This window comes from Haliotis cracherodii, unplaced genomic scaffold, assembly GCF_022045235.1.
Source record: "Haliotis cracherodii isolate W230 unplaced genomic scaffold, xgHalCrac1.p SCAF_2, whole genome shotgun sequence".
NCBI classification, from domain to species: domain Eukaryota; kingdom Metazoa; phylum Mollusca; class Gastropoda; order Lepetellida; family Haliotidae; genus Haliotis; species Haliotis cracherodii.
The window spans coordinates 43817572-43961750 of NW_027266275.1; the positions used below are offsets into that span (position 1 = coordinate 43817572).

At 39.6% G+C, this 144179-nt stretch overlaps 2 protein-coding genes across 3 annotated transcripts; one reads left to right on the top strand and one right to left on the bottom strand.

The window, feature by feature from the left end:
* Positions 1 to 22124: 22124 nt before the first annotated feature.
* LOC139468138 (eukaryotic translation initiation factor 4E-like) lies at positions 22125 to 109541 on the top strand. 2 transcript variants are annotated; one of them, XM_071249912.1, is made up of 7 exons: positions 22125 to 22177; positions 32350 to 32555; positions 71375 to 71438; positions 79530 to 79643; positions 80008 to 80147; positions 85759 to 85813; positions 103341 to 109541. In XM_071249912.1, the coding sequence occupies exons 1-7, from the start codon at positions 22148 to 22150 to the stop codon at positions 103398 to 103400; spliced, it is 669 nt and encodes a 222-aa protein (XP_071106013.1). In that variant the 5' UTR covers positions 22125 to 22147; the 3' UTR covers positions 103401 to 109541. The 2 variants fall into 2 exon arrangements, with proteins under 2 accessions (XP_071106013.1, XP_071106014.1); XM_071249913.1 differs by having other exon boundaries at positions 22142 to 22177; positions 32353 to 32555.
* A 23892-nt stretch (positions 109542 to 133433) lies between these two features.
* Positions 133434 to 135225, bottom strand: LOC139467624 (E3 SUMO-protein ligase ZBED1-like). Its single transcript, XM_071249152.1, has 2 exons — positions 134307 to 135225; positions 133434 to 133898 (listed from the first exon to the last, which is right to left on the bottom strand). The coding sequence occupies exons 1-2, from the start codon at positions 135003 to 135005 to the stop codon at positions 133434 to 133436; spliced, it is 1164 nt and encodes a 387-aa protein (XP_071105253.1). The 5' UTR covers positions 135006 to 135225.
* Between the last annotated feature and the right edge of the window lie 8954 nt (positions 135226 to 144179).

The following is a 144179-nucleotide window of genomic DNA, read 5'->3' on the forward strand; positions in this document are numbered from 1 at the left end:
CGTCCGTATTGCGAAGACATTGTTATATTGAAATTATATAACCATATGTTTAATATAAAAATGACTGATATTGATCTAGATAATTATGATAACACGAATACAATCGAAGAGGGTACTGATGAAACCAGCTTTAGTGGCCCGACTCTTATGGATGAACTTGTACAATCATCCGTTGATGGTTATTACAATGACATTAAAGATGTTAGTCCAATCGCTCATGAATATTCAAAGTTTACGATAGATAGTGATGGGGTATTGCGACTGCTTGGCGCTCCGGATATTGATCTTATGAATTCTCATAAATTAGGTTTTGTGGGCTACTCACGACCTCCGCGAAGACTACTAAGGCTCTTCGGACTGCGTGTGATAAACTCAGTAAAACAGATAATTTGGAAGCTTCCTCGATGGTGGCCTCGGACGGACTCGAAGAAATCTTGGATACCTACCACGATAATTCCACGGTCAGTGTATCTCCATATTCGGAGTTCAGTATTAGGGATTTACGAGGTCTTGACAAGGTAATGCGAACAATGCGGGGAGAACTCACCAATAATATGGCCAAGATATCCGAAATCGACAAGCATATAGTTTATGAGAAAACAAAACTTGAACAGGCGGGCGATGAGTTCAGTAGACGCTGCTAAGCGGAAAGATTGCGTAACTTAGAAGACGAAAGATCGGCCCACCTCGAAGCTGCTTCCAGTAATAGAGAGGCACTTTGTTCGCAAATCGGTCGAATTCGAGAAACTATCGATCAAGTCCTCAACGATGACACTACACTGGCCGATAAAATTAAAACATTGTTCAGAGAACAGGGAATAACAATTGCCAGTATTTTAACCGCATTGGGATTTATTATATCGACTTTGACTCTCGCACAGGTGGTACAGGTGGTAGTACACCGCCCACACCGCCTACGTCGGATGGTATAAAAGAGTGGATAAAAAAGCATTTAAAAGCATTAGGTTCAGCACTGGGAAAGCTCGCTGAGAAAGCCGTGGCCGCACTTCCCAGTATAATAGGGAGTGTTGTTTCCTTGCTCTTGAATTTATTAGCTAAGACCACCACTTGGCTTAGTCAAAACTTGTGGGCACTGATAGTAGCAATCGCAGGGCTGTTGTATGTATCCGCTAAGAACTATTTAACCAAATAATGAGTAAACCAAATCATGAGTAAACCAGCCGCGACTCCACCTAATACAAGCGCTGTTTTGTATCGATATGTTGTTGATTTTTAGTCGCAATATGCTGTGGTACTTGTGCATCAGTAGATGTTTGTGAAACATGTGGTGTTTTGGGCTTGACTATTCCCTTTTCACCTGTGATTGTTTGCGTTATTAATTCGACATTAATATCTGAATTTATACCTGGGTTTTGTTGATCGGTAGCAATAACAATTTTATTATTATAGCCTATCACTTGACCGATCTTAAGTTCCATATTACTCGGAGACATGTATAATCCCGGCGCATAAACGTAGTCCACTTTGGATTGAGCATACTGTAATACATCTCGATAACACTTTATAGACGATGGTATCTCAACTGGTGAATTAATGGTGTCCTCCACGTTTGCAACAAACTGTTTTTGCGCATCGAGCGCCGTCCCAGAACCGATAATGGACGTTCGTGTTTGCGATTGTGCACCGAGAATTGTCCATACATAAGTTCTTATCGATTCATTAACTCTTTCAAATCCTGGGTTAGTAAACTTATTTTCCGTTTTTTTCGATCAGTAATTCATTCCAAGCATCTGTTGTATCTTTTGGATGCACAAACTTTGTTATAATATAAGGAATGCCACTATCAAAGTTCATACGATCTGCATTAAACTCTTTTCTCGAGAGAGCAAAGCTTGGAGAGATCATACCCTTTTTAATTAAATAATTGCTGGCTTCTTTAATAGATTTTTGTCCAGAGTACGGAATACCTAGACCATGGCTAGGTCCTTTAATGCGCCAATCTTTACTCATAGAAACATTAAATTCATTACAAATATGTTCAAAAGCCGTCTTATCATAATGATTATTTGTGGAATTCCAAGCTGGATCCAGCGGTAATGGAGCACTAACTTTTTTAAGTATACGTCTAATCTGATAGTACACGTGAAATAATAAAACAGACTTATATAGTTTAAATCCAGGGGCATTAACAGATACGCCACATCCCGTTGTGGCACACCATACGGCAAAGTTTAACTGATTCTGCCAAAATTGCATCGGGCTGTGAAACCAATTGTCCACCATTTTATCGTTAGTTGCCGTGAACCTATACTTTTCAACGATATCGTGGAATTTAACGAAAAATTCAGCACCAGAGGCAGTTACTTTAATCGATTGATTAGTAATGTAAGTTGATTTCATATTTAAGTTATGATATAGTATCATTGTATATTTAATATGTATGTTACACTGCCGGGAATAACAAATGGTCAGTCTATTCAACTGCTTCATACTATCGATAACTCGAATGGACAACTCAAAGTAGCTCTATGCGATGTAACGTATTACCCGCTGTTGACCAACATAAATGCTGCGAAAAGAAATAATGAAATGTTGGTATAAGGTGAAAAAAATATTATTGACAATTCCATTACTATACCTGATGGGTATTACAGCGTATGCTCACTCAATGATGAAATTTTTAAGCCTAATGGAATGAGTATCACACAAAATGAGTCGAATGGGACAGTGAAAATATACACTGGAGAAAAAGGTATTGTATTTATTGACGAGAATTTAGCAATTACACTTGGATTTGGACAGTCAGTAACATTACCACCCAACAAAACAGTGAATGTATATATATTGCCCTATTAAGTTCCCTATAAAGAGTTGTGCATCCATCTTGATCAAATAAGCACGATAATATTCAACTAGAAAGTCCTTCAACTCTGCTCAGATCTATTCCAGTGAAAAATGAAAAATATAATAGCGGTAGAACGGAATCTTTCTCAACATTACAATATAAAAAATTAAAGCGTGGTATTATTTCAGACCTTAAAATTTATGTATTAGATGTAAAACACCAACCTGTACATATAGGATACTTAAGTGTAACACTCCATATTATAAATAATGGTTGATGCATCAGGCCCTGGAACGCTCAGAAAATGTAATACAATTGCGCTTTCCGATCTCGGAGACACAGAAGGACTGGTAAACCGGGTACCGATGGTAAGTTATACGCTTTACACTTACACGATAATGTATACAAGCGGAAAGAAGTTACATTCACGGGTAATCTAGAAGATTTAAGCGATGTCGACGTTTGTAGACTCATTAAAAACACTTCGTACAATATTACTCGCAACGGCGAGAATAAATGGACTATGGTCGAAGCAAACATCGAGTTGCTATTGAATATCTTCATTACCCCACCTTATGTGATGATGGGTAAGGGACATAATTTAACTAAGATAATAAATAGTGGCATCGTACTCGCGGCTTATATCCCATCAAAACGAAAAAGTGTGTTAGTCACTCCCCTACCAGAAGACCCAGGTCATATGTTATATAGTCGTCCGGCCTTACAAAATGTTAGTTTAAATTTGGTTACTGAATTCGATGATATGAAAGTTAACTTGAGTGCAATACCTAATATTACTACGCTTATTATTGAAGTCTTGTTGGGAGATGTACCGGAAGATGCCTTCGAAATATTACCAGGTCTATTGATTAAATGGCTCGAGAAACACGAGCATCGAAGTTGCAGTATTATTCATATTGGAGCATCACCCGTTGCAACCCTCAAGGGGGTCCAAATTATTAAAAGTGACAGCATTTCTCTTACTAAGATATTCTTGCCGTATAATATTAATTTGATAAGGTTGATGTATACTCTCAAAACATTTAAGCAAGACCAATTAAAGACTGATATGACCGTAATATACACTATGAGTTTATATCCGGCGCTCGATGAGACATTTGAAAAGATGGAAACTGTTGATGGATTTCGATTACATCAAATAAGCGACATAAAACATCGAATAGAGAAGGATAGGTAGTTGAGACTTGGATTGTATAAAAAGTATCGCAGAGCCGTGAATGCTCTGGACGGAGTTGACACCGTGCTTGTAGCAGCTGGCATGGGACTCGGTGTAGCAGGTGTTGGTTTATTATCAACTATAAGTGCTCGGCATGGAAATAGCGGCTGGAGTCTCGGGACTGGCAGGAATAACGATAAAATTCATTTCTCGTAGGTTGCAAAAGAAAGCATTAAAACACGATAATATTCGGATACTCGCCGAAGCAAAGTTGAACAGCATTGAGGATCATATTTCGACAGCAATGGTCGATTGTAAGATATCCGAGGAGGAGTTTCATTTAGTGTTTTCAGAACTCACCAAATACAACGCAATGAAGCAGGAGATTAGATCAAATTCTCGTATTAGCAAAGACGAGAAAAAAAAGTTCATAGAACAGGGTAGGCAACAAGCATGTCATTTATTCCGTGCCAAAACCAAAGAACTGGTTGGAGATTAAAAAGAGATTGCTTACTATCGTTAGATCACATTTAGACAAATGCTTACATAAATATATAATAATGGAGATAACAATCGAAAAAGCTATTAAATGGAGAGAATTACCACAAGGTTTTTATAATATCAGTGATGTCAAACCAACCAAATAGGGTTATCAAATGTTTCTTATCAATTTACAAGAAGAGTGTAATTATATAGTCTGGTCTCCTAGTAAAATGAACGAAGAACTTAATAAAAATGTTGAATATCGCTTTATTGATAAAAATAATAAAGAATATATTCATTACCATTTAGGCTCATCTAAAGCATTGATTGGCCCCAGGTGGTGGGAAGCTGGAGTCAATTTAACTTAATCTCATGACTATCGTTGAATCGCATAATCATTTTGGCATAAAAAATGCCCCCTGTAGTAGCAGTATAGGTATATAAATACGGCTCCAGTGGAGTTGCGGCAGAACCCCCATTACCTATAACAATTTATATCATTGGCTCCAGGTGGTGGTGAGCTGGGGTCAATTAAGTTTAATCTCATGATTATCGTTGAATCGCATCATCAGTTTGGCATAAAACAATTCTCTCTGTAGTGGTGGTATAGGTATATAAATCCAGCTCTAGTGGATTTGCGGCAGAACCCCCATTACCTATACTACTTGACAATGATAATGACACCTGTTCGGTGTACAACTACATGCTAATGATCATGATATCTACTCAGTGTACAACTACATGCCAATCATAAAAACATCGGTTCGGTGTATAACCACATGCCAATGATAATTACATCTGCTCAGTGTACAACTACATGCTATTGATAATGACATCTACTCTGTGTACAACTACATGCCAATGATAATGACACCTGTTCGGTGTACAACTACATGCCAATGATAATTATAAATACTCGGTGTACAACTTCATGCTAATGATAATGACATCTAGTCAGTGTACAACAATATGCCTATGATAATGACATTGAGGAAGTGTACAACTACATGCCAATCATAATAACATCGGTTCAGTGTACAACCACATGCCAATGATAATGACATCTAGTCAGCGTACAACAACATGCCTATGATAATGACATTGAGGAAGTGTACAACTACATGCCAATGATAATGACATCTGTTCGGTGTACAACCACATGCCAATGAAAATGACATCTACTCGGTGTACAACTACATGCCAATGATAATGACATCTACTCGGTGTACAAAAACATGCCAATGATAATGATATCTACTCGGTGTACAACAACATGCCAGTGATAATGACATCTGTTCGGTGTACAACTACATGCCAATGATAATGACATCTTATTGGTGTACAACAACATGGTAATGATAATGACATCTAGTCAGTGTACAACAACATGCCTATGATAATGACATTTAGGAATTGTACAACTACATGCCAATCATAATGACATCTGTTCGGTGTACAACTACATGCCAATGAAACTGACATCTACACGGTGTACAACTACATGCCAATGATAATGACATCTACTCGGTGTACAACTACATGCCAATGATAATGACATATACTCGGAGTACAACAACATGCCAATGATAATGACATCTGTTCGGTGTACAACAACATTTCCATGATACTGACATCTACTCGGTGAACAATTACATGCCAATGATAATGACATCTACTCGGTGTACAACAACATGCCAATGATAATGACATCTATTTAGTGTACAACAACATGCTAATGGTAATGACATCTACTCGGTGTATAAACTAAATGACAATGATAATGACTTCTACTCAGTGTACAACTACATGCCAATGATAATGACATATACTCGGTGTACAAAAACATGCCAATGATAATGACATCTACTCCCTGTACAACAACATGCCAATGATAATGACATCTACTCTGTGTACAACTACTTGCCAATCATAATGACATTTAGTCAGTGTACAACTACATGCCAATGATAATGATATCTGCTCGTGGCACAACAACATGCCAATGATAATGACATCTACTCTGTGAAAAACAACACTCCAATGATAATGACATCTACTCGGTGTACAACAATATGCCAATGATAATGACATCTACTCGGTGTACAACTACATGCCAATCATAATGACATCTACTCGGTGAAAAACAACACGCCAATGATAATGACATCTACTCGGTGTACAACAACATGCCAATGATAATTACATCTACTCAGTGTACAACAACATGCCAATGATAATGACATTTAGTAAGTGTACAACTACATGCCAATCATAATAACATCGGTTCGGTGTACAACTACATGCCAATGATAATGACATCTAATCGGTGTACAACTACATGCCAATGATAATGACATATACTCGGAGTACAACAACATGCCAATGATAATGACATCTGTTCGGTGTACAACAACATTCCCATGATAATGACATCTACTCGGTGTACAATTACATGCCAATGAAACTGACATCTACTCGGTGTACAACAACATGTCAATCATAATGACATCTATTCAGTGTACAACAACATGCTAATCATAATGACATCTACTCGGTGTATAAACTAAATGACAATGATAATGACTTCTACTCAGTGTACAACTACATGCCAATGATAATGACATCTACTCGGTGTACAACTACATGCCAATCATAATGACATCTACTCGGTGAAAAACAACACACCAATGATAATGACATCTACTCGGTGTACAACAACATGCCAATGCTAATTACATCTACTCAGTGTACAACAACATGCCAATGATAATGACATTTAGTAAGTGTACAACTACATGCCAATCATAATAACATCGGTTCGGTGTACAACTACATGCCAATGATAATGACATCTAATCGGTGTACAACTACATGCCAATGATAATGACATATATTCGGAGTACAACAACATGCCAATGATAATGACATCTGTTCGGTGTACAACAACATTCCCATGATAATGACATCTACTCGGTGTACAATTACATGCCAATGAAACTGACATCTACTCGGTGTACAACAACATGCCAATCATAATGACATCTATTTAGTGTACAACAACATGCTAATGATAATGACATCTACTCGGTGTATAAACTAAATGACAATGATAATGACTTCTACTCAGTGTACAACTACATGCCAATGATAATGACATCTACTCAGAGTACAAAAACATGCCAATGATAATGACATCTACTCCCTGTACAACAACATGCCAATGATAATGACATCTACTCTGTGTACAACTACTTGCCAATCATAATGACATTTAGTCAGTGTACAACTACATGCCTATGATAATGATATCTGATCGTTGCACAACAACATGCCAATGATAATGACATCTACTCGGTGTACAACAATATGCCAATGATAATGACATCTACTCGGTGTACAACTACATGCCAATCATAATGACATCTACTCGGTGAAAAACAACACGCCAATGATAATGACATCTACTCGGTGTACAACAATATGCCAGTGATAATGACATCTCCTCGGTGTACAACTACATGCCAATCATAATGACATTTAGTTAGTGTACAACTACATGCCAATGATAATGACATCTACTCAGAGTACAACTACATGCCAATGATAATGACATCTGTTCGGTGTACAACTACATGCAAATGATAATGACATCTACTCGGTGTGCAACTACATGCCAATGATGATGATATCTACTCGGTGTACAACTACATGCCAATGATGATGATATCTACTCGGTGTACAACTACATGCAAATGATAATGACATCTACTCGGTGTGCAACTACATGCCAATGATGATGATATCTACTCGGTGTACAACTACATGTCAATGATAATGACATCTACTCGGTGTACAACTACATGCCAATGATGATGATATCTACTCGGTGTACAACTACATGTCAATGATAATGACTTTTACTCGATGTACAACAACATGCCAGTGATAATGACGTATTTTAGGTGTTCAACAACATGCCAATGATAATGAGATCTGTTCGGTGCACAACAACATGCCAATGGTAATGACATCTACTCAGTGTACAACTACAAGCCAATTTTACACGAAATACTTCTTTTTTGCACTGGACGAGATGTTGGTCACATAATTTCGAAGTTGACGTTCATTTAGGAATTGACTCACTTTGTGTGAGTTCAATGGAGTATGGGGGCGGTCGGGTAGCCTAGTGGTTAAAGCGTTAACTCGTCACGCCGAAGACCCGGGTTCGATTACCGACATGGGTACAATGTGTGAAGCCCATTTCTGGTGTCCCCCGCCGTGATATTGCTGGAATATTGCTAAAAGCGGCGTAAAACCATATTCACTCACTCACTCACTCATTGGAGTATGAACCTTCATAGAGTGAGGGTCATACAATGTTTGGCCCTAGCACTATGGAGGTTCATACTCCAATGAACTCACACATAGTGAAAGTCAATTCTTATAAGTTTTTATCATAATTATCACAAGATCTATACACAATTTTTTTTAGTACGCGTGACTTCATGTTTACACTGACAGCCATAACAACCTACTGCATTGCGGGATAAAATAGTTCCTCAAAAAGAGAGGTGACATGAACATATGTATGCACAACTTGCTTCTATGTATTAAAACAATATCAATATTTGATGAGAAAAGTATGTTAAGTGTTGAGTGTGTTTGGTTTTACGCCGCTTTTAGCAATATTCCAGCAATATCACGGCGGGGGATACCAGAAATGGGCTTCACACAATGTACCCATGTTTGGAATCGAGACCGGGTCCTCGGCCTGACGAGCGAACGCTTTAACCACTAGGCTACCCGACAGCCCCCTCTGTTCATAACTACCTGAGTAAGACAGTCACAATGACAGCGCGTCGTAATACATTTACATCAAGCACAAGACGTCAAAATGGCGGACACTATAAATGTGACGGGAGTGATTTCGGAAGTTGTTAATGATCCTGTGGCGTTTACATGTTTTAGTCATCACTGATCAATTGGCCGTACCTGAAGTGTGATTAAGGATGTGTCAAATAGACACTAAGGTAAATTCATGGATTGCTGTAAACTATCACTGTCTGTCTAGACACAGATCGACTCGATACTACAATAGTTTGGATGTGCATTTCTACGTTTGGTTCACCAGGATGGGTCGTAGCGAGGATATTCGTGAACGATCTTGCAGTCAAACTCTCTGACGTTTCTCAACGTATGTTAAAACTGAAAGTTCGTTCACGAATATCCTCGCTTTGAACAACACGAAGAAATGCACATCCAAACTATCGTAGTAACGACTCACCTACGGTAGGTGTTGTTTCCTGAACATTTTTCATCAAAACTTGGTACATGTATTTATCAGGGGCTGAAGTTTGTTTGTTTATTTATTTGTTGTTTAACGCCGCGCGCAGCGATATTTCAGCTAAATGACGGGGGTCTGTAAATAATCGAGTCTGGACCGGACAATCCAGTGATTGACATCATGAGCATCGATCCACGCAACTGGGATACGATGACATACATCAACCAAGTCAACGGGGCTGAAGTGGTGCCCTTTAATATCAAGGACCATCACTCTCACAGATGTGTTTGGTGCTAGCATGCACTACGATCATCACTCTCACACATGTGTTTAGTCATAACATGCACTACGATCATCACTCTCACAGATGTGTTTAGTCATAACATGCACTACGATCATCACTCTCACAGATGTGTTTAGTCATACCATGCACTACAATCATCACCCTCACAGATGTGTTTAGTCATAGCATGCACTACAATCATCATCACCCTCACAGATGTGTTTAGTCAAAGCATGCACTACGATCATCACTCACAGATGTGTTTAGGCATAGCATGCACTACGATCATCACCCTCACAGATGTGTTTAGTCATAGCATGCACTACAATCATCACCCTCACAGATGTGTTTAGTCATAGCATGCACTACAATCATCACTCACAGATGTGTTTAGGCATAGCATGCACTACGATCATCACTCTCACAGATGTGTTTAGTTCTAGCATGCACTACGATCATCACTCACAGATGTGTTTAGTCATAGCATGCACTACGATCATCACTCACAGATGTGTTTAGTCATAGCATGCACTACAATCATCACCCTCACAGATGTGTTTAGTCATAGCATGCACTACAATCATCACCCTCACAGATGTGTTTAGGCATAGCATGCACTACGATCATCACTCTCACAGATGTGTTTAGTCATAGCATGCACTACAATCATCACTCACAGATGTGTTTAGGCATAGCATGCACTACGATCATCACTCTCACAGATGTGTTTAGTTCTAGCATGCACTACGATCATCACTCACAGATGTGTTTAGTCATAGCATGCACTACGATCATCACTCACAGATGTGTTTAGTCATAGCATGCACTACAATCATCACCCTCACAGATGTGTTTAGTTCTAGCATGCACTACGATCATCACTCACAGATGTGTTTAGTCATAGCATGCACTACGATCATCACTCACAGATGTGTTTAGTCATAGCATGCACTACGATCATCACTCTCACAGATGTGTTTAGTCCTAGTATGCACTACGATCATCACTCTCACAGATGTGTTTAGTTCTAGCATGCACTACGATCATCACCCTCACAGATGTGTTTAGTCATAGCATGGACTACGATCATCACTCTCAAAGATGTGTTAAGTCATTGCATGCACTACGTCCGTCACTCTCGCAGATGTGTTTGGGCATAGCATGCACTACAATCATCACTCTCACAGATGTGTTTAGTCATAGCATGCACTACAATCATCACTCTCACAGATGTGTTTAGTCATAGCATGCACTACGATCATCACTCCCATAGATGTGTTTAGTCATAGCATGGACTACGATCATCACCCTCACAGATGTGTTTAGTCATAGCATGCACTATGATCATCACTCTCACAGATGTGTTTAGTCAAAGCATGGACTACGATCATCACTCTCACAGATGTGTTTAGTCATAGCATGGACTACAATCATCACTCTCACAGATGTGTTTAGTCATAGCATGCACTACGATCATCACTCTCACAGATGTGTTTAGTTCTAGCATGCACTACGATCATCACTCTCACAGATGTGTTTAGTCATAGCATGGACTACGATCATCACCCTCACAGATGTGTTTAGTCATAGCATGCACTACGATCATCACTCTCACAGATGTGTTTGGGCATAGCATGCACTACAATCATCACTCTCACAGATGTGTTTAGTCATAGCATGCACTACGATCATCACTCTCACAGATGTGTTTAGGCTAAGCAGGCACTACGATCATCACAAACGTATCAAAGCTCCGCAATGACATCTGTGATTTTATTGAATTTATCTGAAATTTATTTTCAGCACTGTCGACACTCGGAAGTTTACTCGATCTGGAGGCAGAGAGAAAGATGCCAGTTTCACGTCCAGATGTGGATGAGTCGTTATTGCAACATTACAAGGATCCCTCATTTCGAAAGATGTGGAAGTATCAATCAATTGGTTCCATCCTAACTCACTCGGTGGCACTGACAAGATGTCTGCCATCTATGTTTGCGGTAGTTCTCTCATAGCAATTGTCTTTGCATCAGAGGTGGACAGACAATGCCTTTTAGAAGACCTTTTGCTCTTTTGTACCACAGCAGAGCAACATCTGCTTCAAAAGGCAATGGCGCATTTCCAAAGTATTGATGATAAAGAAATGGACTCATTGATAACATATCCTGCCCATGGAAAGAGACGAGTATGCGAATCACAATCCTGGGAAATGGCAGCCCACGCGGCCTGCAACGCAAAAGCCAGCTGCTGCAATGTCAGGGGTTGTGGTTGACGTCTATCCAATTCATCCCACAGGTGCTCTATCGGGTTCAAATCCGGAATCTGGGGGGCCAGGGGAGAACATCAACGTCGTTGTTGTGTAGACAGGCTCTTGTGATCCGTGCTGTATGCGGTCGAGCGTTGTCCTGCTGGAATACACCGTTGCCGTTGGCTGCAATTGGGAGGACGTGTAGTAGGAGAATTTCGTTGATGTATCGTTGAACGGTAAGATTGCCCTGGATATGGACCAAACCTGTCCTGCCATGATGAGAGATAGTAACCCACATCATAACGCTACCCCCACCAAACCTGTCCACTTCCTGTGTTTCCGGCGTAACGTTCTCCCGACGTCTGTAGACCCGTGCTCTTCCATTCCCTCGACGGAGGAGAAATCTTGATTCGTCGCTGAACCAGACATCTCTCCATCGCAATTGAGGCTATACCCTGTGTTGACGACACCAATGCAGTCGTTGTTGATGATGTTATCGACTCAATATGATGCGTTTTGCTCGTAGACCTGCAGCTCTTAAACGGTTTCGTACGGTCTAGTCGGAGATTCTGCGCGGTCCGGGTAATTGGGATGCGGTTGGGGTGCCTGTGGTCGTTTTTTTCACGTATGTAGCGATCATGGGCGGGGCTGATTACGCTTGGTCGTCCCGACCTTGGCCGATCGCGTGTTGACCCATGTTGTTGAAACCGATCCCATAGCCTTGTGATGGTACGGGGCGCTACATTGAAAACCTTGGCTACAGCTGATCGGGATTCCCCTGCCTGCAAGCGGCCTGTGACGTTGTTTTTGGCACGTCCATTAATCTTGGCATGTTGTTGAACTGTCACTGTTCGACTGACGCAGATGCCAGGCAATCAAAAACCCTGCACTTTAATACCGTTCATAGTGCTGCTGCACGTGCAGTGCGTGCAGCTCCAAAAGAGGAGTGGTGGAAAGGATATTTTCATGTGAACTAATGTGGTCAACAAAAGAACAGAAAAGGTGGTCTTTCTTGGTCTGGAACCCTGTCATTAGCCAATCACGATCAGAATTGAGCATTCACCAAGTCATGGTACAATGCATTGTCGATTATGAATAGGTTAAATGAAGATCTGTCTATATGTAACATTTGAGTTGCATCTTCTTTTGTATGTTTATTGTTCAGGATACAGAAAACGTATAGTAAATCCGATTTGTTTGATGTTTATACATTTGTTATGAATGTTTCTTCATGTGGAGTCGACGTATACAAGTTATTTTTTCTATCAAACTGTACATACTATTACATAGAAAATCGCAAGTGATCCCATGGCATTTCCTTGGCATTGTTTGTGTTTATGTTTCCTTAAACAGAAATGTAATTTAGGCCCCGCCCATTATGGACTACTGTTTACTTATTGGCTGATAATAGAATGGGCGGGGCTTAAGCTGCATTATTACGCTGAACGATGTCACTCAGTTCATATTGTTGTCTTCAGCTTTTGAGCAGTCTGTAAAGTTATGATAGTTGACATTACTCAAATTGTTGTCTCGGATTGATGATTGACAGCTTATTGACAACTTTGATTTATAGGTATTACGTAGTCACTGTCTCCATAAGATTCAGCCCCGGGATGCTAGCTCATTACAAAGGGTTACACCCTCCCTGGACTTTACAAACTCCCAAAGTTGACACTGCTTTAACATCAGAAGTCACTAAAAGAGAAAACCCAACCCTACTACGATCAGTAGCTATCACTAAAATTCAAACTACCTGGGACAGCTGGGCCCATATATACACTGATGGATCCAAGAATCCTATCAACAACAGTGCTGGTTACGGGATCCATATCCACAGCTCCAAACCCCAAGCACATTCAGTTCGCTTGCCTGATGGTCAGTCAGTATTCACGGCTGAATTGGAGGCAATTCATCATGCACTCAAACTCATACCGGAACTCCCGGAAGCAAAGGCAGTCGTCCTATTAGACTCGCTAAGTGCACTTCAGGCCATCAGTGGGAGAAACTCAAACTCCAGGCCAAACACAGTCAACAATATTCTATACGAATATACAAAACTATCGGACCAAGGGCAACAGGTGGAGCTGTGTTGGATCCCCTCTCACATAGATATTCATGGAAATGAAAAAGCAGACTCACTGGCGAAGCTAGCTCTAGACAAAGCGGATATAGAGCCTATTCCCTTTAGTAAACTAGAGATAAAAAGCAAAATCAAAGCCTCCATAGCAAAAAGATGGCAAGCCCAATGGGACGCAAGTAAGATCGGCAGATGGCTATACAAAATTCAACCCAAGGTCCAACAAAAGCCAAACTCATACTCAAATGAAAGGAAAATTGAAACTGCTATCTCACGCCTCAGACTTGGTCACAAAAAGCACTATGACAAGGTTTGTTCATCTTGCAATCAGGCTGAAACCATTGACCACCTGTTACTAGAATGTCAAGACCATGCCCCAGCCCGGGCTAGGTTAAAACAAGAATTGCAGTTAGATCCGCTATCTGTCATAGATCTCCTAAAGCCAAGAGATGCGATAGCGAAGGCCAAACTAACTCTATTTCTGAGAGATGGACAGCTGCTCGAACGTATATAAACAGAGCAGCCACGGATAAAAATGAAATCATATCAATATAAGAAAAAAGAAATAATATCAATGCAAAAACAGAAATTATGTGAACACCGAACTCACAATAGATATGTGAACCCTTCTCACACACAGGAGTCCCAAAGAGGGACAGGTCAGTCGAAATTGCCTAGGCAGAAGGCGACCTCTTAAACACCTAATGCAACAACAACAACATGCTAGCTCTGGGTGGAGACGGAAGACAAAACTCAGGGGTGAAGTTTAAAGGGGCACTGATCTAACGCAATTCCCCGGGACTGGTTGTTGCCTTTGTTATTGTTTATTCCCAGTGAGTACCCAGTGAGTACCCGAGACCTCCGCTGCGCCTTTCGTAAGCGCATTAGTCACTTTCATGGGTAGTAATAAGGGCGTATGGTCACATTGATCAGCAAAATGAAATACAGTTTTCGAGATAATAAGGAAATGTAGGTATCTTTGTGGGTAGCATCGGTAATGGTGACGAAGTTTTGATAAGTCACTTGCTTGGTAATTTTGCGATTTTTGTTTATACTATTTCGACTTGCAACACAAAGTAAATATTTCACCTGAGCATTGCTTTTTTTATAGTGTGTATATTTTTTTACTGTCAAAATGTGTAACAAATTTATTAAATTGAAAAACATTTCCATCTGTATTATTATGATAACGAATTCCAAACATTTTGATGTTTAATGTCATCACCAAGAGACTGAAAATGTTACGTTGAAAAGTACATTTCTATGTTGTTTGGCTTCTAATCCTACATAATAATCTGTTGTCATGTTTGTAGGCCCTTTTGATCGTCTTAATCAATCTGGACAGATTTTTTAGTCAAAATGACTGAAATATTTACACATTTTATAAATTGCCTGAGAGATTCACATTTTACAAATTTACGGTAATTTATACACGCTTACAAAGGAAAAGACCTGTGAAAATAACGTCTATCGCGCATTGAAGAATTTCCCAACCAAGACGTAGAGAAACAAGAACGAATCGGTTCAAATGAAGGAAAACAAAATGCAAATACTATAATTACAACCTACCAAATTTATGTGTATAAATTTTAGGCAGCTGCCTTGTTCGAGGAATGTATCCGTGAATATCCACACAACGGAACAATATCCCACTCGTCTGCAGCTGTACAAAGAAACTTATTCGATGTCACGTGTTTCTGTAACAATCAAATATTTTAAAAGATATATATCGTTTCGGGATATTATAACCCGTGTTCGTTTCTCAACTGATCACTTGGATTGTTTCAGGTGTTTCACATAGGTGTCAAGTCTCAAGGGTCGGCTGAGAAAGCCCACGTGACAATTATTTTCATAATGCCACGGTTCCTAAAATTCCATTGAGTGATTGATAACAATAATCAATCAATCAACGTATTATCAGTTAACCCTTTGAACAAAGTATGTTGTTTTTACATCGGCACTTCACGCCATGATATGAGTGTATTCCCTTTGTTTTAGTAAACCTAGACATGTAAGCACTCACTTTTGACATATCCACTGTGCAAGATAACAGTGATTAATCAATCAACGTATTTTCTGTTAATCCTTTGATGACTAGGAACGATCCGTTGAATTACAAAAAAAGTAAATCAACTGATCATTCATCTCTTGCTGGGCTGCCACGTGCATATTACATAAGACACATTTCACCTCACTTCAAACCTGGATTTAGATTGAATAATTACCCCAGACACAATAAATGCCAAATGGGAACCTTTGTCAGGTAATCTAAGTGGTGCCACCACTAATTGTACCTGTAATAAATTCATTAACTGAGCATCAAGTGAATGACGACAAATACACAAGTGTAAAGGTTATACGAGAAAACATGGATGACAACAAGGGAGTAGTAATCGTATTATCGACGCAATCCGAAACCCGAAAATGCTTTCACTGCATGGATACTTTTTTTAGTATTAAACAATAATCATCTGGGGTATTTCCAAATGACGACATCCAATGATCTCCGCCGTTCTCTTTGTTTGTTTGTTTAGGCTGAAGAAATTAATAAACATGCGCCCTTTGTCGAAATCTTTATACATCACAGTTAACCAATCAGTGTTTAAGCAAAAAATGCGTAAAACAAATATTGCCTCCAGCCTCCAAGTTTATTGAGCAGTCCTTGCAGACGGTAGCTCAGTCTCTGGTCACGCTCAGTTGCGTTGCGTATCATCCGGGTACTCACGGCAAAAAAAACAATAACAAAGGCAACAACCAGTCCGGGGAATTGCGTTAGATCAGTGCCCCTTTAAGACGACAGCAGACATATTTATCGTTGCAAGTCGAAATGGTACAGGTTGATAATAATGTGACAGAACGCACACCGGGACCGAGTGGCCAGTGTTCCTGGGTGCGGAGACCCGTTCTGTCACTTACACACATCGGTGATCTGGATCGTCTCCCAGACTGATGTTGTTGTTGTTGCATTAAGTGTTTAGGAGGTCGCCTTCTGCCTAGGCAATTTCGGCTGACCTGTCCCTCTTTGGGACTCCTGTGTGTGAGTAGGGTACACCTATCTATTGTGAGTTTGGTGTTCACATAATTTCTGTTTTTGTATTGATATTATTTCTATTTTCTTAGATTGATATGATTTCATTTCTATCCTTGGCTGCTCTGTTTATATACGTTCGAGTCAGTCAGGTTTTATAGATAGAGGTATTATATAACGTGGGGCAAGGTCATTGACCCACGTGCATGTATATATACGTAAGGTCCGGCGACTTAAGGAGGTGTTAATTGACATTTATAGATATCGCTGGAGATTAAGGGTCCTGCCCGGAGGGGGCTTGTGATCAGAGGGGATACGCCGAATGTTTGCTGAATATATTAAACAGACAAATGGCATAGAATTTCGGTGCACTTGGAAACATATTGAACCAATTAGGTATTTAAGATAAATGAAATGTTCAATAAAAGTATTGAAATGGTTTGCACCATAACAGTCATATAATAGCACTATTACTTAAATCTGTTCTTAATCGGGTATGTGTTTGTTTTAAAAATATTTATTGTTTGTTCTCGTTCAATCTACTGTTCTTATAATAAAACATTATTTTAAAGTTTCAAGGAGGTAGTGTGTGGTAGTATGAATGAAATTAGAATGTGAAAAGTGAAAAAAAAGGTAATCAAAGAGCATGATAATTGAGTGAGTGAGTGAGTATGGTTGTACACCGCTTTGGACAATATTCCACAATATGACTGCGAGGGACACCAGTACACAGTATTCACATTTGTCTTTACGTTTATACCTCCATAAATGCATACAATATTGGAGTCAACTCTTAAATAAAGTTTCAAATCATGTCACACTGTGAATGTTTAATATATTTCACTTTGATGATAGATTACCAGTGATCAATCGATGACATGTCTTTTCGATCAATTGAAGACAGTGTTTATAAGTTGAGTAGATTGTCATTTTCTCTCGCACAAAGAATAAATTTATCTTAATTCTTTGTGTACATCTGTCAAGGAAAGAGATGATTGACTACCATGCGCCATGCTGGTTGTGTGTGATTCCATATCAGCATCAAATCCATATGCTTGAACCGCATCGACAAGGCGGGTTGCAAACGAAGGTACACCGCCAATTATTTTTTCAACATGTGTCATGAATTCGGATTGTTCACCATCAATCCAGATTTGGTCAGGTGAACGGTTACTTTCTGTTCGCATTCTGTGACAGTTCAAACCACATCGAAAAGGTGTCAGCCGACTGTATATTTCCGGAACATAAACGAAGTGCAATGCATAAATGTGCTGAGTGTTCAATACTTCAAGAAGAGCCTCATCCTCAAAGGCATTAAAACTCCTCGTAAAATGTTACAGTCACCTCTTTATGAACGTCACGTCAGAGTCGCTCTATTCTCTGATTGTGAACAGATCTCCCAGTAATGTGACGTGCTCCTTGGTATCCTGTATGCGACTTTGATGTGTTCCATTCCATGATCGCTCCTAACCCTCGCTTGAAGACCATAGTTATCTGAGGTTTGAACAAATATTCTCAACACATCATCAGCCTTATTGTTATCTGTGCATTCCAGTGCTGTTATGAACCATGAAAAGACATCTATGCATCCATGGGTCACCATGCAGTGACCATCTGAAATGTATATTCCAAAACTAGTTTATATCCTAAGTGTAATGTATTAACTCAAAGACTACATATTGATATAACTACTTACATGTGGTGAAGGATAATTAGTAACTAGAAACAACCAGAACGAAAAGGCACGATGTCAACGCAAAGTAGACGCACCTGTTCAGTTTCATATGAGAATCCATGTGCCATAAATTGTTTGGGGGTGTTACAGAATAAGTACGCCCAGCTACTGTCCTCCCCCGCCGTGTACCAGTTGGGTCAACTGTCGGACTTTGCTGCGTTGGGCAGAGACCCCCATGAGAACGTAGATACCCATTCACCATCTAGGAAATATATGAAGTATTGTGTTCTTGTCATTGAAAATTGACATGATTAAACTTTCATATCACATCAAACAAAACTTAATACATGCATAACTGCTTGCGTTTAATCTCAAACGAGGCTAAAGTTTGACTCTATTACACATTTGGAGCATCTTGTCCTGTATAGTGCGGCCTATGTCATAGGCTATCCCCACTTTCGTCTTGCCCGGACTTTCGCGATGTTGGCCGTGATACATGACGGTGTTAACTGCGTGAAAGATCGTTATACATCGCGATTCGCTCGTGGTGTACTCGTACTTAGCTCCTTATGTGCTCGTGATACATCGTGAGTGATCGTGATTGGTTCACGTTGTCGGAGATATTTCGGATATGTCACAAATACCTCCAGTACTCGTTTTACATCGAGTCCTGCACGTTTTATACTCGTGTTATGCTCGGTATTGTTCGTATAGTTAGCGAGTGTATATCGTACTACACTCGGAATGACATCGTGCAGTATCTGTGACACAGTCTAAGTACGATTTATAGGAGCACAACACGTTTTTATTTTGTCATGAGTATGATGCGATGTTTATACGAGCTGGACACGTTCATAGTACGAGGTAGTTACGATGTTCTAAGTGTTGAATACGAGCTTATTGCGAGTGCGCTACAATATTTTTACATGGGGACGCACGGGTGACGCAAGATCATCACGGGTATAAATACGGGTCGCATCCCTCGCCAACAATCCAATGTGCGAAGTACGCGAGATGTATCGTTTTACATTTCCACACGCGGAAAGCGCACGTTAAATCTCCAAATGTATTGTTGTTGTTGTTGTGTCGTCAACAATCAGATTACGGGGAGTTTAATCCACTATCAGTTTTACAGTTTCAGAAGACTCCAGTGCGTTTCCAGAGTTGCAGCAAGTTTCAGGTTTTCAGTGTTTTAATATCAGTATGCCACCTCGAAGGAAGGCTGGAGTAGGCTAGGGACAAGACAGCGGCTGAGGAGGAATCCCAGGAAGGTGGAGGAGGAGAGTGGGTGGTCACCGTCATCCACACGGACCAGGCCAAGGACCAGCCCAAATTTAGAAGTGACATCGTACTAAAATCGGGTTATATTCATAGGAAGTTCGTGATGTGCTCGTACTACATCGGTGCTGGTGTCATGTGTACTTCATTCACTCATTCCTGAAAAAGTAAATCAACACTTTCACGTATGCACATAAGAATTTTAGCGAGACTTACTTACGATGGATATTATAGTCCGATACCCGGCGCCCAATGGCATAGCAAACGAGGCATCTACTCTAAACATGAACTTAAAAATTGGGAATAGTATAAAACAAAACACGACTCGCAACTCGCAATACCCTTGTGTACAATGGCTCCACACTCGTATAGAACATACATGGTACTTACCCGACTGGACACGAATTCTTTGACTGTTGGTTGATGCACTCGAGAGAGGATTCTCGACCTCTGACCTCTCTCAAAAAGTTAGCAACTGCTGGATTGGCTGTCTAACCGATAAATACTTGGTATTATCAATTGAAGGCGATATACGATGTAAATTAGATAAAGCAGTCTGAAGACGTTGTTTAGCTGACGAAAAATTGGCAATTTCAGTCAACAAACGTCGTACGTCACCTATTGTGGAATGTATACGATCAAGAACCTGTTGAGAATTGTCAGCATTGCCCGCCATGGTTAGAAACATAACCGACATTACTTAACAGACGGAAGTATATGAAGATATCTATAAATAAGTTGAAGTCTTTAATAATGGCAACAATTGAAAATATCAATAATTAATTATTGATATCTGTATTTAGTTACAAGATACCAGGAATTGAATTACTGATATCATAACTAAATATGACTTTGGATATCTTTAAATCATATTTTGATATCATTAATCAAATTTAAGATATCAGCCATTTTTTCAAGATATCAGTAATAAGCTTCACCACATCCTTAATTCATTTCGTGATATCTTAAATTTTATTGCAGATATGTACACTTATCTGTATTTAAGATATCTTCGATTCTATTCAAGACATCTTCAATTCAATACAAGATATCTTTAAAACAATTGAAGATATCAGTAATTCCGTAATAAATGTGAAAACGGCTTGCCATTCTAGCGGGCAGTGTCAGACAGCCGAGAAGAAGCCTGAGATTAGTGAACCTTTAATGATCAACCAAAGCAACTTTCGCGTTGGGTGTGGAATAAAGGTAAAGACTCGGAAAATATATACTTTTGGGTATACGGGTGTAAATCGATTCTTTGTATAATAAAAACACGAGTGTTATCAGATATATTTATAGATGTTACATATTCGATGTTAAGACATAAAAATGTATTAGTGTAGTCGCAAAATCGAATTTGTGTCACCAATAACAATCAAATTCTTATTTGGGCCAGTTTCTCTTTCTAAAAACCAGTATAGGCCTACAGTTTGAGAGTAATTTATATTATGATATAGAATTAATGTGATAAGAAATTCATTTATTGATATAAGATAATGATCTCGAGTCCTTGGGCAGTTTGTCTTCAGTGCAATATCGGTACGTTTTAGGTCCGTGGTCAAAGGGAGACAACTCTGCTGTGCACCCCCCCCCCCCCCCTCATCTTTTCTTACAGCGTGCCTCATTTCTTCCCGTTTAATTCATTAAATGATAAATTGACGTGGGAAGTTCATCTTCCTTACAGTCTATGTACTGACTAAAATGTAGATGCGAGAATCCTGACAATTAGATTTTGTGTCTATTCTTTTTTCAGCAAAAGTGTGAGAGCCTCGTTTTCGTATGCCGGTAGTACCATGTGACTGTATTACAACATGGCTTCCGAAAGAGACGAGTCGAGAGAGGTGATATTGAAGTTATTTAAAGTTGCTTTTGTTTCCATATTTGTATTTTGACCGACCCAGCTCCCTCAAAGTATCGTTACTCTGTTCTTACCGTTATATTAATGTCAAACTTTATGAAAACCTATACATTTGTGATCTTATATAGCCGTCAGTATGTTCTGGACGACGAACAATGTTGCACCTTACGGCAAATTCGAACGATTTAGATACACGTTTTATCTAAATTGACTTATGTATGTTCTTTTGGGTGTCTATCAGAAACTTAGGCGATTGAATGCCAGAAGATACTTTTGAAAAATACGTAGGGGTCATGAGTTGTACAGTGGGAATCACGATTTTTACCATTCATCTTCACATGCCTGAGCGTATTTATGGCTTGTGTTTCAGTTAGATCATATAGGATCATAATTATGTTTATTTATTTTTTCAGTCGGTTCTTGATTGACACCCTTTTGTGGGACTTAAAAAGCAGACGCAAGTGAAGGTGGTGTGATATGGGGTTGACAGTTGACCCGGGGAAGCTAACCTAGAGTAACCTTAATTTTCGTGCAGATAACATCACTATCAGTATCACTAAATAGTAAAATAGTCAGTTCTCCAAAAATCGTAACCTGTGGGTTGCAGATCTCCCGTAACAAGCTTTATAAGCAGATGTCATGGCGAATGCAAGTCAAAATGTTATTAAACAATCTTGCCTCCCCATTAAACTGGTGGAGCATTTTTCCCCCATTTTATGCACACACTGAGGCTAGTGAAAAGAGGCTAATATCGTTCATAGATCATTGAATCGTAGGTTTTCGGACATCAGATGTTTTCTGACAGTCATGTTTATCGCAATTACTCGCACTATAACAGTGTGTGTGTAGCATCACACAGACATTGTAAATACTCAGATGATGGCTTGTTTTTAAATGATCATTGTCTTTCATAAGTGAATGAGATGTTTTACAGTTGTTCATGTGATTAGAGAGAAAACTATGAATGTTTCTAAAGCATCTGGAAACCCATAACATGGGGTAAAGTTTGTAGAGTTTGACTGTCATAATAATATTGTAAGATATTTATTTCTGCACAGCATCTGAACAGTACACCTGTAGATGTCAGTTCTTCTAAAAAATTGGATTTACTGGTTGAATCAATGTTCGGGTTATGAAATGAAAGGCAATGCACAGGTTCAACAAATTCATTTATGGAATATTGCAGAGGGCAGCATTAAACATGTTAAACAACATACTAACAAAGCGATTCTAATAACAATCCCAATACAACAAATCTTGTCAGTGTTATTGTGATAATGTCTTGCCAAGCAAGAATTGTCACTTGGATGTCATTTTGTTACTATCTCATGCATTCAAGTTTGAAGGTACAAAACGATTAAAAAGGTCACAGAAAAAATATCTCCTTACTGTTGCATGGACACAATCAAAGATTTTGTGTTGTAATATTTTCAAACGGTACCAAAGAGTAACTATCTGAAAACCAACTAGAGCGGGTGGGGCAGTACTCGGACACTTAATGCAAGTTGAACCAAAGTACCTATTGACCTTTCATCGTATATGTGAAGGGAGGTAACTGCTGTGGTGATTATACTCGGTAGTGGTCGTGTTCGTGCGCTTGTTTCAGAAAATTCTTAGGATATTTACTCGACGACTACTTCGGTAGTAATCGGACGCCTGCAGTTGAAGTCGGACACCCTTGCGGCAGTACCTGGACACTTTAAGATTTTTTTTAAAATGTCTTAACCAAATATAACATAATTACAATTGTGTTTTTTTCAATGAGAACATCAAAACAATAGCAACATAAATACAACTTCATTGGCCTATCTCTCTCATTTTGGTATCACTGTACACAGATACATGTGTTTTCGTATACTGACATTATTTTTCTTCTCAGTCACCCAAACGCTGTCACCATCAAATCCTGTTTCATTCAGTTTTTCTATTATTTTGAATGAAATACGACGTTGTGGCTCTGATACGCAATAAACAAAAACAGTCTAGTTTTGGGCCCCCGCCCCTAACATGCCCGCTGTGAGTAATTCTACCAGTAAAGAACGGTGTCACATTTAAAACGCAATCTTCCATCATCAAAGGAGTGAGTACTCCTGACAACTGTAAGGGAACTCTGCCGATGACACGGCCAGCTATGTCCCGTAAAACCTGTCTATTGGGTGGGGGCCGGACTTCCAGATCTAAACTACGGAAATGTATGTCAGCTTCATCGGGAATACTAATTTTAAGAGCGTTTACGTCATAGATGTTTTCTGGTTCCTGATTCATCTTCAGTGCCATAAATGGTAACGGCTTCACATGATACACATGGTACCTTTGAAGAAAGAAAATATAATATAACAAGTGACAACATTTGCTGAATAATCTTCCGTTGTTAATTAGGTGCAAAGTCTATCATTAATCTGGTACTTGATAGTTGTCATATATTTCCCCAAAACTTATACTCATAGAAATAAACCAGTAAATCAAATGAATATAGTTTCAGGTTTAATATTACCCAGTTATTGACGAAAATATTGCGATGGGTTTCGTGCTATGGTGATAGCTGACAGCATTGGTGTCTATACCCCACCCTGGTGGTCCAGAGTATGCATGAATCTTGTGGAAAAGGGCGTCAAAGGGATATTCCATTTTTCTGTTAAAATATGAAAAATGTGTTTGTTTTGTACATTTTAATGTGAAATGAACACTGAGTTCACTTCTTTTAAAAAAGCAAACTGTGCCAACAATAAGATTCACATTGCATATGAGGGAAACGTTTTTTTCTCTCTCAGCTACAAGTGTCACACATGAAGGGTAGGTCGGCGAGTTGTTTGTGTGTTAATGTCTGGTATCCAAGGCAATTCTTGTGGAACCATTTGGTACAATTAAGACATCCCACCCAGTCATCATTTGCCGCCAAATCCTGACCTAAACAAAGGTGACAAAAATCCCGGAGGGTATTATCGGAAAAAGCGGTGTCGTCGTATTCGTCCTCATCCATGCAGGGAATCTTGAATTCAGAGACATCTTCGCTGCTTTCCGGGCTGCTTTCTCTTCTCGTTTAAGCTTCATTTCCTCTCTCATTCGCTTTCTGCTTTCTTTCATCTGTTTCTCTTCCTCTGCCTTTCTCTTCTTTTCAATGAGAAGTTCCCTGATGTCTTCTCCTGAGGCAGATTTGAGCAACACTGTAGGTTTGCATTTTTGGGTACGGCTCCGTACTTTAGGGAGAACTAAATATTTGTCAAATGCGTCACTGGAAGATGTGTGGGCTGTGGCTGATGTAGAATGTAAGACGAGGTGTGAAGTGTCTGTTTGGGTTGTTGTGCTATGTGCAGTTTGTGATTGTACTGGTGCATGAGGGTCTGTATGGGGTGATGGCAGAGTTGTTTGTACGACTGGTGAGGATGCATATTCTGGTGATGTTAGTGTAGCGGAAGGTTGGTATGGGGTGTCTGCTGGGGGTGCAAATGTTAATGTTCTGACTGTGGATGGGGTTGCAGGGGTTGACTGAAGGACTGGATTGCATGTATCAAAGATGGTGCTGGGTTTTAATTTCTGATTATCGGTTACTTTACCAGGATTGATTGGAAACAGCCCCGATTAGAGGAAACCACTCCTTGCATTTTCTGTTGTAGCTGCCTTTACCCAAGCAGTTTTGAATACACTGGCAAAGGTACATTTCCTAACGCATTCGTTTGATGTTTGAAATCTGAAAATCTCGGACAGATTGGCACCATGCATGTTTGAGGGGACTGAACAAGCTCAGGTCCAATGTCTGGATAACATGTGATGCGTGTGATGGGAGACAGTACAGGACGATGTTGTTCTCCACACAAACAGTGCACGCTTCAAGGGTCAGGTGCGTTGAATGACCGTCTAGAAACAGAATTATTGGTATCTTGATTGCCTGTTTATCGACATGAGGAATGAAACAAGTTTTAAGCCAAGAAACAAATAGTTCTGCGTCCATCCAGCCATTCGCGGTTCGCCTCCTCAAAACCATCTAGGGGGTTGTATTTGAACCTGCTACCGGGAAAGATGATCATGGGGGGAGTGTAGTCACCTGAAGCACTTGTGCAAGCAAGAACTGTTATCTGGCTCTTGTCTGAGGCCGAGAAGTTATAAACTGTCTGGGATCCTCGTTCGGCCAGAACCCTACCTCTCTTTGGACACATGCGGAAACCCGACTCATCAGCATTATACAGCCTTGATGGGTCATGTAAGATGTCTGATTCAGTTTTGTCAGCGATGTAGGTTGTGAAGGTATCAAACCAATCAGCAATTTTTTGTTGTGATACCATAGCACGTTGTTTTGAAAGTTGTGGTGGGTGTTCTTATTGATATTGTAGGGTTTCGTTTTGAGAAAGCCCTAAACCAATCCCTACCAGGTCTGTCATCAGTAAAAGGATTCTCCCTACCATCTAATTTGATTATTTTCTGGACCTTGTCTAACAGTTCGTCCCTTGTCCGGCTGTACCCTATACTCGACATGTGTATAGCCCAATCTGAAAGATGTCTTTCCTCGTCCTGTGATAAAATTGGTGAAGGACCTTGCGGTAAACAAGAGGTACTTTATTGGAGAGTTTGTCATGAAGAGTACTTTTGGGTATACCGAACGCGACGACAGCTTTGCGTGCAGACATCTGCTTGGCGTTAACAGCATCCATAGCCCGCTTTAAGTTTTCATATGAATAGGCAGGCTTTCCTCCTCGAACGCTCATTTTAGCAAATCTACACAGACGGTCCTACAATATAATTAGAACTAATCAATGGAACTATCATATACATATACTGAAAAATAACGGGAATGTTACTGATACGACGTAACGTAATATCTTCTGTTATCAGATTAGAATGAATGAGGGTACTGATGGGTGTCACTGCTGACTGTAAACGTAAAAAACGTTCAGTTTCATCGCAAAAGTAAAATATGATTGATAAACGACACTGAGATAAGGTCTTTTTTATGAGATTGACAGTTACTGAATATTAACACTAATACATGTATTAACCCCCATGTACACAAGCTTTTATCGTGAGTGTTACCAGTAGCAGACAAATCTTTGCTGACGTCAGGGAGGAAGAGGAAGAAGCCTGCGTGAAAATTATGCGCATCAGTACGTTTGTTTATTGTGTACACATGTTAATTTGCTGGGTGTCCGGGTACTGCCACTGTCCGAGTACTACCCCACCCGCTCTACTGGACTTGTGGACATTAAACAATTTTCCATACTATCCTCAGAGTTATCTGAGTGACATGGGCCCCTGAATTCACCATGCGTGTGTAAACAATAAGTGTCGGGAGTGCAGTATTTCAAGTGAACCCACTACCCAGACATCATGCAACAAGCTCTGCTTGCTGGAATTAAATGCCAAACACAGGATATTTGGCATCAGGCATGCAGAGTATGCCTTAAAAGCTAGAAGGCAAATTGTGCTTCTGTCTAAAGGAGATATGGCAACTTCATGCATGTGGTTGTGTTTCATGGCATTGAAAATGTGCTCATATGAACCAAAACATGGTTACAGGGTGTTGTCTACCTATTGCCCTTTTTCTCAGAGTAATTTCAGATACAGACAACATCTGTGCAGCAGTCTTGATACCCACATCAACACCTACATTGTCAAGTAAGCATGTGTTAAGGCTTCAGGATTGTACTGTCTGTACAATGAAGGCCGTGATACCTTCTAAAAATTGATAAAACATTTTAGAGATTGTGCATGATATCCCGCTGATTAGACTCTAGAGAGTTAAAAATATGTGTGCCAGATGACATTACCGACAGGAAGTTGACATCAACCCGTACATGATCTGTGCATGTGATTGTTCTGATGCAAAATTATCAATATCTGGCATGCTGGAAAAAATGAATCGCCTCAGATTTGACACACAATTTAGTTTGTTTGACATGGTGAATTAAAACGGCTCCGTCTTTCAGAGAGAGAAAAAACAGCGATCAAACATAAAAACTACCAGTCCCACACACTCTCCGAATAATAAATACTCTTTTATTCCTCAGTGGAACTATTTACTTGATGTCTGTTTTAGGTATTTAGTAACCTTAGAGTGAGATGCTGACTTCCCACCATTCTGCCAAGATCGCCTCTCTACCACTAAATACAGTATTGTAAGCCCAGAGGATTTTGGTCTTCCTATGGGCCACTATGGGTGATATGGTAACCCACTGCATTTATGCACGCAAAGTCGCCAACACTGTTACATTTCCCATGTGCCCTGGAATTTGTTTTACCCCTGCTTCCATCAGCACTTTGTTTTGTTTGTGCCTCGGTGGGACACTAGTTTTATCTAGGTGGCTTATTGCCAAGCTCCATGTCCTTGACAAGTTGTTTGTGTCTCTCAGACATTGAGCATTCTTGATCTGACTATGGAGACGGGAATGGAGATCTTACATGGATATTGGGGTGGTGCTTTATAAACTGAGGAATCCATCCCTTACCAGACACACCATTCTTGAAGTTGGTCTTTAATTTTGGCCTTTTGCATGTAAAGGCAACCTTTGGAAAGGACGTTCTGACGTGACTTGTAATGCAGTAGTGAGTACGTGTATCTGTTTTTAATGAGATTGAGGTAATCTAAGCATGTTATTAATCCTATTTTGTTATTAAAAGCATTAGATGTTTATTGTTCAACAAGTTTTCTCTGCAGCTGTTGTAATATGCAGCTACTAGCCGACTCGTCTCGCATCAAAACACAGGCAGTGTACTCACGTGCAGATGGCCATGGAGTACGCTGATCAATGTGTCAGATTAACCAGACTGATTTCGTAATTCGTTGCAAATTAGGTGTGTCGAAGTGCAAGACTGTCAGATTAACAGGTCTAAATAGCACTGATTTAATTGGTTCCCATCATAAGTGTCGGATAAACGAGTGTCAGATTAACAAGACTTGACTGTAAACATGGTAAATATGATTAACAAGGCATGATAGTAAAAACAACACAGTGATTGGTATGGACAAGTTGATTGGAAGCCAGTATTAAGATGAGAAGGACACACACATGCACGCACACAGCTAGATTTAAGGAACTTGATTTAATTTGCACCAGGTGCATGTAAACAATGAAAAACGAGTTGCACGTCACCAAACCAGGTTGCCATAATTTATATCGACAGTAGCTGACTGTCGTTCATTTAACAATGAGCGTCAGTATGTCACGCAATTACGTTGTCAACCGAGCAGAGACATACAGAACTTCTTGAGAGGAATTCCTCAATGTCTAAAAATAACATTAAAAATCATTAGGGAAACTGACAACATCGATTTAGGCTATGAATGATGCAGGCTTTGAAGTAAGACAGATCATGTATAATATGTCAGGTCACCATAATGAAGCGTCAATTCAAAGCTTTAACAGAGAATGCTCGACTTACCAAAAGAAATCACTGAGCTCCACACTGTCATGTATTGCTTCAGGAAATCCAACCGCACCGCCTCAAGTGGTAATTCCTGTCATCTGCAGCCGTAGTAAGACTTAAACACACACCCAAAGTTCACGGAATGTTAATATCAATTTATTTTCAGCATCAGCTGGGTCTGGATTTCTTTTCCAGCGCTAACTTTTTCTGGGTGCTCATTTCAAGTGAATGAAATGCTGTATCCGCCATTTTCTGCTGTTTGTAAAACCAAGGGATGTCACTCCAAATGGAATTTATGGGAAGGATGACATCACGACTCTGTGTGTTAATCTAGTTCACTTCAGATAATTAAAGATTAATTTTAATGGATAGTTTGTTTATGATTTATGTATCTGTCATCATGGAATTTGCTCACGTGAGGCACTGTCTTCATCAGCTGATGAACGTCAACAAATACAACTTCAATCCTTAATTAAAGTTCCCACATTTTGATTACATCAAGCAAAAGAAAGCAAGATGAATGACATATAGGAGTGAGTGAGTTTGATTTTACGCCGCTTTTAGCAATATTTCAGCAATATCACGGCGGGGGACACCAGAAATGGGCTTCACACATTGTACCCATGTCGGGAATCAAACCGGGTCTTCGACGTGGCGAGCGAACGCTTTAACCACTAGGCTGCCCGACTGCCCCCCTACGTACGTACGTATGTATGTTCATATTAGAAGGGGGTTGTAGACTTAGTATAGAAAATAAGCTTAGACATATTGAATGTGTTCAAAGGTGAATGTCTAAGGTACAGCAATTTGCTGTGAATAGTTGTACTTGGGCACACCAGAAACCTATGATTTTGGGTTTGAATTCTGGTTTGCCCAGAAACCATGTGGTAAAGTGGTAAATGTCAAAGACCTGCATCATTTTGTGCTTTCCTCCCTTATCAAAATGACACAGTGATATAACTGGAATACTTTTCAAAGCAGTGTTTAACCCAACTCACTCACTTACTCTGTTGATGGTTGGTTGGGGTCTTACGATGAAGATGGAGTTTCCAGATATTGTGGTTGGTTTGAAGAGCATGGTGAGTATGTTGATGTTGTTCCAATGGATGGGCTTGGATATGGTCAGATATGAGGGATTTTGGGAAGAGGGCTTAATGTTTCTCCAACACAAGAGTCCCCACAATCACATGTAATGTGGTAAACTGCACTGGTGGGATCATTTGCTGTTGTTCAAGGTCTGTCTTTGTTTTGAGTGTTCTGGATGATTTTCCTCTCTGGAAATGACAGGCAAGTGGAGCGACATATTTTATAATAAATATTCCAACTCACATATATTATTTCTTATCTTGATGCAACCGTTGGTGAAACTTGGTGAGATTGTCATCATATTTATAGTTTGTTTGAGGCTTCTTGAATATCTGCCACTGCCAGCAACCGTACTGGTAAATATAAACATCTTAAACATCTTTTCAGAAACCGTTAGACCATGGAGCTCAAATTTCACATGCTTGTAAAAGAGGTTGTAATCTGATTGTCAATATGGCCTCCATAGTCTTTTAAAAAAATGTCAAAACATAACGTTTTCACAATCGAAATACATGTAGTACCTGAAGTCACGATGGTGACTGGTTAAATTGTTCCATACGTTAAAACATGACTTAATAGCAATCCCCTGTACCAAAGTGCTATGCTTATGGTTCACCGGTAGATGCTGGAGGAAACATGCAATGTGTATGTGTATTGTGTTTTGTTTTAGCCAAGATGGTGGACGTTTTCGAGCGAAAACGTATATGACGAACAACGTATATAACAAACTGATTTCTCTGGTCCCTAGTTGTTCATTATATCCAAGCTCACTGCATCAGAAATCACTGAAACTAAGCTGAAACTTCACCTCTTGACCAATAGTGCTGAAACTTTTATGCATGGCAAATGAATGCTACAATGAATGTAAGACATAAGTAGTTATTTCTTCAGATTGTTTGATAGGGCCCAGTTGATGAAGGTTACTGTATTGTTGGGCAGTGGTGCACTCGGAAGCCTTGACAAAGTTGAATCATGAACAGGATGTAATCTTGTAGTACCGGTAGCTGTTTCTTCTGGATTCTTAGACGACGGGAACAGTAGGGTAATTCTATTGCTACTGTATAAGACCAAAAAAAATAGGGGCCTTTCAAGCATACAAATAAATGTTTCATATTTAATATTATTTAAGAGAAAAATTGTTTGCAGTGCATAAAACATGATAAATAAAGCTGTATGGACAACTGGGTCAGAGATTTTTTACTGGTATATTTCACTTCTTTTCTTTATATTTTGGTGGATAGACAGCAATAAGGCTACTACATCTTAACTCATACTTGAAATTTCCAATTCTTATGTTTAAGTATATATGCATTTCATACATGTAAGACCACATCCATGGTCTAGTGGTAGAGCGTCTGCCATGAGAGCGGAAGATCGTGGGTTTGATCCCTGGCCGCGTCATTCCAAAAACGTTAAAAGATGGGACTTGTTTTCCTGCCTGGTGCTCAGCCTTAAGGGGCTAAAACAAGGATTGGTCGGCTCAGAGTCCGTTTTCCATGTCTGAGTGGGGTATTCCATGTTAAACTGTGGCATGGTATCTCAGTGGGCTAGCACTACAAAATCAGCATTGCGCACACATGCATGCATGCAGGCACACACGCACACGTACACGTGCATGCATGTTGCTATAAAAGTGCAATAATCTTGAATACAATGTTAAACTCCATACATGTAAGGTTACACATGAATATTGTGAATGATTTCTTTTATTAGCAGGGGGCAACTTCCCAATCTGAAGATGGAGAGAAGGATGGTGGCATTGCAGTTGTGGATGATGCAGTTGCTTCTCCTGAGATGCTAATTAAGCATCCTTTGCAGAACAGATGGTCCTTGTGGTTTTTCAAGAATGACAAGAATAGAGATTGGACAGAGAATCAGCGTTGTATCACCTCTTTTGATACAGTGGAGGACTTTTGGGGGTAAATATTCAATACTTTGCATATACAGTAAACTACGGTTATAACGAACACGCTTATAACGAACTGACGGATATAACGAACTTACATTTTGGTCCCGACTACTTGCTGTAGTCATTGCTGTATCTGTACTTATAACGATCTACGGTTATAACGAACTAATATTAGTAGTCCCTTTGAGTTCGTTATAACCGTAGTTTACTGTATGTCTCTTTGTAAATTTGAATGTTTCATTGCTTTTTCCCACCAAAGCAGCCATGTTAAAAATCCATTTGTGACAATTTCTCTATAATTTTTAGCTCACCTCACTGAAAGGCATGTGAGCTTATGTCATTGCCTGGTTGGGGGGCACGGATGGCCCAGTCGTCAAAGGCGCCACAATTCGATGTGCAGAGTTGCGTCCCTTGGGCACGCCAGAAACCTATGATTGTGGGTTTGAATCCCAGTTTGTCCCGATTATGTTTCTAGGTTTGTCAGCACCATACCCGTGCTAATGGGTTTCACCGAAGTGGTAAACGTCTAAGACCTGCATCACTTCAGGCTTTCTTCCCACATACTGGAATACTGTTAAAAGCAGTGTTAAACCCAACTCACTCACTCACTCGTGGCCTGGTTGTCTGGTATTGTCAGTATCATCATTGGCTTGTTCCAACAATGAAGACAACTGTATTTATTCAAGAGGTTTGAATCTGCTACAGCAGTCCTTTGAAAAGCCAACTTTGGGCCACAACACAACCATGTGTTTTCAAAAGGTAATGCTCATACAGGGTGCAATTTCATAGTTTTCTCTCCACTGAACCAAGTAACTGGCTGCACAACAGATGAACTGGCTGCACCACATACTTTACTGGACAAGTAAAACAAAAAGGATCAAAATAGTACCAACAAATTGCAGGGGCCTAGCAGATAAAAGAAAACGTAAGACGTAAGAAATGAATAGGTACTTCAAAGTACAATAGTGCCTTACAAGTCAAATGCAAGAAAGGTTGCCATTTTGTTTAGTAATACTTTAGAAATATAAGTCCATAGATTAAAACAAGATATTAATGGAAACTATATAATAGCAGATATCACAATAGAGGGCATAAGGATAACTCTGACTTATATTTATGGGCCAAATGAAGATGAACCTGCTTTATAAAATACTTTATTCAATAATTTTGATGAATGTGTAAACGAATCACTGGTCATATGCGGAGATTGGAAGTTGGTACTCAATACAGCTGTTGATTTGGAAAATTATAAGCATATCAACAATCCCGTAGTAAGAAAGTTAGTACTTGAAAAACAGAAAGCTTTGATCTAATTGATAATTAAGATGCAAAGAAATACACATGGTGGAAGAAAAAGCCAAAATAAAAAGCTAGATTTGACTTCTTTTTGGTCTCCCAAAGACATTGCAAATATAACTATTGATTCTACAATTATAACAGGATACAAATCTGATCCTTCTGCAATAACTTTGACTTTTTCAGATACACTTAGCAAAGAAAGAGGTATGGGCTTACTGTTTAACAATGAATATATCCAAATAGCGAAAGATACACCAGAAGAAACAAAGCTAGAATATTCAAACATTAAATATTCCAAAGTTGAAGCAAGAAAAACTGGAGACCTAAACGTAGAATTTAATCATTGATACTCTTTTTTAGAAACCTTTTTGATGAAAGTGAGAGGCAAATCAATATCATTTTCCACTTATTTAAAGAAAACCAAAAATGAAGAAAGTAAAAACTGAGAGGTGAAAATAGAGCAAATAGAAGAAATTAGGGAATATTTTCAGAATATATAATAAGTGAATCAAAGCTGTCAGACGTGTCTTAATATAAAGTACTTTTTGAAAAGAAGAAGAATCAATAGGAATACAGATAAGAAACAGAATCCAGTGGTACGAGGAAGGAGAGAAACCATCACAATATTTTTGTCATTTGGAAAACAGAAACTATACCAGTAAACTGATTAACAGTATTATAACTGAAAAAGGGGAGTTAATAACTGGACAATCCATTTTACCTGAACAAAGAAATATTTGTGAGAAACCATACTCTTCAAGTGGAGAAATATCTAATGAATCCAAAAAATTATTACACATTCTTAATACACCAAAACTTAGTAAATCACAGTTTTGTAATTTAGAAGACATGATTAACATTGAATGAAATTATAAAGGCTGTAAAATCTATGAAAAATACCAAAAGCCCAGGTATTGATGGATTCCCAGTAGAATTTTTCAAACTTTTCTGGAAGGATCTTGGAATACAAATGGAATATGGTTATACAGATATATTACAGAAACATTTAGAAATAACACTTTAGCTTTAAGCCTTACAATGAATAGAGGTGTCATTACCTAAAAGGCACTCAAGATAAACAACTACTCAAAAACTGGACCCAATTTCTCCCTCAAATTCATTGTATAAAATTTTGAGTACATGTATTGCAAACAGAATTAAAAATACAATTAATACTCTTATACATGAAAACCAAACTGGCTTTATCCCTGGAAACATTCAACTACTATATGATATCTTGTTCGAAACAAAATTACAAATTACTTTGAAAGAGCTTTTGATACCTTTTTAGAACAATTTACTATGTTGACACTGGAAAAGTTTGGCTTTGGACCTAATATGAGAAAATGGATATACATATTCTAAATAATGCTTCATCTTGCATCATGGAGACCCATTGTCTCCATATCTATTCTTGCTCATTGCTGAAACTTTGGGAATAATGATTCATGATAATAATGCAATAAAAGGTATCAAAACTGAATAATATGGAACATAAACTCGGACAAAATGCTGATGACACAGAAATATTTCTAGATGGGACTGATGAAAATTTAAGAACGGCTATTGACAATGACACCTACTGTATTCGACCCATTAAGCGCCCAGGGCGCTTAAAAAAAGACAGAAGGGGTGGGCACTTATTGGGACCAATTCAAAGTCAAATTGGTGTAAATTCATCAGTAAGCCTTACCGTATTTTCTTGAGAATAGTGTGCACTTTTTTTCCAAAAAACACAGCTGTGTAGAAGGGGTGCGCATTATACACAAAGTAATGAGTTTTGATGTTTTTTCCACCATGGAAAGTCATTACTGTGAGCATGTAACACCGGAAATACCATGTCAACAAATCCATACTGAAGTTCGCAAATTATTCATGTAATTTATGTAATTCCTTTTAATATTGTTTTAATTAATTTCGGCGAATTCGTGTGTGAAGCGATCGGAAGATCGCACAACTCACCGTTATTAACAGCAACCACAGTCAGATTACTGCTATTTACGCCTTGAAACAAACTTAAGTTGACAGAGAATGGATACATATATCATAAATGCCATACTTTGATTCGTTAAAAGTCATATTTGTTTTTGTTGGACGATTCTATGTCAACACGTAATTCTCGGGATCACGTGCACTGGAGCCTTGACGGTGACTGGTCAGACTGGTTCCATGGTTCCATGTAAAAAATAATACCCAGCAATAGCGATCAGCTGCTTTGCTTAGGGTTATTATTATTTTAAATATGTTTAGTAAAAGCTGCATCTAAATTAACAAGATATTGGAATATATTATTACTGATAAGAAAATAGTTTCAGATTCAACTTTTGCCGATCCTTGCATTTAAAATCCTGTAAAGTTATATCATTGGGTGTGTCTTGACCGAATCACCTGTAGATTCCAAGAAAATGTGTGTACAGCTGATTGCTGTGTCCGGCTTAGTTTACGAGAAAATGCACAAGGTAATCTTAATCCCTGGATATAAAACAATGCCTAGCTGAACAAAAAATACAATTTAAACGGTAAATCATTTAACAATATTGTGGTCACTGGTTATTGTTGCATTTTAGCAGATACTAGTACCTGGTACCTGGATAAGAGCAGTATATAAATGTATAATATATTAATAATTAACAAACAATGTCAAATAATTTATGTTATTGTTTCACTGAATATGACAGATAATACATAAACTGATGACTTGTTATTGTATTCGTGAATTAATATTCGTATTCATTACCCATATTCATGATACGAATCGTATTCGCCACATAGTGTATTCGTTGCAGCCCTAATATCCACCGAATGACAGGAGTTGTCAAAGCCAATGACTATCCAGATTCCGGACACACAGCTGGTGGACTGAAGAGTCAAACATTTTAGGAAGTGTCTCCTTCTCAGAATTATCTTTGACGTTCCTCCTGTTCATAGGTGTTCTCTACATGTTTGGACCAGATGACCACAAGACCTAGAGCTGACCTTATGACTGTGGTCAAGGGCACAGTGCACATGGCACATCGACAACCTCGATTTGGAGCCGCTCATATTGGCGATATAATACTCTCACTCCCTCCTTCAACAGACGTTCCAGTTCTTCCATCTGGTAGATCGACTGGGCCTACACCGGTTGCAGCAAGGTTCTGGCAGATGCTCTGTCTAGGTAAGGAAAGGAAGCTCCTTCCAGAGGTGTTTCTTCTCCTATGTCAGCGGCTATGTCATCCGAACATCAACCTCTTCGCCACTTGCCAGAACATGCCTGATCTCACCTTATGTCTCCCCGATACCAGACCTGCAAGCATGAGAGGACTAAGAGCGTATGCTTTTCGGCCATGAGTGCTTCTTCCTAAGGTTATGCAGAAGGCTCAGGTCAACTAAGAGCCCTGGTGACCAATGAGGGGCTGATTCGTGGATTTCAAATACATGTCCACAGACGACCCCCTTGAACTTCCAGATGGGCCAAACAGACAGGTTTTTCTTCTCATGCCTGGTACATCTGCAAATGGCCTTAGGCACTAAGTGTTATCCGGTCAGAGCAGCGACAACTATAATTTTGACTCAAAGACCTTCTACCAAGGGAATTTACGACGACAGGTGGCGATCCTTTGAGAGTTACTGCAAGGAAAAACATCAGGGCACCCTACTGTGTTTCCCCATTCTTGGTGGAAGTTCTTTTGTTCCTGCACAGCAAAAGACACGTCAAGGGCAGTACTATCACTACTTACCTGGTTGCCCTTAACTTGGTATTGGCAGTCCTGGAAGTTTGCAAAATGACAGATATTCTGGAACTCCAAGCTCCTTCAGATTGGAGGATCAGAAGGCCAAGTTCAGACCCCCTCTGTGGGTTGTTATCCGGCAGGTCACCAACCCCAAATGCCATTTACTCTTACCAATGCCCAGAGCTGTCCTTTTGACCTCTCTGGTGCTTGTCACCCAAGACTAGAGGGTTTACATGCTTCTAGCGTCAGCTTTGTACGTCAGTTCTAGACCTAAGCTCACACTTTTTTCTGTAACTGTACTGTTACCTGGATATCCTGCATCCTTCACACTGTCGGTTCCTTTTGACAAGAATGGTCACACGGTTCTGGTCATCACAAAGGATGCTTTGATAGTTCCTTGGACATTTTGACAAGGGTCTCTTGAGGATCACATCTAAAGGTATGCCCCCTTCAGATCAAAGTATTTTTTACATTTGTATACTTATCCTGCATTACTTCATCTAAGTGCCCCTCCTTCGCCGTGGTTTGTCCCCATGAAGTCTTCAGATGTTATGTTCAAGCAGTAATGTGCTCAGTCAAGACGTCTCCTCTTCCAGGGTCGTGTTGCAGCTGTGCAAGGATATTTGCCACACAACTAGTTGGAACAACAGCTGGACCTCTCACAGCTTTATCTTTCTGTAAAAAAACAGCAGTAAATGCATTAAGGAGTAATGCAGGATAAGTTTACAAATGTGTTTAATGTTTAATGTATAGTTTAAAAAATTAAAGAATTGGTTCTCAGGCAATGGCTTTTGAAAATACAGTGCTGGAGGGCGGTGTTTTTTGGTGTGTGTTTTGGGGTTGTTTTTTTCCCTCAAACTAGTATGTAACCAAGTAAAGCATTTGTGTACAATCAATTTGGGAAAGGGCCTCCTTACATAAATGTATTCCTTGATGAGTAAAATACTGGAATGGACTGTTGGACTATCAGTGTGTGCATAATATGCCCAAACAATAAGCTTTGATTTTCTTTCACAAGGAGACAATATCAAACTCTTGTATGAAAAGACATGCAAGTCACATCAAGACAAGTGGCCGGTTTCCTATCACTGTATTGAAATTTCTTTTCTGTTGTGATATTGGCCCTGACATTAAGTATCACCCATAGATAGGGGAGAACAGCTGATTGCTATTTCAGGCTTATTTTACGAGACAATACACATGCAATCTTAATCTTGTATGAAACATTGTCATGTATACAGTACACATATACCATTGAATTTGTAAATCATCATGTCTAGTGATGTTTTATCGTAAGTTATGTTTTCATTGACCAAATTTGAAAACGGCAAAACAAGCAAACAAACTCCTTTTTCTGCCATGATCATAACACGAGATGCGTAGTAAAGGGAAGTAACTGCACGCTATATTAGAGTATTGTATTGTAGCATGTAGCATTTCACTGCCTGGGGCATGTGTTGGGACTATTTGTTTGGAATATTTAAGGATTTTGTTGTTGTTTTTTAAAATGGAAATAAAAACAAGCCTGCAACAAGCCGAGAACCAAGATTATTCTTTTTTTTTAGCCTAAAAAATATTTTGATTTTACATTTTTGTAGCGATTGCATAAAGTTTTCATTATTACCAAGAATCAGGGACATTTCACATTAAGAACTTTTATTCATGGCTAGTAGACATCATTAATCAAAATTTCAATGGTAGTCAATCCTTGACAATCCTCAAAATAATGGTAGCGCTTTGATTTGGTCAGCGTTTTCTTGTGTTGTGTAAACTAAGCGTTGGTGGGTAGTCTAATACTTGTTGGGTTGGATGAAAATTCAAAAATATACTTTATTGGTTATCACCATGATCACCAATGTTTTTGTCAACAACAATGATTTAAGGTACTATATTTGCCAGTCAGCAGGGACTTGCAGCCACATGAATTACCGGTCCAAGCCTAATGATACCAGTTAAAAAATGGTAATTACCAGTAAACAGGAATGCTGGATGATGCCAACGATGGAATATAACAGATGAATCTTTCACTCAGGATTTTTTTTCCCCTGGCATATAATGCGGGGGGATATAGCGATCAGCCAGTCTGTCTAAAACAATTCAGTGTATTTGATTGAAACTTGGCAAATCTAGACTCTTGACTCTAGTAGTATAGGTAATGGGGGTTCTGGCTCACTTCCACTGGAGCTGGATTCATATACTTATACCACCACTACAGGAGGAATTTTTTTATGTCAAAATGACTATGCGATTCAATGATAGTCATAAGATTCAGTTAAATTGACCACCACCTGGAGTCTGTGATATAAATTTTTATAGGTAATGGGGGTTCTGGCTCACTTCCACTGGAGCTGGATTCATGTACCTATACTGCTACTACAGGGGGGATTTTTTATGTGTAAATGACTATGCGATTCAACGATAGTCATGAGATTGACTCCAGCTCACCAATACCTGGGTCCAATCATTGCTTTAGATGAGTCTAAATGGTAATAAAAATATTCTTCATTATTTTTATTGATAAAGCGATATTCAACATTTTTATTAAGTTCTTCGTTCATTTTACTAGGAGACCAGACTATATAACTACACTCTTTTTGTAAATTGATAAGAAACAATTGATTACCGTATTTGGTTGGTTTGACATCACTGATATAATAAAAACCTTGTGGTAATTCTCTCCATTTAATAGTTTTTTCCATTATTATATATTTATGTAAGCATTTGTCTAAATGTAATCACACGATAGTAAGCAATTTATTTTTAATCTCCAACCAGTTCTTTGGTTTTGGCACGGAATAATTGACGCGCTTGTTGCCTCCCTTGTTCTATGAACTTTTTTTTATCGTCTTCGCTAATACCACTGGTCTTACGAGATTTTGATCGAATCTCCTGCTTCATTTCAATGTATTTGGTGAGTTCCGACAGCACTAAACGAAACTCATCCTCGGATATCTTACAATCGGCCACTGCTGTCGAAATATGATCCTCGATGCTGTTCAACTTTGCATCGGCGAGTATCCGAATACTATCGTGTTTTAATGCTTTCTTTTGCAACCTACGAGAAATGAATTTTATCGCTATTCCTGCCAGTCCCGAGACTCCGGCGGTTATTTCCATGCCAAGCACGATAGGCGCGGCGATTATAGTTGATAGTAAACCGACACCGGCTACACCGAGTCCCATGCCAGCTACTACAAGAGCGGTGTCAACTCCGTCCAGAGCATTCACGGCTCTGCGATACTTTTTATACAATCCAAGTCTCAACTCCCTATCCTTTTCTATTCGATGTTTTATGTCGCTTATTTGATGTAATCGAAATCCATCAACAGTTTCCTTCATTTCATCGAGCGCTGGATATAAACTCATAGTGTATATTACGAATATATAATAGTCTTTAATTGGTCTTGCTTAAATGTTTTGAGAGTATAACCTTATCAAATGTATATTATACGGCAAGAATATCTTAGAAAGAGAAATACTACCACTTTTAATAATTTGAACCCCCTCGAGGGATGTAACGGGTGATGCACCGACATGAATAATACTGCAACGTTGACGCTCGTGTTTCTTGAGCCATTTAATTGATAGACCTGGTAATATTTCGAAGGCATCTACCGGTGCATCACCGAACAAGACTTCAATAATAAGCGTAGAAATATTAGGTATTGCACTCAAGTTCTGTTTAATATCATCAAATTCTGTAACCAAATTTAAACTAACATTTTGGATTGCCGGACGACTATATAACATATGACCTGGTTTTTCTGGCAGGGGAGAGACTAACACACTTTTTCGTTTTGACGGGATATAGGCCGCGAGTACGATGCCACTATTTATTATCTTAGTTAAATTATGTCCCTTACCCATCATTGCATAAGGTGGGGTAATGACGATATTCAGCAGCCACTTGATGTTTGCTTCAACCATAGTCCATTTATTCTCACTGTTGTAAATAATATTGTACGGAGTGGTTTTAAGGAGTCTACTAACGTCGACATCGCTTAAATCTTCTAGATTACCCGTGAATGTAACTTCTTTCCGCTTGTATACATTATCGTGTAAGTGTAAAGCGTATAACTTACCATTGGCACTGGGTTTATCGAATCCTTCTGTGTCTCCGAGATCGGAAAGCGCAATTGTATTACATTGTCTTATCGTTCCAGGGCCTGATGCATCAACCATTATTTATAATATGGAGTGTTACACTTAAGTATCCTATATGTACAGGTTGGTGTTTTACATCTAATACAGAAATTTTAAGGTCTGAAATAATACCCCGCTTTAATTTTTTATATTGTAATGATGAGAAAGATTCCGTTCTACCGCTATTGTATTTTTCATTTTTAACTGGAACACTTCTGAGTAGAGTTGAAGGGCTTTCTTGTTGAATATTATCCGTCGTGCTGATTTGATCAAGATGGATGCACAGCTCTTTATAGGGAGCTAAATCGGGTAATGTATTTCCCTCATTTGATGAATCGACTATTATAGTATAATTGGTTGCAAATCCAATTGTAATTCTTAAGTTCCTGTAAGGAATTACACCCATTCCTCCAGGAGATAATTTCAGTCTCCCAGTCGCCTCATTTTGTGTTAGACTAGCTCCATAAGGCTTAAAAAATTCATCATTGAGTGAGCATACGCTGTAATACCCATCAGGTATAGTAATAATTCTATCTCCTTCATGTGTTAATATTATCTCATTATTTCCTCTCGCAGCACTTATATTGGTCCACCGTGGGTAATACGTTACATCGCATAGAGCTACTTCGAGTTGTCCATCCGAGTTATCGATAGTACGAAGCAGTTGAATAGACTGACCATTTGTTATTCCCAGGAGTGTAACATACATATCAAATATACAATGATACTATATCATAACTTAAATATGGAATCAACCATTATTTATAATATGGAGTGTTACACTTAAGTATCCTACATGCACAGGTTGGTGTTTTACATCTAATACAGAAATTTTGAGGTCTGAAATAATACCACGCTTCAATTTTTTATATTGTAATAACGAGAAAGATTCCGTTCTACAGCTATTGTATTTTACATCTTTGACCGGAAAACTTCTGAGTAGAGTTGAAGGACTTTCTAGTTGAATATTATCCGTCGTGCTTATTTGATCAAGATGGATGAACAACTCTTTATAGGGAACTAAATCAGGTATGTTGTTAATACCTGCAGTCGCTGTTGAGCCGCTTGGTAATGTTATTGCCTGATTAAATCCAAGTGTAATTGCTAAGTTCTCACCAATAATTATATCTGATCCTTCATTGATGATTTTCAATGTCCCATTTGACTCACTTTGTGTGAGACTTATTCCATTATGAAATAAATTATTCAAAAATTCCCCCTTAAAATATTCATCATTGAGTGAGCTTATGCTGTAATACCCATCAGGCATAGTAATAAATGTATTAATTCTACCTTTGTCATCTATTAAAAATATCTCATTATTTCCTCTCGCAGCACTTATATTGGTCCACCGTTGGTAATACGTTACATCGCATAGAGCTACTTCGAGTTGTCCATCCGAGTTATCGATTGTATGAAGCAGTTCAATAGACTGGCCATTTGTTATTCCCGGTAGTGTAACATACATATTAAATATACAATGATACTATATCATAACTTAAATATGAAATCAACTTACATTACTAATCAATCGATTTTAGTAACTGCCTCTGGTGCTGAATTTTTAGTTAAATTCCCCGATATCTTTGAAAAGTACAGAGTCACGGCAACTAGCGATAAAATGGTGCACGATTGGTTTCACAATCCGATGCAATTTTGGCAGAATCAGTTAAACTTTGCCGTATGGTGTGCCACAACGGGATGTGGTGTATCTCTTTACGCTCCAGGATTTGAACTGAATAAGTCTGTTATGTCATTTCACGTGTACTATCAGATTAGACGTATACTTAAAGAAATTAGTGCTCCATTACCGCAGGATCGAGCGTGGAATTCCACAAATAATAATTATGATAGGTCCGCGTATGAGCGTATTTGTCAGGAATTTAATGTTTCTACGAGTAAAGATTGGCGTATTAAAGGAGCAAACCATGGTCTAGGTGTTCCTTACACAGAGGAAAATAAATCTGTCAAAGAAGAAAGCGATTATGTATATAGAGAACTTCATAAACCTGGTCTTAATTTTTATAATTTGCGGCAGGCCAGCAAACTTTACTCAAGAATGTATGATTATCGGTATAAAGTCGGTCATTGGTATCATGGCTGGGAACTTTATAGTAACGATTGGAGAGGGGATATTATGAGTTTTAAGAGTGGTTTAATTTACATTGTTACAAAATTTATACAAATGAACGATACCGCAAACGCTTGGAATGAATTCCTTAATGATAAAACGGAAAATAATTTTACTAACCCAGGATTTGTAAGAGTTAATGAATTGATAAGAACTTATGTATGGGCAATTCTCGGAGCGCAATCTCAAACACGAACGTCCATTATCGGTTCTGGGACGGCGCTCGATGCGCAAAAACAGTTTGTCGCAAACGTGGAGGACGCCATTAATTCGCCAGTTGACATACCATCGTCTATAAAGCGTTTTCAAGATGCATTACAGTACGCTCAATCCAAAGTGGACTTTGTTTATGCACCGGGACTATACATGTCTCCGAGTAATATGGAACTTAAGATCGGTCAAGTGATAGGCTATAATAATAAAATTGTTATCGCTACCGATCAACAAAAACCAGGTATAAATTCAGATATGAACGTCGAATTAATAAGTCAAACGATCACGGGCGAAAAGGGAATAGTCAAACCACAAACACCACATGTTTCACAAACATCTACTGATGCACAAGTGTCACCGCATATTGCGGCTAAAAATCAACAACATATCGATGAAAAAACAGCGCTTGTAGTGGGTGGAGTCTCGGTTGGCTTACTCATGATTTGGTTAGCGAACTGATTTAGTTAAATAGTTCTTAGCGAATACGTACAACAGCCCTGCAATTGCTACGATCAACCCCCACAAGTTTTGACTAAGCCAAGTGGTGGTCTTAGCTAATAAATTCAATAGCCAGGAAACAACACTCCCAATTATACCGGGAAGTGCGGCCGCGGCTTTCTCAGCTAGCTTTCCCAGTGCTGAACCTAATGCTTTTAAATGCTTTTTTATCCACTCTCTTATACCGTTTTTATCGTTAGGCGGTGATCCGCCTCCACCTGTGCCACCTGTTAATGAGAGAGTCAAAGTCGATATGATAAATCCCAACGCGGTTAAAATACTAGCAATTGTTATTCCCTGTTCTCTGAACAATGTTTTAATTTTATCAGCCAGTGTAGTGTCATCGTTGAGGACTTGATCGATAGTTTCTCGAATACGACTGATTTGCGAACGAAGTGCCTTTCTATTACTGGAAGCTGCTTCGAGGCGGGCCAATCTTTCCTCTTCTAAGTTACGCAATCTTTCAGCAACGCGACGTCTACTGAATTCATCGCCCGCCTGTTCGAGTTTTGTGTTCTCTTGAGCTATATGTTTGTCGATTTCGGATAGCTTGGCTATATTATTGATGAGTTCTCCCCGCATAGTTTGCATTGCCTTGTCAAGACCTCGTAATTCCCTAATACTGAACTCCGAATGTGGTACCTGTAACGTTGAATTATCGTAATAGGTATCTAAGATTTCTCCGAGTCCGTCCGAGGCCACCATCGAGGCTGCTTCCAAATCATCTGTATTAACGAGTTCTTTCCTCATAGTCTGAAGAGCCTTAGTAGTCTTCGCGGGAAGTCGTCGGTAGTCTACAAAACCTAATTCATCACGAACAAAGCCGATGCCTTTTTTAGCGGCTATCGTAGACAAGGCTAGGGGCTTACGAGTACGAGAATGCATAAGATCAATATCCGGAGCGCCACGCAGTCGCAATATTCCTTTACTATCTATCTCAAACTTTGAATATTCACGACCTATTGGAGTAACATAATTTTTATCATCTTTTAATGCATCGTAATAATCATTGACGGTTGATTGTAAAATTTCATCATTAAGATTTGTGTCACCAAACCTGGTTTCATCAGTATCTTCGATTGGGTCACCAAAGGTACTTAGATCTAAGTCATTAATATCAAAATCAGTCATTTTTATATTAAACATAGGGTACATGTTTTCAATATAACAATGTCTTCGCAATACGGACGCAAGTTAAACCCACAACGTAGACTTCGGGATCCATTAGGGGTCAAAGCAATTCGTCAGTCTGTAACTATAACTAATATTATAATAACCCTAGTACCATCGATCAGAATCAAACGCTTCTGGTTCGCTTTCCTAATCTCGGCGCACACGATGTGTTAGTTCCGGGAACTGTCCGACTAGCATTTACGATTGTTTTGAATTCTACCGACGTTAACAGGGAGCCGGTTCAGAACTTAGGTCGTGCTATCGTTAAGAAAATCGCCATTAAAATTAGCGGTAATGAGGTTTTGAGTATCGACGATAGCGATGTATACTATTGTTACATGGATCTCTGGAGAACGGATAAAGAGCGGGAAAACTTACAGTACCAAGGAATTTGTAATAAGAACACATTGAGACTGCGCGTGGGTGCTGATAATGGTGTTGATACCAACGAAAAAGATAAGGCCGTTGCCGACGCATTAGGTAACAGATTCTATATTCCCCTAGACTTTGAATTACTAGATTCCCACATGCCCTTTTATCAAGCATCCCTAGGCGATAGGTTAGAATACGAACTCACTTTTAACGACTACGGTAGAGTAATCAGAGCTGCTGAAGAAGCTAGCTATTCCATTGACAATATCTCGCTCGAGTACGATATGATAACGGATCCCGAATTAGCCAGACAAATTCGTAACCAGTATTCGGGAAGTTTAGCCATTTTGTACGATCGCGTGCTGCGACACCGAAAGATCAGGAGGGACAAAAAAGATACGATGTGGAATATCAATCTAAACGTCCCCACGAGGTCGTTGAAGGGTATTTTAATGTTGTTCGAGGACCCCTCCGATGCATTTAAAAGAAATATCGAGAAGTTCTACAATCCCAAGATTACGAAAGTAGAATTGACTATCGAGGGCGTTCCTAATCAACTATATAGCCAAGGAATGCTAGCGTATCACCAGTGGGATGAGATTAAAAAACTTCCTTCTATAAAACGTTCTCCGGAAGTTAACGCGGTCGTGAAAGATCTGTCTCTCGGGAGTGTATCGATGGGTGAATACCTCACCTCTAAGTACGCGCTATGGCTCGACATGCGAACAACGGACGATGACCAACTACACGGCAGTGGGAGGAGAATAGAAAATGCTAGCGAGGGTGATAACGAAGCTTCAGGAATCAGCTGGTAAATTAAACATATATTTGTACGTGATTATGGATGCGCAACTTAATATACAAAATGGGAGATTCGTGCAAGCAATCTATTAATAATCTTTTACCTAAAGATCCGCACTGCGCTATCATATGCGGGCAAACGGGCTGCGGAAAAACAGCCTTTATTCTAGATATTTTAGAAAGTCATTATCGGGACGTTTTCGATCATATTATTATTCTGTGCCCGACTATAAGCGTTAATAAAACATACTTATCGAGAGATTGGGTAATGAATGACGACGGAATACACAGAGTCGATCCGGGCGATCGTTTACAAGACTGTCTCCGAGTATGTCACGAAAAATACAAAGGAGAATCAACCCTTTTCGTAATAGACGACTGCAGCGCTAGTAAAGAACTCACAAAAAAGAAAGATATGCTTTCATATTTAGCATTCTCCGGTCGGCATACTCAACATAGCGTTTGGGTACTTAAAAATACAACTCTGTCCTGAAAGATCTCAGAGAGCAGACCAAATGGGTAGCGCTGTTTCATTGCAAAGATCGAGATTCATTCGAGGAATGTTTACGCGAAAATGACGTCATTTATACCAAGAATGAACGTGACAAAGTCAGAAAAGTGTTAGCAGCAACGAAGCACTGTAAACTCGTATTAAAAACCGATCAACCAGCTGCTTACGCAATTGCTTCGCAAAAATGTAGCAAAAATGTAGCAAAAATGTAGCAAAATGTAGCAAAATGTAGCAAATTGAACATTAGCGGTTAATATTACATAAAATGTGGTTCGAAATCATCATTCTTTCGCAACAGTTCATTAGTACGGGATGTATTGGATATGTCATATTATATTATGTTAGACTTAAATATCTCCTTAGGTATTACATTATGGAATGCGACGAACTCATCGAACAAATGCTCAAAGAATCTGATCAACATACAGAAGAACATGCAGATAAACATAGAGAAAGACTCGCGGCTTTGGTAGCCGGTGGAAAATGTTCCCAATATTTGGGAGAAAATTATACCATCGAAAAAATTGATAACATGACCGACGAAGAGATTAAAAAACTGTACGCGCGTTACGAGTCTAGACTGGGAGCTACCATGACTATAACGATAGGGTCTTCTATATTACAACTATACACAGTCGTAGCTAGTACGTTTCTCCCCATCCCGGCAGAACATCGCATGTATTTATGCGAATCTCTAGAGAAAGACCCATTCATCGAACACGCTATAAGCTCAGTGAGCTGTGAGTTTTATCATAGATTCGGAATGTTCTTAGCTCCGTTCACCACAGCTTTAATAACGGCTAGGTATTGTCAATTTAAACATACGTGCCCACTTAATAATAATGGAGACACAACAGGTGACACCACAACAGATTGCGCAACCACAACAGATTGCGGAACCACAAGTGAATGAGGATGCACCACAAGTGAATGAGGAACCACCAGTGAATGAGAAACCCAGAGTTACTAAGAACCCCAAAAAAATAGCCGCAGGAAGGAAGGGAGGGCTGGCGCGCAAAGCAAAATTAATAAATAATTCAAATCCGATTAAAACATGGGCACTAGTAGGAGTTGCTGGTATAGCGGCTGTATGGTTCTTTTATAAGACCGGAGAAGAGAAAACGTCACCCCCTATGCAACAACAAGTTCAATTAGAGGTTAGTCCTCATATAATGCTATAAGAAGCATGACTACTCCAGTTACAGACGGTAAAATGTTGGTAAACGCGACGTATCATTCAGCGGTGGTCACCGGCTTGGCCATTGGCTATGCCCGTATGGCTAAAATGATTACTAAAGCCACACCTCCCAAGCTAGATTTTAATGGATTTGATATAGGTATGATGATTCTGGATATTGGATTAGCAATGGCAACGAAGGATATGCTCATCAAACAAGGACTTATCCCGGAAGACATAATGAAGTAATTAAACATTTGAATATTTATATTCATATGGCATCAATTGCGATGATGGTCGGTGGAGCTGTTGTTAATGCTCTAGCTTTTTCGGGGAGTAATTATTTATTTTCCAGTATGAGGGAATCAAACGCTAAAGAAGTTGAAGAGGAGCGTAAACGACATAACGAAGCTTTAGAACAATACCAAGCAGCCCAGTTACAATATACGCAGCAGAGAATGAAGAGATTAGACTTTATTCATGAAAAACTGATTAAGGAAGGACATTCAATTCAAACGTTTAAGGATGTCGAATCCGCCATGCACGAATACTACCTCGTTTATGGGAAAAAACTCGACCCAATACCTAGACCAACAATGAGTCAGTTTTATACACCGTCAGAGGCTCAGAAAGACCGAGAGGTCGCATTTGTTATTATTGGGTTATCCGCAGTATTGATTTTCAGCTATTCCCTAGTGTAGATGTGATTTGCATTTAGACAAATGATATGATAGATGTATATACCATGAATAACTGCAAGTTTACACTCATGGGGAAGACGACTCTATGTAACCGCCGCTGTGTTGAAATTTACTGCGGTATACACAATTATTACATCAAGCGTGGACACATAAACTATACGTGTTCTGAATGCGGGATAGGGGTCAAAGGTCGTTATTGTTTATGTAAGAAACATGGTGCTGATAGGGTCAGGAATCAGATTATTTATGCTAGGAAGAGAGATTACATCAATGAGAGGAATAGGTTGGGGAGAATACGTATTTAGATATATGAAAACAACCAATTAGACAAATGAACCATTTTGCATATACCATTCAACCACAATGGTTTTTGTCAGAGAGTTGAAGGCTATGGCAAAGCAACGTGGTCTACGTGGATATTCTCGTATGAGAAAAGCTGAATTGATTACCTTACTCGGTTTGGAACCACCCCAGACTGTTAGAGAACTCAAAGCTCGAGCGAGAAACAGTGGGCTGAGAGGTTATTCTCGAATGAGAAGAGCTGAATTGATCGCTTTACTAGATAATAATAATGATGTTGATGATGATGATGATGATAATCAACAACAAGAAGAATTAATATTTGTACCCACATCCGCCGTCGTTGGTAAATATCTAAGAGGTTGGAAGATGGATATTAATTCCAACATGGATGTTAACGATATCAAGCCCATCATATCGAGTAAAATTAACGAGGAGTTAGATGATTTACAAAGTATAAAATACCAGCTGACGATTAAAATGACATTGAGTAAAAGTAACGCAGACGATAGCGTCGAATATACCGAACCATATTTCCGAAGCAATCAAGAAGTTATAACCGAATCCGATACTATAAACGCATCATTAGATACATCAATTCAGAGGATACAGGAAACTTTAGAACGCTGGACTAATAGAGGTTCGGGTTGGGGTGTGGATAAAATCGATAGTTTATATTTAGATATAGCAAATTATATGCCTTTCAAAGGTGGATCTTATATAGATTTACCCCCGTATTATAAGAAGAAAAAAGCCATAATTAACGTAAAAAATAAATCCGATGATTGTTTAAGAATGATGATAAGATCTGCATTGTTCCCCGTAGACAAAAATCCGGATAGACCTTCTAGCTATCCCCAAAACGACGGACTCAACTTCGATGGTATAGACGAACCTACACCAATATCACAAATTGATCAGGTGGAAAAGCAAAATAATTTAGCTATAAATGTTTTCGGACATTCTAAAGGAATTGTTGTACACAGGATAAGCTCCGCTCCTGAACATATCCCCAGAATCAATTCATTTCTGATCGAAAAAGATGGAAAATATCATTATACATGGATAAAGAGTTTAAACAGGGTGCTATACGATCAAACAAAACATAAGGAAAAGAAATATTTCTGCGAAAGATGCCTGCATGGGTACAGCAGACAAGATCTATTAGAAGCGCATAAAGAAGACTGTAGAGGTGTTGGACAGACCGCTATCAGGATCGATATGCCTAAAGAGGGAAAAAATATATTAAAATTTGAACATTATTGTAATCAAATGCCAGTACCGTACGTAATTTACGCCGACTTCGAAGCGCTTATCAAGCCCATAGAAAATACCGAACGCAATAATCAAGAGAGTAGTTTTACCTACAAAACTCAAGAACATATTCCTTGTGGGTTTGGATACATAGTTGTAAGGTATGATGGGAAAACAAACACTCCCGTGATTTACAGAGGTCCCGATGCAGCGGGAAAGTTCCTAGAATATTTACAAAATGAAGAGAGAATAATCAGGGAAGAATTATCGTGTAAGAAACCCATGCGTTTGACGATAGATGATTGGAGGGCCCACAAGAAGTCAACGAGTTGTCACGTTTGTAATAAAACCCTGGATGGGGATTCCGTAAGAGATCATTGTCACGTCACGGGTAATTATCGGGGAGCCGCTCATAACGAGTGTAACTTGAAACTAAAAATGAATGCTCAAACAATACCCATCCCCGTTGTGTTTCATAACCTTAGAGGATACGATTCACATCTCATTATGCAAGCTATCTCAAAGACCGACGGCGGTTTAACGTGCATTCCTAACAACATGGAAAAATACATATCGTTCTCGTTGACTAAACCTATACATTATAGGGACAAGGATGGGAAATCTAGAATAAAACAAAGTAATGGGCTTAGATTCATAGACTCCGTACAGTTTCTGTTATCTTCCCTGGACAATTTAGCTAAAGCGAACAATCCCGATGACTTCGCTATAACAAATCAATATACCGATAAGATAACTCGTCATTTGTTGCTGAGAAAAGGTGTATATCCTTACGAATATATGGATGATTGGTCTAGATTCGAAGAAACTGAATTACCACCCCTCGAATCATTCTATAGTAACTTAACAGAATCTAAAATAACAGATGCCGATTATGAACACGCTCTGACGGTCTGGGATAAATTAGGTTGTAAGAATTTAGGCGATTATCACGATCTGTACTTAAAAACCGATGTACTGTTACTCGCCGATATATTCGAGATATTTAGAAAGACGTGTTTAAAACAATACGGCTTGGACCCGGCATGGTACTATTCCAGTCCGGGACTATCGTGGGATGCATTGTTGAAGAAGACCGGCGTAGAACTAAAATTACTCACAGATTACGATATGCACTTGTTTATTGAGAAAGGATTAAGAGGGGGTATATCGATGGCAGCGAAAAGGTATTCCAAGGCTAATAATAAATTAGTGGAAGGATACGATCCAAGTAAACCCGACACGCACATATTATATCTCGACGCTAACAATTTGTACGGATGGGCTATGAGTCAACCTTTAACCACGGGTGGTTTTGAATGGGTCAATGATATCAATAATAATGATGAGAATAAAGGGTACATACTAGAAGTTGACTTGGAATATCCGAGTTCGTTACATAAAGACCATAACAGTTATCCACTAGCTCCCGAAAGATTAATGGTTAATAAAGACTGGATGTCGGAATATCAACGCTCCTTGATGGGTAATAGTAGGTTAGCTAACGTAGAAAAACTCGTACCAAAGTTGATGGATAAGACAAAATATATAGTTCACTACAGAAATCTCCAGTTATATCTATCGTTAGGTATGAAACTTAAGAAAATACACAGAGTTCTTAAGTTCGATCAAAGCCCTTGGATGGAGCCCTATATAAGGCTGAACACAGATTTAAGAAAGATAGCCACCAGCGATTTCGAAAAGAATCTGTATAAGCTCATGAATAACTCGGTATTCGGTAAAACTATGGAGAATCTAAGGAAGCGTGTTGATGTTAAATTAGTCAGATCTAATGAGGAAGAAAGACTCAGGAAACTTATAGCCAGTCCGGCTTTTAACAGAAGCAAGATATTCGATAACGACTTAGCCGCGTTGCATATGCAAAAGAGTAATATAAAATTCAACAGACCGGTGTACGTCGGTATGAGTATTCTCGACTTGTCAAAACACTTAATGTATGACTTTTATTACAACGAACTTAAGAAGCAATACGGCGATAGATGCAAGGTGCTATATACCGACACAGATTCTTTGTTGATGGAAATACAAACCGAGGATGTGTATAAAGATATGGCAGAAAAAATAGATATGTACGACACGAGCGATTACCCTAAAGATAATCCACTGCACAGCGTTGTAAATAAAAAGGTGTTAGGTAAGATGAAGGATGAATGTGCTGGGACTCCTATAGCGGAGTATGTAGGATTAAGACCTAAGATGTATTCTATAAAAAAGTCCGATAATGGAGAGATAAGAAAAGCCAAGGGTGTTAAGAAGTATGTTGTAAAAATGCATATCAAACACGAACAGTATAAAGAATCATTATTCAACGGTAGAACGTTCAAACACGAGATGAACTCTTTAAGAAGTTACGATCATAGGATATATGGATTAAGAATGAACAAGACATCATTATCCCCCTTAGATACAAAGAGATGGATTGATAATGATGGTGTAACTACCTATGCTTATGGTTATGGTGGTAATACCGTACCGTCGGGAACTATGAACAATTCTTCTCGTACAAATGCCCTACCCGGACCATCTTGAAGATAATAAAGAATAGGCTCTCCTTCTTTCGTAACCAATCGACTGATGTTATACGTCTTAAGGGACCATATGGGATCGGTTGCGCGACGTGGGCCTCCTTCGAGTTCACCTGCCTGGTATAAATATCTTACCCTTCCTCTATCCGGAAGTTTTAGTTCTTTGCCTCTCCTCGGTGCTGAAGATTCAGAAGTCACGGATTTCATTTTAATCGCATCGGATGGTTTCTTCCCTATTAATCTCGTCACTTCATTATTCAGCGCTGATACAACGGCTGATAATCGTGTCACCCATTCGGTTGATCTCAATCGCTCGGATTTCATTTCGATCCCATGCTGATAGCCAAACAAACGTTCCGCTAATGTCCTGTTAAATCTTTCGACGATAGCTTGACTACGGTGGGCCTCTCTTTCACCACGGACGATTTTGACATCGTGCTTTGTTAACAGTTTAGTTACCGATCCCATAAACTCTCGACCGGGATCTACTTGAAATAGCTTAGGCCATTTTAGTGGTCCGCGTTTATATATGCGACTCAGTGCATTAGCTACCTCTGTTGATTCTTTTGAGGTTAATGGCTCAGCCTCTTTGTATCGACTAGCCACATCCACTACTGTTAAAGCGTATTTATACCTTATCGTGGGGAAGAAACAAGAGGTCAGCCTGATGAACTTCATTCGTCGTAGAAATATCAAACTTCTTTCTCGGTATATAACGCGGTGCCGGTAAATATATTTGCCACATCGCTTGTTTCTTTAACCAATCCTTGGCTACATCTTTAGATACCTTAGCCGCGGTGGCTAATTTTTTTATTGCTCCTACACCTTTCCAATATCCTCGTGGGCTATAGTAAATTTTATTCATTATAAATTAATATTGATGTTTCGTTTAATACAACTCATGACTATCGTTGAATCGCATAGTCATTTACACATAAAAAATTTATATCATAGACTCCAGGTGGTGGTCAATTTAGCTTAATCTCATGACTATCGTTGAATCGCATAGTCATTTACACATAAAAAATCCCCCCTGTAGTAGCAGTATAGGTATATGAATCCAGCTCCAGTGGAAGTGAGCCAGAACCCCCATTACCTATAAAAATTTATATCACAGACTCCAGGTGGTGGTCAATTTAACTGAATCTTATGACTATCATTGAATCGCATAGTCATTTTGACATAAAAAATTCCTCCTGTAGTGGTGGTATAAGTATATGAATCCAGCTCCAGTGGAAGTGAGCCAGAACCCCCATTACCTATACTACTACTCTTGCTGAAGTTGTGCCTTTTGCTCTTTAGGAATTTTATAAATTTTTATTTTTTATGTTCCCATGGCAACAAGTTGGATTTAAGTTTTAATATAGGGTGGGTTCACTTATGGAGTAAAGCAAATAAACTGAAGTTAATAAGTTTTAGAAATGTTTATTTTAGAATTTCCATTGCAGCTATTTTGAAATGGGCTAAAAGAAATATTGGGTCACTTACCTGGTTTGGGACCATAACGTGTTAAAATGGGCGGGGGATAAAGATGACTTTGTGACTATACGCGTGTTTAATCATTGTTTCTTTGTCATTTGTTTGCATAAAAAAAAACCACAGAATACAGAATAGCACATTTACTTGTGGTTACTTTACAGAAAGCTGCCGGGGGGATATGTCATTTTCTGATGACTCTTGTTTCATTTTGAAAGTGTGAAGTTCTGATGAATCATTGAATGTCACCAAAAGTTTTTTGTGCCTCTGAACATTGTCTCGAAGAGGTATGTGATCGACTTCATTTGTACTTTTGTCCTTCTTGTTTCCTGATCAGAAATCGGACATGAAAATGATTGGATAATTTGTCTATATTACTTTCCCATGTGAAAAAAATCATGTTATACGAGGGGCGGTCGAGTAGCCTAGTGGTTAAAGCGTTCGCTCGTCACGCCAAAGACCCGTGTTCGATTCCCCACATGGGTACAATGTGTGAAGCCCATTTCTGGTGTCCCCTGCCGTGATATTGCTGGAATATTGCTAAAAGCGGCGTAAAACCATACTTATGTGATATGATGGCCCTATCTGACACAAGAGGCTGTATACAGGTCAATGACTTTGACCTAAGATATGTATTAAGTCAATGGCAAAAGTCAATAAGTCAAATAAACAAAGATGGCGGATGAAGTAAAATTTTCGAAGTTAAATCAGTACTTTTAAAAAATCGGGGAAAGCAACAGTAAAACATCTCATTCACTTATAAAGGACAACTTTATCTTAAAAACAAGCCATCATCTGAGTATTTACAATTTCTGTGTGATGCCACACCCCTCATAATAGTGCAAGTATTCGTGATCTCGTTATAGTGCAAGTATTCGTGATAGAAAAAGCATGATGTCTGAAAACCTGTGAGTCGACGATAATAGTATTGTGTCATGAATAATAATAAAGGCATATGTGATGCTGATCGAAAACAGGACGATATGCAGTGTTAGAAATTGGCACTAGTCCTGTAGTCCAATCTCATTAAAATCAGATCTTAGTTTTCACTACCTCTAATCAAAGATCTGAGGACATCCCATTATGGTTCACGTCAGAAAATGTCACAAAAGGAAGTCAAGTGTTTGGGTCACAAATACAAGAGGTATGTAACATGACATCGCAAGTTATCGGACAAAGCAGGAAGTATCAAGACTCATTTTTATTGGTGCATTAGGAACTGTGATCAAGATGCTAACAAGCTCTGAGATAATAATTTGAATGTGGTCAGTCTTAACAAGGATATCCATAATAACTGTTCAGAAATGTACAATCGACACGCACTAGGAATCTTCCTAAGCATTGATTTGGGACCTAAAGGTTTAGCTACTGCTTTTCAAGCTTGGAAAAGGTCTTTATGTAAAAGGACTGATGACTACATTCATGTATGGGCACGTTATTTGTTGATCACAACAAAAGAATGAACTTTTGTGAAGATGTTTATCGTTTTTCTACAAGTATGGCGTATGGCCTTGTTAGACAGGAATGAACATGAAAATACACCAGTGAAATCATTGAAATATGTCATGGATGCCAGAATCCCATAAGTCAGGCTGAGACTAAATTTCACAAACAGAAAACTTACGTGTGGTATTTTGATTACCAACCATTTTCCTCAAGTAAACATTGGTACTTTGTTTTAAAGTTTCAACAACGTTAATTTGTTACGACTTTAATGCTGTGCATAATGATGTTCTATTGTTCATGCGTTGCCGATTACTGCATGTATTTTAGATTGTGACGTGGGTTACTATTAATAGCAAGTTCTGCCTATTTTCCCTTGCATGTAAAATTTTTACTGAGCGTGCGGCATCCACGAGACAGATCAGATGTTGGGACTTTAACATAGCAGTAGACATAGTAGATACCAAAGACAATATAAAAGTGCTCCAAGGGGGAAATGGTCTGGCCTTTTATTTTGAAAAACTGCAGAATGTACAAAATAAAATGATCAATTATTGCTGTGTTTCTTTTCAAACAACACAAGCTATTATCATGATTATGGGTTTGCTGTATTATCTGTATATATTCAGGTTCATTCTTTCCGAGATATGTATCAAAATATCAATTTATAATGCTCTGTATGTCTGGTGATTTCAAATACCCGGTGGCAATTTTTATCATGTGTTAAATGTTACACACTTGCCAAATGCATGGAGAAATATTCCCTTCATTCCAAAATGCAAGTTCGCAAAGATAGAGGTTAATTCTCAGCCTTGAGTTGCATATCATTGCATCAACTAACTGGTCATAACAGAGATCTGAAAACAAGAACAAAAAGAAACCTCTGACCATGTTAGAAGACCTGGTCGGCATAAGACTTGGTAATTAAAGATCAAAATAATGAGGTTTGTAGACATGTAGAAGTTTAACCACATGGTATTACATGGTTGCCATTGTTTATTTTGTTACCAAATAGGACCTGCTAAACATAGCAAATTAAGCATTTTATTACTGATCCTTCCTATTTTTATGTCTATAAACATCTTACTGCATCAAGGTTGTACAGTTTGACAAGAAATTATGGAGAATGAGAACATAGAACATTATTAACCAAGAGATAAGTTTGTCCAAGAAACACTGCCCACCTAAAGCTACAAAACAGCAAACTGTTCAACATTTTATCAGAGCACCTCTTTTCTTAATACATGCTTCAATGTGGTGAGACCAACTGCCTATCAAGGAAGTTAGAAACTGTACTGGCCGAATATCTCACTACCTCTATCTGCATCTCACATTTTTTATTATTATTTTGATTGATATTGTACTTCCCCAAATATTTTCAATTGGGTTCAGATACATGACTGTAGCTGGTCCATTTTTCTCAACATGTTGCTTGTTGAAGCATTCCTGAGAATGCCTCGCTCTATGTTTTGGATCATTGTCTAGCTGGAATACCCACCCGTACCCATACAAAACTTGTGCTGTTGGAAGGAGAGGCCCTGTAGAATATCAGTTTATACTGCACTAGTCATTATATATACTGAACAACAAAAGTTCCTGTGACATTAAATAAGATTTAATGCAAAGTTATGATTTTCACCAAATCTGAAACAATTTTGGTTTGCAACAGATAAAAGACTCCTGTAAGTGTTCAAATGGTTTAATTTGCCATACTGACTTCAGAAAATGTGTGATTTCATAAAAAAAACATGAACATGCCAAAATGTCAATTCATAAATCAATAGTGTGTGTCCACCTCTGGCTGCAATGCAAGCAAAACATCTTCGTCTCATGGAATGGACCAGGCATCGCACAAAGTCCTATGGGATATCTGTCCATATCTGCTGGAGCATGTTTCGAAGTTCCTGGAGTGTCTGTGGAACACGTGGTTGACGTCGAAGCCGCCGATCCATCTCATCCCATGTGCTCGATTGGTGAGAGATCAGGGGAGCGAGCCGGCCAGGGGATGATATTCACATTGTTTTGTTGAAGAGAATCCTGAACAAGTCGAGTAATATGAGGCCGGGCGTTGTCACGTTGAAAGGTAATGCCTGGGCCATGACGACGCCAAAATGGTAGAACAACAGGGCTGATGATCTTGTGGCGGTAGCGCTGTCCATTGAGATTTCCCTCTACCACTATCAAACGGGTCCTCTGTCTTGCTGTAATCCCACCCCATACCATAACGCTGCCGCCCCCGAACCGATCTTCTTCCATGACACAATGATTGACGTAACATTCACCTCGACGTCGGTACACTCGAATCCGTCCATCGCTGTGGCTGAGGAAAACGAGACTCAGCAGTGAATAGAATTTGTCCTCACTACATGGCCGTCCAGCGTAGATGCTGTCTGCACCACTGTAGACATGGGTGACAGTGGTTTCCTGTCAAAATGTGATGTGTCTGGCGGGTCTTCTGGCGACAATCCCTGCACATCTGAGGCGACGATGTACGGTTTGTGATTTCGTAGGCGTGTTGTTCGAATCCAATTGTCTTGTCGATTATTGGTTACTTGTGGCCTGCCACTCAGAGGATGGTCTCTGACTGCATTCGTCTGTTGCCAACACCAAATGGTGTTTCTGTGGACGTTAAATTGTCTTGCAACATCATGTTGACTCGATCCCGCTTCAAGCATACCAATGGCTTGCAGACGCTGCATTTCGTAATGTTGAATAATTTCGTAATTTTGTTGTTTTTCTGAGTGGTTGTTGTCAGCTAAACAATGCATATGGAATCCCATTAACGCACATGTTTTTATACCCATTCTTGGGTAGTGAAATGCCTAGGGCTTGCATAAAAGTCAACTTTTGCGTGGAATGCATGCTTTTCGGTAGCAGTTGCGTTTTTTGTGACTTGATTCCATACATGTACTACAATATTGAAAACCAAACTTTACTTGTTTGAAAAATACACTAAAATATGGTGTCACAGGAACTTTTGTTGAGTATACATATAATGGTGTGGCACCCTACTAGGGCTGCAACAATACAGGAAGGTCACGATACAATACAATATGTATCTCAATATTCTGGTCACAATACGAAACATTAATCTATACACAACAATTAATAAAACCCAGACAACAGTACTCCAGCATTTATTAAGTTTCAAGACTTCAAGTATGTCAAGATTGGACCTTTCATGATTTTGGAACAGTCAAAATTATTTTTATAACAATAATATTACTTAAGTTGTTATGCTTCAACCTTCTCCAACTTTCCTTCAAAACACTTAAAATTTTAAAACACCAGAAAATAATAAATGTACTTCACAGTCTGAATAGTTCAACTTCAGGTTCTTTTTCAGAAAAAATAAAATGTCAACACTGTCGGGACAGTGATGCCCTCTGGGTTCTGACAATGTCTCCTGCTGTTGAGTCTTAACAGAGGTGGAGTCATGGGGGTAGATGACAACACAACAGTACATGCTGTGCCTACCTTACATGATCTATTATGTACTTTTAGAATTTGAAAAAAGATTAGAATAGTAGTTGTTTATTATTCATAGTGTAAAAAAATATTTATTGAGTGTTATGCGCTATAAAAAAACCACATTGTTTCTCTTCAGCGAATTCAGGTGAAGGGCAGGTATAACAAACATGGTCAATGAAAATATGAAATTTGATATAAAACATCACTAGACACGATGATTTACCATTCAAATGTTATTTCCTGCTCTCGTTAACATTGTTTTATATGCAGAAATTAAGATTACCATGTGTATTTTCGTGTACACTATGCCGGAAATAGCAATCAGCTGTACACAAGTTTTTCCCCATTCTATTGGTGATTCAGCTGAAAAGTACCCAATGATACAACACATAAGCATTTTTATGCAGTGGTTATAAGAAATTGTATCTGAAATTATTGTTTCATCAGGAATAAGATATTCTAATATAGTGTTCCTTTTTGTGTCAAATTTTAGAATATATACTTAAACTTATTAGAAACATAAGTGTAGCAGGTGCAGGTGATTGCTATTGCAGGATATTTATAGATGAGGAACTTCATGCTTTACATGTATTTCGATAGCGAAAACATTATGTTGACATATAATGCCACAAATATAACTTTTAAAGAGTCAAAGTATGACATTTATAATATATGTATCCATTCTCTGGCAACTAAAGTTCACTTCAAAGTGTCAGTAGTGGTAATCTGACTGTGGTTGCTGCAAATAAGTGAGTTGTGTGATCGCCAAAATTAAAGTAAACAGTACCGAAAGAAATTTTAAATAGAATTGATAAAATTAATAAAAATTAATAAACATTATTTCCAATATTTTCAAATATAAGTCCAGATATACAATGAACACTTCTTTATAGCCAGATAGTATAATAATGGGATTAAATTGTGAACTTCAGGTCGGATTTGTTGACTGGTATTTACGGTGTTAACTGCTCGCGGTCATCAGCTGATGATGATTTATGAGATGGGGGAAAAAAACCTTTGTGTAGTTACGTAAATTAGTTTTGGGAACCATGCATTACCGTGCCATAACCTAGTTAGAGCTATTTTGAAGGGTGCAATAGTGAGGGAACAATTTACTTTTGCATTCCGTATCGTGGCGTATCAATGTATAGGCCCACATGTATCGTGTATCGTATTGTATCGTATCGTAGGTGAAGTATCGCAATGCATCGGAATATCAGTGTATCCTTTCAACCTTACACCCAACACAGACACCCCACCCCACACATGAAATTTAGGACTCTACTTTGGAGGCTTGTAAATTGGTTTTGCTGTACCTTTGGTCAACATTTTGTGCAGTTTGGCATTGACAAATTGAACTTTGAAAGTTTTATACTCGAAACACCAGTTCAAACTTTCAGGTTTTAGGAATGGTGATGGAATTCCTCTTGCTTTCTGCCAATCCATAACATGCAAATGCGTTCTATTTGTCTCTTTAGAAACATGAACTGTTCCTCTATTAATCATTTCATGCCTAATATTTTCTGTGGTCATGCATCTGTTTTTAGACATCAATATACCAAGTCACCTGTCACCAACAGTCAGTTTCTGCTACCTTTTTGTGCTTAATCCCATCTCCACTCTCAATATTTTTCGAACATTATGGTACACAGTTGATGGTGGAATGTCTGTGCTGATCTGATTCATTACAAACCTGACATTTCCACAGTGGTCTTGTTTGCCTGTCTGCTGGCTTGTTTACCAAGGGAGACATCTCTGGTCATACTTAAAAATATGACACATGGCGTTGTCTATCTTGAATCAAAGTCAAATAAGCTTTACATACACCTTTGATATCATCGATGGCAAAATGGTCTGAAAAATTCTCAATTTCTGGTCAAACTATTCAAGATTGAACAGGCTTTGAAATTTTGCATTTTCATAAAAAACACTTGATTTGTAAGTGTCAGCTGTGAAGCCTCAAAATAGCACAAAAATGTGTACAAAATGACATATGGCGTGTGTCTCAAATACCCAGTAATATAACTTCAAAGAATTTGGATACAATGTCCAGTAGAGTTGTATCTGAACATTATTTTATTAGGAATGATATATAACCAATATTTTAGTTGCAACTTCTTCTGTATATATATTGTAAATCTTGAAATTAATGCCTCCCCACATTAATACGACTGCTGACCACTAGCCAGAAATGTGACTCAATATCAATGCGACTCATCCCCCCAACCCCAGTGGAATGATACATATGCTTACCTTAATCCAACCTTACTTTAATGGAATCAAACAGCAAATATACTAGCCACATAAAGAAACTGTGCACGCAGAAAATATATTCTGGATTGAAATACAACACAGCAAGAACAAAATGATGCAGACGCTGTAGCAGCTGAATGATCGGACCATAAGAAAATGTCAACGGGACCTGAACAACATCTGTTACGATGACGTCAGAAGATCAAAATGGAGTAGGGGGTCAAACGACAAAGTCACAAAGTCAATAACGGGTATGACCACCCTGTGCGTGAATCACAGCAGTGCATTGGCGACGCATGGAGTCCACCAAATGGGCATGGAAGGCCTGGGGAATGGCCTGCCATATCCTCCTCAAATCCTGTGCCAAGTCACGGACGTTATCTGGAGGATGTGGAAGACGACGCAGACAGCGCTCCATTTCATCCCACACATGCTCTATTGAGGAGAGATCTGGAGAATTTGCAGGCCATGGCAGTAACATGACATTGTTATGTTGAAGGAAATCCATTGCGACCCTAGCCGTGTGAGGACGAGCGTTGTCCTGTTGAAATGTCAATCCCGGGCCATGACGTTGCAGGAAAGGAATGACCACAGGCCTCAGAATCTGATCTCTGTAGCCAACACCGGTGAGATTGCCCTGAACAACCACCAAAGGGGTTCGGTGTCGTGCTGTTATCCCACCCCAAATCATCACAGAGCCACCTCCAAAACGATTCCTCTCCACAATACAGTTGCGTGCAAAACGTTCTCCCAAACGCGGGTAGACACGTTGGCGCCTGTCACTGTGGGAAATGTTGAACCTCGATTCATCTGTAAAGACAACATTTCTCCACCATATTCGAGGTTGGCGAACATGATTTCGACACCATCTTAGACGGTTGACTCGATGACGGTGTGTTAGGATAGGACGTATGGCAGGGCGTCGTGGTCGAATCCCGTACTGACGTAAATGATTCCTGACAGTGTTGGGATGGACACGGCGCAGTCAAGGAATTGTTTGGGACGTCGTTACTGCCGTTTGGAACCTGTGTCGGAGATGTGTAACTCGAATCTGTCCTGTCTTGGCGTCGTTACTCGGGGACGTCCTGAACGTGGGTGGTCGGCAACGTCATTTGTGTTCTGATAACGCCTCACCAATGCCGATATCGTGTTACGATGGCATTGGAAATGTGTTGCCACCTGTTGTTGCCTCATTCCCGCTCGGATCATTCCAATGGCTCCATGACGCTGTGCAGCTGTCAATCTTGGCATGATTTGCTTGTGATATGCTTAGGTTTGCGCCTGAGAAGTTTTGAATTTTTGGATGACCACAGATCATGCTTTCCAAAGTGACAGCGAATTTTGAGTTGCACATGCTGTGTACAGCTGCACAGGATGCACGTGCAGTAACACATTGCACGTCCATAGGCCCCCATCAATGACTTCATATCGCATGGCACGTGCATGAGAGTTTGAATGTCTCCAATAATTGCTGTGTTCAAACCTATATTTCATATATGGACGGTGTGCCCTTATATCTATATTTTCTCCGTGCACAGTTTCTTTATGTGGCTAGTATAGCATCGCTTATTAGCGTTGAGTAGAGCACTTCCATAAAAACAATAAACACCGGTAGTGTTTTCCTAAAAACTACACACAGTTTATGTATATTATTGTGATTATGGCACAAAAACTTTCATGGATCAGGAGATTATGCGGTAATCACTCAAAATGGACTGAGTTAGTTTCTTGCTGAATTCCAAATAGAGAGAGATTATGGTTGGCAGATGCCTCCGATGTTGATGTAGTTAGTACTCCAAATACCATGAATTTATTTTTTTGTCCAAAAGAAAATGGAAACTGGTCAAGATATTATGAGACAATCTATATGGTTTAATAGAAGAATACAAACTGAAAATAGCCGAACCTTTTATAAACATTGGTCAAGCAGATTTATAACCTTCATTGGGGATTTAGTGGATGACAAAGGTAAAATTTATATATTTGATGTTTTTGTGCATATGTATGGAATTTAAACAAATTATGGTTTAAGTTTAAGATTATTCATTACATTCTTACAGCTAACAAATATTCATATAAAATTGGATATGTTGACTCTCTTTTATGTACTTCGTGTACACATGAGCCTGAAACTATAATTCATATGTTATATGATTGTGAACAGAAAGATTTGGGAGAAACTGTTCATTTGGGTAAAAAATTTTGTGGAAGGAACCATTGATTTGAACAGAGAAAATGAGGCAAACATAACAACTGATTGAATATTGTACTTTTAATAACCAAACAAGTTATAGACAGACAATGTAGGAAATCATTAATGCCACATTTTGAACAAATACAGCATGAGATAATTAGTTATTACAATGCTACAAAGGTAATGTCATTTACAAATTGTAACTATGCTTACTTTTTAAGTTTCTGGTCATCCTTCCACACTTTGTTTAAAATCCAATCTGTAATACATACTGATACAGTCACATTGACTTCATAGGCAAGAATTTATATGTATGAATAGGCGTACACTTCTTGAATACCATGTACTACAATTGTGTTGACATGACATACATACGTACGTACGTACATACGTACGGGTAGCCTAGTGGTTAAAGTGTTCACTCGTCACGCCAAAAACCCGGGTTCGATTCCCGACATGGGTACAATGTGTGAAGCCCATTTTGGTGTCCCCTGCCATGAAATTGCTGGAATATTGCTAAAAGCGGCGTAAAACCATACTCACTCACTCACTCACTCACTCACTCACTCACTCACACACACACACACACACACACACACACACACACACACACACACACACACACACACACACATATCCATGCTGTACCTGCTGAGATGATTAAAGAAGAAAAGGGGGAAAAAAAAGTTTATATGTTTATTCTGTTGACTGGCTAGGAAGTTCAAAGGCAACAGGAGAAATTAAACCAAGAACAGCTCACTGATTGGTATGCAGAGAAAGTGTCAACAAACTTGAAGGCAGATGACAAGACAAAGATCAATCTGAGGAGTGTGATAAAGCCTATCAGTTCGCGTTGGGTCGTGTCGGCCTTTGACACAGTGTTGCGTGGGTGGCGTCTGTCTGAACTGCTGGAGAGGTCAATGATGCCTAGTTTGACACGAGAGTGTAGAACTCTTGACCCCAGCCGTGATAACTCACTGGATGCTTATTGTGTTATTCCTATTCTTTGATTGACGTTGTTATATACTTGTTACAACTGCTGCTCAATAAACTGTGTTTGTGTTTGTCTTCAAGTTGGTTGTGTGCAGTGAGGCCGTCTTATTGTTGATAGGCGTTTTGTAGACATAAATGCGAAGTTTCGTTAGTGCAAACGAAGACCACGCATATTTTTCGCATTTAATTCATGTTCACGTTAATTTCAAACTTTTTATACTCACTGACAAAAACGCTAATACCATACAATTACAGTGTTATAAATGGGCACTAGTCCTGTAGTCCTTGCCAAAGTGCCCAATAGTTAAGTTAAGTATCAAAGGACTAGTCAAAATTTGCCATTTTTACAGCTTTTGCTATATGCTATCATTATAAGGACTATTTGACTAAAAATGTTAGTTTCTACTGTTGCAATTACATGTTGGTTGATATATGAAAAATTACTCATATTCAAGAGATATTAGATTAGTTCAATGTGCAGACGAACATAATGTTATGTTGTGTGAAACGATGCTCTTGAAAGCATCACATGTGACGTCATAGATCCTTGACTCCAGATGTACCAGTTGTCTTGTGCAGGGTTAGCATGTACAGTTTTAAATCAAGTGGAGCATATTGTGATAAGAAGAAAAACACTCTGTGGTAACACTTGACTGATTGTTAGGTTTGTTATTAATTGGTACACATTGGAAACATCTCTTCTTGACTTACATATTTCTCTATATGTTCCTATGGTGCGTGTTTCTTTTGGCAGTGAGTATATGTATTTATATCTTTTCAAAGATTTTTAAGTGCAAAAGGCGCAGGCTGCAAAAGTAATAACTATACCGTATTCGACGTAATAAGCAAAATAGGGGCTCTTATTAGAATATAATTTTGGTGAAAGGGTCAAAAGATCGTAAAGTTTATGGTTTCTGCTGACAGCCTGAAAAGATGCATATTATACACGACAGATATGTTTTTCCAGAATTTAATTGCCCATAATTAAGGGTGCATATAACACACGAGTGCGTATTTTACACGAATAAATGTACACGAATTGTGTACATTGATCAGTCGGAAGGGTGCTAATTGGGATTGTTCACTAGCCAATATATTGGAAAATATCGCTGTGGGCGCTTATTAGAGCGGGGCGCTTATTACGTCGAATACGGAATATAAGTTTAGAGCCTACGGAAAGGCAACTTAGGCTAAAAAGAATAATAGTCTTGATTCTCAGGCACCACCTGCATCATCATAAGTCTGCCGCACATTTTGTTTTTATTTCCATTTTCAAAAAAAAAATAATCCTAATACATAAACACAATGCACAACAAAAATGGAAAATGGAAACAAAAGCAAAACATGCAATGAACTTTATGATGATGTGGGCAGTGCCCAAGACTAATATTTTTTTTAGCCTTACCTTTAACATTTTTAAGTGATCTAAGCTTAAGTTGGCAAAAAGTGAAAGCCATGTTACAACCCTCAATGTAAAAATAATCTTAATGTAAATAATTTTACATTAAGGGTTACGTGTTAACTCTTAATGTAAAAAATATTACATTAAGAGTAACAACCCGCAACCCTTAATGTAAAGAATATTTTTTTTACATTAAGGGTTAAAATCGCACATATCACCCCTTAATGTAAAATATTCTTATCAACAAAGTTTGATTGGAAACATAGGATACTTTTTGCTATTTTCACGTTTTTTTAATTCTTTTTGCTCGTTTTCTTGCAATTATTCGTAATAAGCAACAGCGTGAGAAACTGACTTTGCTCAGATCTGAGAACAAGAGGGGCTATTATAAGAATGGCAAACTCGACATGCCAGCTACTACTCTTGAAGGTGATGAGCATAGGCTCCAGTCGCAGATCGTGACTCAAGTGGAACATCGTCAACTGTGGATCAGGAGCGGGTGCTGCCGTCAGGGTCAAAGGTTATGCAAAAGCATATCTTACATTGCAAGGAATATAGAAGATTTAACCAACAAACTGTCCGATATTGGCTTTGTTTCTTTTGTATCTGAACATGACATTGTTGCTTTATATGAAACATAGTCAATAGAAAATTACTTTAGTGACATTTTTCCAGAGTATAAACTTTTTTGTTTACCAGCCAAAAAAAGGTCCAAATTCTGGAGGTATTTGGAAGGGATACTTTTGATAAAATATTCATAGATAAGATATGTTATTGATGTTCGATACAGAGAACATGCTATTACTATTCTGTTGGAGAAAGTATGTTTGGTTTCATTAGAGCTACATTATGTGTGTTTACATATGTTCAGCCGGATAGATCGACCTAGTATGATAACAAAGATAAACAAAATGGGGTAGAGATTTTGCTGTATTTTTTATTGAGTACACTGGAAGAGTACCCAGCTGTCTCTATCATTGTACTTGGATTTGTTTGTTTGTTGTTTAACGCCGCACCCAGCTATATGATGGCGGTCTGTAAATAATTGAGTCTGGACCAGACAATCCAGTGGTCGACATCACGAGCATCGATCCACGCATTTTGGATTTGATGACATGCATCAACCAAGTCAGTGAGGCTGACCACCCGATCCCGTTAGTTGCCTCTTACGACAAGAATGGGTTGCTGAAGGCCTATTCTACCCCGGATCTTCACGGGTCCATTGTACATGAACAGCAGAACTGGTGTGACACGGGACTATGTGGAGAAAGATGTTACCATGTTGAAAGTAATAATTAGTACTAATAGTAGATTTTTTTACACAATTTCAGATGGAAAGATATTCATGTGATAAATTACTAAATAACTTTCGAAAAACTCTTTTGAAAATGTGTTCAATTTTGAACATACATGTTGTGAATGAAAGATTTGGAATCGGTGACTGTACATGTATTGGGCATTTAGTGAGTGAGTTGGGTTTAACGCCGCTTTTAACAGTATTCCAGTTATATCACTGCTTGTCAGCTTAATGTGGGAGGAAAGCCCGAAGTGATGCAGGCTTCAGATGTTTACCACTTCAGTTAAACCCACAATCATAGGTTTCTGGCGTGCCCAATGGACGCAACTCTGCACAGCGAATTGTGGCGCCTTAGATGACTGGGCCACCTGTGCCCCCTATTGGACATTTAGGGTGTAGTGTGATAGTGTTATGGTTTAGCATCGAGTGACATGTTCCCCGATGATGATGAACGGTGCCATTATTTAAATGCGTTCAGAAGAAACTAAAGATAACTAACACCTTATTAAGTATAACAAAGTTTGCAATGAATACAGATAACTGTGTGGAATCAAGAAGGACCAGTTTGCACAATGTAAAAGGAGTGACCTAGAAAACGCAGCAGCGGTAGACTCTAAACGTTTCTGGGACATCATAAAGTGTGTGTCTGGACGAGCGAAACGATCCAACCCTATTGATATACAAGAGATAGGGGGGGACTATTTCTCATTGCTAAATTGTGAACCAATGGGTATTCAGGATAATCTTGGTGGGGTGGAGGACATAGTGACATGTGAAGGTTATGTGCAAGAACTGACAATTGACATATTAGAATCCCCAATCACCAGATCAGAACTTTTTGAAAGCATCAATGCCAAGAAACATAATAAATCAGTTGGCCTTGGTGATATCTGTGGAAGCCATTGTACAAACATGGTTTGAGTGCTAGAATGGGTAAAATGTTAAATCCATGTACAGTTATGTAAAGGCTTGTGTTCGTTCAAACAACAGAGTATCTGGTATATTTGTTGCTTCATGGGTGTGGGGCAAGGGTGTATGCTTTGTCCCTTTTTGTTTCAGGTTTTTTTTATAAACGAATTGGTTACTGAAATGGAACAAAATTGTTGCTTTGGTATTAAGTAACATCCGGAATTTATTTATATTTTTCGGTTCTATTTGCGGAAGACCTTATTGTGTTTGGCAATACTGTCAACAACATACAAATGAAGTTGAATATCATGCATGATGACTGTTGTAAATGGGAAAATGCCAGTCTATCAAAAACAAAAATAGTTGTTTTTCAAAAGTAGGGGAGGTTTATCACGAAAAAAATGGTATTATGGTGGAAATACGTATGAAGTAGTTACTGGATACAGTTATCTTGGCTTATATTGTAGCAATAGATTACTGAGGTCGATTGCTTAAATAATATTGCAATTACAGGCAAGAAAGGTGTTCATGGTCCTGTTAATAAGTATACATTCCTTGAAACCATACTCGCCTCACTTTTACTTCAAATGTTTTATTACTAACATAACACCAATACTTTCATACAGGGCTGAAATTTGGGGTTCAGTGACATAGAACCGAGTCTGGCAGATGTTCTATTAAGTCACTAGCTGTTTTGAAATGTGTCAAATATTGGCTTTCTCTTTATAATATGCAGGAATCTCATTTACCCCCCAAAATATTACAAAATGTTGCATTTGTACGATGATCAAGGCCACGTAAATTGGATAACGAAACTTAAAACTGATATTTTCAGATTAGGATTTGGTGATGTCTGGTGCTTTCAGACGTGGTAATAAAACCACATATTTTAATATGTTACATCAGCGGTTAAAACATTTTTTTCAGGTTTGGCATTGTGATCTATGCGAAAGCCCCCAAATGTCTTATTATGCACAGTTTAAAACATCCATTTCATGTGAGAACTATTTGAGTACCGCATTGACTCGTTTTTGGCTCAGTTCTCACAATTTAAAAATTGAACGTGGCTGACATTTCAATATTCCTGGTGAATTTAGAAAATTTAAAGTTTGTAACCTAAACCATATTGAAAATGAATACCACTTTTTGTAATTTTTTCTATGTTATAGCCATCTAAGGCAAAGTTTTAGCTTAATTTTTATCCATACATGCAACATGTCCGAAAGGCTTATGTGACGTAATGCCATCCGTCTTTGTACGGTGTGTGTCATCCGTCATGAGAAATCTATTCGCAATCCATGTGCAATCCATGTCTTACTACCTGATCTACTAAGTTGCTATAGAAAAGGTATAGACTTCATATCCGAAAAATATAAACTTTAAGTGGCTATATTTGACTCGACACGGTACTTGGGAAACCTACAGGTTTTTTTTAAACCAAACATCATTGCATTTGAATTCCAGTTGTTTGTAATAGCATATGATTCTGATGTCTGCTTAACTGTCATATCCGTAATACTGCAACAAAATGTCCATTGTTTTATGCCTAAAACTCTGTTAATGGACCATTCTAACAACCCACCATCATCTACAACTTGGTCTGATCTGCCTGCGCTGAGTCCTCCTTTCCATCGTTACGGTATTAGGATAGTAATGAGGTTACCTTGCAGAACATAGCCTGAACATAACAACCAGGTGGTCGTTGTAGAGAGGGAATCTAAAAATGGTTAGTCATTTGCACATCTTGACAAAGTAACGATCAATTAAATCTGCGACGTTTCATGAAAGTTTGATAAGTATTATTTCATAGTGGTAACCTTTACCGTAAAATTTTTTATTATCTATCACTTCAACCCTTAATGTAAAATATTTTTACATTAAGAGTAAGTTTTACGTTAAGGGTTGTTACAAAGCCACTTGTTTCTCACTATGGAAACAAATTTCTGTACTAAAGTGATGTTTGTGTCTTAATAAAATCAGTAAATGTTTACTGCAATTGTGTTATGTTGTGTTCCCTTTATCTTTATGTTAAGACAAGAGTGCATTTGTAAGATTCTTCAGAAACATTCATAATTTTTAGATAAATATCAACAAAAGGCCCTGCATAGACACTTCAGAGGCCCAGTGAAAAGATCTTTACTGTTTTTTTTTTTTTTTAAGGGTTGCTCCCTGCCACCAGTAAACATTTTCTCTTGATAAACCTGTGTCCTAACTGTGCCAACGGGAGTCACAAGTGTTGTTTTTCATTGCTGGTTACTGTTGCATATTTATTGGTACCCTCCTGAGACAGGGTAACAGTTGGATCTTTAGAAGGTACCTTGATTAGTGTCAAGGTTTGGAAATAATTGTCTTTGGATGGGAAGTACTCGGTTGTATGACTTTTGAGAAAAAATAGCAGTGAAGGATCTGCTTCTGTTTTTGCAGGTGCATGCAAATATCTAGATTATTGTGTATTTTCAGTTTTCCTTTTGTTCATGCATTGTATTGTTACCTTGTAATCAAGGTAAGCATGATATTTTGACGAAATACATTGTTTTATCGCCCCTATCATCTTCTTTCCAGGTTGTACAACCATGTACAGAAAGCCAGCAAGTTGCCTCCGGGCTGTGACTATTCCATGTTTAAGGTAATGTTGGGGTCCATCTATGGGACCACTGAAAGAGGGACAGCTATGTTTTCTTAGTAATTCAATGATCTTACACCTAAAAATTGAGGCTTAGACTGTAAATGAGTCCATTTTCCGAGATGACAGAAAAAGATTATACATGTATTTTGTTGAAATAAATCTGATTTATGTTTTTGTGTCGAAAGAGGTGTGTTTATATCTAGTAATATTCACATGACTGAAGTCAAGGCTTGTTTGTTTGGCATGCATCATCCGGCGTACGTATTATCTCCTCGCAAACCACTTGACCAATAAAGCTGAAACTTCACATGCTTGGTCCCACAACTGGGCCGTGACAACTGTATTTTGCTAAAGAGTTTCAAGTCTGATTTTCAATGTAACCATAATGGCTTCCCTGTTTATGGTAATTACAGGGCCTTTTTATGTAAAAAATGTAATGACATTTGGTGCATGTGTAATTGGTAGAATGGGTCAATGTGTATGTGGGGGCAGAGTTGCGTCCCTTGGGCACGCCAGAAACCTATGATTGTGGGTTCGAATCCCGGTTCACCCCGATTATGTTTCTAGGTTTGTCAGCACCATACCCGTGCTCGTGGGTTTCACTGAAGTGGTAAACATCTGGGGCCTGCATCACTTCGGGCTTTCCTCCCACATTGAGCTGACAAGCAGTGATATGACTGGAATACTGTTAAAAACGGCGTTAAACCAAACTCACTCACTCACTCTCAACGTGTATGTTCTGGGTTTTTCCCCAATATTTTACGTTTGACCTGGATCACAATGGAATCACAATGGAATCTCTTCTTATGGCCAGTTTTGTTCAAAATTATTAATTTCTTAACTTATCCCGCATTACTCATTAGTTCATTTACTGCTTGTTTTTGACAGAAAGAGCATGTTAGAGGTCTTGCTGAAGAAGAAGTTGTTCCAACTGGTTGTGTGGCTAACCCTATCACACAGCTCCCACGTGACCCTGGAAGTAATGACGTCACTGAACAGCACATAACTGCTGTCAAGCCCAGAGACAAGACCTGTTTTTGTGTCTCAGTATTAGCTAATTGAATCCTTTGAGTATTGGCTACTCTATTGTTATTTATTGTGAATTATTATTGTGCCTACAGTTTGTGACTTTTAAAATTAAAATTTATTGTCTGGTGTTGTGTTTACCACAGTAATTATCAGATGCATTGTTGTTCCAACTGGCCTTCTTGAATTCACATCGTGGTCATGTATTGTCGTGTCATGTGTTCTGTATTCATTGTATTGCTTGGTATTGCAATTTATTGGCATACCTTAGCGATGTTGTTGTTGTTGTTGTTATTATTATTATTATTATTATTATTATTATTACCGTATTCAACGTAATAAGCGCCCAGGGCGGTCTCAAAATTAGAAATAGGGGGCTCTTATTAGAATATTATTTTGGTGAAAAAAACCAGTTGAAAGATAAATTTTGTGGTTTATGCTGACAGCCTGAAATGTTTATGTACAACAGATATATTTTTCCAGAATTAAATGCCCATAATTAAGGGTGCATATAACACACGAGTGTGTATTATACGCGAATAAATAAGTCTTCTGTACATTGATCAATCGGAAGGGGTGCTAATTGGTATTGTTCACTAGCCAATATCTTAGCAAATGTCGCCGTGGGCTTATTATTATTATAATTTTTATTTAACTGTTTTTTTTGTGTTGCATTAACTTGTTATTTATAAATGGGTGGGAACACATTCATTGCAGATACAAGCCCCCTTTAGCAAGTGTCACAGGAATAAGTCTGGGTGGGACCTGCACCTTTTATGTTTCAATTGCACCACCATCTATGCCCCGACTGCTAGGTGCAAAGATTGTCAGCTCCTTTTACTGCTTTCTCCAAATTCCTACAGGTGTCCAGGAAACGGCAGACCCAGCAGACTCAGAAACAGCATCACTCTTTATTAAGAATGTCCAACTCGGCCAAACCTGCCTCCCCACCCCACCATTTGCTTCTACCTCCTCCAGCGTTTACCCCCATGCCCGTATCCTCAGCAGGGACAATTGCTACCTCCTGCCCTCCGACTCAATCTCATCCTGTCACCGTTCAGGCATCATACCAGTTCTCCATGGCGCCCGTGGCAGCGACACTTCAGGCGCCACATTACATGGAAGCAACCTGGTTCCAAAGCTTCAGGTGCGGCCGGGTAACCTGGTGGTTAAAGTGTTTGCTTGTTACGCCGAAGACCCGGGGTGCGATTCCCCACATGGGTACAATGTGTGAAGCCCATTTCTGGTGTCCCCTGCCGTGATATTGCTGGAATATTGCTAAAAGCGGCGTAACCATACTCACTTACTCAAAGCTTCATTCAAAGCATGATGTCTAGATACACCTCGAATCCTCTGGGCGCCTCCAGTCTCGGCTTCTCCTGTGGACCTTGGCGGCACCCCTGTCACATGCCCTTTGTCTTCCCTTGGTTCGGTACCGCCTCCGTTGATAAGTGGCAGAGCGTTCGCCCGGAGAGCCAAAGGTCCAGGGTTTGAACCATACCAAAAGATATTAACAGATGGTATTTGTTACCCTGTCTGGCGCTCAGCATTAAGAGGCTAAAACAAGGACAGGTCGGTTTGGAATCAGTATAGTTTCTGAATGGGGTATTCATGTTAATCTGTGGCATGGTATCTCTATAAATCGGTATCAGTCCAGACTAGTACAAGTAACCAAACACACACGTGCATGCACATCGCTATATAAGTGCAATAATCTTGGACGCAACATTAAACCCCATATCACCCCACCTTCCCTTGTTCGACATCTCCTACTTCGAGGCGTAGTGGAAGTAGATCCTCCAGTAGTGGTCCAGTATGATACCGTCGAGAGTACCTCACAGGGCTCCTTCATCCCTTCTTATGAGGGCTCCATCGCCAACTGTTTGGTAGATTGTCTGGCATCAGTAGTGCTGAGGTTAATAGACTGGACACTCTGTGGTCCCATCCTACCTGAGTTCCACCTAAGCCCTTGATCATGGATATGATCTCAGCGAGGGTTTTGCCAAACTTTCTTTGACAACAGGCTTTAAGGCTCCTAAATATAGGAAAGAGGACTTTCTCATCCATGCATTGAACATTGCAGACACAGCGCTTGATAAAGGTGTTAGAACCTACACTTTCCTTACTGATTCACAACTTGGCGACTTTCAACGAGCGCTATCTGGTGCGTCCACTGTACTTATGGATGTCTACTCTCCGGCTACTCAGATCCAAGATCAAGCCCCATATGCCCTGATCAGCCTAGCCATCTATGCTTACCTGCATGTACCAATCCACCCCAACTTAATGAAATTCCTCTGCTTATTCTTCGAGGGAGTCAACTATCAATGGTTCATTTGGAATAGCCCCGTGGCTATTTACAGGCATTACGAAGGTGGTAGCCACCGACCTCCACCTGAGGGGTGTCCAGTTTGAGACGTACATCAACGATTGCCTCCTTAACAACCAGGACATGGCCACACTAATCCGCCACGGGGATAACACTATGGGACGATCAGTTGGGCTGGATTATCGATGTCCGGATATCGGAGCTCACACCTGCATACCATCTCCAATTTATTGAAGGCCGCTTTCAGATCGACTGCGATCTCCTCTCTGTACCCAGGGACAGGTGGCGTTGAATCCAATGCCATCTACTGTACAACAACTGCACACTCTCGGCCAAAGGCAGGTGCTCCTGGGTCTCTTCACTTCAGGGGACAGCTTGAGCTCCACTCAATGCAAGTGACCTCGCTCCTTACATCAGGCACCAGGACCACATTTCCGTTGGTGGACGGTGGAGTCGAATGTCTTTAATGGTGTCTCCTTGACAGAGCTCACGACCTGCTTACACCTGTTCATAAACACCTCCCTCAAGGCTCGGGAGCACATCAGGAGGCTCAAGTTGTCTTGTAGCTGTGGTCCACCCCTTAACAGTGGCATATCAACAACCTCAAACTAGAATAGAAGTGCTTCATCGAGGCTGTGTCTCACTGGAAGCAGATGCTCCTACACGCTCGGATCACCATATCCACGGACAATATCACCGTGGTATGGTGCCTCTGCAATCAGGGAACGACTCACTTCTCCTCTCATCATCTCATTGGTATCAGCGTCCCCTTAGTCCAGGCAATCTAAGCCATTTTTTCACTCAACTTGGAACAAATTGCAACAGAATTTATTTCACCACATCTACAAGTCCCAAAAACAACATACAAAAAGTACCAAGCTATCCCAGTTTGGGAAATATGTCTAATTTTCATAATCCAATATGGCCACCAATTTTCAATATATCTTCATAGTTCAGATGAGGTTCAACCGCCTTCTTATAGATGGAATATTGCCGAATGCGGCGTTAAACAACAAACCAACCAACCAAATCAGATGTGGTTCAATGTTTTGATGTTAAAAAAGCATTTGTTGTATTGCGAAATAGCCATATTATGTTTCTTAAAAGATATTCACAACTACAGAACGTTTTCGACTATTAACAAATCTGTAAAAATTCAAGATGGCTGCCAATTTCCTAAAGGTGTGTTTACACTGTTGAATCTTTTAACTCTAAAACAGTGTGCTAGGAGTTATGTGCATATAACTTGGCACACTAACTCACTGAAGTACAGTCAACACTTTTAGATAGAAACTCCCGTCAACAGAGCTCCCTGGAGGCCCACAATTCCAAGATGGCTGCCAAGAGTTTGATGGCTAGATAGACATAGAATATCAATACACTGTTGGTCTCTGATGACATATTTAAGTGATTTGAACTTCTACATTAGGGTAAACAGATACAGGGATGCATGTAGAATACTCAATCATTTGAATAAATCCAATTTAACCTCCAAATATGAATATTTATCTCATAATTGACAAATTTTAGCGAGTTTAGATATCAATGTTGATTGTTATTGTCTGAATCTACCTACAACATGACAATAAATGCTATAACAAGTTTTGTTTTCAATCATGTAAATACTTATTGGGAACAAGTTTGACCCATTTGAAGTCAATCAGAAATTCAATATAACCACCAAATACCAATATTTGGTTTGTCATCCCATGAGAAGTCAGCTACCGTATTCGACGTAATAAGCCCCCCGCTCTAATAAGCGCCCACTGCGATATTTGCTAATATATTGGCTTGTGAACAATCCCATTTAGCACCCCTTCCGATTAATCAATGTACACAAGACTTATTTATTCGCGTATAATACGCACTCGTGTGTTATTTGCATTCTTAATTATGGGCAATTAAATTCTGAAAAAAAATATCTGTCGCATATAAACATTTCAGTCTGTCAGCATAAACCACGAAATTTATCTTTCAACTGTTTTTTTCCACCAAAATAATATTCTAATAAGAGCCCCCTATTTCTAATTTTGAGAGCGCCCTGGGCGCTTATTACGTCGAATACGGTAACTGTTTATTGGTACAGCTTGTACCATGGTATTCCACACACACAGCATTGCAAGTGAGACCATATATCCGGCAAGTGCATCTTCATGTGTTACAGTCTTCTTTTTTAAATTACGACAGGTGATATCAAGGAGTGCTGAAGGTACTGCAGGCTGATAATATGGATTCCACTAGATTTCGTCTGAATTCTCTTTTGTGCCTAAGTAAGACGAATCTTCCCCTGAGAAGGACACACATCTAAGCCGTAACCAAGTCCCTGACTGGATGAAGGATCCAATTCAGTGGTCTCGTTGTAAAGTGTCTGACCGGAGAGCTAGGTCAGTGGTTTGATCCCCGTCTGTGTCATACCAAAAGACGTTAACAGATGGTACTTTTTGTTACCCTGTCTGCCGCTGGATATTACTAGGGCTTAAACAAGTACCGGTTGGCTCATAAGTCAGTCCTGTTAGGCCACCATTACTCCATCACCCGGCCAGGGCATGCATAAACGAGACGCCAAGCCCACCCCCATTATGCTGAATCCGATGCTGAAGGATCTGGTTTCAGCTTTGGACGAAGATTTTGCGATATTATCTTCATCACCGGTGTTTAAGATTCCTTGGTTTCAGACATCTGTACCAAAACTTGTAGGTCATCACTATTCAAGATTGATTAGCCACTTGACTAATTTGTCATAGGCTTCCGGTTACCCACCTATCGGGATCATTCTTGAGAGTTCAGGACAAGGCGTCACAAATATCATAGTGATCATTTTGACCACTTGTTTGTCTACCACACAGTTCACAGGGGATTGTCCGTTTGTGGAGCGTGAACCTCATATCCGACTAAATGCGGGATTCTAGATTATCGGTACTTTGAAGGTGATTTAAATGTTGCATGTCAAGAACTCTTGTAAAAATCTTCGACTGAAATTAGGTCAACTGACCTAATGTTAGCCGTGCAGTGTATTTGGACAGATTGGTTTGGAAGCTTGCTTGTACTAAATGATCAATTCCCAGGGTAGCCAGACCACTCCTTCACCATCCCACGTCTTTCTTCGAAAGTGGGTGCCGAAGACGAGCAAGAACTCCATGCCCGGTTCGTGCACGGAGCTGTTATCTCACAGATACACCAAGGATCCTAGTGGTGCCAGAAGACGACCGTCATTCGGTTTTCCATGACCCTCGCAGACAGACGTTTAACTTTAACACGATCTCCTTGTGGTTACGAGCTCTCTTTCTACAGGCTTACAAGATCACTGGCTTGGATCCCCCAAGACTAATAACCCTCACGAGATCAGAGCCATACCACCATGGTCCTCCACAGCAACTGCTCTGTCGGATCCATCATGGAAGGTTGCTTTTGGCGTCCTGACACAGTCCTTGCCAGCCACTACCTTAGAGATGTAGCCTTAGAGGACATGGAGGGCGTTCACAGCTTTGGCCCATTGGTTGTTACCCGGCAGGTCACCAACCCCAAATGCCATTTACTCTTACCGATGCCCAGAGCTGTCCTTTCGACCTCTCTGGTTTTTGTCACCCCAGACTAGAGAGTTTACATGCTACTAGCGTCAGCTTTGTACGTCAGTTCTAGACCTAGGCTCATGCTTTTACCTGGATATCCTGCATCCCTCACTCTCGGTTCTTTCTGACAAGAATGGTCACATGGTCCTGGTCATCGCAAAGAATGCTTTGATGGTACCCTGGACATTTTGACGAGGGTCTCTTGAGGATCACATCTGAAGGTATGCCCCCCTCCGTCTGATAAAGATCCATTCAGAAGTAATGCAGGATAAGTTAAAAAATTAGGTAAAATCTAAGTATTTTTTACATTTGTATACTTATCCTCCATTACTTCATCTAAGTGCCCTCCCAATGGCCGTGGTGTATCCCCATGAAGTCTTCAGATGTTATGTTCAAGCAGTAATGTGCTCATTCAGGACGTCTCCACTTCTGGGTTCATGTTGCAGCTGTGTGAGGATATTTGCCACACAACTAGTTGGAACAACTTCTTCTGCAGCTTGATCTCTCACAGCTCCGTCTCTCTGTCAAAACACAGCAGTAAATGCATTAAAGAGTAATGCAGGATAAGTATACAAATGTACAAACTCTTTAGATTTCACTTATTTTGGCCTTTCACAAGCCAAGTGGAATGACATTTGGTGCATCTGTAGATAGTACTTGGGGTCAAACATATATGTTTTGACTTGGATTTGACCTTTGCACATCAACCATACTGAAAGCTGAAAATTTATGGACAAATTTATGAGCTTGTCTCAAACTGTAGTCATCACTCCACAGAAACTACTGTACCAATAAAGCTGTAATTTAACATGTAGTCATGATGACACCTGAATGTTTTTTAAGCGGTTGAATTCCATTTTCAATTTGGCTACCACAGCAACCATATTGAAAAAGCTACTTTTGGTCAATGCTTCGACACATTTTGCATTTTGTTTCTCCTTGTCATGACACCGTATTGTGTTGAGTTCGTTTGTAGATTTAGTGTTTGCTATTAGTATTTATGTAAATAACACTTGAATATCAGTGGTGATAGCAACTTTTGTAAGTGTGTCTCTATTGTTTTTTTAACTGTTGTCTACATATGAAGGTGAGCTACAGGGCTATGGCCCCTGGTTTTCAATGATACTGCTACATGTGAAAACTGATGTCTGTGTCTTATATAAATAGGAAGGAATACAGCCGGCATGGGAAGATTCTCGCAATAAGAATGGTGGCCGCTGGCTTATTAGTCTCAACAAACAACAGAGACATACAGATCTTGATAATTTTTGGCTGGAAACGGTAAGTTTACTGTCACACCAGTTGAAATTTGTAGTCATCATTGCTGAAAGCGACGGTGTTGATTTTACGTTTACATTTAAGAGTTTCGAGATTTAAGGCAGCACAACTCTTTTGCTAAATAGTTAAATTGATACAGTTCTTGATACAATAGGATCTGTGTACATGTAAGTTATACTCATTGAATGTTGGTGAGTAATAGAACAACTGCAGTTTGAGGCACTCACCAAAAAAACAAAACCATCATGTATATTTGGAAATATGATATTGCCAAGGATTGTCAGTTCTTAAATCTTTTTAACAGATTACCTAAGACATTGAAAAGTACAATTTCATGATAACTTTAAGCGCTGTTTCTATTTTTCAGTTACTGTGTTTGATCGGGGAGGCCTTTGATGAACAAAGTGATGATGTATGCGGAGCAGTGGTTAACATTCGAGGCAAAGGGGACAAGTTAGCATTATGGACAGTTGATGCAAATAGAGCAGAATCCAACACAAAAATTGGGTACTTCTACTTTATCATATCCTTGTTATCTCAGCTCAAGTATCTAATGGGTGGGGGGGTGGGGGGGGGGGGGGGGGGGGCACGGGTGGCCCAGTCGCCTAAGGCGCCGCGATTCGCTGTGCAGAGTTGCATCCCTTGGGCACGCCAGAAACCTATGATTGTGGGTTCAAATCCCGGTTCGCCTCGATTATGTTTCTAGGTTTGTCAGCACCATACCCATGCTCGTGGGTTTCACCGAAGTGGTAAACGTCTAAGACCTGTATCACTTTCCTCCCACATTAAGCTGACATGCCGTGATATAACTGGAATACTGTTAAAAGCGGTGTAAAACCCAACTCAACTCACTCACTCAAGTATCTTGTGAGGTATCTCAGAGATATTGCAGCATGTAAGGCTTTTAGAGCATCAGTGACATTTTGCTATTCTACCACTTCAGTATTGCCTAAGGCACCACAGCTTGCTGTTATCCCATTAAGGCCAAACTTTGTTTTATTCCCAAAACAGATGAAGGGTTGTTAATGGTATTGTATTTATTAAGCAATCTCATGTAATTTGGGAAGTTTATGGTTTTGTCTAAATGTGGCCTCCTCCGCACTTTGTTTTTGAAACCATGCAATGCTTGGATATCCTAGGGATATCATATCTTGTATGTCTCCTTCCTGGGAAATCTTTTTGACACTGACTAGTTACGTGAAGGGTGAATGTCATTCTCGAGGTCATTACCTGAAGAAAAGTTTCTTTAAACAGTAACACTAGAAGCATTTATTGTGTGTGTGTGTGTGGGGGGGGGCACGGGTGGCCTAGTCGCCTAAGGTGCCACGATTAGCTGTGCAGAGTTGCGTCCCTTGGACACGCCAGAAACCTATGATTGTGGGTTCGAATCCCGGTTCGCCTCGATTATGTTTCTAGGTTTGTCAGCACCATACCCGTGCTCGTGGGTTTCACCCAAGTGGTAAATGTCTGAGACCTGCATCACTTTGGGCTTTCCTACCACATTAAGCTGACACACTGTGATAAAATTGTAATACTGTTAAAAGCGTTGTTAAACCCATCTCACTCAATATTGTGTGTCAATGAAACTTGATAGATGTCATACTTGGGGTGGAGCTGAAAGTGAAAGTCATTTGTAAAGTATGTTTGACATTTACACTAAAGTGACTGTTATGCAGACTTATGTTTGAAGTATTATGCATGTATCATTTGAATATATCTGTATGGCAAAGTGCAGCCTACCTTTAGAATGCAGTACCACAAACTTTAAAAACACGTCATAATACCCAATGACGTAATTTGGAGAGGGAGCATGCAAAAGACACGGCTGGAACAATGCCCTGTGACATCAGCCTCGCAATAAGGTTGATGGGGTCATCGGGTGCGTGTAAGCTCCTCTCACTGTAACATTGTTCCTGTGGGCATATTGAGTGAATTGTAAGAGTAATGTTAGTTTTCATTAAAATATTATCCAAAATAGCCTGCGGTCGCCCATTGTTTTACAAAGACCGGTTTAAAGTGAAAATGTTTTTCATTTGTTTTAGGTTACTGTGTCTGTTTTTCCATGTAAAATTAATAAATTGGACTGTAAAACGCATTTAGTACCTACATAATATTATTTTTTTTAAATGTATTTAGTGTTAATTATTTATGTTTGTTTTTAAAAAAAATATTTAAAAAAAGATAATTTCAGAAAATTAAAAAAAATAATGTTCTGTGTTAATTATTTAGATGTACCTTTTTAAAAATTAATAACATTACTGGGGATTGATTCATGGCACCATTTTAATGGGTAAATCAAGATTGGCACCCATTAAACAAATTGGCATACCACATCTTGAATTGTTGGCTGCAGTGATATCAGTCAAGTTGGACCTTATTTTCGTAAGACAGCAAGAATGAATCACAATGCCTCTTGCCATTTGTTGCAGAGTTAGTGTTATTTGTGATGGATCATCACCTGATAACTGGAGTTTTGTTGGAACTAGTTTAAATACAGTAGTATATATCATGAGGCCTAGGGGCAGATAAGATCCTTGTAGTGAAACTGTGGACCTATGGACCAGATTGCATCAAGCAAGATGAGAGTGTATGACCATGCATACTAGAAGCTTTGTGGGTATCAGATGAGAACCTGCAGACAAAGGAGGCAAAGGTGTGCCTGGTGCAAGTTCCTTCTGAATGCGCCACTTCAAGACTTCTTAAGCAATAATCATCATGTATAGATTCCTTGTTATTGAAAGGAATCAAAGGAGAAAAGCCTGTTTGAAATCTCCCATCTACATTAAGTGTAGACAAGCTTAAAGATGTTGAAATTGAAGTGGTCAAATATGTTCAAAGATACCATCTTCCAAAGGAATATCAGGATCTCAGTGATGGAAGTCCAGTTCAGTCTACAAACTGGAACCTCAAATGGAAGAATGACAGAGGTGTATTGTGTGTTGGTGGTTGTCTAACCAACACAACTGTCTCGTAAAAATATCCAACATTTCTCTAGCAAAGGGTCATGTATACAAATTGTCTCATATGAGGCAAAGGTTTTAGCGCATCAGTGGACGTACTATTGTCAAGCAAGTTTTGAGACTTTATGGTCCTTGGGGTCAGACTCGGGTCTCAGGTTGACGTTGGCTTGACGGTTATTTTGATGTTGCCAGACACGACTACGCTTATCAAGGAAATGTGAAGTGAATCTGGACTCATCATTGCTAATATGATGATTTGTAAGGGGCGGCACAAGCATGTGGCTGTTGTGCGTGGCAATGAGGTACATGTAGACAATTTCTATTCATCTGACCCATAACTTATACTCCAGTAGCCCAATGAAAGTTTGCAGTAATTTGATTTGCCATGTGAGCTCGATTTCATGGAGCCTGGTTTCGGATCAGTCTATTCTGTACTCTTGTTGTTGACCTGGGGCTTCCTGAATGAAGTCAGTCGTCCTTATTTTGGATTTGTTGGTACCAGTTCCATAGCCTGCTAATCACACTGTGAAACATTGAACATATTGGCCACCATATGTCGACTTCAACCTGTTTCCAGCCTGCCTGTGGACACTCAACACGCCCCATCACTCGTTCATACAGAAATAATTAATGAAATCAAGTAAATCACAACTGTATGATAAGTAAAATCAACAGGATTGACAGAAATAATGATCCACAGAGATTAATCAACCTTCCCTGATAGTGTCAAAATCAGGAATGTCACCATACGCACATGTGTGGCACTGCTGTGTGAGTCACATGCAAACTATAGGATGTGTATTGGTGTTTAGTTTTACAGACATAAATTTTCTTGCATAGGATGTTTGTATGAGGTGTTTGTTAGAGAAGCACCCATTTTATCAACCAGAAACAATCAAGTATGTGATTGCGAAAATTGTGGGTCAAGGTCATTAAACATTTAGTACATATAACTTTGTTATTAAGGTAGTTTGATGCATGGGACATTCAACCAGAAGTGCATTTAACTTTCATAGTATGGTGGTTAGACTTAAGAGTTGTTGGATATTTTTTTTTAAAAGTTGTCTTGCATTAGACATGTGTTTTTCCAAACCAGATGTGATGTCATTGCACAGCAGGTGATATCCATTTCATTTCATGACCATAACTCATAAACAATCACCACGTGAGGAGGTTGGTTTAGAATTAAGTCTGCAGCCACCTATGATGGTCGTGAAGGCGACCAAATGGATTGAGTGGTTAGGCTTGGTGACTTGGTTGATTGCATGTCATACCCCGATAGCATGGATTGTTGCTCACAAAATCAGTCACTTCATTGTCTTGAATTTTACTGAATGTGGCATTAAATAAGAAACAAACATAAACCGTAAAATATGTTTTTGTAAACTCTGAATACACATCAGATAAGTGCTGAGCTGGTGCCTTTTGACATTCAGTAGTTTGACATACATGTATATAAATGTTTGCTTTTGTTTCCATTTCCAAGACAGCAAAGTGGACTTAGGTTCTGATGACTGTAGAGTTTCTATCCGGTTTAAAACTCCAACCGTTCACTATCTTGATGACACGTCAGACATCATACAGTCTTGTGAGGATTCCCACCAGCCAATGCTTGTTGTAATAAGTGATTCAGGGTCAGGGTCAGGGTCAGGCTCAGGCTCAGTGCACCCTGATGTTGAACATAGTGTCAGTCATTGGATTGTTTGGTCCAGACTCCATTATTTTCAGGTTGCCATGATATATGGCAGGAATATTGAGAGTGCTGTCCTATTTAACTAACATATTTAAAAGGGCATGGTGATATCAATGACTTTATCATCTTGTTAAGTCTTTTACTATTTCTGAGTTCTATATTAGGCATGTGTTTTCCTAATTCAAGAACTGATGCCGGAAATGCTTATTACTTTGTTATTAAAGAAACCATAGGCTTGGCACGTTCTATTTCAAAGTTGAATAGCATTGCGCCATCCTGTTGCACTGGGTCTTCAGTCAGAACCAAGCCCCAGACAATGACAGCACAATGGCGACTCCCACACAGTTAATCCCATATAGTGGACTTGATTACTATAGAAAATCCCAAGTTTAAGTGCTTCTATGTACCATCAACCACTTTGAAGGAGCATGGGTGGCACAGTTGTCTAAGGCGCCGCAATACACTGTGCTTAATTGCTACTAATCAGATAAAAAATAAACATCCATATTTTATACAAGAATGGTGGAATTGAAAAAGACTGACATAGTATTATAAAAATGCAAGATAGACCCCAGCAAGCTCCAAATGTAAACATTAGAATTAGCAACTACATTCACACGTTGTTTGTGAATGCTACAAGACTTGTCAGCACTGCAAAGTGTAATCTTCTAAAGCATACACACGAAATGTTATATACAGCTGAAGTGATCTGGTGTTTTACCCTCTGTATTCTACTTCAGAAATGTGGCCCAAACACAAAACATTTACTCTGTAAGAATTAATTTTTCTGAGATTTTTTTAGGGAATATATTTCACTTACAATATGTAATTAAAACGTGAGCAACATATTTTATTCAATAAAGTTCTTGTAGTATAGTTGTGTGTTGTGCCATTGTGCAGTCATTGTGTTTTGACATACAAGCCAGGGTACAACGATGATAACTTTGTTACAAGGTACTTATTGTCATTGAAGTTGCACTGCATTGGGCATGCATTTTCCCAAAAAGGAAGCAATATTGTTCCAGAAGTGCTTGTAACTTGCATTTAATGATGATTGAGTCATATGACTTCATTAAGCAACATTAGGGGTCCAGAATGAATATAGGTAGAATTTGATGAGTTCAGCATGGAATTGTAGATATGTTCCAAAACACAAAGTCACACCAGACGAAGAGCATGCTTTTAATTGTCATATTAGTGAGCCAGAATCATGCTTTGCTTATTGAGTTCATTAGAGCTGGACCAGTTATTTAAGATTTCATAATTCACTGTGCGAACTTGTCACCAAACCTACATGGAACAATGCCAATACAATATGACAGGGTATCTTTCTGTTACTGTCCTTGACAGTCAGTATGTCTGATTTACTCATTTACCTCTGTTGAGATGAATGAGTGAAATTAAGTAACCAAGACTACTCAGTTGACAATGTAATGCTATGACTATTTTTCTTTTCACATTACAGAAAGAAATTGAAAGAACGGCTTAATATACCTGCAAAGTTTCCAATAGGTTTCCAGGTAAGTCAAAAGCTTTGATTAATAACTTAAAGTAAGTGCCCTTTTCAGCTTAATAATCAAACTAACATTCAACCAAATCAACATGAACAGACAAGATTTGTGTTGGAACTGTAAATGGTGGCGACCATTTTTGACAGTAAAATTGTTCTTTTAGTAGCAGGTCATTGAGAGATCTTTTTCGCCCATGGAGAAATAGCTGTTCTATTGCAAGGGTAATAGCAGTGGTCCAGCATGTCGCTTCTGTCGCTGGTTCCCTGTTCAGTGTGAACTATGACAACATGTAACATATAAGATGGCACCAATCTTAAACTGTTCCATATAGCAACTTCATTCAAAAACTGTCATTTATTTCTGAATGTCTGAAACTAATACATGTTTTGTAATCAATGATATAGTTCAGAATAGCAACGTTTGTTCAGTCTGCAACTATAGCGTGAACTGGCACGATGACCACACCATGCAAAACTGTAATGTCCTGGCCGTTTTTCTACATATTTAAACTGATTGCATTCTGGCAGTCCAGGGTAACATTGCATCAGTTAAATAATACAAACCCATTTAGGTGGCACGGGTGGCCCAGTCGTCTAAGGCGCCGCGATTTGCTGTGCAGAGTTGCGTCCCCTGGACACGCCAGAAACCTATGATTGTGGGTTCGAAACCCCGGTTCGCCCCGATTATGGTTCTAGGTTTCTCAGCACTATACCCGTGCTCGTGGGTTTCACCGAAGTGGTAAACGTCTAAGACCTGCATCACTTCGGGCTTTCCTCCCACATTAAGCTGACATGCCGTGATATAACTGGAATAATGTTAAAAGCGGCGTTAAACCCAACACACTCACTCACAAACCCATTTTATTGATCAGCCTTTGTCTGATTTCTCACAACATGGCCATCACATCAACTGATCAAACTAAACACCATTCAATAAGCTATCCATGATAATAATGATATGAAAAGTCTGTAGGTATTAACAAAATATGCTCTAGTTGCCAGTGGCTCTGTCATGGACATCTTCCCGAGGCAAGAGACTTAACTGACTTTAGAAGTCCAGTTTCCACCCTTGCCGAACTTGGCTGGATTTCCTGGGCTCGATCGTAGCGCCACCAGGGCTATTACGAGTTATGTCCTTTCTATGCCTCTCCTATTGACCAATCAGATTCAAACTCTCGTATCACTTGCATTTGCTTCAAACAAAACGGCGGCGCCCAGTCAAGACGATCTGATCGATAATCAAGATCTATATTGTGATAAAACGAGTCTTACATCGCGAAGTGCATCAAATCACGTGAGCACCTTGATTAAAAACATGAAAAGATTTAGAAAATATCTGCCTACAACGAGTTAGCGGTGCACATGCTTTGCAAATCCTGCAGTCGACCGAAATCTGCATGACACTTTATGAACCGGATTTCGATTTCGGTGCGCGATTTTGATTGGACTATGCATAGACTCCTTGGTCCAGCCAAAATGTAACTCCATAATACCAGCCTAGTTCGGCAAAGGTGGAAACTGCACTTTTATAGTCAGTTAACTCGCTTGCCTCGGGAAGATGGTCATTGATGACACATGAGACAATTGCACATTGTTTCCTCTGGCTGTGTAGGCTGACGCACATGGACTTCAAGTTTATATCTCGGCACCTTGAAGTCACTGCGGTAAACATTGCCGTCTTTGGTTCACTAGCTTTTTCCAAAGTGTTTTCTGAGGTAAACATAGATCAAAGTCCATTGTAATGTACCTAGATGTACAAACTCACCTTAAAAGGACAATATTTCATGGTATTTCCCATATGTTCAAATATACTATCCAGGGCATTTCTACAGAGTCACCATGCTGAAACATGAACCGGAAGTTGTCCAATCTTTTGCATATTGGTCTGCTTGGGCGGAAGAAAATTTTTGGTACAGTTGCCAAATGTCTTACACCAGCTGATCACTGCACTGGTGATCGCACTTTGACGCTTGAAATTAACATTTTCCCATTGCATTCCTACTTTCAGCAACACTGAATACTTCAGAGGCCTCCATCATACAGTCAGTTTTGGATATTTGCATTTCAAAATATGGCTGCATATCCATTACCCTATCCAGATCAGTCTGTGTTTTTTCTAAGCTAGCACCATTGCAGTAGAGCTCTGTTGATGTTTCGAGTTCATCAGTCTTAAGAAGCGGAACAAAATCAGTCCAACAGTTTGGCAACATTTGCCGATGCTGCTCTACAGCTCAGCCAGTCTCAGTTTTTGACCCCATTTCGACTACATTGTTTACTGATCACTGTGTTTCACTTTCTGTTTTCATCTACAACCTGCATAATTTATGATTATAAAATGATTACAGCACTCAGCTTGGTCCTCCACCCAGACAAAGAAGTCATTCAGGGACTGGATGGCTAGTCTTCACACACATCGGGGGTCTGGCCTAGAAATTTATAATTAGACTCTGTTCAGAGTGAAAAGAAATTACTGTTGGATGAATCTCTCTCATGGGCACTGCATGGTAGCTGTGTGGACTTGATTGAGTTTGGAAACTGGGGCATGGAGCTGTTTCCTGTCATGGATACCACAAGCATTACAGACATAAAAGCATTTCATTGGTGTGACGACCATCATCAGATCAGTTGCCTTGATTATGTCAGATCATCAGATCTTCTCAAGATATTGGCCAAGAATTGGACACCATCAGACGAATTATCATGTACCACAAGGGACCCAGCTGGCACATACTTCCCAACCGAGACTCAGTTACTAACTTGGACACTCTGTTTTTCCGAATGAATGATACGACAAAGTTCACCATCTCATGTCGAGTCCCAAGCTGAAGGCGAAGGGAGTTGTTATGCTGCAGATGTTGAAATAAAAAGTAGGCCATGGACTGTTTTTCAATCTCAACACGGAGAACTTCTCACTACCTTTACTGAGTAATGGGCTACAAGTCATCAACCAGGTTTGTTGTCATTGCAGGTGTTCTATATCCTTAAGGACCCGTTTTGTCTGATCAGTCTTCTAGATAGCATAGATAGTGTAGAGTAGTCACTGGAATTATCAAACAATAGTTATTGTTAATAATTCTAAGAATGCTACCTCTATTACATCAGCAGTAATCCCGCCCATCTCCCAAATTATCTGCAGCTATGTTGATGTTTGATTATTGGAAATTTGTGAGCACTGGGCAATTGAAGACTTATCCGTACAACTAATTATTGATAGCTGACAGTGAAGAGGACTTCTGTTGAAAATCAAAATATTTTTATAGTGTGATAACAGCCAAAAGTCAGGATTACGGCAACGATGTAATGGAGTTAGTGTTCTTAGAATTATCATTAACATTGGTTACTATTGTTTGACATTCGGATAAAGCAGATCGCTGAATTTCTTATTCAACTCCTATCACATTTGGATTTCCTTGGTACATCCTGTCAAGTCGGAATTAATACCAACTCAAGACATTGTAGACATAGGGGCAAGGTTTCAGCTTTTAAAAGGTATCTTAAAACCTCCAGGGGACAGATATCTAAGAGCAAGAGAGACGATACAAAATGCACTCTACCAACCCAGCAGATCACGTTGTTGGGTGTTGTCTTTCCTAGGAACGTTAACATCACTTCAGTTATGTCCGCTGCAAGCGTGGATGAATACTTCCAGAAATATGGAACTGGAAAATCTTCCACAACCCCTCCACAGTGAAGGTTAGGGTGCACATATGGACGATGTCATAGTCCAAGGAGTGTGGTCAGACCAAGACAAGAAGTTACATATAAATTGCCTGGAAATGAGCCACTATCCAAGCAATTAAAGCATGGACTCATGTAATGCACCACTCATCAGTATTGATAGCCACAGACAACACCACGGTGTTAGCTTACATACAACATCAAGAGGGCACGAGACTATTACATTCTTGAGGGAGGTTACACATTTAATTGCCTTGGCAGACTCGGTGAGTTGCAGGATAGAAGCACGGCACATACTGGGAAAGGTGAACATACTTGCAGACTGCCTATCACGGAAACACAAGATTGTACCCATGGAATGGACCCTTCATCATGAGGTATTCAAATGGATCACCTCGACGTGGGATACTCATCTGGATCTTTTTGCCACATGCCTAAACAATCGACTACCTGTATATGTCAGACAAGTTCCAGATCTATTAGCCCTCCAGGTAGATGCCCTATCCATAAGATGGCAAAGGATGTTCATCTACGCTTTCCCACCTTGGCCTTTCCTAGAGTTATAAGGAAGATTGAAGACACAGTTTGTGTCATGATAGCTCTGACATGGACCCAAAGAGCCTGGTTCCCTGGACTGCTTCAACTACTTGTAGAGAAGCCTTTCAAACTGCCAGAATGTCACGATCTTCCCCGCCAACCAAAATCAGTACTGCAGCATAAAGGCCTATCTGTAGGTACTCCCACAGTATTAAATCAACTCATGAAGTCATTTTCTCTGGAAGATATTAATGTCCCACGCACTTTCCCAAAATGTACTGTCTATTGTACTGTCCACCTTGATGGCGCCATACGAGCCAACGACAGATGCTACACTTTAAACAGCTTAAAAAAAGACATCTTTTCTCTTAGGGTTAGCTACAGCAGCCAGAGAATCTGAGCTTCACGCAATTGATATCTCTTCAATTACGCACTCACAAGACTGGAGATAGCTTCCAGAGTTGTCGCCAAGAACCAGTCGTCAGCGTTTAGACCACTAGGACACAGACAAAACTTTTCCATCTATGCAAAACTGTGGATCATACAGATAGGTTATTATGTCCAATCAGAGCTCAGAGGAATTATATCACAGCTACACAAAACCACAGAAAGAAGAAAAACTTCTCTTTATCTCTTGCAAGCCTTGTCAGAAAAGGACATTACTAAGGCTACTGTGGTAGGATGGCTTGGAACCACAATACCTGACAGTTGTCATCAAGCCAAGGTGTCAACACCAAAATGAAGAAGTGGCAAGGCTCATGAAATTTCAGCATCAGCAACAAGCCTGGTCTAATGGAATTCAGTATCCATCGAACAAGTGGTTTCAAGGTGCCAATGGAGATCACACCATACTTTTACAAATTTCTACTCTAGATCTAGAGGGGACTATACCAGGGGTCCGGAAACTGTCATATGCGCCGGACATGTCCGATTGGGAATCTCAAATGTCCGGTTTAAAATATTGCTTACCGGACATTTAAATTTTTCTGTCCGGACATTTTAAAAAGTATTGTCCGGACATTCTTAAATTTTGACCGGACATGATCAACAGTTAGGACTAAGCAATTTCTGTCTGCAATTGTAACACAATGAAGATTATCTACACTGACAAGCTTTGTTTGTTTTGATTGCTGTAAATACATCGTACCTAGAATGATAGTCCAATCGGTCAATCACTGTAATAGGCAATAAACTGAGTTGACACTGATTAATCGAGGATTTATTACTGAGAACATCTTGTTAATTTGAGTAAAATGTGTTTACAACTGTACATAAATACCTTGCATCATCGATGTACCTCATTATCCTCACAATGCTACGATACGTAACCTCAGACAAGAAGCGAAAGCGTGACGACAGCCAGTCAACCGATGCAGATCAGTCGAGCGGATCTGACAAACCCACAAAGTCTGAATGATCATTTTGTAAGTCGTGGCAAACGACTTTCACTTGGTTGACATACAATGAGGATTTGCCGATTTTATTGTTTTCAGTAGCTAGTCGTATATTGAATCTTGATTGACCGCCATTTTGCTTTCTGTGACGATCGATATCAATTTTTTTTATGGTCAATAATTAAGTAGAGATGAAAAAGTATTCAAATAACTATTGCTATCAACGATAGTTTAGGATTTATGATTATATTATCTGTCTTGTTTTTAAATAATCTTTAGTTTAAAAAACAAACTTTTCCCGTGAGGTGTCACTATACTCCTTGGGCCCCTTGGTGGCTGCCAAGGCTGTAGTCACTCAGTAGCCTCTCCAGAAGATCCCAGAAAAAGCCCCAAACGGTGTAAGTGAGCCTTTAGATTATTGTTGACTAGGTTGGGCAACCATAGGCTAACATCAGAGATCACCGATGCTAGGTGATATGGTTATTACATCATTAGTCTCTTGGCGTAACGTGTAGCTACCGGAGGAATAGTACGTATTATCACCAACATAAAAGGGAGGATACATCATCAGTAGGAATGTACATCATTATCATATCTAAGTTGAGATAAGCATGTATATTGTTGGCTATAGAGCAACATGTATATGTCTAACGTCACAATGGATTATTAACCACAAGTGACATAGATGACCTCAGAACTGGAAGTGACGACATTAATGACCCCAAGTGACGTCACAAGGAGAATGAACCGAAGTGACATCATAGATGTCTTCAGAACTGGAAGTGACGTCATGAAAGACCTCAGAACCTATATTTCCCTACTTCTTTGCTGCCAAACTGGGAGTACAAGATGCCATATCCTGCCTGTCTTAGTAAATGCTGGCTATGATGTAATAGAGGTAGGATATTCGAAGGAATTATCAAACAATAGTTATCATTGTGTATTATTCTATGAATACTACCTCTATTACATCAGAAAATAGTCCCTCCCACCTCCCCAATATATCTTACATCTAGTCGATGAAGGTTATTGGAAAGAAGTGATGTTTTTTGGCCTTGCACATGCACAGATGAATTGAGCCTAAGGAAAGGGTTTACTTCAGAATTCAGGAATTTATGGCTATGATGTAATAGAGGTAGTATTCTTAGAATAATACACAATGATAACTATTGTTTGATGTCTACCAATGTTTCACATACATCAAGGCGTAATGAAACTGTCATAGCGAAAACCGACATCATACTACTTTTAACATTTTTCTTTTTCACATGAAATTACACTATTTTACACCACTGCTTACTCCAAAGGTAGCTGTGGTAACCATATCCCTGTGCTGCTCCCTGTGTATATCCCATAGTGTTTACCTGTTTTCCTAATAGATCCCCAATGCAAATCTGCATAGCCCTTATATGTTTCAGCAAATTGCATGCATTGTGATGTAACGACAGATGACAAATGACTTACTTCCTTCAGGCACCTGCCTTCAAATATGAGTACTTAGGGTATATTTTAGATTGTCCAACAATTTATTTACTAACCAGCAATGGAGGCCAAAGATCTGTACCCTCTCGATGGTTCCAACCCGATATGTATATAGAAAGTTACATGATCGAAAAAATAAGTGCACATATTTGAAGGCAAGTGTTTTAGGAATTGAGTCATGTTGCAGTTTTCACAGGATTAGGATTCCCGTACATAATGGCAGGGTTGTTCGTGTGGTAATTCTGAATCATGAATCTGTGTAGCAACAAATCAAAATAATTTATGGGTAGCAGCACAGATATGGTTATCGCAGCTACTCCAAAGCTTCAGTTAGGTTTTCCATCTCTAGCGCATAGTTGGGACCGTGTCAGCTGGGACCTGGTTCAGGTCTGCTGTGGTTCAGTAGCTCAAAGCAGAGTTTGTACAGCAAAAATGTCCCTTGCAACCACCACTGCTGTCTTGTTCACAGAAGCATCAGAGATTGGGTTGGGAGCCCATCTGAGCTCTTACCATGGCATTGTGTGTCAGTAGACTGCCAGTGTTTTTTTGTCTCTGATGCGCTGATGTGGGCATCCATTGCTCTCACGCTGGATTGGACAAGTATTATGACTTATTTTCTTCCACCTCCACCTATACTTCTCCAAGTTCTGTGGAAGGCCCACTTGGAATCATATGCAGCTCTGTAACCCTGCAGCTCTCTGTAACCCAGTAGCTCTGTGACTGTAAAACTGTAACCCAGTAGCTCTGTGACTGTAAAACTGTAACCCAGTAGCTCTGTGACTTTTCGAAACGATCGTAGCCCTAAAATTATCGTAAATTCATCGTAAAGAAATCGTAGGCTATCGTAGCATATTTTCGAAACTATCGTAGCCCTAAGATATCTTAAGATTGTCGTAAATCTAAGATGGCCCCATACCTGTCGTAAGTTTTTATCTTCATCCAAGATGGTGGCATACTTTTCCATAGATATTTTGCCAAACAATTAGTCTGCTTTACATTCAAACATTGACATTTCATTTTGTAAAACTGAGTTATTCAAATTGACACTTCGAAAACACGAAGAAGGCACCAAGGATTTTACGTTAAAAAAACATAACTGTGGAGTCGATAGCTTATAATATATTTCTATCCCAGTCCATGCTGAAGAAGTGTGAAACAACATACCTTTTTCGATAATTTGGGAAGGATAAAAACAGAAGGTGTCGGCAGGCTACAGTTATGACCGTGACCTCATTGATAACTCAAGGGGAGCTAATCTTAGTTCAAACTCTAGTTGAGAGTGGTTTCCCTTCGTAATCGCCCGGGACACCTTGCTCAATGTTACAGTTTTCATAAAGCGCAGAGTTCCGCTGTTATATTTTCTGGATCACATTTGTGTCAATGCTTTAGTCTTTATTTTCGCATTTTATGATATTATATCAATCTACAAATGTTAAAAAAAACCCATAAAGGTTTCGCATAAGATTTGTTATCTAAAATCGTGTGGGACGGGTGGTTTTAATAATTGAATTTTCACTATACAGTGTAGTTTTTATTGACTTAACAAGGAAATACATGTGATCAAATATTTGTATACATTATTTAATATTTTTATTGCAAATGTAATTGTAATTTGTTTTGTTTTACATTCAATACCTGTGTTATCTATATCCTCTTGAAAGACAAATATTTGACAAAAAGTGATTCAAAACCGTCTGTTGAACAATTGCATTCTTTAAAAACAGATGATTTACGGCATATAGATGTATTCCATTAAATATAACAATTTACTGAAATTTTGACAGCAAAAGTTAAGCACAGATTTTCTTATCGACAAATCAAATGAAAAATGGGTTCCCATGCTCGTTCTGGTTCTCATCAAAATGTAGCATAGTTGCACATTGTCCAAAATTCACTTTCCAATATATGTTCGCAGAAAAAAAGTTTATTGAATGAAATTTACTGATCAATATAAAATACGCATTTTCAACACAATAATCTTTGCATTCAATTAACCGGTTTTAAAATATTTTTGTCTTTTTAATATTTAAGTCTACATCTTCCCGTTTTATGTTTTAAAAAAATATAGATAGACTTGAGACCATTCAGACAATAAAATCGTTGTAATTGTAATCGTAATCAACAGACAAATACTAGTAAATGATCATCAGCAATGCTGTCAGACAAGCCAAACATCATTGAACTACGTTTTGGAATAGATTTGACACATTACAAAGTATTTCACTCCTCAGCCAGATTTAAATGAAATCAGACCAATCAGTTTATTAGCTCTACTTAATTTAAAAGGATAGAAAATGACTACATTATATGTATGTTCACGTTAACTTGTGGCATGTTCAATGAGACAACATAACTTGACAGTTCCTAAATTATCTCTCTTTGCGAACGAAAATTAGTGTCACTTTTAAATTTTGAAAATAATTATGGATCTAGATAGATATAAAATTTATTTCACTATCTAAATACTAATAGCTTGATATTGTATTTAAGTCCTTGGTTAATTCGTGAAATATATTGGATACATAAATAACAAAACAAACTTAACAAGCTTAGATTGTTATAAAAACTTTTTTGGGTGCGCTGTTTCCTGAACAATTTTTGTTTTGAGTGTTTCCTCGTATAATGTTGTTGTTTACACTAATATAAACTTGACTTTTGACATAAACACAAAAATATACAGTATACATCACTTAACATCAGACTTGAACACGCATGTTAAATGCTGAACGCATATGCTGTTCGATCAAAGGTCTCATCATTGTCATTTAGAATAACGTCTCTTACTTTCGTCCTTGACTTTGTATGCGATGTGTTTACATCATATAGTTCTGCGCGCTCACGAGAGGACCATTTGAAGGGAAAATAGTGAAGTAACTTTTCGCACATTATTTCAATTCTAAAGTGTGGTAACACTACACTTATTGATTATAACACTTATTGGTTTTGAAAAATGCTATTGCATGGCACACGAATGTTATTTGTGTTCGGGTAGTCATGGCATCGTTTATCATAAGAACAAAACGTCTACATGTAGGATTGTACAGAATTTCACTCAAATATGTGCATGTTAAACAATGTGACCTGACAATGTGATCATGAATTCCCTGTCACTTAGATATGTTGTTAAATATTGTCAGCAGCTGGGAAATCCCAGTGACGTCATTGGGAAACACCCCGCTTTTTCAATCTCTAGCATAAATGAGTTCTTTGTCAGAGTTACGATAGGTATCGAAACTCTGAACGATCTGTGACAGGTTTGCGATAGTTTCGAAAATCTATCTTATCTTAACCTTTAGATATCTTATCTTTGAACGTAAGTTGTTAAGATTTATCTTAGCTAAGATCGTTTCGAAAATCTAGGCCCTGATGTTTATCACTCATGAAGTTTCACATGGACAGGACAGTCTATAATTTACAACAGACCGTGTAAATGGATGTGGGAGTTTGAAGGTATAAAGCACTGTGCAGTGTTTGCCATTTCTTGAATTAGGGAATATGGGCGAAATCTGCTTTGAAGTCGCATGCTCAAAACCGTGTACTTTGGTAAAATGAACGATCACATTATTCGGACTTGTCAACAATTCCTGTCTATTTTTCAATGAAAGCTGACAATCAGGAGTAGAAACCAAGAACATGTACTACTGCATAACCTAACACAATCGACACAACTGAATTATCAGTTCCTCCACCAAGCAATCCCGTGCAGTAAGTATAATGGCACATGGGATAATGTATTTACCTACAACCCATCTGCGTGAGAAACCAATAATGTGTTTCTTTGCTCAGGATTTGAACAGCATGTTAGGAACTTTGTGCAGTGTTTTTTCTTCTAGGATGGCAAACTAACCCAGGCCAAAATAGTAGAAACTTTGGCATCTTTATTGAGTGACCAGCGAAACTTTCTTAACTACAGGAAGACTGATCTTCCATGTCAAGATGCTGTTAAGGAATCCAATTGTGGTGTTAATTAAACCCCCGTTTACGAAGTAAATCGGGGGTATATAGCGTTCCGTCTGTCCGAGCTTTTGTACGGCCCATAACTTTTTAACAATGCACCCTAGCTTCACCAAACTTGCTACACACATTTGCCACAATGAGTACTTGTGCCTTTTGCTAGTTTGAAGATTCTGAACTTTTAATTTTGTCCGTTTCCATGGAAACATTAAGAAACTTAAACTTTTAGGGTTGGTGTTTTATACGGCCTATATCTTTTAAACTATGCACCCTAGCTTCACCAAACTTTCTACACACATTATTTTTTACTTACCCAGCATTTCTCCTTAATGCATATTACTGCTTGTTTCTTGAAAGAGAAAAGAGCTGTGTGAGGGTCTTTGCTTGAAGAAGTTGCTCCAACTAGCTGAGAGGCCAGCCCATCACGCAGCTCCCATGTAACGAAGGGAAGTGACGTTACGGATCCTCACATTACTCTTGTCACTGTTCTATATTCTTTTGCTGGGTACCCCACGATTGGCGTATCCTCGCAAGTATTGTTTGTTTTGTTGTATGTTGTCTTACGTTTGTCGTAATATTTGTTTCATAAACCCACACAGTGGAATAAACAAATTAAAGCATACATAATCGGGTAGGGACGCATTGTGATTTTACACTGCTTCGTTGCAGATATCATGCCCTCCTGCTCAAAAAGCTGGTGTAATATGTCGGCGTGGGATCCCCACCCCCTGTGCCTTAATTGTACATCTCAATGCCTCCAGGGTCACGATGTAAAGACTGTTTACTGCTTTCACCCACAGCTTTCAGACAGTACCTCTGTGTGTGTAAAAAACGCAGAACACCGCAGGCCAGGAAACACCGGTGCACGATGTCAGACTACTCAGACGTTTCGCCTTCTAGATCGGCTATCTCGGATGACCAACCCCGGACCTCAGCTGCTACCTTGATGTCGGACCCCATGGTTGTAGTCTCTACCCAGAGTACTTTAACAACCACAACAGCATCTATCTTTACGGCGGTGACCACTGTGACGCCCGGCGTGGCGCTCACGTACGAAACTCCCACAGGCACCCCCACCTACGGCACAGATGCTCTGTCTCCCACAGGCGCCCCTGCCTACGGCACACGCTCGGTCTCCCACAGGCGCCCCCTTCTACGGCACTGACGCCCATGATAGACCCCTCCCTCCTGCAGTACATTCAGTACTTACAGGCCAGACAGCCGTCGACACCAGCGCCTTTACAGACGCCTCCCATAGCGCCTCTGCAGACGCCTCTACTAGCGCCTATACAGATAGCGCCTATCCTTAAACAGCGCTGATACAGACGCCTGCGCCTCGTCTGGCCCCTATGCAGACGCCAGTGCCTCGTCGGATGCCGGTACAGACGCCTTTACAAAAGCACCGTCTACAGCATCCATGGAGGCGTCTATCCTGGCGTCTCGGGCTGTGCCTACAGACGCACACCCGTGACAACCGCCCAGACAGACGATTAGCCATACCACCCAGTGGCGCGCCTCCACCTCAACCTCTCGGGGAAGGGGAAAAGGCAGGGCATCATGCGCAATAACACTCCAACGGAGCTATTCCAGTGAATAGCCAGACAAGCACGACTGGGACTTACACCCCGTACCGTCCAAGTTGTCGACACTCCAGTACGTGGGAGACTGGGTTGTTGCTGGCAAATTTGTGAGATCCTTGGGGACCCATATGTCACCAACATCATCCGACATGGGAACAAGCTGGCGCTTATAGATGACCCGCCGCTACATGGGTACAAGCTGGCACTTATAGACGACCCGCCGCTCACGTCGTTGCCCATAGCCACCTACCCCCCTACTCAACAAACGCTACCTGGAGCGTCCACCTTATTCAGGATGACCACCTCAGGCTGCTGTGCTCCCAGGACCAGGCAAAGGATGTATTCATCAGCCTAGATATCGAGGATGCCTATCGACATGTCCCTATACATCCCGACGACCGGGTCCATTACCAATGGGCGGTTCCCCCATTTGGATTTTCTTCGGCACAGTGGCTACTCACACAGCTTACCACCATCACCGGGACATTCAGTTCGAGGCATACATAGACGACTGTCTCCTGAATCATTGGGACACCGTCACTCTACTTCGCCACAGGGACTTCACCTCCTGGCTCCTGTACCTATTGGGGTGGAAGATCAACCTCAGGAAGTCAGAGTTGACACCCTCAAATCGCCTTCAGTTCATCGGGGGCCTCTTCCAGACGGACCTCTATCTCTTCTCTGTACCCAGAGACCGGTGGGAGCGCAGCAGGCGCACCTGATTCACCTGATTTCAGCTCTCCACCTACCACGCACTCTGCGCCAATGGCAAGTCCTCCTGGGCCTCCTAAACTCAGCACAGGACTTGACCTACAGAGGAAGGCTCCAACTGCGCCCAGTTCAGATGTTCCATCGTCCTCCCGGATCATCTCAAGCAGCATCCCCGGTGGTGGACGGTGGAATCAAATGTCTTAGGCGACGTTTCCTTGACAGGACTTACGACACCTCTGCGCCTATTCGTGGACGGGCCCCTGCAGTGATGGGGTACACACCTGGAGGGACAGGTTGCCTCGGGGCTGTGGTCCGCCCGATCAGCGCCTATGGCACATGAACAACCTTGAACTGGAAGCTTTTATCTTGGCCATCGCTCACTGGAAGCAGGCCCTCAGACACGCCCGGCTCTCCATCTCGACGGACAACATCACTGTCATATGGTGCCTTCGGAACCAAGGAACGACTCACTCCACTTCGCTCCTTCAACAGACGTTCCGATTGTTTCACCTGGTGGATCATCTGAAGATTCAGTTCCAGGTCCACCACATCCAGGGCTGCCGAAACATCCTAGTGGATGCCCTCTCTCGGCCAGGCAAAGTGGCTCCCACAGAGTGGAAACTTCACCTAGATGCCTTCGCTCTTGTTTGTCGAGACCACGGTCTCCCCAACATAGACCTATTCGCCACCAGCAAGACTAACAGATCCACGACCTACATATCTCCGGTGCTGGATCCACTGGCTTGCGCAGTCGACACTTTCAGTGTCCCCTGGGAAGGACTTAAAGCATCCGCTTTTCTGCCACCTGTACTCCTCCCCAAAGTCGTCCAGAAGATCAGATCGACACGGAACCTCGATCTGACTTTGGTTGCCACCAAGTGGCCAGCGAGGGCTTGGGTTGTTGACCTCAGAGAGCTGTCCGACGTCAACCCACTGCCACACCCAGATTGCCAAATCTGCTGATCCACATCGCCCAACCACCAGGAGCCTCTATGATGTCAAGTGGCAATCCTTCGAGAGCTTTTGCACGGGCAAGCACCTAGACCCCACATCTGCATCGCCTCAATTCCTGGCCGAGTTCATGCTCCATCTGGGTCACAAGTGTAAGCTCAAGGGCAGTACCATCATGACCTACCTGGTGGCTCACAACTCCGTCCTGGCAGTTCCGGAAGATCGACGCATGACGTAAATCCTGGAACTACAGGCTCTGCTCCGCTCATTCAGGCTGGGAGACCGAAAGGCGAAATCCCCTACACCAGCTTGGGGCTTGAACATCATTCTCACCTTGCTAAGAGACGTACTTTTCGAGCCACTCGAAACGTCGTCATTCTACAACCAGACGAAAAAGACGGTGTTCCTACTGGCGCTCACCACAACAGCCAGTGTCAGTGACCTACACGCCCTAGACATCACCTTGGTCAGCTTTGAGCAGGGAGCACACGGAGCCGTGCATCTGGGCCTATGCTGGGACTTCATTGCAAAGAATCAGCTCCCAGGCCAGCCCGATATATCGTTCCTCATCCCCCCTCTTTCATCGATTGTAGGCGCGGAAGAGCTCCGTCTATGTCCGGTTAGAGCGCTTCGTTGCTACATCCGACGATCCAAGGAACGCCATAGACAACGTACCAGTATCTGCGACCTCGCGAGCGGAAGTCAGCCACAACACGATCGCCCTCTGGCTACGAGCCATCATCCTTCAGGCCTACAGGGCAGCGGGATTAGACCCCCTATGCTCCAACAACCTGCATGAGATCCGGGCGGTCGCCTCCACCATGGCGCTACACAGCAACTGCTCTCTACGCGCCATCATGGAGGGATGTTTCTGGCGATCCAACACGGTCTTTGCCAGTCACTACCTGCGAGACGTCGCATTGTAGGATGTGCAAGGCACGCACAGCTTTGGTCCGTTAGTAGTGGCCCAGCAGGTCACCACTACTACACGTCATTGACCACGCCTCCAAGTCCAGAGCCAGCCTTTCGACCTCCCCTGGCGTAAGCCCTGGACTAGAAGGTTCATGCCTCATTTGCATACGGCTCAGTGCTCCAGTCTCGACCTAACCGAGCGTTATTGTCAGGCTGCGCAGTACCAGGACACAACGCATACCTGACTCTTCCCTTCCATGTAATGGTCATCCAGGCCGACCACAGCCGAAGACGGGCTGACGGAAACAGAGTTTCCTATACATGGAGTGGTCACCCGATGCCGACCACACAGCCGAGGACGGGCTAAGGGAATGGGAGGTTCCCACACATGGAGTGGTCACCCGATGCCGACCACACAGCCGAGAAATTGGCTAGCGAACAGAGTCTGGAAATAACAGATGAAAGTCCACATCTGAAGGTATGCCCACCTCCGGTTCAGTCCGATAAAGATGCATTAAGGAGTAATGCAGGATAAGTAAAAAATCTAGTAAAATCCTAGATATTTTTTATATTTGTATACTTATCCTGCATGACTGCTTCTAAAGGGACCTGCCCATCGCAGATCTACCTCCCCACGATGCCTTCTGATGTTTCGGACTACAGAGTAATGTGAGGATCCGTGACGTCACTTCCCTTGGTAACGTGGGAGCAACTTCAAGCAAAGACCCTCACACAGCTCTTTTCTCTGTCAAGAAACAAGCAGTAATATGCAGGATAAGTATACAAATATAATAAATATCTAGGATTTTACTAGAACCACAATGAGTACTTGTGCCTTTTGGTAGTTTGAAGATTCTGATTTTTTTAATTTTGGCCGTTTCCATGGAAACATTAAGAAACTTAAACTTTTAGGATGGGTGTTTTGTATGGCCCATATCTTTTTAACCATGCACCCTAGCTTCACCAAACGTGCTACACCCATTTACCCCAATGAGTACTTAAGCCTTTTGCTAGTTTGAAGATTCTGAGTTTTTTTATTTTTGCCGTTTTCATGGAATCATGGTGAAACATAAATTTTGGGTAGAGTTTTTGTACGATCCATGTTTACAATATTATGTATCCTAGCTTCAGCAAAATTGCTACATTAACCACTATGATTGTTTATTATCTTTTATAAGATTCTGAAAGTTTTCTCTTTTGCTCTTTTTCATTTAATGTATAATAAGTATGCGTCATGCTTTGTAGTTAATTTCCAGTATCAAAGGATTCCAAGAATGTATGTTGTGCTAATCAATGATTATCCCACACTAGATTGAAATATAGTTGCAAAAACATGTGTTCATTTCAAACATAATGCATCCTCATGGGGTTACAAAGGAAAGGGCAGTTCCTCTGACTTAAAGCAACAGGTATATTTCATTAATTAACAAACTATTTACTATTTGTTGTTGACCAGCGGGGATAACAGGGGTATGTGAGCTTTGCTCACTTCTTTCTTGTTACAAATAGGTCATGGACTTAAGAATGGAGTGCATTGAATTCTTTTTGGTTTTGAGCGTTGTCATGAAAATACTCACCAAATGCCCACTCACTTACTCTCTGGTAAGATATATCTCAAGTAAATGGTAACCAGCCCTGAAAGGTGAAGTTGAACAAAGTGGCAACCCTTCTTGTGGACAGATGTTTGTGACCATGTCAGTAATGTGTTTGGGATTTTAGATGTATCAATTGGCAAGCCCTTACTTCTTAAAGTAGCCATGTCAAGACAGCAGTACGAGGAAAAGAAAATTCATGAGAAAGAGAAAGCATGTGTTTGAAGAGCTGTCAGAACTCAAAGCCAATTAAAAATGACTAAGCATGGACATGGACCATAAAATAAAATCAGTAAATAAGGCAGAGAACAGAGGCGTGATCTCATTCATATCCCAGTCTAATGCTATAGGGAGAGCAGCAAAGGAAAAGAAAAACAGTTGTTGCAGGTAGCCCAGAAACTGGAAAATAAGATTTCAGAACTGAAGCAATAGGCTGTCACATTAAATTGTCTTTCTTTTGGTATGGAACCATATAACAGTGAACTGTTATGTGAATTGTCTAACTATTGGATAATAAAATGTGTTAAATCATGATATCTATCATCTATAATCATATTTGTGTTGAAAATCCTTGAACTTGGACAAATCTATACAAGTCCTGGGTAGTTGTTTTGCAATGGCTGCTTTTAGTTTTGAATATACTGTTTTGCAAGCAATGTTTTATTTTGATATTATATTTTATATATTATATTTTATATTTTATATTTCTTTCTGCTCTCCTTAATAAGTTGTATGTTATTTTTCAGGCTCACCAAGATACCATATCAAAAACAGGTTCGACTGCCAAGAATCGTTTCACTGTCTAACATTTGGCCTTGTAAAGTGACAATGCTGGGCTGTGCATATTTGAATGCAGGTGGTTCCAGTGCTATGCTTGGCAGCAAGAAGTGTTCCCCATCAATGGAGTGATGGCTACCCTGCCAACTTGCCTCTCTGCGCACCAACATACCTGTGTGTCTGTGTCTGCCTGCCTGCCTACCCACCACCAGCCTGCCGGCCCGTCATTGGTTGTGGCATCCCCTCGTGTACAGTACATATAAGGCAGAGAGACACAAACACATGATAGCTGCTTGCCCCTGGACACTTTTTATTCATGGATTTAACAGTTGAAAACACTAAAGACAAAAGGACTATCTACACTTCTGAATGACCAATATGTGGACTACCTTATTATGTGTAGTTCCTCTTCAATAAAGTTGTGTCCAAGACAATTCTAGAAGAAGAAAAAATAATGTATCATATTTTCATACATATGTAAAAAAAAATCATGTCCATGGTTCAATAATTCATCATCGTAGGTAATGATGGCCTCAGAGCTTTACAGCATGGGTGTGTTTACATTTCAACCACATGGAGATCTATACTGTTCATTTGTTATTTATAAATACTAGTTCACATTGTTATAACCATGTTTACTTTCCGTTGGTTGAAATGGAAACAAGAGTAACCATTGTCTTGCAAGTGTAATCTCTCCTTTTCAATATGTTCCCTTTTGTTTGCGTTAAATGCAGCTCACCTGAACATGTAATTACGCTCTTATTTTTTTGTCTTTATTTACCAAACGAAATCAAGTTGCATCAAAGGAACAGACCATTTATTATGGTGTTGGTGAACTCGAGAGCATGAGAGGAGGGTCTCCATTGTGATGATAGGTGTAGGGAGAGTTTTGTGTAAATAAATGTGCTATTTTGGGAGGGTCGTGAAAAAGGGCAGATTTATATCTTATCTTGGTCAAGCCATGTGAGTTAATTGATGGCCTGTGTGTCCATTGTAAATATCACCCCTCAGAACAACTGGACAAGTGGAGCTGAAACTTTGCTTACTAATTTCTATCATTCTATCAATTTGCAGTTCAAGAGGTTCCAGTCTGATTTGCAAAATGGCTGCCTATTGAAAAAGACAAACTTTATGGACATCACTTGGCCATTGTTTTGAGATTGATATTGTTTTGTTTATGGTAGGGCTGAACCTATTTTTTCAATTTTTCAATTTTAAACTTGATTTGAAGTAAGAAAATTGAATGTTGTTCATTCCTTTAGATTCCCTTAAGATATATTCTATGCTCTCTAAAGTTCTTGACTCATAAAGTAGACATATGGCACATACATTTCTATCAATAGTGAGATGAAATTTCTTTAAAAGTGGCATAATGGGGATTCTTGGGCAGATTACTATGATTGTAATAAGAGCCATCTAATCAGTTGTTAACAGTACAGGACCTGGCTTATTGTGTGTCCTATTTGGATTGCATAGATTGTTGCTCATGCAGCCAACCACAAGATTTTCTGGCCTGGACTAGGACTATTTACAGGCAACATTGATGTAACTGAAATATTATAGACTTTCTCTTACTTAAATAGTATTTAGAATTTTCATAAGAAATGTTTAAAATTTGAAAACATCTTCTAAAAAATCTGCAAGATTTTCAAAGTGCAAACCTTGTGTGAACGCTAATGACTAGTGCTTTTGAGTTTATTAAGGCATGATGATAGACATAAATCTGTCCACAACAATAATATTTTGAATAAAACCCAGAAATTCCTGCTTCATTTCATGTTATTATCAATTGGCTATCTGTGTGGTTATGTTTGTCATTAACTTTTGCAATTTCCATATCTCCTGAAATTTCAAATCCTGGAAATGAATATCCAGTTGTGGGGTCTCCAAGTAGCTCACAGAATTCCAGAAGCCATGTTTTAGACATGTTCAATTACTCATGACAGCCATTATGAAAATGTCATTTTTCCACAATGTTCAGCCACTTCAAGGTTCTGAATTTGATATTCTGTAAGATTTGGGAATAAAACTTATAAAAACAAATGAATTGGTTCTTAGGCAATGATGTTTGAAAATATAATGCGGGTGGGCACTGGTTGTTTTTGGTTTGTTCAAACTGTAGTATGTAAGCAAATGAACAGTTGTGTACCATCAACCTGGGAAAGGGTCTCCCTACATAAACAAGCATACAAATTCCTATTGCCGCCATAAAGCAGTGCACATGTGAAGGGAAGTAACTGTGTGGTATATTGGATCACGTTCTTTTTAAGTATTAGAATTTTTTAATTGTTTTTGAAAATGGAAATAAAAACGAAACTTGCGGCAGACTCTATGGTGAAGCGGGCGGTGCCTGAGAACCAAGACTATTATTTATTTTAGCCTAACGTAGCATGTTTGAAATATTTCTTTTCACAACTATGACCTTTGACAGTTGTGCCATACAGTCATAATGAACTTGTAGACCAACCGTTCAATATTTCTTAATGAATGCAAGTGCTTAGCCTTGTGCCTAATTGTTGAATTAACTTATTGAATTGTTTATTGAAAAGCTCCATTACGATTCACTTGATTGGGAGGCATAGAAGGCACCTAATTAACAGAAGGGAGCATTTTGCTCATAACATTTTCCACTGGTTGGTCTGGTCCTTCTGCTTGGAAGTTGCTGTAATATTGCTAGCAGCAGTGGTCGTCAACAAACAAGTTGTAGAGGCATAGGACTTTCTGTTTTCTATATTTTCCCCAACCAGAAGTAATATCATTGAATGGGGGTGTTATCATCCAACTTGGAAGTGTGTGTAACATTCTTTTGAAGATAGTTGGAGGCATAGGTCTTTATGGTTTAAAGCTGTCTTGCATTAGACGTGTGTCAAGAATATATTTCATAACATAACAGGAAAAGTGTCTTTAGGCTCATTGTGTTAGCAGAGGCAAGGTTGTTTAATCCAGTATGAGGTTGTGGTATGCATCAACAAACTGACAGAAATGGTATGACATTGGAAATTTGGGGTAGTTATGTATTAATTCCTCTAGCTCTCCATTACCCCTTCATAAAATATTTGGGGCGGTCGGGTAGCCTAGTGGTTAAAGCGTTAACTCGTCACGCCTAAGACCCGGGTTCGATTCCCGACATGGGTACAATGTGTGAAGCCCATTTCTGGTGTCCCCCGCTGTGATATTGCTGGAATATTGCTAAAAGCGGCTTAAAACCATACTCACTCACTCATAAAATATTTGGACATCAATATTGACAGCAACTTATTAACTTAATAAATCTCCAGGTGAGCTGCAGTGCAGTCACACTTTTTTTGTACCTGTTACAATATTGGTAATCTTTGTGTCATTTCATTGTGATGTCTACAATTTGGCACCATGTTTTGCTTTTTATCACTTTTAGCATAAAGCTGTGTTGCAACTTTCAAGCCTGAGGGTAGCCAACTACACAGACCATTTTTATTTGTCGGATTCTCTCCCGTGACTCTGCTAAAGTTTGTTCGCTCCAAGCCATGTTGGTACTATCACAAGTCAAATGATAATTTAAAAAAAAATCAGTTTTGGCCTCCATATCATGCATGCTGAAAATCTCTTTTGGTTTATTTCATATAATTTTTGCAAAGTACCTTTGTTAGGTACTTACAGCGATGCTAGTGATGCTTTCCTCTTCACATGTTATTATTTATCTGAATCTAGTGATGTTAACAAGATATGTTTCACTGTTATTTGTAACTTGCATGCAGAGTGTCTTAAAATTGATTCATGTTTATTAGAAATGCTAATTTTCCTTTCACTTTGAGGGAAGTTATGTCAGATGCAATGATCGTGTGTCTCACTACACATTGTTTCCTTATTTCATAAGACCCCACTGTTGTGTTCAGGTGAGCTCTCATGCCGATGTTGGCTCTATTTCTGTGACCTTAAGTGGCCTCATTCTAAATAACTTTCATAAATGATCTCTGCAATATATGGCCTGAAATTGGTATTATAATAAATTGTCCACTCCCCCTTTTTTTAAACATTCTTTATGAGATTGATTTTAAGATGATTAATGTGATTAGGTCAGGTTCATTTGATTTTAGCTTACCTCAACTGAAGTTCAAGTGAGCTTTTCCCAGGAGCATTGTCTGTAAACTTTGTGGTGCAGGTCTCGCTTTCACTCGTCAATTACAAGAACTATTCACCCGTTTTATAAAATTGGTATTACACGGGAGCTAGTTTAGGATTCTATATGCATAAAATATCCAAGAGAGCAAATTGTGAGATGAAACATTCTACAACAAGGTCAATGTCCACTACTCAGAGATACGAGGTCTCTGATTAGTTATTATGCTAAAACACTCAAGTCATTTTATCGCTAGATCTTTGTGGGTGCAGTTGGTAACTAATTGCAAATTGATAATTATATTACTACAAAACTCAGAACACATTAGATAGTCTCAAAGGTGACACCCTTTCTAAGAAAGTTAACATTACTCTTTTTGTTTGCCCCACTGATTGCTCAAAAGCTTCAATTAGGGTTGGCATTTCTGCTAAGGTTCTACACTGATGATCCTAGAATTAAATAATTCTCACCAAACTGATTTTAAACATGGTATCCAAGGCAACGATATTGAAATTGTCACTCTTACTGTAACATTGCTATTTCTGCAGGCATCATTTGATGTGCAGTTAAAAAATGTGGTATGCAGAATAATGTTAGTTATATTACTGTTATCAACTTTGACCTTTACATACCCCTGTAAATCTAGTCTTACTGCATTTGGACATCTTTTTTTTAAACCAAAATACCTTATATTGAGTATACTCTGAAATTTGGCACAGCTTTGAATTTTGACCTTCTTGTACCTTTGAGGATTCCATGTTGAAAATGTATATTTGGCCAGATACAATTACTAAATTCTCAGTGTGTAATTCCATGTACATATAGTTTGGATGTCTTCAGGTGAACTAGTCTGTAGCTCTATATTTAGTACTGGAATTCTTTCACTCTTCTGGGTTTTTTGTTTCCATCGTGAACTTCGGAAGATATACAGATGCATGTTTATGCTGCAGAATCAGGATTCATGATTTCTTTGAATTTAAGGAAAATATTGGAATTCAGACATATGTAATTAATTACCAGGGGGTAAATGCATGTTTGACAGGATGTTATTCAGATTATCACATAGTTCTCTTCATAAACATCTTTTGTTTTGTATGTTTTGCTAGTTGTCACATCCTAACATGTAGTTTCTTGTTGAAAGCAGATAGCTGGTTTTTGGGTCGTTATATGTTGAGGTGTAAGCCAGTACAACTGATCAACAGAAGTAACATGATCAGTTGCAGAAAGGCTGGGAATGAGCTTCTACTTTAGTTATTATGGTTTCAATCAAATGTTGCATTTAATTAATTTACAAAGATGAATAGAGAATTGGATGAAGGTGACTGTGGCAGATTCAGTTATTATAGTTCACATCTTTGAGCAGTATTTCTCTTTGTTCTTCACACTGTCTTTGAAAAAGAAATTGCCACTATATGACTGATACATTAGATATGTAATTACATGTGGCCAGAGATTTGTCAAAAACTGTGGTTTCTAATTGAAGGCATATCATCTGTGTCACGACAATCATTGTTGAAAATTATACATTTTTTTTTTTTCTGAATGGGGATAAATCAGCGCTGGATTCATTTAAATTGTTTGGGACAATAGTTCACAGTGACAAGGGCAGATTTACTTACTAGACAAAAATAAACTTGAAATCTACTCTTTTTTTCCCTTTCATTAGTGTGTATGAGCTACGCAGTTGAACATGGTACAATGGAATAGAAATGGCTAAGGAGAATGCTTTTACTGGTTCGTTTATGGATGAAACTTAAAATTGCCACAGCAGCCACATTGAAAATATCATTCTTAGCTCACCTTGTTGACGGTTAATTCATGTGTTTTTCCTTGACATCCATTGTCTATAGTGTGTCTCCAAAGATACCACTGGACCAAAAAAGCTGAAACTTAACATATTTGTTTCCGTCAGTGATGACACCCGGATCTATTTAAAAGATTCACATCCAATTTTCAATATGGCCACCACAGCAGCAGTTGTCCCAGCGACTGGATGATGACGTTGTTGATTTCTCAGTAGCACTTCATGATCCTAACCATCACCTCATCTGAATAAAATGGGTTTTCTTTCAAATTCGGTCTGATTTATCTTTCTGGTTTTGTTGTCACAATCTTACTGATGCTATATGCTCATGCACAGTTTATTTGGGTGTCAAGTATACATGTGAAGTTAGTTGTGGGGTTCAAAGCAGATTTTGAAAAGACTATGGTCACAGCTCAGCCATGTTTGTTCAAAATGTGATGTTATGCTCTTAAATTCTCTCAAAATGCATTCTTGGTTTTGTAAATATCTTCTCATCTGAAGTTGCTTGACTGAGGAAGCTGAACTTAAGCATGTGAAGAAAAGGAAACAGTTGTTCTTGGTTCGTTGTGGGACAGCACGCCCCAAGACACCCGTCACTGAACAACTTCCATATGTTGTGAATCGTGCTCTTCATGCTCTGTATCTGTTGAAGACTACACTAAATAACTTGACATCGACATAAACGTTTTTTGACGGAGATGTCCGTAGTCTTTAAGACAGAAGTTTGCTTTGTCTGGAGGAAATAGAACTCGGGGAGAAAACACCATTTATGATAGAAAGAAGTTAATGTTCACACTTTCGGTGAATGTAGAGGAATATTGTACTTTGGGGTTTTTAAATTCAGACATTATATTACAGGTTTAAAAGGGCCGGGTACATACTCAGGGTAGTAAAACCAAGGAATTCTTTTCTGCTTTGGAGAACATTTTTGTGTGGGACCTATAACTTGAAAACTACTGCATGGATTCTTTTCAAATTAAGCGAACAATTTCCATACTAATAAAAAAAGGTGCAGTGCAAAGTGTTGCTATGTGGATATTAAGAACATATGATTTTTTTTCATGTTTTGAACTTATTTTTTTTACTTCCACATTTGTGCGATCTGTAACTTGATAACTACTGCATGGTATCTTTTCCAATTTGGGGTACAGTTTCAATACCAATAGGAGAGATGCAGTGCAAAGTTTGATCTCGATAAGTGGATTTGAGAAAATATTTATTATTTAAATTTTTTTTTTAATGTTTTGAACTTAGAAACATGCTGGAGTAGAAGTCGGGGGTATTAGTGAGCCCTACCCATATCATGGTAGCAGAGCGTGGTTACAAGCTTTAAGTCAGTTATGTCTGAAATTCTGGAAAAAGTGCTCTGTAAAGAGTGTTAAATGGGGAACATTTTGAAACTGAAAAAACTAAAAGCTTATGTTAAGTCAGCCTTAACAAAAGCCCCAAACAAGTTGTACAATATACTAGAATTTCTTGATCAACCATCTCAAAATGACATTGGAGATGGCATAGTCAGGTGAAAGCAATCAAATGTTACGACTAAACTCACTTTGGCTTTTACAATGTATCAAGATCAAATTGTAGCTAAAACTTACCAAGAAATTAGCCATCTTGAAGATGAAACTAATGTAGTTGAACAAGGCACAAGTTCACATAGATAATAGGTCAAATGCGACCCGTGAAGATTCCGGGGTAGAATAGGTCTTCAGCAACCCATGCTTGTTGTAAAAGGCGACTATGCTTGTCGTTAGAGGCGACTAATGGGATCGGGTGGTCAGGTTGCTGACTTGGTTGATGCATGTCATCGATCCCAATTGCGTGTATCGATGCTCATGATGTTTATCACTGGATTGTCTGGTCCAGACTCAATTATTTACAGACCGCCGTCATATAGCTGGAATATTGCTGAGTGCGGTGTTAAACAACAACAAAAAAAATAGGTCAAATGCAACTATTATGTCAAGTAGTAGTTCAAAAGCTGCATTTATGACATGCAAAGACCAAGCACCAGCGACTGCTGAATACAAGCTGTTGCAGCTAAGGCAATATTTTGGGGGTGAAACTTTGAAAGTTGACAAATTTGAAGCCTATTTGCCCAGGCTTTTCTAGAGATGTTGAAAGATTTGCTGATGTCATGGACATTGGTGTCCGTCTGAAAGAAGCAAGGTGTAAGAGCTTGGTAATGGGTTACTGTATGCCACTTTACAAAAGGAAATGACTGAATCTTGGGTCGCACAATGTCAAAGATGGCTTCATTATAGTGAATGGGTACTTCAGGAAGCTGAATACCAAACAGTAGCTATGAAAACATATAGTTTTCTTCTTTTCTGATAAGGCAAAAGATAATAGCTTAAAAGAATCATGTTCGTTTGTCAGTAGTGAGTTACAGCAAAATAAAAAAACAAACGTACTGGAACATATTGCACAAGTCAAAATAGGGAATTGCACTGGAAATAATTTTTGTCACTGATGTGTCAAATATTGGAAATGTCCTCCACATGTGTATCATAAAATGTTTTGAAAGCTTTAAATGTGGCCCTGAATGTTGTAACCTTAATCAAACGACTTTTGAGCAAAAAAAGAGTATACTAGTGGAAAAAACGTAAATGTGATTCATATAAGTGGGAATAACTTATTTGGCCATTTGTCTGATCAATGTTTTATCATAACCAATTCATTGACAAAACCAGTACCTGTTAGTAACAGGAAGAGCTACACGCCCTAACAAGAGGTGTGGCGTAACAACTCCATTAACAATGTCAATGTGACCACCATTTGTGTTGATACAGGCAATGGAGCGGCACATTGAAGACACCAGACAATTGAAAACAGCCTGGGGTATGTTGTTCCAAATGACGACCAGAGATTGGGCCAACTGAGCTAGCGTTACCTGCTGGGTGTCTTAGGCATCGTTCTAATTCATCCCAGACATGGAGGAGAGGTCTGGAGAAACAGCTGGCTACTGGTTACAAGTGCAATGGGCATTATTCTGCTGCAACGTCATGATACATCCCTTCATGTGCACAAAGGGTAGAACATAATCTCAAACAATATCATTCCGAGATTTGATCCCCGACTGCGTTGTACCAAAAGAAGTTGAACTATGGTACTTCTTGTTACCCTGTCTGGCGCTCAGCATTAAGGAGCTAAAACAAGGACTGGTCAGCTCGGAGTCGGAGTACTGTGTCTGAGTGGGGTATTCTTGTTAAACTGCGGTATGGGATCTCAGTGGGCAAGCACTATAAAAATCAGCAAAAGTCCGGACTAGTCACACACACACACGACTTGGAAGAACTAGGACAGAATAGGTCTTCAGCAACCCATGCTTGACGTAAAAAGAGATTATGCTTGTCCTAAGAGGCGACTAATGGGATCGGGTGGTCAGACTCACTGACTTGGTTGATGCATGTCATCATATCCCAATTGCATGGATAGATGCTCATGATATCAAACACTGGATTGTCTGGTCCAGACTCGATTATTTACAGAACGCCGTCATTCAGCTGGACTATTGCTTAGTGCGGCACGGATACACACACGCAGCGGAGTGAGGTCATATACTGAAACCCTGTAAGGAGGACCCTTAGTCCCAGAGGTGCTATGTATAGGTTTTTATGTATTTTGAATATGTCCTCTTCCACAAGTAACTTCGTCACATTGTTTTATTCCTAAGGCAAATAGGTCTAGAGATAGCATTTTTCAAACCTGCAAGACAAGTGAGGACATATTTGTGAGGACCATTCCCATAATGCAATTTGTTGGTCCTCGCAATGAATAATACTGGATATGTGTAGGTCCTCATTCTGCTACCGTAAAACAAGTCAGTATATATTTATATTTCATAAAACTTGGAATTATCCTCCATGTGTGTTCCTCATGCTAAAAGTAGAAAGTTATCAAACATGCTCCAAAAACAACCATGTGTTCTACTAGTCTGATCTCTATTCATCGTAAGAGCCTTGGTGTGTGCCAGTATGGCAATGCCTTCATTGCGAGGATCTGAATGTGTGATTATTGAGGACCCGAGTCTGTATGCCCTTATGATGTATAGTGATGCCTTCATTAGGAGGATCTGGATGTGTGCCCTTCAGACTTACTACGATGCCTCCATTCGAGGGACTGGTCTAGTGGTAGCCGGCTTCGATCCCCGGCCACGTACCAAATTTTAACCTCTTTTGGTATGACATCTTGCTACCCTGTCTGGCGCTTAGCATTAATGGGCTAAAACAAGGACTGGCATTAATTGGCTAAAACAAGGACTGGTTGGCTTGGAGTCAGTATAAAAAGAACACAAAAAAACATGCACGCACTCGCATGTATATCTTGGACGTGATGTTAAACCCCATTTCACATTACTAGGACCAGGATGTATGATTAGCAAGGACCCGTGTGAGAGAGATATGTATAAAAATGCCTTCATCATGAAAACCTGGATATGTCATGTATAATAAGCGAGGAACCATGTGTGGTGTTTGGAATAAGCCTGTCCAGTAATGGCCAAATGTCTGCAGCATTAACAGGAAATGGAGCCTTTCAAAATTTAATAACACTTTAGTCCTTTTATTACTTGAATATTACATGTGGCATAGTCAAAATAAAAGGATCACAATAGGGTTAATAAAGAGACAGGCCATATCATACTTGTTACTTCAAAATTTCAATGGAATCAACATCATTTGAACAGATCATGGTGTCATCCTACATGACTAAAAAAAGTTTAAGGACACCCGATTCTTTCATATTACATTAGTTAATCTGTCATGGTAGCAACGATTAACTATACTGATATGTATTCATGCAAAAAGTGGATGACTGGTCTCCATCTCTGGTAACGGGTCTCCACTTTTGCAATATTGTCACAGAATAATGTTATGCCCTCCCCCCCAAATAATGCAACATCTTGAGATATTGTCTTTATTCCAAATGAAAATTCTCAAAACAAGTTCTGTCTCCATTAGGACAAAGAGAAAACTTTAGGCCAGCTGACCATTCCTGTGGAAGGCAAGCAGGCGGTGAGGAGTAAGTGTATGTCTTTAATAGTGGCGTTACAATAAACTGAGAACAACGATACAGAGTATTGATCATTTCCATACAATCCCATCGAGTACAGTTAAAAGGCATCAATGCCATGAAGTTTGTCATCATACAACAAATCCTGTCTTATCAAAGGTTATTATGGATTTAGGCATCCAACTTTCAATAATGAATTTGGTAAAATTACCTTTCAGATCGGTTATTTCTTTCAATAAGAGTGTATTTGTGTTGCACAGATCACTTTGCAAATACTTATCATCACACCTCTTGTGTTTATAGCAGTTTCTGAGTTGAAAAACAGAAGATGTGCTAAAAGGCAAAAACATTAAAGTGGGCAGAAGGTCGCACATGGTCTTTGTGGCCTAAAACCAATATGAACAAGACAAAAAGTGAGCAGGGCTTCGACTTCAACATATAAAAAAAGCAACAATTTCCCAGAAAATACACTTATCAAAATCAAACTTTGCACTGCATCTCTCCTAATCTTGTAGAAACTACCCCTAATTGGAAAAGAATCCATGAAGAAGTTTGTAAGTAATAGGTCACACAAATATTCAAAACATGAATTAATCATAATTGTTTCAAAAACTACACATATCAAAGTTAAACTGTCCACTGCACCTTTTCTATTTGAATGGAAACTGTTTCCTAACTTAGAAAAAAATCCAAAAAGTTATCAGTCGCATAAAAAATTTTATATTTTACAATAAATTGTGTATTTATAATACTTATCCTATCTCACTCTATACATTTTTCCCACAGTTGGACAGTGAGTCTCAGATTACTCTAGTCTGTATTCCTCTGTAACCGTGAGATGTACACGTGGAAGCTGGTGATGACATGCTTCAATCCTGGGACTGTCACACATCAGCGTCTGGAGATTTACTTGATTTTTCTATGGGGGAATCACTGCTATAGAGTGATCTTGAAAACCCTTAACGCTGCTAGGATGTCTTCAGCTGTAACATACGCTTGTGTGTTTTCTCATAGGACATCTTAGTATGACAACCGTATGGTTTAGAATAAGGCAGGCTATTTAACCACGACTATTAACCAATTCGGAAGGGGACCCAAGTCAATTTGTTCTGCAACTATGCAGGTATTATTATCCCCCGACACGAAGTGGAAGGGGGTTATAGGAATGGGTGCCATCCATCCGTCCGTGAACTGGTGCCTTTTGATAGTTTGGGATTTAAAAAAAATATATTTTTGGAGTTTCCATGGCAAAGACTTCGATTTAGACTGAAAATGGCAGTAGTCCTCATTTCCGGAGCAGATCTTGTAAACCGTACCATATTTCTTCATCAAACTTCGCACATAGATAGGTCTAGTGGTGAACTGGTGCCTTTTGATAGTTTGGGATTTTTAAAAAAATATATTTTTGGAGTTTCCATGGCAACGACTTTGATTTAGACTGAAAATGGCGGTAGTCCTCATTTCCGGAGCAGATCTTGAAAACCGTACTATATTTCTTCACCAAACTTGGCACAAAATGTCATCTCACAGTATTGAATACATTTCCTTTCTTGTTGGTAAGTTCTGCATTGCTTGAGTGTATGTTCCTCCAAAAGTGTCATGGACACAGTTGTTGCATTCACTGACTAACTTCATGCAGAAACACAACTTATTACAAATACAACAGTGTAACTGATCTTGAACCTACTCAACTGTATAAACACTATATATTCTTGTCAACCATACTCTGTACTTCACTTGCTTGATAACGGTGTCAGAACCTACACCGAAACCATCGCTCCTAATTTTAATAAAGAAGTTGTTCGTCCATAGGTCTCATCCTTACTCATTACAAATTCAGTTACATTTTCTATCATAAACTGCAGATGGAAAAACAACACTAGTAATAACATTTTTTAGTGCTGCAATTAGGCCATTTACAAAAAGGCCCAGGGAACATAGTTCACAGGAGCTAATGCATTGCACACAACCCGACATGTCATATTTGCGGGGGATGTGAGTATTTCATGCTTGTTTGTTTGGCATCCCATTTCACGCTTTGTCGAAGTCATCGATCCTACCGCAGGATCGAAGTATACTGAGACAAGATGAGGAAACGATCAACAATATCCATAAGAGGATCTTCAAGTTTATTGTGTATTTGGCAGCACAGTCTCCTCAGCACAAACTTCACAAACTGAATGTCCAAATTATCATAGAGCCAACAGCATATTGAACATAATATTGCTACAAGATCTGCTGCATTACAGTTATTCACATAAAATACTATTAGAGTGTAACAAAAATAAACCAAACATTTATATTAAACTCAACCTGTTTTTCCCCGATATCAGAACACTGATAAGATGACAGTATTTTCTTGACATCGCCAGCAGAACATCGAATGCTGTCTTCGCTGGTTCCGTTTTGGGGTCTTCAACCGTTGCACTTGCAGTTTACCGGTGGTTTTCGTTTTGACATGAATACATCTGCGATTCCCAAACTCCAACAAGGTACGAAAAGATGTTGTACTAAGATCAATCGACATGTCATCTTTCGAAGTTTCTTGAGTTGATGCATGTGCCGACATTACTTGCTCCTATTCATCTACTAAGGTTAAAATAACATCCGCAACGCAGTTGTTCGTATCCTGAATGTTAATTAGATGTTTTCGAATGTTCCAAGGGAAAGCAGGCAAATGCAGAATGCCTCTGGCATGCATTATGAACATATTCTCTGCTCAAAAGACCGCCATTTGTGACGATAAAGCCCCTTATAACAATAGAAATTCTACCACTTACAACACGGACAATTGTCAAGGGAGGCTATTCCTGTTCGGCTTCAAGATCAACAAAGATCGATTATGTATCTCTTTACTAGTTTACAACGGTAAATAATTGATGATAACAAATAAAATAACTGACAACGCGGGTATCGGCGGGGAAGAAATAAATAGAAATCTTTTTTCAAATTTTGTTTTTCTCAAAAATTAGAATTCTGAAAAATATAAAACGCCTGGCCTAATAATAATAAACAAAAGGGAGTGGCTCTCAATTTTTTATTTATGCTGTACATGATACAAGGGAGTGTACTCGCAATTTATCTCCGTTGAAGGGCTGTCGTTTATTGTTGAGCCAGGACTAGCGGACTAAAGTGGTGTAGCCCTTGGACATAAGTTACGGTTATATATTTTAAGTAGTGGGAGCCAAAGACCATGTCGGACTTCCAGAAACATCCTTCCATGATCGCACTGAGGGAACAGTTGCTATGTGGAGCCATGGTAGATGTGACAGCTCTCGTCTCTTGAGGATTCGATGTCTGGGGTGGAGGAAATCCCACAAAGTTGTAGGCTCCGTGTATTGTAGATCGTAACCAAAAGGTGACTGCTGTACGGGAGAACTTAGTTTACCTTCCAAATGGTGTGCTGGTTTTCTTAGGGGAATAAGTCAGCAAAGAACCGGAGTCACTTGGGAGACTAATTTCAGTTTTATTTACAAGAATAATGAACAATATCTGAGGGTGCAACAGACAGTCGGTACAACTCTCTGGGCGAGATCTGCTTGGTTTGAGCGTTGAATGAAATGGTCGATGAACGACTCGAAGATGATCCATCTGACATGTAGGAACTTTACAACTTTAGTAAGGCGGGTAAAAAGCCACAGGGCCGAAGAAATTCCAAATGGGAGCACCTTCCATTGGTAGTGTCGACCTTGGAAAATATACCGGAGGTAGTGGTAGTGCTCGTGGAGGTAGTCCCCTTGTCGCATGATGGTGCAAAGAAGCGTGACAGACGTCATACCAAAATGAGCCAGTTTTTCTAGGTACCGCACGTTGAACAGCTTCATGTTGAAGGTCATGCCAAATTTCTTGCTGTCTTTTTTCGTGACCAGAAATATAGCGAGTAGAACCCCAGGGTTCAGGGACATGGGCCTAAACACTCTAGAGCATGCTTGGATATCAACGTACCAGGAACAGAGATAAGGGAAAGAGATAATAATACATCTACTCTGTCGGATGCTACTGCTGAAAGTCAGACTTCACCTTCGTCATCCACGGGCAGTTTCGCCCAACCCTCAAGACATCAACTCAGGTTTCGTGATGACATCTAACCCGGCTTCTACCGTTACCTTACCACCAGCGGCTATCATGTTGGACTTAACTATACAGTTAGATCAGGCATTCGGGGCCTTCTGCAGACAGGACACGTTTTCGATGCCGATATTCAACATAGGAATTCAAGGGATTGAAGAAGAGATCTGATTTGTTCAGATAAACCACTCTGATCCGGTGAAGGCGATAGGGGATTCAATACTAGAGGAGCCGTACTAATAACTGGAGTAGTATAGGTAATGGGGGTTCTGGCTCACTTCCACTGGAGCCGGATTCATATACCTATACTGCTACTACAGGTAGCATTTTTTATGTGTAAATGACTATGCGATTCAACGATCGTCATGAGATTAAGTTAAATTGACTCTAGCTCACCAATACCTGGAGCCAATGATATAAATTTTTATAGGTAATGATGGTTCTGGCTCACTTCCACTGGAGCTGGATTCATATACCTATACTGCTACTACAGAGGGAATTTTTTATGCCAAAATGATGATGTGATTCAACGATAGTCATGAGATTGACTCTAGCTCACCAATACCTGGGGCCAATCATTGCTTTAGATGAGCCTAAATGGTAATAAAAATATTCTTCATTATTTTTATCGATAAAGCGATATTCAACATTTTTATTAAGTTCTTCGTTCATTTTACTAGGAGACCAGACTATATAACTACACTCTTCTTGTAAATTGATAAGAAACAATTGATTACCGTATTTGGTTGGTTTGACATCACTGATATAATAAAAACCTTGTGGTAATTCTCTCCATTTCATAGTTTTTTCCATTATTATACATATTTATGTAAGCATTTGTCTAAATGTGATCAAACGATAGTAAGCAATCTATTTTTAATCTCCAACCAGTTCTTTGGTTTTGGCACGGAATAATTGACGCGCTTGTTGCCTCCCCTGTTCTATGAACTTTTTTTTCTCATCCTCGCTAATACCATTGGTCTTACGAAATTTTGATCGAATCTCCTGCTTCATTTCGTTGTATTTGGTGAGTTCCGACAGCACTAAACGAAACTCATCCTCGGATATCTTACAATCGGCCATTGCTGTCGAAATATGATCCTCAATGCTGTTCAACTTTGCTTCGGCGAGTATTCGAATACTATCGTGTTTTAATGCTTTCTTTTGTAACCTACGAGAAATGAATTTTATCGCTATTCCTGCCAATCCCCAGACTCCGGCGGTTATTTCCATGCCGAGCACGATAGGCGCGGCGATTATAGTTGATAGTAAACCGACACCGGCTACACCGAGTCCCATGCCAGCTACTACAAGTGCGGTGTCAACTCCGTCCAGAGCATTCACGGCTCTGCGATACTTTTTATACAATCCAAGTCTCAACTCCCTTTCCTTTTCTATTCGATGTTTTATGTCGCTTATTTGATGTAATCGAAATCCATCAACAGTTTCCATCTTTTCAATTGCTTCATCGAGCGCTGGATATAAACTCATTAATTGGTCTTGCTTAAATGTTTTGAGAGTATACATCAACCTTATCAAATGTATATTATACGGCAAGAATATCTTAGAAAGAGAAATACTACCACTTTTAATAATTTGAACCTCCTCGAGGGTTGTAACGGGTGATGCACCGACATGAATAATACTGCTACGTTGACGCTCGTGTTTCTTGAGCCATTTAATCGATAGACCTGGTAATATTTCGAAGGCATCTACCAGTGCATCTCCGAACAAGACTTCAATAATAAGCGTAGAAATATTAGGTATTGCACTCAAGTTAACTTTAATATCATCGAATTCTGTAACCAAATTTAAACTAACATTTTGGATTGCCGGACGACTATATAACATATGACCTGGTTTTTCTGGCAGGGGAGAGACTAACACACTTTTTCGTTTTGATGGGATATAGGCCGCGAGTACGATGCCACTATTAATTATCTTCGTTAAATTATGTCCCTTACCCATCATCGCATAAGGTGGGGTAATGGCGATATTCAGTAGCCACTTGATGTTTGCTTCGACCATAGTCCATTTATTCTCACTGTTGTAAATAATATTGTATGGAGTGGTTTTAAGGAGTCTACTAACGTCGACATCGCTTAAATCTTCTAGATTTTCCGGGGATATAACTTCTTTCCACTTGTATACATTATCGTGTAAGTGTAAAGCGTATAACTTACCATTGTTACCGGGTTTACCGAATCCTTCCGTGTCTCCGAGATCGGAAAGCGCAATGGTATTACATTGTCTGAGCGTTCCAGGGCCTGATGCATCAACCATTATTTATAATATGGAGTGTTACACTTAAGTATCCTATATGTACAGGTTGGTGTTTTACATCTAATACAGAAATTTTGAGGTCTGAAATAATACCCCGCTTTAATTTTTTATATTGTAATGTTGAGAAAGATTCTGTTCTACCACTATTATATTTTTCATTTTTCACTGGGACACTTCTGAGCAGAGTTGAAGGACTTTCTAGTTGAATATTATTTGTCGTGCTTATTTGATCAAGATGGAAGCACAAGTCTCCATCAGATGTTGTACTGAATAATGATAAACCCGATTGTGCTAATACTACTTCCCGGGTAAACCCAAGTGTAAATGATAATTCCATGTAAATCCATATACCTTTTTCTCCAGTGTCGATTTTCACTATCCCATTCGACTCATCTTGTGTTAGACTAATTCCATCAGGCTTAAAAATTTTATCATTGAGTGAACATATACTGTAATACCCATCAGGTATATGAATGGTTTTTTCAATAAGATTTAGTTTATTTGTTATAGTCACAATATTATTACCTCTCACAGCACTTATATTGGTCCACAGCGGGTAATACGTTACATCACATAGAGCGACTTTGAGCTGACCATCTGAGTTATCGATTGTATGAAGCAGTTCAATAGACTGACCATTTGTTATTCCCGGGAGTCTAACATACATATTAAATATACAATGATACTATATCATAACTTAAATATGAAATCAACTTACATTACTAATCAATCGATTATAGTAACTGCCTCTGGTGCTGAATTTAACGTTAAATTCCACGATATCTTTGAAAAATACATTTTCACGGCAACTAACGTTAAAATGGTGCACGATTGGTTTCACAATCCGATGCAATTTTGGCAGAATCAGTTAAACTTTGCCGTATCACAAGTTTTGACTAAGCCAAGTGGTGGTCTTATAATAAATTCAATAGCCAGGAAACAACACTCCCTATTATACCGGGAAGTGCAGCCACGGCTTTCTCAGCGAGCTTTCCCATTGCTGAACCTAATGCTTTTAAATGCTTTTTTATCCACTCTTTAATACCATTTTTATCACTAGGAGGTGATCCGCCTCCACCTGTACCACCTGTGCCACCTGTTAACGCGAGAGTCAAAGTCGATATAATAAATCCCAACGCGGTTAAAATACTTGCAATTGTTATTCCCTGTTCTCTGAACAATGTCTTAATTTTATCGGCCAGTGTGTCATCATCGTTGAGGACTTGATCGATAGTTTCTCGAATACGACTGATTTGCAAACGAAGTGCCTTTCTATTACTGGAAGCCGCTTCGAGGCGGGCCGATCTTTCCTCTTCTAGGTTACGCAATCTTTCCGCTACGCGGCGTCTACTGAACTCATCGCCCGCCTGTTCGAGTTTTGTTTTCTCGTAAGCTATATGCTTGTCGAGTTCTGATAGCTTGGCTGTATTATTGATGAGTTCTCCCCGCATTGTTCGCATTGCCTTGTCAAGACCTCGTAATTCCCTAATACTGAACTCTGAATGTGGTACCTGTAACGTGGAATTATGGTAATGGGTATCTAAGATTTCTCCGAGTCCGTCCGAGGCCACGATCGAGGAAAGTTTTGGTCGTCGGTAGTAGTCCACAAAACCTAATTTATCACGAACAGTGCCGATGCCGTGTTTTGTGGCTATCGTAGACAAGGCTAGGGGCTTACGAGTACGAGAATGCATAAGATCAATATCCGGAGAGTCCTGCAGTCGCAATATTCCTTTACTATCTATCTCAAACTTTGAATAGTCACGACCTATTGGGGTAACATAATTTTTATCATCTTTAAAGGAATCGTAATAATCATTGACGGTTGATTGTAAAATTTCATCGTTAAGATTCGTGCCACCAAAGTTGGTTTCATCAGAATCTTCGATTGGATTCTGGTTATCAAAGTCATCAAAGGTACTTAGATCTAAGTCATTATGTTCAAAATTAGCCATTTTTATATTAAACATAGGGTACATGTTTTCAATATAACAATGTCTTCGCAATACGGACGCAAGTTAAACCCACAACGTAGACTTCGAGATCTATTAGGGGTCAAGGCAATTCGTCAGTCTGTTACTATAACTAATAACCCTAGTACCATAGATCAGAATCAAACGCTTCTGGTTCGCTTTCCTAATCTCGGCGCACACGATGTGTTAGTTCCGGGAACTGTCCGACTAGCATTTACGATTAGTTTGACTTCTACCGACGTTAACAGAGAGCTCGTTCAGAACATAGGTAGTGCTATCGTTAAGAAAATCGCTATTAAAATTATCGGTAATGAGGTTTTGAGTGTCGACGATAGCAATGTATACTATTGTTACATGGATCTCTGGAGAACGGATAAAGAGCGGGAAAACTTACAGTACCAAGGTATTTGTAATAAGAACACATTGAGACTGCGCGTAGGTGCTGAAAATAGTGTTTATACCAACGAAAAAGATAAGGCCGTTGCCGACGCATTAGGTAACCGATTCTATGTCCCCCTAGACTTTGAATTACTAGATTCCCACATGCCCTTTTATCAAGCATCCCTAGGTGATAGGTTAGAATACGAACTCACTTTTAATGACTACGGTAAAGTAATCAGAGCTGCTGAAGATGCTAGCTATTCCATTGACAATATCTCGCTCGAGTACGATATGATAACGGATCCCGAATTAGCCAGACAAATTCGTAACCATTATTCGGGAAGTTTAGCCATTTTGTACGATCGCGTGCTGCGACACCGAAAGATCACGAGGGACAGAAAAGATACGATGTGGAATATAAATCTAAACGTCCCCACGAGGTCATTGAAGGGTATTTTAATGTTGTTCGAGGACCCCTCCGATGCGTTTAAAAGAAATACCGAGAAGTTCTACAATCCCAAGATGACAAAAGTAGAATTGACTATCGAGGGCGTTCCTAATCAACTATATAGTCAAGGAATGCTAGCGTATCACCAGTGGGATGAGATTAAAAAACTTCCTTCTATAAAACGCTCTCCGGAAGTTAACACGGTCGTGAAAGATCTGTCTCTCGGGAGTGTATCGATGGGTGAATACCTCACCACGAAGTACGCGCTATGGCTAGACATGCGAACAACGGACGATGACCAACTACACGGCAGTGGGAGGAGAATAGAAAATGCTAGCGAGGGTGCCACCATACAGATAACGAAGCTTCAGGAATCAGCTGGTAAATTAAACATATATTTGTATGTGATTATGGATGCGCAACTTAATATACAAAATGGGAGATTCGTGCAAGCAATCTATTGATAATCTTTTACCTAAAGATCCGCACTGCGCTATCATATGCGGGCAAACGGGCTGCGGAAAAACAGCTTTTATACTAGATATTTTACAAAGTCATTATCAGGACGTTTTCGATCATATTATTATTCTGTGCCCGACTATAAGCGTTAATAAAACATACTTATCGAGAGATTGGGTAATGAATGACGACGGGGTACACAGAGTCGATCCGGGCGATCGTTTACAAGACTGTCTCCGAGTATGTCACGAAAAATACAAAGGAGAACCAACCCTTTTCGTAATAGACGACTGCAGCGTTAGTAAAGAACTAACCAAAAAGAAGGATATGCTTTTGTATTTAGCATTCTCCGGATGGCATACTCAACATAGCGTTTGGGTACTTACTCAAAAATACAACTCTGTCCTGAAAGATCTCAGAGAGCAGACCAAATGGGTAGCGCTGTTTCATTGCAAAGACCGAGATTCATTCGAGGAATGTTTACGCAAAAATGACGTCATTTATACCAAGGGTGAACGAGATAAAGTCAGAAAACTGTTATCGGCAACGAAGCACTGTAAACTCGTTTTAAAAACCGATCAACCAGCTGCTTATGCAATTGCTTAGCAAAATGTAGCAAAAATGTAGCAAATTGTAGCAAAATTGTAGCAAAATGTAGCAAATTGAACATTAGCGGTTAATATTACATAAAATGTTGTTCGAAATCATCATTCTTCCGCAACAGTTCATTATTACAGGTTGTATTGGATATGTCATATTCCATTATGTTAGACTTAAATATCTCCTTAGGTATTACATTATGGAATGCAACGAACTCATCGAACAAATGCTCAAAGAATCTGATGCAGATCAAAATGTAGATAAATCTTTAGATAAACATAGAGAAAGACTCACCGCTTTGGTAGCCGGTGGAAAATGTTCCCAATATATGGGGGAAAATTATACCATCGAAAAAATTGATAACATGACCGATGAAGAGATTAAAAAACTGTACGCGCATTACGAGTCTAGACTGGGAGCTACCATGACTAAAACGATAGGGTCGTCTATATTACAACTATACACAGTCGTAGCTAGTACGTTTCTCCCCATCCCGGCAGAACATCGCATGTATTTATGCGAATCTCTAGAGAAAGACCCATTCATCGAACACGCTATAAGCTCAGTGAGCTGTGAGTTTTATCATAGATTCGGAATGTTCTTAGCTCCGTTCACCACAGCTTTAATAACGGCTAGGTATTGTCAATTTAAACATACGTGCCCACTTAATAATAATGGAGACACAACAGGTGACACCACAACAGATTGCGCAACCACAACAGATTGCGGAACCACAAGTGAATGAGGATGCACCACAAGTGAATGAGGAACCACCAGTGAATGAGAAAATACTAAAACCCAGAGTTACTAAGAACCCCAAAAAAATAGCCGCAGGAAGGAAGGGAGGGCTGGCGCGCAAAGCAAAATTAATAAATAATTCAAATCCGATTAAAACATGGGCACTAGTAGGAGTTGCTGGTATAGCGGCTGTATGGTTCTTTTATAAGACCGGAGAAGAGAAAACGTCACCCCCTATGCAACAACAAGTTCAATTAGAGGTTAGTCCTCATATAATGCTATAAGAAGCATGACTACTCCAGTTACAGACGGTAAAATGTTGGTAAACGCGACGTATCATTCAGCGGTGGTCACCGGCTTGGCCATTGGCTATGCCCGTATGGCTAAAATGATTGCTAAAGCCACACCTCCCAAGCTAGATTTTAATGGATTTGATATAGGTATGATGGTTCTGGATATTGGATTAGCAATGGCAACGAAGGATATGCTCATCAAACAAGGACTTATCCCGGAAGACATAATGAAGTAATTAAACATTTGAATATTTTATATTATTAAATATATGGCATCAATTGCGATGATGGTCAGTGGAGCTGTTGTTTATGCTCTAGCTTTTTCGGGGAGTAATTATTTATTTTCTAGTTAGAGGGAATCAAACGCTAAAGAAGTTGAAGAGGAGCGTAAACGACATAACGAAGCTTTAGAACAATACCAAGCAGCCCAGTTACAATATACACAGCAGAGAATGAAGAGATTAGACTTTATTCATGAACAACTGATTAAGGAAGGACATTCAATTCAAACGTTTAAGGATGTCGAATCTGCCATGCACGAATACTACCTCGTTTATGGGAAAAAACTTGACCCAATACCGAGACCAACAATGAGTCAGTTTTATACACCGTCAGAGGAACAAAAGAACCACGAGGTCACATTTGTGATTATGGGGTTGACTGCTGCATTGATTTTCAGCTAAACAATAGCTACGCATTGACAGCTGTGGCTATGCATAATCAATATCTCACCAGTGTAGCTGTGATTTGCATTTAGACAAATGATATTATAGATGTATAACCATGAATAACTGCAAGTTTACACTCATGGGGAAGACGACTCTATGTAACCGACGCTGTGTTGATATTTACTGCGGTATACACACTTATTACATCAAGCGTGGACACATAAACTATACGTGTTCTGTATGTGGGATAGGGGTCAAAGGTCGTTATTGTTTATGTAAGAAACACGGGGTTGATAGGGTCAGGAACCAGATTATTTGTGCTAGGAAGAGAGATTACATCAATGAGAGGAATAGGTTGGGGAGAATACGTATTTAGATAAATGAAAACAACCAATTAGACATTTGTCTCATTTTGCATATACCATTCAACCACAATGGTGAGGTGAGGTGAAATGGGGTTTACCGTCGCGTCCAAGATTATTGCACTTATATAGCGACGTGCATGCACGTGTATGTGTGTGTGTGGCTGCTTGTACTAGTCCGGACTGATGCCGATTTATAGTGCTAGCTCACTGAGATACCATGCCGCAGTTTAACATGAATACCCCACTCAGACACAGTATACTGACTCCGAGCCGACCAGTCCTTGTTTTAGCCCCTTAATGCCGAGCGCCAGACAGGGTAACAACAAGTACAATCTTTTAACGTCTTTTTGTATGACGCGGCCCGGGATCGAACCCTGGACCTTCCGCTCTCCGGGCGGACGCTCTACCACAAGACCACGGAGGCGGTCCAACCACAATGGTTTTTGTCAGAGAGTTGAAGGCTATGGCAAAGCAACGTGGTCTACGTGGATATTCTCGTATGAGAAAAGCTGAATTGATTACCTTACTAGGTTTGGAATACAACAAACCCCAGACTGTTAGAGAACTCAAAGCTCGAGCGAGAGACAGTGGGCTGAGAGGTTATTCTCGAATGAGAAGAGCTGAATTGATCGCTTTACTAGATAATAATAATGATGATAATGATGATGATATTCAACAACAAGAATTAATATTTGTACCCACATCCGCCGGCGTTGGTAAATATCTAAGAGGTTGGAAGATGGATATTAATTCCAACATGGATGTTAATGATATTAAGCCCATCATATCGAGTAAAATTAACGAGGAGTTAGATGATTTACATAGTATAAAAATACCAGCTAACGATTAAAATGTCATTGAGTAAAAGTAACGCAGACGATAGCGTCGAATATACCGAACCATATTTCCGAAGCAATCAAGAAGTTATAACCGAATCCGATACTATAAACGCATCATTAGATACATCAATTCAGAGGATACAGGAACTTTAGAACGCTGGACTAATAGAGGTTCGGGTTGGGGTGTGGATAGAATCGATAGTTTATATTTAGATATAGCAAATTACATGCCTTTCAAAGGTGGATCTTATATAGATTTACCCTCGTATTATAAGAAGAAAAAAGCCATAATTAACGTAAAAAATAAATCTGATGATTGTTTAAGAATGATGATAAGATCTGCATTGTTCCCCGTAGACAAAAATCCGGATAGACCTTCTAGCTATCCCCAAAACGATGGACTCAACTTCGATGGTATAGACGAACCTACACCAATATCTCAAATTGATAAGGTGGAAAAGCAAAATAATTTAGCTATAAATATTTTCGGACATTCTAAAGGAATTGTTGTACATAGGATAAGCTCCGCTCCGGAACATATCCCCAGAATCAATTCATTTTTAATCGAAAAACATGGAAAATATCATTATACGTGGATAAAGAGTTTAAACAGGGTGCTATACGATCAAACAAAACATAAGGAAAAGAAATATTTCTGCGAAAGATGCCTGCATGGGTACAGCAGACAAGATCTATTGGATTCGCATAAAGAAGACTGTAGAGGTGTTGGACAGAATGCTATCAGGATCGATATTCCTAAAGAGGGAAAAAATATATTAAAATTTGAACATTATTGTAATCAAATGCCAGTACCGTACGTAATTTACGCCGACTTCGAAGCGCTAATCAAGCCCATAGAAAATACCAACCAAGATAATAATCAAGGTAGTAGTTTTACGTACAAAACTCAAGAACATATTCCTTGTGGGTTTGGATACATAGTTGTAAGGTATGATGGGAAAACAAACACTCCCGTGATTTACAGAGGTCCCGATGCAGCGGGAAAGTTCCTAGAATATTTTCAAAATGAAGAGAGAATAATCAGGGAAAAATTATCGTGTAAGAAACCCATGCGTATGACGAGGGATGATTGGAGGGCCCACAAGAAGTCAACGAGTTGTCACGTTTGTAATAAACCCCTGGATGGGGATTCCGTAAGAGATCATTGTCACGTCACGGGTAATTATCGGAGAGCCGCTCATAACGAGTGTAACTTGAAACTAAAAATGAATGCTCAAACAATACCCATCCCTGTCGTGTTTCATAACCTTAGAGGATACGATTCACATCTCATTATGCAAGCTATCTCAAAGGCCGACGGCGGTTTAACGTGCATTCCTAACAATATGGAAAAATACATATCGTTCTCGTTGACTAAACCTATACATTATAGGGACAAAGATGGGAAATCTAGAATAAAGTAAAGCCATGGGCTTAGATTCATAGACTCAGTACAGTTTCTGTTATCTTCCCTGGACAATTTAGCTAATGCGAACAATCCCGATGACTTCGCGATAACAAATCAATATACCGATAAGTTAACTCGTCATTTGTTGCTGAGAAAAGGTGTATATCCTTACAAATATATGGATGATTGGTCTAGATTCGAAGAAACTGAATTACCACCCCTCGAATCATTCTATAGTAACTTAACAGAATCTAGAATAACAGATGCCGATTATGAACACGCTCTGACGGTCTGGGATAAATTAGGTTGTAAAAATTTAGGTGATTATCACGATCTGTACTTGAAAACCGATGTACTGTTACTCGCCGATATATTCGAGATATTTAGAAAGACGTGTTTAAAACAATACGACTTGGACCCGGCATGGTACTATTCCAGTCCCGGACTATCGTGGGATGCATTGTTGAAGAAGACCGGCGTAGAACTAAAACTACTCACAGATTACGATATGCACTTGTTTATTGAGTGAGTGAGTGAGTTGGGTTTAACGCCGCTTTTAACAGTATTCCAGTTATATCACGGCGTGTCAGCTTAATGTGGGAGGAAAGCCCGAAGTGATGCAGGTCTCAGACGTTTACCACTTCGGTGAAACCCACGAGCACGGGTATGGTGCTGACAAACCTAGAAACATAATCGGGGCGAACCGGGATTCGAACCCACAATCATAGGTTTCTGGCGTGCCCAAGGGACGCAACTCTGCACAGCGAATCGCGGCGCCTTAGACGACTGGGCCACCCGTGCCCCCCACTTGTTTATTGAGAAAGGATTAAGAGGGGGTATATCGATGGCAGCGAAAAGGTATTCTAAGGCTAATAATAAATTAGTGGAAGGATACGATCCGAGTAAACCCGACACGCACATATCATATCTCGACGCTAACAATTTGTACGGATGGGCTATGAGTCAACCTTTACCCACGGGTGGTTTTGAGTTGGTCGATGAGAATAATATCAATAATATCAATGTGAATAATAATGATGAGAATAAAGGGTACATACTAGAAGCTGACTTGGAATATCCAAATTCCTTACATAAAGACCATAACAGTTATCCGCTAGCTCCCAAAAGATTAATGGTTAATAAAGATTGGATGTCGGAATATCAACACTCCTTGATGGGTAATAGTAGGTTAGCTAACGTAGAAAAACTCGTACCAAATTTGATGGATAAGACAAAATATATAGTTCACTACAGAAATCTCCAGTTGTATCTATCGTTAGGTATGAAATTATAGAAAATACACAGAGTTCTAAAGTTTGATCAAAGCCCTTGGATGGAGCCCTATATAAGGTTGAACACAGATTTAAGAAAGATAGCTACCAGCGATTTCGAAAAGAATCTATATAAGCTCATGAATAACTCGGTATTCGGTAAAACTATGGAGAATCTAAGGAAGCGTGTTGATGTTAAATTAGTCAGATCTAATGAGGAAGAAAGACTCAGGAAACTTATAGCCAGTCCGGCTTTTAACAGAAGCAAGATATTCGATAACGACTTAGCCGCGTTGCATATGCAGAAGAGTAATATAAAATTCAACAGACCGGTGTACGTCGGTATGAGTATTCTCGACTTGTCAAAACACTTAATGTATGACTTTTATTACAACGAACTTAAGAGGCAATATGGCGATAGATGCGAGGTGTTATATACCGACACAGATTCTTTGTTGATGGAAATACAAACCGAGGATGTGTATAAAGATATGGCAGAAAAAATATATATGTACGACACGAGCGATTACCCTAAAGATAATCCACTGCACAGCGTTGTAAATAAAAAGGTGTTAGGTAAGATGAAGGATGAATGTGCTGGGACTCCTATACCGGAGTATGTAGGATTAAGACCCTAAGATGTATTCTATAAAAAAGTCTGATAATGGAGAGATAAGAAAAGCTAAGGGAGTTAAGAAGTATGTTGTAAAAATGCATATCAAACACGAACAGTATAAAGAATCATTATTCAATGGTAGAACGTTCAAACACGAGATGAACTCTTTAAGAAGTTATGATCATAGGATATATGGATTAAGAATGAACAAGACATCATTATCCCCCTTAGATACAAAGAGATGGATTGATAATGATGGTGTAACTACCTATGCTTATGGTTATGGTGGTAATACCGTACCGTCGGGAACTATGAACAACTCTTCTCGTACAAATGCCCTACCCGGTCCATCTTTAAGATAATAAAGAATAGGCTCTCCTTCTTTCGTAACCAATCGACTAATGTTATACGTCTTAAGGGACCATATGGGATCGGTTGCGCGACGTAGGCCTCCCTCGAGTTCACCGGGCTGGTATAAATATCTTACCCTTACTCTATCCGGAAGTTTTTGTTCTTTGCCTCTCCTCGGTGCTGAAGATTCAGAAGTCACGGATTTCATTTTAATCGCATCGGATGGTTACTTCACTTCATTATTCAGCGCTGATACAACGGCTCATAATCGTGTCACCCATTCGGTTGATCTCAATCGCTCGGATTTCATTTCGATCCCATACTGATAGCCAAACAAACGTTCCGCTAATGTCCGGTTAAATCTTTCGACAATGGCTTGACTACGGTGGGCCTCTCTTTCACCACGGACGATTTTGACATCGTGCTTTGTTAACAGTTTAGTTACCGATCCCATAAACTCGCGACCGGGATCTACTTGAAATAGCTTAGGCCATTTTAGCGGTCCGCGTTTATATATGCGGCTCAGTGCATTAGCTACTTCTGTTGAATCTTTCAAGGTTAATGGCTCTGCCTCTTTGTATCGACTTGCCACATCCACTACTGTTAAAGCGTATTTATACGTTTTGCGTTTTACCTTATCGTGGGGAAGAAACAATAGGTCAGCCTGATGAACTTCATTCATTGTAGAAATATCAAACTTCTTCCTCGGTATATACCGCGGTGCCGGTAAATATATTTGCCACAACGCTTGTTTCTTTAACCAATCCTTGGCTACATCTTTAGATACCTTAGCCGCGGTGGCTAATTTTTTTATTGCTCCTATACCTTTCCAATATCCTCGTGGGCTATAGTAAATTTTATTCATTATTAATTAATATTGATGTTTCGTTTAATACAAATCTGGCTCCAGTGGAAGTGGTCCAGAACCTCCATTACCTATAAAAATTTATATCACTGGCTCCAGGTGGTGGTGAGCTGGAGTCAATTTAGTTTAATCTCATGACTATCGTTGAATCGCATAGTCATTTACGCATAAAAAATCCCCCCTGTAGTAGCAGTATAGGTATATGAATCCGGTTCCAGTGGAAGTGAGCCAGAACCCCCATTACCTATACTACTACTGGGTTCGACAGTGGAGGTAAAGAGGGAAGTGTCACAACTGGAGAGTGCAACTTGTCTGGAGATTGCTGGTCCATGTGTGTCTCTATCGGTGACTCGGAACGTGAGTGTGAGGAGGATCCATCTCGTTCAATCTGTCAATCCTTATATCGACGTCAATCTCGATGTTGATGAGGAGCAGCATATTGATAATATACTCAGCAACAAAAGTTCCCGTGACACCAATATTTTAGTGTATTTTTCAAACAAGGAAAGTTTGGTTTTCAATATTGTAGTACATGTATGGAATCAAGTCACAAAAAATGCAACTGCTACAGAAAAGCATGCATTCCACGCAAAAGTTGACTTTTATGCAAGCCCTATGCATTTCACTACCCAAGAATGGGTATAAAAACATGTGAGTTAATGGGATTCCATATGCATTGTTTAGCATCGTGCAGACAACAACCAGTCAGAAAAAGACAAAATTATGCAATTATTCAACATAACGAAATACCACGCTTGTCTGAAAATGAGCGTCTGCGAGCCATTGGTATGCTTGAAGCAGGATCTGGTCAATGTTATGTTGCAAGACAATTTAATGTCCACAGAAACACCATTTGGTGTTTATGGCAATGTTGGCAACAGACGAATGCAGTCAGAGACCATCCTCGGAGTGGCAGGCCACGCGTAACCAATAATCGACAAGACAACTGGATTCGAACAACACACCTACGGAATCGATTCCAGCCAGCAATGTGACTGCAAGAAGCATCTCTGGCCTTTGACAAATATCTTCACATACTGTACGTCGTCGCCTCAGATGTGCAGGGATTGTCGCCAGAAGACCCACCAGACATTCCATTTTGACAGGAAACCACTGTCAAGCATGTCTACAGTGGTGCAGACAGCATCTACACTAGGGGTGTCACGATACACTTACCTCACGATACAATATGTATCATGATATCTATCTCACGATACGATACGTATCACGATACAGTTTTTTGACATTTTTGTCAGAAAAGAGAGATAAGATTAAACAAACAGTTCAACTTTAAATCTTTTTAATAAATGGAAAGAAAATAAAACTTTGGCACTTTTATCACAACCAATCTGTCAGCCTTCAAAATAAAAGTCCCTGATACTGTCATACATGTTTGTTTATGAAACTACAGTCAACTTTAACTGTTCCTTCTCACAACAAATAGAACATTAGAGACATTATAACATGATCAAGTTTTACAGTACTCACACATGTTAAGTTGTTAACATAATACTGACTTATGACTACTGCTTAAGATTCTTTTTTAGAAAAATCAACATGTTTACATGATCACATGACGATGTGGCTCTCTGAGCAGTGACAATGTCCCCTGCAGTTGAAAAGATTCTTTCACTGGGGACTGATGTTCCAGGAATACATAACAGGCTTTTAGCCAATCTGGGTAACAAGGGAAACCTATACTGGTTCTCACACCACCATTCCAGAGGATCACACAAGAGGGGGATACATTCCTCTCCTTTGTAAACACTGACTTCTTCCTCAAGCAGCTGAAGTGTGGACTTGGCTGGCTGAACATGAGTGACAAATACATCCCCAAAGAGCTCCTCCATGGCAGATGATTCTTGCTTGACTGTGACAGGTGTCACTGCTGGTGCTTTGTCCTGGTTCAAGTCTGGTCCTGGGAGTTCAGGCAGCTCGGGCTTCCTAGTAGCAACTCCATCATCTGGCTCCTGTTTCACTTTCATTATCTGATAAGAAAAAGTATTTGAATGATTAAAGTAAAGCATTTAAAAATGTTTAACAGGTACTGAATAAATTAGTAAAAAACATTGAAAGCTCTATTTAGATACTGAAAGAAAAGCAAACAAACATATATCACAATTATGAACTCTTCCTCTAAATTGATATTTTTAGTGTTTTTCACATTAATTAATTAGGAATGAAATTCACTTAGATTACTAATTTAGTAATTTACTATTGCTCAATGTCCCATTGTAAGTTATTATTTCTGTGATCTGTACATGAGTGATGACCAACTGACCAATGAACATGTTAAACTGTTAATAAAGAATAATGCTTGCTGAAGTTTGTTGTTTTCTATAAGTCAAAACTTGCTAAAAAAATTATTAATAAATAAGGTATTATAATTCACAAACCTTGTCAGAATTAACAAGTGTAGCAGCCTTTGTGATCAGTGAACTGAATACAGCAAGTTTCCTTTCATCATCTAGCTGAGGCAGTGAGAGAAAGCGTGGGTCAACAGCTGAGGTCAACAACAGATAATCTTCCTCATCAATGTAACGCTTGTTGATGTCTTGAATAATAGCTTCCTTGATGTCACGTACAAATGCAGTGTCACCTTCAATAACCTGCATAAGCTGCAATATCTGATGTTTTAAGGGAAAGATGAGGGAGATGGTGGGTTGTTTTTCATCACACAAAATTGTGGTGATTGTCTTCATGGGCTTCAAAACTACTACCAGATCTTCAGCATTAGAGAGATCAGTCTCATACAGAACAACATCTTTCTCAGTCTTTCTCACATCCTTGCTCATGAGTACAGACAAGACAGCTGGTTGTTGTTCAAGATATCGTTCCACCATTTCAAAACTGCTGTTCCATCTTGTAGACACATCTTGTATCAACTTGTGGTCAGGTAGTTGAAGCATTCCCTGTTTTTGTTTGAGTAGGGCATTGGCAACAGTGCTGCGGTGAAAGAAGACAACAATTGTTCTTAGCTTCTTTAACAGTCTGTTCACTCTATCAATCTTAAGGGCACGCTGGGAAGCCAGGTTAACAGTGTGGGCAAAACACTTAACATGAGTTAGCCCTGCTTCCCTGACTGCCACAATCATATTGGATGCATTGTCTGTCACACATACAACAGGTAATTCCCTCTCTAGTTTCCAATATTTCACTGCACCAGAGAGAATTTCTCCATTATGTTTTCCTGTATGAGATTCGTAAGTCACATTTGTCTGTAGAACACGACTAATGAGTTTCCATTCCTGTGATATGTAGTGAGCTGTAACGGTAATATAGCTATCAACAGCCCGTGATGTCCACCCATCACTAGTAATTGCCACAGCTGAGGCAGTCAAAAGATCCGACTCAAGTTGAGATTTACATTCCAAGTACATTTGTGGAATAACTTTGTCAGCAAAGTGTGTTCTGCCAGGCACTTTGTATCTAGGCTCCAAGTCATTTATCAGGCTGATAAAAGCTGTTTTTTCCACTGTAGAAAATGGCCTCAAGTCTGTAACAATATACATTCCAATACGCCATGTGATTTCTTTAGCTCGTTCTTCGTTGACAGGACGTTTTGTGAAATCCGCCAACGTGGTCTGGTTTGTCTTATTACATGCCTTTTTCGGCTTCGAGGCAGATAAAGCTGATTTTCCATCTGTATCAATCAAGACAGACGCATGATGACGTTTCAAATGGGTACTTAAATTTGTCGTATTCCCGGAATAGTTCCTGCGTGTTTTACAGTGATTGCACACGACTTTCTCATAGCATACCATACGCCTGCCATCTTCAGTGTCTGCGTTTTTATAGTAGACAGGAAACTTAAAGTGTCCCCACACTGAACTTTTATACTTTGTTGACGGAGCATCAGCATACTCGTCTGAGAACTCAATGTTTTCCATGGCAGCGGGGACGGGAAGTTAGCCACATGTGAAATTGTGAATGTTACTACAACGGCAGCTGTGATTGGCTGATCTAGAAGCCAGTAGCCAATGAACTTGCAGCTTACAGAATGTCTTTGGCTGTAAAGTAAAGCTGGCCAACGCTATCAGGCCGGTCTCGCATTTCCTTATTTGCAAACATATAGCCTAACAGCTTATTTTAAGGTTAATATTGGAAATTGATTTGAATCGATACAGATACTGATTAGAATCGATACAGAAATATTTATGAATCGATACACTAACTACTGTATCGTATATTGCATCGTCAGAGAAAATATCGGGATGCATCGATGTATCGGCGTATCGTGACACCCCTAATCTACACTGGACGGCCATGCAGTGGGAACAAATTCTATTCGCTGACGAGTCTCGTTTTCACCTCAGCCACAGGGATGGACGGATTCGAGTGTACATGTCGAGGTGAATGTTACATCAACCATTGTGTCATGGAAGATCGGTTCGGGGGCGGCAGCGTTATGGTATGGGTTGGGATTACAGCAAGACAGAGGACCCGTTTGATAGTGGTCTCAATGGACAGCGCTACCATGACGAGATCTACTATTTTTGTGTCGTCATGGCCCAGGCATGACCTTTCAACATGACAACGCCCGGCCTCATATTGCTTGACTTGTTCAGGATTCTCTTCAACAAAACAATGTGAATGTCATACCCTGGCCAGCTCACTCCCCTGATCTCTAAACCTATCGAGCACATGTGGGATGAGATGGATCGGCGCCTTCGGCGTCAACCACATGTTCCACAGACACTCCAGGAACTTCGAAACATGCTCCAGCAGATATGGACAGATATCACACAGGACTTCATGCAACGCCTGGTCCATTCCTTGAGATGAAGATGTGTTGGCTGCATCGCAACCAGAGCTGGACACACAGGCTATTGACTTGTAAATTGACATTTTGGCATGTTCATGTTTTTTTATGAAATCATGCATTTTCTGAAGTCAGTATGGCAAATTAAACCATTTGAACAGTTACAGGAGTCTTTTATATGTTGCAAACCGAAATTGTTTCAGATTTGGTAAAAAAAATAACTTTGCATTAAATCTTATTCAATGTCACAGGAACTTTTGTTGTTCAGTATAGTCTGGAATCAAAGGATATTCAGGGTAGGACTGATATCAATGGTCTCCATATCGATCAGTTGTCAGTTAAGGATTGTATGTCATAGGTTGGCATCCATGAGATAGGAATCAATGTTGATCCCAGTCGACATCTTTATGGTAACCAAAGTGTCGAGATGACTGTCGATAGGGACAACCTGTGAGTCTGAATCCGATGAACGTGATCGGTCGAGGTGAAGATGTTGAACTGTAGGAAGAGAACGCCTCAGTTCATGTTTATACAATCGATTTGTAGAGAGGTGATGTTCTGAATCCAAGTAATTTCCCTGTTTCGGTGTTGAAGTGTGTTCTTGAAACCATCAACCTTGAGGATAGTAATCTAAATGTCAACCCTTAGAGAGTCAACCTGTAGAAAGTCAATCCTTATCCAATCTCGAGATCTATGGAGGGAGTGCGTTCCTTGGACTGTCAACCCGCCAAATGTCGACACTTGGAGGGTCGATTGTGGTTCCATGTTGATTTCTCTGTAGCATGTTGACTCTTCGAAGTCGACTCTGAATGTTGATCCTTATCTTGGCAAATGTCCTTGGGTCGAGACCGCTCTGTACTTTTTTTCTGTCCGGTAGGCGATGACGATGCCTGGTCTCTGCTAGTGTTAATAGTAGTCTCAGTAGATAATTCCGAAATGGCTTGGTTGATCAGAGTGGAGGTATGGCTGGTCGATGTAGAATCAACTGGTCGCGTTGTAATCTCCGAAGTCAATACATGACTTCCTGTAGATCGGGTCTGAGAAGATAAACATATCTCGGTAGACTGATCAAAATTTACTGTCAGCACCATATGTTTGTCTGACATATTTGTTGACTGGGAGTTCGTTGTAGTCAATGAATCACTGTCAGACTGTGGAGAACAAGCGGGAACTTTGTCGTGCAGAAAACTATCGGAAACGGTATCTCTTCCACTGACAGGGAAGAAATCGTATCTGGTGGTGGTTGTTTTTCCACAGACTTCACAGTTGGAAGACCGCTAGTCTTGGTTGCACGGTTGTTGTTTTTTTAGAAAAATAAAGGCCTAAATATTCTTTCTCTCAAAAAAAGTATGTCTCCACAGGGAGTTGAAAAGAAAGAGAGTAATGAGGCAGTCAATGGACCAGATCGAGGACAGCATGCTGCACGAATCCGGGTGCATGACCTTGATACTGGGGTGGTCGTCATGGTGATGCATGGGTGGCTGAGCAAATGAAGCTTAGAAGCTTGAAACTTTGATCAAGGACGTTTCCTCGCAAGGGTTCAAAAGAAGGAGGAATGCATAGAGTGAGATAGGATAAGTTTAAAAATGAGTGTTCTCTATATCCTAACAAAAGCAAAAGAACATTATGAAACCTTACCCAAACCTAACAAAATATTAGACCTAGTTTAAAAATAATAATAGCTATTCGCTGTTATAAAAAAAATGGCTTGAATGTCACAGAAATGCCTTCATCCTGATGACCTTAGTATGTATAATTAGTGATGATTGGTGTGTGTTTATGTGCACTATTTTTAAGGGTCAGACTATGAGGTTGGTGTGTGGCACTACAACTTCATTGTGAGGTTATTGTTGGATATCATAAACGAGACCTTCAGTGTTTACCATTTTGAGCTGTGCCTTGATGAGAAAATAAGTGAGCCTTGAGTTTTCATTCATGACTCTTTTAATATTCAAATAATCACAATTTAACTTTTGCAGTGTATCATTAAAATATATCACCAAGAACAATGTAGCTGGCTTTATGTTAGTTGCTATTTGAACCATATGTTCAAGGAAATAAAGATAACTTACCTCATCAAAACTTATGTATTAAAGTAGTCTCATGTACACACACTGGTACATTTAACCTACATTATAATACAGCAATGTGTATGAACTTACACAATTAAACACATCACCGCAGACAATGAGGCAGAAATGGACAATGACATTGATTTCATTGAAGAAGGAGGATCTAATTAAAAATTATTTAATTTATTGAAATCAGTAACTTTCCTGGAGCATCATTAAAAAGTACACAAAAAATAATACTGCAGTAGATAATACGATTTCACCAGCTTCCTGGAAATTCTATTTTGAATATCGGGCATGGATAGTGCCCACCCAGAGGTAGAGGGTTGAGTCATAATTACCGGGGAAGTAAGCATTGTAGACTCTTGTGAGTCCAACACCCTTTTGGAGCGCCACAGAGACAGAGCGCCACAGAGACATTTGAGGCAGGTGCTTTGCTGATACCTGGTGAAACTTAAAGGAGAAAGTGAAACACAAAAATTACACTTGTGTGTCGAAGTGCAAAGTTGAATGCAGTTTAGACACTGAGGATCCCTGGTAGATGTTTTACCCTGGCAAATACTAGTACTAGTAGTGCAACAGCACAAATTGCAAACCAATTTAAATTGAAGTAGGAATCAAGTGTGTTGTCGTGTTATAACGGACAAACATATCAGTATTTATTCTCCACAAAGAATTTACGTTATAGTATATTTAACATGTAACACTATAGTAACCGCAAAATGGTTTTAGAGTGCAAGTAACTAAGGCCAATTGCTAAATAAATTATGCAGAAGTTATTATAAATATGGCATCAAATTGAAGTTCACAATAATAGAAAATTAGCGTAATTAGAGAATTGTATTACATTATAACAGCGGATAAAATGCTAAAGGTATTTACACGCAAATACCTAGCCGGGCATGAAATACAGAATTTCCGCGAAGGACCCCTACAAATTAGCAATTCAAGATGGTGGAATGGAACATGTGAAAACTATGACGAACGGTCACCTTCACGTGTTAATAACACATATTATTGAAACACCCCTTGCATAGTAACCAGCCTTGCCAAAGTTGACAAGGAAAGAGAAATGAGAAAAGCGTATGTTAGGTTCAAGGTCATAGGTGTAACCTAGGTGTTGGTGATTAAGTAAGTATTTACGTTTGTAGCCCACAAGAACTACGTCAACGGCATACATGTGCTAAGCCCACACCGGACCATGAACCATGAGGGACCTCCTAACTAAGCACAGACGAAAGAATTAGGTGTTACTACATACATTGGCATCAGGGATTTGCAGATTGAGCTAGTAAATATTTGCAGTCCTTTGACTGAGAGGTGGACTCTGTCCCAGACATAGAGGGAACCCAGCACAAATCTTGAGATGCTGAAAATGTGCACAGTGACTGGGCACAGAGGATGATGTGGAATAGCTGTAAGGGTGATGGAAACCCCGTTTTGAGTCCTGTGACCTTTGGAGTGCCTTAGAAGTAGATTGGTATCTTGAATGTCACCAGTTGTCACCATGCGATTGATATGTGTGGAAACTGGGACAGTTCTCAAATTATGCCTCAGTCATAACGCGGGGCGTACGATGGCCTTGCGGTTGCCGTGCGGCTGCTGTGTGTAGCGGTAGCGACAGCCTGGCCGCATGGTCGCCGTAAGGTCCCCCTGCTGCCGCCTTGAGGCTACCTTGCGTCTGCCTTGGTATTTGTTAAAAACCTACAGCCACAGCAGGGACGCCCTAAGGCGAACGTGCATCATCACTTAAAAGGCCTAAGGCAGCCGCAGTCTTTCTGTCTCAACAAATTCAAAATACGCTGTGCGGCTATCCTAACATATGTGACTGCTACAGTATGTGACCATGGGTATGCTGTGGCGGCCATATAATTGCTATTGCCCGGAGATATGTTAGACCCCATGGCGGCCGCAGCTCTAGAAATGAAAAGTTAAAAACCAATGGCTGGTAGCCTAGGATCTGTGCAAAATTTGATAAAAAACATTTAGAATGATCATTTTCAAACATCAATCCCAGTGCTGATCATGCAAACTAAAGATATTATGAAATGAATAAATAAATATTTACCATCAACATCAATCGGCATCTCTGCCAATGATTTTCCTGCCAAGTTTTGAATTGTCCCCTTCTCACGTTCCATGAAGATTTTGCCGACCTTTGCTTTCTGGATAGTATTTACTGGCAGACGGTAGTATTCTTGTTGGACCCTGATACCATGCCCCAGAATGTCTGCTAAAGTGTCCAAGTCATGGTCCTTCAGGATACAATGGCCTGCAATACAATGGCCACATGATGTTGAAGTCAAAAGCTCAGGTGATTTTGCGTTGCATTGAACACTAAACTTCTTCAACACATCAGCTCTTCTTAGATGTGACTGAGATTCACCACAGTGCCTAAATGATGAGAGAGAGAGAGAGAGAGAGAGCAACTTCTTGCAACTTGCCATCAGCCATCATTCCATCAGTGTACCGTCTCAACTCCATTCTTTCAGTTTCACCATCCCTCTCCTATTGAAAAGCACAAGCTGAGCAAGGACAAGCTAATACGCTCCATGTATCCTGACACGGAAACGGCTCCAGTGATTTGCAGAGCTGATCACCCTTCTTCTTTAGATATTGGTTGATCTTCTTGACTTAGTCTGCTAGGGGTCATCTTCCCTAGGCAAGAAAGTTAACTGACTTTAAAAGTCCAGTTTCCACCCTTGGCGAACTACGCTGGAAATCCTGCACTTGATCGTAGCGCCACCAGTGGTTATTACAAGTGATATCCCTTCTCTGCCTCTCCTATGGGCCAACCAGGTTCCACCCCTCGTATCACTTGCATTTGCTTCAAACAAAATGGCAGCCCCCGGTCAAGACGATCTGATTGATGATCAAGATCTTTACTGTGATAAAACGGATCTTACATCGCAAAGTGCATCAAATCATGTGAGCACCTTGATTAAAAACATGAAAAGATTTGGAAAATATCTGTCGACACCGAGTTGGCAGTGCACATGCTTTGCAAATCCTGCAATCGACCGAAATCTGCATGACAGTTTACGAAGTGGATTTCAATTTCATTGCGCGGTTTTGATATGGACTATGTATGGACTCGTTGGTCCATCCAAACTCTAACTCCATAATACCAGCCTAGTACGGCAAGGGTGGAAACTGGACTTTTATAGTCAGTTAACACTCTTGCCTCGGGAAGATGGCTAGGGGTATTCTCTTTGGATTGTTAAACTTCCGAACATGCAGGGTCTGTTAAGCTAAGCTAGAAACAGCAGTATTTCATTCACCTTCACACAGATCAAAGAAAGCTTCTGCCTATTTTTTTATCATCTTTCCATCTACAATTAGAGCAGATGCTTTGACAATCTAGGCACACATGTTAAGGGAATGTCCAAGTTCTTGGAAGTGTGTTGCACAGCTTGAACAACATTCTTGAATATGTGGGTTTCATACAGTCAGTACAACAACTGCTTTACAGTACAACAACTGTACAATCTCCCGCATTTTAAGCAAGCATCTTCCCAACTCTCTCGTTTTCTGCCTCACATACTGGTATTGATGAGCATTGTTTGCACATGTACTGAAAAGTCTGGATCCAAACTGAACAAGTAAGTCATCATTCCTAAAAACATGGAATAGAATCACATGCCATTCAATCTAGTATGTTTCGTCTGAGCAGAGCATTTGCCTCTACTGAAACAGGCAACTTAGCACTAAATGGCTGCTTGATGTCATCGTCAAAACAACCCTTTTCCACCTTGACAAGTGTTGGATTTGCATGTTGCAACATGTCGCCAATGGTCTTTTCTACGTGGAAATGCAAAACAGTTTTCAAAAGGCAGAAAATCCCCAGCACCCACGTCCCTTTCGTTTCACAGGTATTGTACTCCCCTGGTTACTGGCTAAAACCACTTGTTTCTGAGATTCTACCATCTTAACTTATGTTCTGCAGATTTCTGTAGGAAACTTAAGATGGCAGTAACTTCAATGTGATCCTTATGTTTTTGTTCCATGTGTCTTGGTAACTTAGCATAGACTTTTTGGCAATACACACATGCACTCACTTTATCCCAAAAAAGTTTAGTTTAAGTGTTTGTGGATTTTGACACAGTCACAAACTGCCTTGGGTTTGAATTGACTTTAGTGTCTGCTGTACTGTCTGCAATACTCACACAAACCTCTGGCTTGCTATTTGGGGCAGGCTGAGCGTTTATCATAGGAAACACATCAGACAACTGACTGTGTGTGTATGTGTGTCTCTCTGTCTCTCTCTCACACACACACTCACACACATACACACACAAAATGAAAATAGCCCCAATGGCTATGCAGCTAACCATGAAGTCATACAGATGAACACATTGAAATTGTATAAGGCCAAGTTTAATTCAATTTGGTATCCATTCGTAGAAGTTACCCCTGTTTCAAATTAGCTAATCAAATGACAGTTGACCTAATTCACATCTACAAGTATGCATATTGTTGGGCATAGAGAGACAATGATATGTTAAATCAAAAGCCAAATGTGGTCCAAATCAGATTGTACGAGGGGCGTTCAATAAGTTTTGCAACTTCAATATAAGACCAAGTTGCAGAATACCTTTCGCACTTTTATTTTTCAATATAATCTCCATTTACCTCAATACACTTATTCCATTTGTCCTTCAAGCTTTTAATACCATTTTTTTTATAGAAATCTGCAGATTGGCCCTCTAACCACGCCTCTGTGGCAGCCTTTATGTCCTCGTCATCCTGGAAGCGTCTTCCACGTAGGGCAGATTTCATTTGCGGGAACAAGAAATAGTCACTGGGTCTGGGCTGTAGGGTGGGTGATTTAACTGTACAGCCCAGACTTATATTGAAGTTGCAAAACTTATTGAAAGCCCCTCGTATTTACAAGAGTCAGAGCCATTCATAATTCAGACAAGAAACACAAGGAAATTTGACCAAATTAATATATAAATATTGTTAGGTTTACACGAAGACATTGCCTTTATGAACACAAAGACCAAATTTGATCCTATCATGTCCCAAAATTATAGAAGCAGGCCTTATTTCCAATTCAGTATGCACACCCATGTAAATGGTTTCTTCTAAACACAGACATAACAAAACTCAAAGGCAATGTTAGAAGTTAGCCCTGCTTCAAATTGAACCAGGGTGATGGGGTTGTCTAGTGGTTAAATCCTTCGCTTATCATGCCAAAGACCTGGGTTCGATTCCCCACATTGGTACAATTTGTGAAGCCCATTTATGGTGTCCCCCGCTCGCTGCTACAAGCGGCGTAAAACCATACTCACTCACTCAAATATGGACAATGCCACACACAACCAAACGGTTTCAGAGAAGTGGAAAATGTGGAAGGTTTCGGCAGCTGATGTGGGGCAGGAGAGCTAGAAAGGTAAATGCCAGATGATAACCTGAATATATATATATAGTCA

Coding starts and splice junctions, on each gene's coding strand:
- LOC139468138 (XM_071249912.1), top strand. CDS start 22,148: ATGGCTTCCGAAAGAGACGAGTCGAGAGAG. Junction 79,644..80,007: donor ATAATTTTTGGCTGGAAACG/GTAAGTTTACTG, acceptor TCTATTTTTCAG/TTACTGTGTTTGATCGGGGA. Junction 80,148..85,758: donor GAATCCAACACAAAAATTGG/GTACTTCTACTT, acceptor TTCACATTACAG/AAAGAAATTGAAAGAACGGC.
- LOC139467624 (XM_071249152.1), bottom strand. CDS start 135,005: ATGATTGTGGCAGTCAGGGAAGCAGGGCTAACTCATGTTAAGTGTTTT. Junction 133,899..134,306: donor CACTTGTTAATTCTGACAAG/GTTTGTGAATTA, acceptor TTTTCTTATCAG/ATAATGAAAGTGAAACAGGA.